This window comes from Melopsittacus undulatus, chromosome 5, assembly GCF_012275295.1.
Source record: "Melopsittacus undulatus isolate bMelUnd1 chromosome 5, bMelUnd1.mat.Z, whole genome shotgun sequence".
NCBI classification, from domain to species: Eukaryota; Metazoa; Chordata; class Aves; order Psittaciformes; family Psittaculidae; genus Melopsittacus; species Melopsittacus undulatus.
In genome coordinates, this window is record NC_047531.1 from 74,273,446 (window position 1) to 74,410,599 (window position 137,154).

Consider the following 137,154-nt stretch of genomic DNA (forward strand, 5'->3'; position numbering starts at 1 on the left):
CTGCTCTGAATCTCTTCTACACCCAACCTGTAGCTGTGCCTGGGATTGCTCCGACCCAGCTGTAGGACCTTACACTTGGCATGGTTAAACTTCATGAGGTTGGCATCAGCCCACCTCACAAGCATGTCAAGGTCCCTCTGAATGGCATTCCTTCCCTCCAGCGTATCAACAGAACCACACAGCTTGGTGTCATCAGGAAACTTGCTGAGGGCACACTCATTCCCACTGTCCATCAGTCCCAACACAGACACCTGAAGTACAACCACTCATTACTGTTCTCCACCTGGACATTGAGTCATTGAGGTTTGCTTTGTATGCAGAAGTTTTGGGTGTAAAGTCAGCCTCTTGACTTTAGACTGCCTCAGACTGCACAGGGGCTACACATTTTAAGGCATACTTCTCATTCTTGGAGTATTGTGTGCAGTTCTGATGTCCACAACATAAAAAGCACATGGAACTGTTAGAACAAGTCCAGAGGAGGCCACAACGATGATCAGGGGACTGGAGCACTTCCCATATGAAGACAGGCTGAGAAAGTTGGGGCTGTTCAGCCTGGAGAAGAGAAGGCTGCATGGAGACCTCATAGCAGCCTTCCGGTATCCAAAGTGTGCCTATAGGGATGCTAGGGAGTGACTATTAGCAACTGTAGTGGTAGGACAAGGGATAATGGGTTCAAACCTAAACAGGGGAAGTTTAGATTGGATATAAGGAAGAAATTCTTTACTGAGGGTGGTGAGGCATTGGAATGGGTTGCCCAGGGAAGTTGAGAATGCTCCACCCCTGGCAGTGTTCAAGGCCAGGCTGGACAGAGCCTTGGGTGACATGGTTTAGTGTGAGGAGACCCTGCCCATGGCAGGGTGGATGGAAATAGATGACCTTAAGAATCGTTTCCTAAGCATTCTATGATCCTATAATTGTTCTGTGCAGAAAGATTTTGCATGCAAAGTACATCAGTTTTCAATAAGCACTGTTATGGATGGATGATGGAAATGGGATGGGATGGAAATTCCTATAATTTCTTAGCTCTGAGGGCTTCCTTAAGGAAGCACAAAATTAGAATGAGCCTCCCAGATCACAAATTTGTGTTCTTTATTAAGATCTAATATATTCATTTTCAAAACTATTCCTAGCCTTAGCTTAAAAATAACTACCCTACCCCCCCTCTCACCTCCACTCCCACACACTACCACCACCACACCCCCCCTTTAAAGACAGTCCCAAAATACATTGTTCCAATAGACTGGGCCTTTTGCCTCATTTCCAGCCTGAGCTATTTATAATTGTTTTCTCCCTTTTTTGTTCTTGTACAAACATTGGCTTTCAGCCTAAATGGTAATTTTTCTTCCAGTTTTTATCGTACTAGTAAATATCTTGATAACCACATGCCCTGCTGACTTGTTTAGCCTCAGATAAAAAGCTCTAGCTTCTTGCAGAAGATAAGCCCCCTGCTTCCCTTATTCACCCAGCAGAGATTTGGTGCGATTGGTTTACTTTATCTTGAACATAGGTAATTAAAATTGAGTTTTCCAGATGAGCATCCTCTTTTAGGAGGAACATCTCTATATCTACTTGCATTAACTTTTCAACAGTCATCTCATTTTCTGGCTACAAGATGTTAGTAATTTATAATCTTGCTGTTATATAGGACAGCTGATTGCATTTCCACTTTCATTCTTGGCACACTTCTGTTTTTCAACAGAAGTTTGACACCAGTACCAGGGTACATCACCTCATATTATCTATTATCGAATTTTAGCCTATTTCTACTAATCCAGTCCTAACAAGTGATTTTTATACAATGCCCTATCGTGTATTGGCAATGCTTACAGATTCATATTGTCAACAATCAATATTTTTACTGTATTTCTACAAGGGCCGTTACTGACAATGCTAAACAAGTTCAGTGCCAAGTTCTTTTAGCAACTACTGTGCTACCAGACACTGCAGGGCTGCCTGTAGCTCTTTCCCTTTTGGATAGCTTTTATGTACTGCCCAATAACTCCATTAAATCTTGTCATTTGTAATTTAACTATTAGTTTCTCCAGAGCTGAATTTCAGAAAGATGGTTTCAAGTGTTATCTTCATCTGTTAAATCAACTGTAAAATATTGCATCTCAATCTACATAAATTTCATGGCATTTTAACTCAACTTTTCTCTGTATTTATTTAATTGCCTTAGTACATCTGTGTCTAAAACGCTCTCCTTTACAAAACTGAACTTGAATAACAGACCTACTTATTTTTTCCATTTAATTTTCAATAAATCATTTTTTCCCCATAAAACTGTTTTTTGGGTTTTGTTGGGTTTTTTTCTGTTTGTTTTTTTTGGGTTTTTTTTGTTTGTTTTTTTTTTTTTCACAGCCAGATCCTCTCAAATACCTCACTACTTCCCAAAGCTCATTTTAATCAAAGTCATTTTTTGCAGGTTCACAACCTATCTAGCTAATACCTTGCTGGAAAGAATGTGCACAAATATCCAGGCCTTACTATATTCTTAGCATTTGTTCTCCAGTATGTATCTGCAAAGCTGAAGACCCCATAACATTTGTCTGTCCAAAACCACTACAGACAAGGTCTTCATTTCTGTTTATATATCCAAAACTGGGGGTAAAATAGATAGTTGTTTATTCTGTGTTACTCCAATAAAAAAAAATTAAAAAAACCAATTTTTTTTACTTTTTTCTCTAATGATTTTGAAGTTAAGAAAAATATTTGTTATGCCATGGGTCAGACCAAAAATCCATTTAGTTTACTGTGGAGTCTCTGACTCTGCCTGCTGCCAAATGCTTAGGGCAAGAGTTTAGGAACAGGTTTAAGAATTGTGCAAGTACATAGTGTTTTTCTCTTCATATATCCTACAAGGTTTTATAAGTTCTTTCAAAACAATCTTCTTAAATCAGGAGTTACCTCTATTCCCTTGTGTTTAATGGTATTTTACAGCTACTTGCTTCTTGGGATCATTTATACCTCAGCAACCACAACATCTTGCAATGAACTATAAAATTTAATTATGTATTCTGTGAAGACATTCTTTTTACCAAAACAGTTTTCAATTATTTTAGTCCTTCATCTGGTATTAGGACAAATAAAGTCATTTCCTGTTCACTTTTACTGTAAATTGCATAAGTCTTCCCAGGATCTCTTCTACCCTCACAAATTCTTACATAAGTAATGCATGACCTCTGTCTTGCCTTTGCACCAATTTAATTGCTGCTTTCCTTCTCTGTACCTTTTGAATTCTACTATATATGCCTGGAGCTACACCAAACAGTATCTGTCATGACAAAATGACTTGCTCCAGTTCTGCTGATATGGTTGACCAGTACAGCCCTGTTCTTACAGGGACTTGACTGGTGAGGAGGCTGAAGCACGCAATACACCAAGGAGATGACGTGTCTCTGAATAGCATGATCATCTGCAAATGGAAATGCTGAGAAGAATTATTTTCTGCATTTAATTAGAATTTCCCCTTGTGCAGTTTGTGCCCATTGCCTTTCTATGTGCACCACAAAGGAGAATCTGGCTCCAGCTTCTTTGCAAATACTTACAGAGAGCTGAAGACTGCAGTTAAGAAGCCCCTTTAGTGTAGTCTTCTTTAAGCAAAATGAAATCAGTTTCTTCAGCTTTTCTTCACACATCATATGCTACAGCTCCCGATCACCTTAGGCAAAATTCTTTCTAAGAGAGGCCACACCAAATTAGACCATATTTTATGTAACCTCCTTGTAGTCTCTGAAAGTGAATACTTTGAAAAAGAGAAATGAAAAGCAATTTGGAAGTGGTATCGCTCTAGCATATACTCAAGCACCCAGTAATGTGTTGAGTAAGTATGTCTTGACACACTGGTTTGTATCTTTGTGTTTTTGTGTTCAAAAATCTTGGCTGATTCCCCACCCCAGGCCCCCCAGACATGGACCTGCAATATCCCGAACACGGCCTTCACAGCAGTTTCGCTATTTGGTGCAATTCTTCATACAGGCTCTTCAAAAGGTATGTGAGACCATCCTCAATGAAAATTAAAGATTTGTGAGTATGGGATTTGACAGTAACATTTAAAAGCAATAAATTCTGAAAAAGAAAACTACAGGTCTGGAAGGATGTTAAAGAACAGTATCATGAAGGTCACTGTGTTTCAAGAGAATTAAGAAGCTTTCTAAGACCCTAGATGCTTCATTTCGAGTCCCCAATATATAATGGAAATGCCATTTTTATTTATTTCCTGGATTAGATCATCACATACTTCCATGATGATAAGCTTCTTAGGTCAGAAGCTGCATCTTCCAGTGGTGTTATTTAGAGCACTGCAATTTATCCTGCCACATGGAGAATATGGGCTGGATTGTTGCATAAGATTTATATTGTGACTGGCCTAAAACATACCAAAGAAGTTACTAGGACTACAAAGGAGACTACCTGTAAATAGCTAAATGCAGGACAGAAATACAGAACAATGCTAGCTAATGTCATCCTTCATCCACAGATGATATAATCATCATCTTGAAATCCAGTTCATGTTAGCTTGTTGAATCTACCGTCTGCTCCTCCTTTTACCAAGATACTTACTAAGAGGTCAAGGACAAAAATAACAGCCTTCACCTCTGAAGTGATAATGGACAGCAGATGAACAACAGTCTGAACAGTTCCTGCCCCTGCAAACAGAAACTTCTGCCTTCTCAAAACCTTGCTAGATCCTGAGCAATAAATAAACTAAATCACAAGATAACAGCAGCAAAATTCATTTACATGGTGCTTTGCTCTGCGTATCACACAACCCTACACATTTATGTAAGTCTGCACTTAGTGATTGATCATTTGTGTAATTTATGCCACTCTTCCATACTAGTTAATAACCTGAAGCAGTAACTTTTCTGCAGGTATTTTTCTGCATTGCTTTTTCGAACAGCAATAATAGATTTCAATAATAAAGTAAAATGAGCACTCATCCCAGCCAATGTTGAAATAATTGTGTAAAAGAAAAAGCAAAGATTTACACATCTGATTTATATACATATTTATAATTTTTTTAAATCAAAAGCAAAAAGCAAAATATTGAAGATGGTTGATAATAATACATATATAAAGACATTAAAACTTTCAGCTCCTTTCCTTATTCTTTTTCCTCTTTGCAACCTTCTGTCCTGGAACACTGGCAGTGAGAGAGTACCACTACTACAGAAACAGAAGAACACAAGAGAACAAAAGAGGGAAAACCTAAAGGTAATCACGAAATAGAGACTGTGCTACTGGAATTCAGTCTTACATTCTATCTGTTTACACCATTTCATCTAGAGCTGAAGAATGAACAATATACTAGTAAAAACAACCATATGAAACTTTGAAACTTAGACAGCAGAGGCTTAGACTGGATGTAAGGAAGAAATTTTTTACTGTTAAGGTGGCGAGGTACTGGAATGGGTTGCCCAGGGAGGTTGTGAATGCTCCATCCCTGGCAGTGTTCAAGGCCAGGTTGGATGAAGCCTTTGGTGACATGGTTTAGTGTGAGGTGTCCCTGCCCATGGCAGGGGGGTTGGAACTAGATGATCTTAAGATCCTTTCCAACCCTAACTATTCTATGATTCTATAAAATGGTTTTTAAACTCTGGAGTTGAGATGGTAATTGATGAATTTAAGTTTGCAGTATTTTTGTCATCAGCCGGAAGGCTCTTAGGACATGCAGACACTAGGCAGCCTGAGATTACAGTGTTTGTTATTTTGTTATTAATTTTTAAACCAAAAACCCTAAATATCTTCTTGAGTTTCAGCTGCTTTCTGTTTAAAATGTGGTTTTTTTTCTGCAGTCACAATATGCTTCATGTTTGCTAGCTGATGGATCATCTGCCAGCTTTGTACTCATAATTAAATAGAATCATAATCGTAGAATCAGCTAGGTTGGAAAAGACCTCTAAGATCAAGTCCAACCATCACCCCAGGACTGCCAAGACTACCACTAAACCATATCACTGAGGGCCTCATCTGCACAGTTTTTGAACACTTCCAGGGACGGTGATTCCATCACTGCCCTGAGCACTCTGTTCCAATACTTGAGCACCCTCTCAGTGAAGAAATTGTTCCTAATATCCAATCTAAACCTCCCCTGGTGCAGCTTGAGGCTGTTACCTCTTGTCCTATCGCTTCTTATTTGGGAGAAGAGACTGACCTCCACCTCACTATAACCTCTTTTCAAGAGTTGCAGGGACCAATAAAGTCCCCCCTGAGCCTTCTTGTCTCTAGACAAAACAACAGCAGTTCCCTCAGCATCTCCTCACAGGACTTGTGCTCCAGATGCTTCAGCAGCTTTGTTGCCCTTCTCTGGACCTGCTCCAGCACCTCAATGTCTGTCTTGAAGTGAGGGGCCAAAACTCAACACAGTATGCAAAAAAACATAAAAGCTGCTCTTTAAGGATAAAGGACTTGCACGCAATAGTTAAACACTAAAGGAAGTTAATGGAAAGAGGTTTCTTTTGTTATTTTTATCACACAACAGTGCTGGAAAATCCTTCTGCATAATTTTAATTTCTTAGTCTTTACAATTTTGGTGTTATTTTTATCCTTGTGCAACGCATATATTTTTGTTCATATATATATTTTCATGTATATTAATTAGAAGGAAATTACTCCCCAAACTTAAGTATGCTTATTATATATTATACGTTACATTATTATGTAATATTTTATTATTATTACATAGTAGGCATTAGATATTATTATATATTACCATAATGTTTATTGTTACATTATATAATTGTTCTTATATTTGCCTTTAATGAATATTCTAGCAAATTGGTTCTTTTCAGCATCTTTAAAAACATCCGAAGGAATATTCCTGCATAGGTCAATTTAAACCTAAATATTTGCACTAAAACCTTGACTATATTCACCCAAGTGAGGGGCAGAAATATGGTATGACTCATCCAAGTAATTCTCATCATTGCAGCTGTTACTTTAACTTCATACACTCTCATATAAAGATATCTAAAGAAATACTCCCTAATCACCTTCTTTAATGCTTCTGCAAAGCATTTGAATTTCACAAGTTTTAGGTTTTCGCATAGCTTTCATTGCCTCTATATCTTTGTTGGTACCTACTTATACTAGAAACATAATAAATGTTTAAGTAAAGAGCTGAAGAAACCCCAGCATTCCGGACATATAAAAAACTTGTTCAAGGGGCTAGAAAGGCTGTTCAGAAACTCCTTTTAAACTTCTTTTATAAATTGTTGTCTTTGGGCTTTTAAACTGAAAAATACTTCCCATATTTTTGCATAACTTCAGAGCACAGCAGTCATTACATGCCCTTCATCTTACTGCATTTCAATAACACTTAATATTTCTTATAAATTGGCTTCCCTCACATGCACCATCTACAGCATCACACTCTGAAGAAAATCACATACAAAGAAAGTGTAAGACTGGGTTAACAACTGCAAATAAAACAAAGGTGAGTGCACGTTCAAGACGGTATTTTAAAAATCAAGATTTATGACTTCTACTTTTGGTAAGACATCCTGCAATTGTTGTATTTTCCTCCTCCACCTACTCTCATTGTGCAGGGATGAATACATATATAATTAAAAATACCTTGCTGTGTGTTTAAAAAGACAATACGCTGATAATTACATGTAAGGAGCAAACATATATACTGAATAGGTGCAGGAAATCTGAACAACATGCTTTATCCTAATGTTCACTTCTGCTTGGAATCCTTCAACATTTGACATTCCTAACAGTTACAGAGTAAAACAAAAATACAGAGAATTTAAAACCTCATATAAAGCTTGTACATTGTACCAACTTCCAAAATTGTATCAAATACACCAATTTGTCTGCTACACTGTCCTACCAGTAACTAAAATTTGGGTGAGTATGCATACATTTTTCCTCAATGACAAAGTGTAGTCTGGCACACAAAGCCCCATAAACCCAAGCATTTTATTTCTTTCTGTTCACATCTGAAAAAGGCTGAGCCTCCCCAAGCAAACATGTAATATCTATAAAACCTGTAAAGAAAGTGAAGGCCTCTGTGGGGACATTTAACAGCAGACATGTACAGTTCTACAATCACCAATGAAGACACCAGCTGAACAGGGGCTATTTACTCTTTTTTGGTAGTGTATTTCTCATGCTAGCAAAGATGTGGCATTTAACTGGAGTATTAACATGATAATATTTTATTCAGACAGAACTCCTTAGTCCAAAGTATATGGTACCTATAAAGTCCCATCTTTTTCTAGCAATCTTTGAACATATGACACCATGCCAGGGAAGGTTAAAGGTGTTTTTCTGGAAACATTTCCTAGCCCAAGAAAGTTGTATAGGTTATTACATTGTTCTCATCCTAGGATAATCATGCAGAAAGTTCTGAGACATTTTTTTGCTTTGGTTTAGGGTTTTTTGTTTTGTTTCATTTTTTTCCATCACTGCTTTTTGTTTGTTGATGTGTGCATAGAATTTCTTCTGGCTGTTTGCAAAAAAGAGATATATCCTGCAAGCAGGACCACTGGTTTGTTGATAGGCACTAAATACTAGACTGCAGAAAGCAGTTTTTAAGTTTTCAAAGAATCCTAGCTGCACTACCAGACACTGAGTGGTATAAAAATAATGTGATATCTACCTATGATTATTTAAAAAACAAAGTAAATGTAGCATAGTAACATATGTAACATAGTAAGTTATGTTGATTCCAGGCAGGAATATCTTACCTTTTTGTAATCTATGTTGGAGGTTTGGGGAACAGAATCTTCTTGATCAGTTGAAACACTATACAAGGAGTGTTAGTTTTGTATGGAGAGGAAATGAGGTGAAGGATGGGTGGAAGGAGAGGTGTCTTTCCATTTTTAAGCTGTCTAAGCAAAGCAGGATTCCTAGGCTGGAAGTCAAAGCATAATTTTGGCTACGTGGCAGTGGTTGAAGCAGGACTTTCCAGGAGTAGCGGGTTCTGCTGCAGTTCCAGGCTTTTGCCAGAGAGAGGTGAATTACTGAGCCTTGGCAAGGAAAAACCCAATCACGTACTCTCACCCAAACTGGTACTCTTCCTCATGCTTTTGTAGAATGCAAAGTTTCCAAGAGCCTGGGGGAGAGGGGGAGGGGAGGGCTCCTGACTTCCCAGAATTGTTTTGAGTCTCTCTAAAGGAAACTTCAGGAAGGAACAAAAGCCTGCATGTTCAGCCCAAAGCTCTATACCCTCGAAGAAGGTATGCAAGCCGCTTTGCAGCTAACAAAGCACAGCTAGATCTTGCAAAGGCCTTGTCTGACATCCAAGTGGCAGGTGGCTGAACTACACTTGAAGATCTGCTCTCAGTGCCCCTCAGCCTTGGAATGCCCAACAGCTGCGAGGAAGGGAAAGCTGCCCAGATGCTGCACTGGACAACCTGCATGCACAGTGCCAAAATGTTCCAGCAGCTTTTCCTTTGAGAGAGCACTTACTTCCCTATCAGAAAATTTACATTTCTTGCAGGTCAGCACTTTGCTCTAAGTCCCATGTGAAACATGAGGTTGACTATGCTTCAGGCATATGCTTCAGCTACCAGTGGTGAACAAACACCATGGAATAAAATATACTGTTGTCAGAAATTCAGATCCACTAGGGGGAACTCAGTAAGCATACTTCCCTCAAAACAAAGCACGCATGCATCTTTCTCATTCCATAGGCACAGAACAAAACTGTGTTCGCTTCAGAGCAGGAGCTTCTAAGCTTCACTGCTTCATGCCAGAGACAGTGGGGAATGGGAGCTGGATGATTAAGTTCCTGTAGCTACAGGTTGAAGCCAAGACTCACTTACTTAAGATTTCAGCATCTACATTTCCTTTCAAATATGCTGGAATTTTCGTCATGTTCCAAAAGAAGGTGCAGTTCAGTAAGTCTCCACAACTGAACAGGAATCTAAAGCTTCCTATTTCCTTCAGTTAAAGGTTCTGGCAGCACATGTTGCATATTTTCTTGGTTTTCTTTATATGAAACTCTCCACCCACAGCAACCTTCCTATAGGTTCACCCCTGGGCTCCGGATGAAGTCTGTACAGCATCTCTTCCAGTATTGCCCAATCAAGATACAAAATGCACTGCACACTGAAAAGAATTTCTGTATCAGTGAATCCTTTGTGGCTCCAACCTCTGACACTTGGTCCATGCTCATCTGCAGGAAAATGAGAATACCTGACTATTTCCTTAACTGAGCTAATAAAAATCAACACACTAAAAAGACTAAGGAAATCAGATCTGAACTATCATGGTTTTAACCGGTTGTGATGCTAAGACTAAACACTTAGAAAATAAAGAATACTTGAAATACTTAGAAAATTAAATCCTAGGATGTTTCATGTGCAAAACAGACAAAAAATTCTGTAAGATTAATCTACAATTGCACACATTGTCCTTTTGCAACTGTGCTACCCATAAGCGTCCAGTTGTCCTAACCATATACATGCATATATAACTAATCCTTATGCTTACCTGTATTCACCTCTCTTTATGCATATACTCACCTGCAAAAGATCAAAAAAATAATCTGACATATTAATGAGTCTGCATGGAAATTTTATGCACAAATGTGTATAACGCATTGCTTACTGCAGCTGTACATTTAAGTTTAAACAATTTGTGTATGTATGCAAAGATGATAGAAGACATCTCTTCAGGTTTCTTCAACAACCACAGCAACTGCATTATATGAGAAGAGGGCTACAAATTATTTTAGCCTGTCCCACCCTTGGAAATTCCCAGTTCTTGCACATTAGTGAAGTTGTGAGCTCTGAAGAGGGATGACATTTATGCTTTCCTGGCACAGGATAGCAGGAGAGAAGACAAGTTGAACTTTAAGGGGTAAACCGCCTGTAGATTATTCAATTCTACCTGCATGCAGACAAAGCCAAAATTCTTCTCTTTGATAGTTTTCCTATAAGTAAATGCCATTTTGATTATTTTTCAAAAGCTATCCTACTTAAATTTACTGAACCATTTATCTCATAAGAATTTCATTTTAAAATGGCTGACACATCTGAACAGGCTAAATACAACTCATCACACTGACGTGACTCATAATACTTGTTTAAACTAAAATTTCTTCAGAAGAGGCAAAGGGGGCATAGCACCTGGTAAGAGACTGGCAGAATTGCCTCCAGTATCCTTCAGTTTACATTAGTCTGATGATTTTAGTTAGTTAAACCTGATGGCACCTCTTAGGGTCAATAAATTTAACAATTCTTGCTAGTCACTAAAGAAAAGCTACTTGAATTGTCAAGATGAGAGCAGCATGACAGAGGCTCAACTGCAGAAACTGAGAATGTACTTGTCCTCCCCCTTTGCAATTTACAGACTGAATGGAAGTCTGGGAGCTCTTGATAGAGATAATTCTCCATGAGAAAGTACCTTTTTTTACTACTTAGTTCCTTCCATTTTCATATGAATGTTCCTTTGTATCACCCAGAACAATGACTAACTCCTTTGTAAAATAAAGGTATGGAGGGAAGACTTAATATACAAGTTAAAGTTTTGATAAAGGTCGACATACCAGCTATTTTAGCTACAAGTATCCACGTTATTCACAGACAAGATAAAACAACAATTTTTAAGCTGTGGTCAAGAGGTTCCTGGAAATGATTCACTACAAGCAATACTTAAAACTTTCGAATGAAGAACAGCTGCACAGCATATTCCTGTTCATGTCTGCAGCTTTAAAACTGTGATTTAAAAAACCCACTTCCCCCCTCCCCTGATATTACCATTCAAGCAGTTGTTGTAGTAAGATTACAAACGATACACACTAAGAGAAAGTCTGTGCAAGGCCTTCAACCATTTAAGATCCCTCCCACAGAGATAAATATTACATCGTACAGATGAGTTACTGCCCCAGGCAGAAAGTTAAGAAGTTACAGAAAGGAATAAGTTTAAACAGGAGTGTTGCTATGGAATAGCTTCACATCATGAAATAAGACAAAACATAAAAAGAGTAAGAGTTAGATTTAATGATAAATTAAATTATTACTTAACCCAGCTCTTACACTTCTTTTCCTTCTCATATTAAGGAAAAAATGGGTTTTAGGTAATGGGTAGTATATTTGAACAAAAATATATGCATTGCACAAGGATAAAAGCAACACTGAAATTGCAAAGATTTTCATTTCATGTAAGAAATTAAAATGATGCATTAGTGTAAAAGTTAAATGGGAATATTTTAGTAGTCAAAATAAATATTTAATAAAAACCACACACCCGTGACAAAGTATCAAAACAACAGAACTTAGTATTTTAAAAGTACTATCTACATTTCCTTGTGTTAAACGTTGCTAAATTCAGCGGCTTAACTATTATCACACACTGTCTTCAGCAATCATTGCTTATATTAGTGTTGTAAAAAGTCATGAGAATAGAAATACTGTTCTGATGACAGAAACAGTAAAGCCAGTTTGCCATAAACAAGGAAGAATTTACTACACCAATGAGTCAATCCACAGCCACTGATACAAAGTCGACAAGGACTACTGCATAGCATACTTGTTACTGTACCGGAAATGCATTTATCAGCATTCAGTGAACTGGGAAAAAAGTGAAAAAAACCATCCTTTTTTATATAGTTTTTAAAAAAACAACCAGATGTTTGACAGTTGAAAAAAAAAAAAACACTTTTTCTTTAAAAGTAAAATCATAGTCTAAAGATGTTAAGAGAACCACAAGATTTCTACCAGGTAAAACAGTACAAACCATTAGCATTGTAAATAAAGAACAATTAAAAGGTTGTTGTATCATTCCGTATTTAGAACACAATTGAAAATTTTAGTGTTTTCTTGCATCCTCCTATATACCAGTGGCATTTTGATGACTTTTTGACAAGTTATGGAATCAAATAATGCAAAAGAAAACTTATTTCATGTACAGCAGAGGTCTAGAAAGATTTAAATTGATGATATATAAACTGAAAAATATGTAATGTTAATACAAAGAAAATTATACGGGAGAAAGCAGCAGTGTCTGGCTTATCCCATTAATTCTGCATTCATTTCTTACACCAATACTTTGAAAGTAGCATTCCTGAATATCCCTGACTAGTAATGATTTTTATGAGTGCTATTTTCTCACTGACAGGATTCTGCATTTATGATTATTCTCAATCCTTTATGCTTCAATTCCCATCCATGTCCCACATTATCTTTAAAAGTTGCATTTTCTCACATAAAGCATTGTAATGGCTCTTGCTGCTTCCTCAGTGATAAGCAGTCAAAATTATTTCTATTTTCAAAGCATTGAGAACACTTTCCAGTTGGACCACATATTAAACAATCATTAAAAATAGCATTCTCCCCTTATTCTGTTGTGACATAAGGACTATTCACCATTTAATATACGTTCAATTTCCTCTAGTCGTTTCAAAGCAGCAACTCTCTTTTTTTCAATGTCTTTGATTTCTTGTGTAGATCTTCTAGGAATCTCTTTGTCCATACTGTTTTTCTCTGTTAGTTTCCCATTTTTCGAGTGTCCTTTATTGTTATCAATTGTTGTTTGTGTGGCTTTCTGCTCGTTTTTTACTTCTTTCAAATTCTGAAATGATTTTTTTTTTCCTCCTGCAGCTGCAGTCCCACCTGGTGGAAATGATGACTGTTCTGTAGCGCCGAGTGATGCAATTTTACTTCTAACTATGTTTAGGTGACGCTGAATATACTCTTCATGAGGTGCCAGTGCTAGTGTTTCAACCAGACATTTTTCTGCTTTTATTAAGTCTCGTTCTTCGAAGTAAACCACACAAAGATTGTGTTTCCCCTGCACATTGTTGGGATCCAGTTCCAAAATTTTTTCAAAACACATTTTTGCTCCAACGATATCCTTCTTTTGGTTCATAAGGATATCTCCTTTCAAAATTAGACCTTTGGTATGATCAGGATAGTATCTCAGTAAGTCTTCCAGGATGGGCAAAGCCATCAGTTCTTTTGCTGTCTGAGAATAAAGCAGTGCCAAATTGAACAAAGCACTGCGGAAGTTTGGCTGTAAACTTATGGCTTTCTTCATCCATGCCTCTGCTTCCATATCTTTTTTGTCATCCATTGCCAGCATACCCAAATTGAAGTACCCATTTGCATCCTGTGGTTCTTCTTTCACATAATGTAGCAGCCTTTGCTTAGCTTCAGGTCTAAGCCGAGCTTCACCTAAGTGACAGAAAACACATTTAATTCTAGATTTATTTTCAAGAACTTTAAACCAACCTGTAAAATGCTAATTTTTATGCAAATTAAAATGTAACAAACTTTAACACAACTGTAAAAGGGAAAGGGTTTAAAATACTACTTTTTATTACCACTGTGTAACAGAAAAAGTAAATGATATCTACCTTCTTTAGCGAATGAAACTGCTTACAGTTGACTTGTAGCCAAAGTCAGCATCATTATTTTATTATCTGCTGAACTATATTTAGGTTTGGTGTAACAGATACAAAAGGTGTCTCTACAAATTTAAGAGAAATTATTTTCACATATGACTGAGCAAATAGAACTCAGAGAAAAGGTCAGTTCTGACAAATCAGTTCTTACAAAGGCAAACTTGGAATGGAAGGTCTCATTTTGTTAAAGACAGATTAAAGGAGTTTAAAGACAAAGATCACATACGGTGACCCTGGATGTAGCTAGGCTAAAGTATCTTCTAACACAAAAAAAACCCACCATAAATTTATAACTCGCATATTTTAATTGCATCAGTTAGAAAAACATACAGTAAAATAATCTTATCTGGTAATACCGGGATTAGCCAGACTGGCTTGTAGCCTGCACTATTTTTCTGAATACTCCAGTGAACATATTTAAGGAATTCCAGGCACAGAGTTACTGCAGGATGGGGGGGGCAGGGAGCTGATTTTAACCACCTTCTTTCATCTCCTGAAACAGTGCCATACCTTCCAATATGAATAACTGAATACTAGATAGCTAATGTTTCTGCTTGTTTGAAGCCCCTTATGCTTCTACAGACAAGAAACAAGGCATTTCTTGTGCTACCTAACTTGTAATGTTAGAAGAAATGGAGAAGAATCCATTCGCATCAGCTTCAATGAACTCCATACTATCGCTTTTTTAGGGGTAGTTTGCCAGCCCAACAAAATGAAAACAAGTCTTAAGTGTCACTTGCCAAATCTTATTCAGAAGAGCCTGAAGTTACAAATACCCATACAGCTAGAAGATAAGCATATTAAAAAAAAGCCAAAACCCAACTCATGAAAATCCAACTTGATTCATCCTAATTAGCAGTATTACAGAGGAACCTATGAAAACATTTGCATTTCCTTAGGCTAGATTTAAAGCCCACAGACATCAGCTGTATTTTGTAGCCAATGAAGAATGAAATCAATCAATATAAATGCAAAACTTAAATAATACACATATTTAATATTTTATTTTTTTTTTAGATTTTAAGGCATAGTTCTGAATATGCTTGTGTAACAGTATCCTTTATATGTATAATATACTATACTGTAAAATAACACCTGTAGTAAAGATGCTGATCAACTAAAATATATATGAACACTGCACAAATTCCCTCCACTACCAGTAAATTATAAAGCTATTATAATAAACAATTTCTTCTTTGATGACGCTACAAACTTCTGCTTTCTAAAAATAAAACAGTTCATTAAAAAAAATTAAATAGTATGGATCCTACAAATACAAATATACATTTTTTATATAGGGGGCAACTAACATACCAGATTCCTGCATTAGCAGTGCTGAGTTGAATAATGCCAGTTTGTGTGTAGGGTTGAGTTCTAGTGCTCTGTTGAAATTCTTCAGGGCTTCTGTTGGATCTTTCAGTTCAATGTAAACAATTGCCAAGTTGTACCACAGGTCTGCATTGGTTCTGTCTAGTTCTAGAGCTCTGAGATAAGCTTCCTTAGCTTTCAGAGGTTTGTTCATTTTTAAAAGTAATTCTCCCCTGTGAAGAATCAGATTTAACCTTTATTCATAATATAAAAATAACTGATGTTTTTTCAAAAAGCCTGACTTCCTACAGACAGTAAATGTGAGATAACAGTGCTGGGTTTTTTTTGTTTGTTTTAAAAATAAAAAAATACAGGACCTTTTCTACAAACCATTTGTCCTGGGTTTAACAGTAGCAGTCATTTTTCTCCTTCTTACTAGCTGGTGCAGTGCTGTTTGTTTTGACTTTCAGACTCAGAACAGCGCTGATAACACTGATAGTTTTAATTCTTGCTAAGTAATGTTTCCTCTGATCAAGGACTTTCTGAGTCTCATGCTCTGCCAGAGAGAAGGAGAAGTCAAGAGGAAGCAGAGACAGTACACCTGACCCAACCTAGCCAAAGAGATATTCCATACCACAGCACATCATGCCCAGTTATATAAAGTGGGGGCAGTTAGTCAGAAGGGCTAGCTCGCTGCTCAGGTTGGGCTGGGTATTGGTCAGCGTGTGGTGAGCGGTTGTATTCTCTCCCCTTGTTATTTCCCTTATCATTATTATTATTGGTGTTAGCAGCAGTGGTTTGTGTTATACCTTAGTTACTGGACTGTTCTTATCTCAGCCTGTGGGAGTTACATTCTTTCGATTCTCCGCCCTGTTGCCCGGGGAGCCAGGGGAGGAATGAGGTGGGGGAGGAGTGAGTGAGAGGCTGCATGGTTCTGAGTTACCAGGTGGGCTTAAACTACGACACCATTCCCAAAGCTTTCAGCTCTCAGATGTTTGTACAACTGCATTTGCAGGACAAAAACCAAATGAGTTCCGTATATTGGCTCTGTAATTACACTGCAACAGCTATAGTGCACACCTCTGCATCTCCCTAAATCCCAATGAGAATCACAACTAACAAAGCAGTGAACAGAACTCTCAATAGCCACAGCCACATCACTCTTATCTGTTTAGCTGACATTTATGTGCTGTTCAGCTGTATTTTCTGGATCACATTTAACACAGAATGACAGAAAAAGGTCCATGATTCAGACTAACGAAAGCTGTTTACTTCAAAACTAAACTAAGGGATTGGAAATTCGGGTTTGAGATTCATAAAGAAATCTAGTGGAGGCATCTTGCTACACAATCTTTGAATACACAGTCTATGTGGAAACACACTACTTGAAGCCGGAATTTAAATGAGCAGAGCTTGTAAGGAGTAATTGACTACTGCCCCAAATCTATATCTTTTCCTTTAGAAATTAACAATTCCAGCAGCTAATTCAACTATAAGAACTAAATTCCAGCATAGCACTGCAAATACATAAATGTTTATTCAAGAATGTGTATCTCTAAAATTATAAAAGATACCTGCTGATGTAGGCTTGTTTGAAATCTGGCCTCATACTAATTGCTTGTCGATATAATTGATCCGCTTCTTCGAGGCGAGATTCATTTGCTCGAATTAAGTTTGCAAGATTGATATAAACATTCAGATGGTTAGGAGCAACTCTTGCTGCATACTTTTTACCTGGGATAATCTGTCAAAAAGAATATATGTACCAAACACAGATGAGTAAATATGAAAGACAATTAGTATAAAACACAACACAGCAGTATAAAAAGTAGCCTAAAATATTTTTAACAAAGAAGTTCCAAGTTAGCACTCGTTAGTAATTATAATTGTATAAAACCTACTCTTTTAACAGATAGGTTTCCAAAAACCTTAGCAACTGTGAAGTATACAGCAACACAGATCTTCAGGAAGAAAAAAAAACCAAACAAAAAAAGAATAATGCACATATATATGTACGTATAAGCTAGAAAGAGATTTCTCCTGTGGTGGTAGATAAAATAAAGTTAGTAAGTACCTGTGGCATCAGTGATTTAGCAATCATATATGATTCTTCAGCTTCTTTAGTTTTGTTTAAGTTTTTGTAAGTTCTTCCTACATTCATGTGGGCTCCAATATCATCTTAATAAAGATAAGAATGACATTTCAAATAATTCCATGCACTGAGTATCATGAAAACAAATACCTATGCCTTCACAGTAGAATGAGTTACAGGTATTGCATAAAGACCACCACCACCAAAACAACCAATTCTATATTCTTTTTAATCTTAATTATGAAGCAAATTAATTTAACCATGAACCAAAAATGGATTATAAAGTTACTTGGGAAATGGCAAAATCTTTCAGGTCTTACTTCCATGTATCTATCCCTATTCTCCTGCTATAGTAGAGACATGTTAATTGAAGGATTTCTATTAGGCTTCTAAAAGGAAAAAGGAAAGAATGTGTAGTACAACCTAGAACTTCTTTTGCAACAAGATGTAAAATAAATATGTATTTGATACTATCTAGATTTTTAACCTTTTTATTCACCTCTTCACTTTTAATAAGAAGATTAAATAATTATGTTTCATAAGAAATTACAGTTTAACTCAAAAAGAGTGTCATCTAAATTGTTATTTGGACATAAATAGAACAACAGTTTTAAATGGAGATTACTTCCATCTTTTCATAGATGGAAACTTTTCTGGAGGACTTAAGTTTATTTCCAAAAACTATGGATCAATTAACTTAATGTATGACACTGCTTGATGATCAGCTAGAGAAAAACAGAACACTGAGAAGATTTTAAGTAAGCTAAGAACACACCTAAGAGTGTAGAGACACTGTTCAATGGCAACTAGTCAAAGCTTTTACCTGGCTGCACTTGTGTGGCTTGTATGAAGAACTGCAGTGCTCTTTCAAAGTTCTTTTCATTTTCTAACGCATGCCCCACATTGTTCCATAGTTTTGCATTGTTCTTATTTACCTAAAACCACAAAAAAGGTACCAATGAATAAGATATTAAACTGAAACTACATAACAACTGATTTTCTTTTAACTACATCTTAAAGATGTAAAAATGACAGAACAGGAAATGACAGATTTCATCAAGCTGCTATATGTAAAGAATAAGAAACACAGCATACAGAATGATTACACTGAATTTGTTGCTCAACATCCATTAGTTATTTTCCCCTAGAGACACCAAAAGATTTCAAATTCATTATAATTGTTATGTGATGTTGTATAAACTATCCTATCATGCCATATGCACACTGAAGAAATTATTCTATGAAAACGTTTTTTAGATTTCTGTGCTGAAACATATCATGCTTTCATCCAGATAAGAGAATATATTCAATTGATTTAACACAAGAAAAAACTATCAATCATCTGTTTTGTGCACATGAATCCCCATGTATGCATTGCACTGCTTTTAAAACATACCCAAAAGGAAATAATTAATGTTAATACTGTCTACGTAGAAATAAAAGTGGACAAATAAACATCATTTCTCTCAATTTTTATCACGCATTACTACAGCTTTTTGAGAACAACAGCAACAGAAAATTTTCTTTTAAAATGGAATACAATACCTTTAAAGCCGACATAAACAATGTGTACTCTGACTCCCAATCCCAGTTTCTGTGCAGTGTTTTTAAGGCATGAGTGAACAGTACAGCAGCCAGACAAACCCAAGATATTTTTCTTAGCACACTATTAAATGAAACAAACAAAAGTTTATTATTTTAAATAAACACTATAATATCCTCCAAATAATCCACTGGTCTCATAAGAACATCGTTCTTGACATTCGTTCATGTGAGTGCCAAATGGTTTCTTAGTCATTACTCTTTGTTTACTAAGAATTTGAAATGGAATATAACATAATAAACTCATATTGGTAAAAGCTCTACTGGGAAAGCCTGTTAGAAATATAGTTATTTTATATGAAATTGAGAGATGAGTTAAACCAGTCATAGGTAACATTACCTTACCTTTTATTTGATAATTTCTTCCATCCGTGTGCTACTAAAATGCAGAATCCCATGCTAGGAACATACAACACTCGTTCTGCTACCACAAACCCAACAGGAAAAAAGAGGTTTGATGCAGGAATGAAAGGCAGTACTATTAAGCAGAGTGCCTAGAAAAGAAATGCAAATGAATTAGTAATCAAGATTAGGCAGTGACAAACTGTATCCAAGAAACCAATTATGAAGCAATTAAAAAAAAAATCCCAGAAAAAGATATTAATATCTGTTTTACATTGATGGCAAGTTTTAACCTGCAAATTACACTCTTCTTTACTTAAGGCCTAGACATATGAAAAGAGCAGCTGTATGACAAAACACTAGGATCAAAAGATCAGATTCAAAACTATGTTTTAATAGGAGTTCCACATACAAAAACATTACAGTCTGAACCTTGGACATTATCTTTCCTAACAATTAAAAATTTGTACCAGCTCAGATGATGTACAAAGCAACTAGATATGAAGGGGGGAGGGGATTTAACTGGGCCTGTTAGGGACAAGCCCAAGAGAAACATGCTAGGGCTTGAGGGATGGCGGACTAGGGAGGGTTATCGATCTATTGTTTCATTTGTGCGAAAGGATAGTTTATACCCTGTCCCGCAGGTGACAAAGGGTACTAGGACAAGAGTTAGCAGAGCTAACTCACAGAGCTTCAGGTTAGATTCAAAGTGCGAGGGGGTCGTAGCTGAACTAGTGGGGCATTGTTCTACTATTAACGAAGACCAAAAGGCCTCCCACCTCCCAAGGGTGCCATCAGCGTGCTCTGCTCGCTCCCTGAAATGCCTGTACACCAATGCACGCAGCATGGGGAATAAACAGGAGGAGTTAGAAGTCTGTGTGCAGTCTAAAGGTTATGACCTAGTGGCAATTACAGAGACATGGTGGGACAGCTCACATGACTGGAATGTGCTCATGGATGGCTATGTCCTTTTTAGGAAAGACAGGTCAGCAAAGCGAGGTGGTGGAGTTGCTCTTTATGTGAGAGAGCGACTAGAATGTATTGAGTTCTGTCTAGGGGCAGATGAGGAGAAAGTGGAATGTCTGTGGGTACGAATTAAGGGACAGACTGGTACGGGTGATACAGTTGTGGGAGTCTATTATAGACCTCCTGATCAGGACAAAGGAGTTGATGAGGCTTTCTACAGGCAACTGGAAGTAGCCTTGCGACTACATGCCTTAGTCCTCATGGGGGATTTTAACTACCCTGATATTTGCTGGAAGACTCACACAGCCAATCATTCACAGTCTAGGAGGTTCCTCCAGTGCATTGATAATAACTTCTTAATGCAAATGGTGGACAAACCAACTAGGAGAGGAGAGCTGCTAGATTTAGTACTCACCAACAAGGAGGGTTTGGTTGAAGTGGTGATGGTCAATGGCAGCCTTGGCTGCAGTGACCATGAGATGGTGGAGTTTAGGATCCTGTGTGGGAGGAATAGAATACCTAGCAAGGCCACAGTTCTGGATTTCCAAAGGGCCAACTTTGGCCTGTTCAATCAACTGCTAAGGGAAGTCCCATGGGAAAGGGTACTAGGCGGTAAAGGGGCTCATGATAGTTGGTCAGCATTCAAGGACCACTTCTTCCAAGCTCAGGATCAGAGCATCCCAATGAGTAGGAAATCAAGTAAGGGATCTAGGAGACCAGCGTGGTTAAACAAGGAGCTGCTGGGCAAACTCAAGTGGAAAAGGAGAATCTATGGATTATGGAAAGAGGGGCTGGCCACTTGGGAGGAATATAGGACAGTTGTTAGAGGATGTAGGGAGGCAATTAGGACAGCTAAGGCCTCCTTGGAAATTAATCTTGCTAGTCGGATTAAGGACAATAGAAAGGGCTTCTTCAAATACATAGCAAACAAAACTAACACAAGAGGCAATATAGGCCCGCTGTTGAACGAGGTGGGTGCCCTGGAGACAGAGGTTATAAGGAAGGCAGAGGTGCTGAATGCTTTCTTTGCCTCTGTCTTTACTCCTGCAGACTCTCCCCAGGGGCTCCAGATTCCTGTAGCCCCAGAAGGAGTCAGGACAAAGGAGGAGTTTGCTTTGGTAGATGAGGATTGGGTTAGGGATCAGCTACGCAATCTGGACATCTATAAATCAATGGGTCCAAATGGAATGCACCCACGGGTGCCGAGGGAGCTGGCAGAGGTCATTGCTAGGCCACTCTCCATAATCTTTGGTAAATTGTGGGAAACTGGAGAGGTGCCTGAGGATTGGAAGATGGCAAATGTCACACCATTCTATAAGAAAGGCAAGAAGGATGACCTGGGTAATTATAGACCAGTCAGGCTTACCTCCGTCCCTAGAAAGGTGATGGAACAACTTATTCTTGACACCATCTCTAGGCATATCAAGGATAAGGGGGTTATTAAGAACAGCCAACATGGTTTTATGAAGGGGAAGTCATGTTTGACCAACCTTATAGCCTTCTATGAGGAAGTGACTAGGTGGAGGGATGATGGTAGAGCGGTAGATGTGGTTTTTCTTGATTTCAGTAAGGCATTTGATACTGTCTCCCACAGCATTCTCATAGATAAGCTAAGAAAGTGTGGGCTTGACAATCAGGTAGTGAGGTGGATCAAGAACTGGTTGAAAGGAAGAAGGCAGAGAGTTGTGGTCAATGGCACAGAATCTAGCTGGAGGTCTGTGACTAGTGGAGTCCCTCAGGGGTCGGTGCTGGGACCAGTGCTGTTTAATATTTTCATCAACGACCTGGATGAGGGAACTGAGTGTACCCTCAGCAAGTTCACTGGTGACACTAAACTGGGAGGAGTGGCTGACGCACCAGAAGGCTGTGTTGCCATTCAGCGAGACCTGGACAGGCTGGAGAGTTGGGCAGGGAGAAACTTCATGAAATTCAACAAGGGCAAGTGTAGAGTCTTGCATCTGGGGAAGAACAACTCCATGTACCAGTACAGGTTGGGGGTTGACCTGCTGGAAAGGAGTGAAGGGGAAAGGGACCTGGGGGTCTTGGTGGACAGGAGAATGACCATGAGCCAGCAATGTGCCCTTGTGGCCAAGAAGGCAAATGGCATCCTAGGGTGCATTAGAAAGGGTGTGGTTTGTAGGGCAAGAGAGGTTCTCCTCCCCCTCTACTCTGCCTTGGTGAGACTGCATCTGCAATATTGCGTCCAGTTCTGGGCCCCCCAGTTCAAGAAGGACAGAGAATTGCTTGAAAGAGTCCAGCGGAGAGCCACAAAGATGATGAAGGATGATGAGTGGAACACCTCCCTTATGAGGAGAGGCTGAGGGAGCTGGGTCTCTTTAGCTTGGAGAAGAGGAGACTGAGGGGTGACCTCATCAGTGTTTACAAATATGTAAAGGGTGGATGTCAGGATGATGGAGCTAGACTTTTTTCAGTGATATCCAGTGGTAGGACAAGGGGCAATGGGTGTAAGCTGGAGCATAGGAGGTTCCATGTTAACATCAGGAAGAACTTCTTTACTGTAAGAGTGACAGAGCACTGGAACAGGTTGCCCAAGGAGATTGTGGAGTCTCCTACGTTGGAGATATTCAAGGCCCGCCTGGACAAGTTCCTGTGTGATGTACTCTAGGTTACCCTGCTCTTGCAGGGGGGTTGGACTAGATGATCTTTTGAGGTCCCTTCCAACCCTTGGGATTCTGTGATTTTTCTAATATAATGAAGTCCATTTTTAGTTTCTGTAAAAAATGTGAGTAACAAAAATCAGCATCATCACTGAATAAACATCTGTTTAGACAGTGCAGTAAGGCCATCCTGAAATACTTAAAATGACAATGAACCTAAGAACCAGGTAACTGCAGCTTTTAGGTTGGTGACAGATACCACGACAAAAAGTGTATTAAAAGAGGGAAATCCATCTGCTGCAAAGGAATTGGACATGATCACTTGCCTTAAGCCCTAGGCGACTGTTATACAGCAGCTTTACAATCTCTGGTACCAGAAAAGACTAATTATTTCAAAATATCTGGCCTTCAAGTTACAAAAAACATAACCCCTAGAGGAATCAGATGTTTCTTTGAAGAAAGAATAATTTTCTACAAATTTTAAATACAACGGGCTATCACCTTATGTCTAGATTTAAACGCAACTGTAAGTGCTTTTTCTCTGCTAATATAGTTAACACACCCAGTCTAAAGGTCAATCTAGGATTTCATGTCTAAAAAATGCAACACTGATTTAAAATTTCTCTAAGGTTTTAGCTCATATTTCAAAGGGCAAAAAACAAGGGCATAGATCATCAACACAACTCAGCTAATCCACAGCAATTCATTAAGTTACAAAACTTTTGCATCTCCCAGTAAAGTGTACGTCCTCTAAGACTGTATTGGGGGAGAACTGTGGAACGTCCACTAGCACCAGAAAGCAGCATAAAGAATCTCTTCCATCTTGTCACTTGAGCAGTAAACACTAAATCCACATCCACATCAGGAAATACAGAAAGGCATGTTCAGTCATATTTGCAACCTCCCTCCTCTTTTGCATCTTGGATCCCTCTCTTTTGCCTCTTCTTCCACAAAGTCCAAATAAACATCATTCTGCAGCAGGGTCTAAAGTTGTTTGTACCTTTTCTGATATCACAAACAAAAGTAACTTGAGATTTTTCCTTTAGCTCAGGCTCCAGCATGACAACTCAGGGTCCTACTGAGCTAATGGAAGAGCTAGAGATATTTAATACCAGAAGCTCTTTACAAAGTCTTTTACTACTCCTTTAGAGTGATGTTAATTGCGAAATATCAAACAGTGCAGTCAATCAGGGTACGAACTGTGATAAAGCCACCATTATACTAATACCATGTGGCATCCATATGGATAGCATACAGAATTCCTATCTGCCAGGGTAGTAGTATGTTTTGACCAGCACAGATTCAGGCTTTTTTTGGTATAACTAAGAACCAAGGTGGAAATTTCTTTCTTGAAAACTAGTAATACAATACAGTTATTTGGAATTTTGCCATAATCTGTGCAAATTGGCATGACTAAATAAAGATTCACTTTCTTCACTTTAAAGATATTATGATTTCCCTAGGAAGTGAGACAGAGAAACCATCAAAGAAATTGTTCTCTCCCTCTCTCTCCCTTGCCAGACTATCCGGTCTATGCCAGGACATTAACAGCTTACTGGAAGTCAAACAGGCTTTGGCCTACAGTGTTGGTACATGTTATAATATAAAAAATTAATTGTTGCATACTAAATATTGAATTCTCATTTCACAAAAAAAAATTAGCTTCTGGGCACTTAGATATTATGTCTGAAAAGAATCCGCATCATACAGAAGGTTATATAAGCAACACTGGTATATATTAAAGAAAACCAACTTTCATTAAATAAGGATTATACTGTGTTAAGTGATACTGAAGATCTCACGCTGGAGTGAATCATCTCAGACCCCTTGGTGCAATAAAACAAAGTATAAAACAAACAAAAAACAACTGACAACAACACACGCTGGCAATGACATTAGCCCTTTCCTCTTCTGTCCTTTACTGGGTATGAAGTAAACAGAAATGTAGGGAAACAGCCTTAAAGTTCAACGGCTGTCCCACAAAAAAAAGTTAGCTACTCCCCATACACATTTGTACTGTCTGTGCACTGAAAAGAAACTGTTTCAGATTATGTAACAAGGGAAATTAAACTACTCTGTTAATTTTTAAAGTGCTGTAGAACTGTAACTTTTTTTTCTGGGTATGACACCTTGCACATTTATTGTAACAGTAAGGAATCTAAGTTTCTTTTCTTCATACAGTTTCCAAATTTGAGACAAGAGGCTTCATCAGTAGTACTGTAGATTGTTTTCACAGATTTTTCTAGTGAAACAAATTGGCTTGCTCCACTGACAAGACAAGAAAAAATGTATCAGTCAGAGTTATAGTGTTAGCTTTCTCTGAGGTGAATCAAAGCTTGTTGGCTGATCCTTAGTCTTCAATTTTGCATGCAGGTTTGCTGTACACACAACTGTAGCACTGATTTAACACAAACCAGGATATCAGATAATCATTAATCTTATGAAAATTTTCAATGGAAGCATTACAAAGGTGACTGGCTTTGGATGAAAAAAATACTAGCTCATTTGCTCCTTTCCATTTCCTCCAAAATATTCTTTCCTATTAATCCATTTCAGTTTTAAGGTCATATGATACTGAAAAACAGGAACCAATCTTACAGGTTAACAAAACTATTTTTTTCCTTAGAATATGGAAAAGGCTACAGAAGAGTGCCTTTGTTATAAGAAAAACAACAAAACAGGAAAACTTGTATTCCTAAATGCCAAAATATGTCCTTTCCTTTTACACCTATGAGAAAGAAAATCAAGTCACTTGCTAAATATGCAACATGAGTACTGACATTTAAATAAGGTAGACAGTTTGCAGGATGAAAATGCAGTCTGATTCTTAAAACTTTTTTCAATTCTATTAAAAAACCCCATTTGCTAGTTGAGTTCTGAATACCTAAGAAAGGCTGCAATACAGTCTGAAAATACTTAACGGTGGCATCCCTCTGCCCAGAAGGAGATGCATGTAGTATCTCCAGGTCACAGCAAATTAGACATGTGATCAAACAACCTAACCCATTTACAGCCTTAAAAAAACACAAAAGGACAAAACCAGTGCATCATTCATACCATCAATACAGTCTTGGAGGAATCCCCAGGATATCGCAGACTGAAGACAAGCAAAGATCCCAGAAAGCAGAAGAATGTAAGGGTGGCAACATTTCTAACATCTAACAAAGACTCCACGAGAGGAATAGTTCCCATTGTCCAGTCACAGCATAATTCTGAGGGGTTGAGAAGAAGCCAAGCATTTACGGGGAGGAGGTAGTTGAAAGTCAGCTGTCTTGCTGGTGATGGACTAACAGCAGCTGGGTTATCAAACCTGAAGCAAAAGAGAAAAGATAAAGCTTTTAATGAAAGAAAAGGTATGGTCTTGATACACTTTGTGCTCAGAAACCAGCAAATTTCAGATACATAACTAGAGCTACCACTCACAGCCATGTACAATATCCTAATCTTCCTGTATTTATCCTATGTGTAACTTGGGAATCATACATGATGATTCATCTCAGCATGGGACAGAACCTCCTCCCAGTTTAAGAAACTAGTCTGAGATATAACCAACATAAGTCTGAAGAAACAGAATAATTTACACCTAAAGTTGAGTTCAGTGGTCCTTGTTCATGGTTTTTTTAGTTTGCATCATTTTCCAGGGAAAATATTGGATTTTTGCATTTCTACATTGCTCACATATTTTTAAGACAAATTAAAATTCATAACCCACACAAAATACTTCAGTAATAAGGCATTTAATTTCTCAACTACTAAGACAAAGTAACAAAAGTAGGGTTTTTAAAAATTAATGTCTGCTCAGATACCTCAAGACTGTGGACGTGCTTGTCAACAGGTACTGAAATATACCATTTATCAATAAAAAATAGTACTATTTCCCAGTCATTGCTTACCAATATCAACATAAGTTAAAAAACACTTAAGCTTATGAACTTCTAGCCATTTCACTCACACGTCATTAAGTCACAGGTTATTTATTAGTGTCTGTGAATAAGAGAAACTTTACTATTACCTTGTAAACACCGGAAGTTGAGATTGGATAACCTGGACTCTGACAACTACAAGCAGCAGTGTACTGAACATTAGGACTATGAGCTTCAATAGTGTTTGGAGCATAGAGAAAGGAATACTGCCCTTCCCTCGAAGAATCTGTACAGCTGTGTCCAATAACACTGGCAAGGTGTACTGCAAAGGAAAAAAGTTTATAATCAGATAGTAATCTCTTAGATAAATATGAGCTACCTAGTATTTTCTTTTTTTCTTGTTTTTCTCTAAATGCCTGATCCTAATAGTTACTTAGCCCAGCTTCTTAGAGATTTCATGACAACCCCCAAAAAGAAGTAACTCTACTCAAGTACTCTTGCTAACACTATCACAGCTGAACTATGCATTGACAGATTAAAAAAAAAATACCATCTTCAGAGACTTCAAGAAATCAAGTATGACTGCGAAACAAATCTTGAAGAATAAAAATCACTATTTTTAGTATTATCAGCCCCTCTGAACTTATCCTATAAACGAAATTCCTTAAGAATGATAGAAATTCTATGCACTTCCTGATTAGCCCTAGATTTCTATTTTATGTCTCTATCGCAGTAAACCATCTCTCCCTGCCTCATGAACATTATGATCATGCACAGTTCCCCATTACATACCCCGATTTCTTCCTTGTACCTCTTTCTCTATTTATTTATGTCTTGTGCTGGGGATAATTTATTGCTTCGCATACACTGGTTGGTTGAACTACAGATACTGACAGGTTTTTGACAACTGGTCAAACTCTTAGCTCATGGTATACCTGTACCCTCAGAAGAAGCCTCAGTTTGGATTTAATCTTTGCTACTCACTTACAAGAACTTGTTAAATTTTCAAGAAATTGAGGATCAGATCAAAAGGTACCAAAAGAAAGGAAGAGTGGATTGATGCATATGGACACATAATGGTGATTTTCTTAGAAATGCAGTTTGAAAAAAATATGCTTATTAGACTTGCAAAGGCAGTAGTTACAAACACATGTATTTCTGTAAGCACATAAAAAATGATTTGGGTATTTTGACCAAGACAGACAACATTTCAGCTTTTAGTGGTGCAGTTTTTTGCAAAATATTCCTCAAATAATTAAGTAAACAAGAAAAATTTCTTAGAATATGCAATCATATATTTTTAAATTGTACATTGTTTGACCATTGAAAAGTCAAGAATTATTTAATTGCAGGAACACCTTGTTTCTCTAAACAAAAGTTACTATTTGCTCAAAGACATATCAATGCTTAAAACGAAACCAATCAGATTAGAAATGAAATTTAAATATATTCTTAGAACAACAAATTTCATAAGAATATTACTGATTAAAATAAGACTACTCCAAAATGCCTGGTTATTCATTAGAATGTGATGAAATGGCATTTGTATATAATATGCTATTTTTTACTACAGGAATTAAAACCTAATAGTCCCCATCTGTATGTACCTCAGACTTGATAAATCAGATTGTTATACAGTAGTCTTTGCAAACCTCAGTCAACTAAACCCTTTGGTTTCTATTAAGACACATGAAATCTTCATTGAGTGTATTTGGTAATCATGTAAAAGACAACTTAGAAGTCACTGTGCTCCCTCACCATGAACTATGCATGTTAAACATCAACTATGTAAAAAAAAAAAAAATCTAAAATATGTAACAGAACTATAGAGTTAGCCTGAACTGACAAATACCAGTGCTGAAATATGACTCTTCAGCATACTTAATATCTCATTACAGAATTCCTGAGAAGAAATCCAATTTATTTTTCAACAGCTTACCCCTTGAGCAATAAATACTTCATAGACACAGCATATCCCAACCACCGTTATTCCTTGTTCTTTACACAGTGTTGCAACAGCTACTAGAAACACAGTCACTGCAATTGGAGTCCACACTGCAAATAAAGAAGACATTGAAAATATTTCATCTTACAAAAAGCCCAGACATTTAATAAAGTAAATTAAGCTAAAAAGCAAAGACTTTGGTTCTTCATATTTGAACATGCTATTTCTGTAACTTATTCAATATGACATTGGTCATTAAAGGGAAGATTACCAGGCTTTCTCTCAAGAAAGTAATATACATATATAAATTTTAAAACTGCGTCCTGTAAATTGAATGGACTAAATGAAAGGCAAAAGACTAGGAAAACAAAAAAAATCCAATCTTTCCAAATTCATCAGAGTACTTTTTCAAATGTAATGTTTTATAGGCAGTCATGAATTTTTTACAAAATCATTCTGACTTTAGAAAAGAGGCAAGCCTCATATATCTCCACATACTTGTGCCCATCTGAGGCATTTCAGCATATTTCAACTCACCTGTATTAACAGAAGTGAGTGAAGGAGCCCCCTACATTAGGTGTAAAACAACTGAAGAAGTGCTTAAGTCTTACAGGAGGAAAAAAAAATGCAATTTATAATGAAAACTTCCATTACATGGGGATCTTGGGGCTGAAGATTTTTTGTACACACTTGCAGAATAACCAATACACTCATATTACCATTTTAAGAGCTCTCTTATCAGTGATGCAGAAATTAAGTTACATATATATTTGTCAATCATTTACCTATGGTATTATCTGGCCCTTTAGATTTTGTGTATGACAAAAATGCAGCTAGGAAAAAGATAGATGACAAAAGCTCTGCTCGGCCCACAACTCCAGTAACCTGAAAAATAAAAAAAAACAAGATTATTATTCTTATAACTATTCTACTACTAGAATAGTGTGTGACTAATACACTATCAGGATATGCATAAACAGGATCTGTAAACCAAGCAATAAGGGCAATGAAGAGTAAGGCTGTTTTCAGATCAATCAGTACTGAATTCAAGAACAGGATGATAGAGGTGACTAGTGGCTACCTATGGCTGATGTGCCCCTAAGTATCACCATTAACAAGACAACTGAGAAATGTTGTACTTTCTCTTATCCTTAGTAACACCAGACACAAATAGCATTCCAGGTGAAACCTGGGCATGATAACAACCTCTTTCTTCCTAATACTTGGAAGAAACCAGGTTTCCTGAATAGGAGATTTAAGTGGAGCCTGATAAGGACATATGTATGTATATATCCTGCTGACAATGGCATACAGAAACTATAATTGTTACTTTTGTGCATACCTTTTCCAACTGACCGAACAGATTTAAATCTGAAAGATGCATTCCTTTTACTGCTGCTATGGTAACTCTTAGATGAGCAGACAACAGTTACGACTAAATTGATGGCAAACTCTGTTGCAATGGAGTTAAGGAATGACTTGAGCATTATGTGAGGCCTTATTACAGGTCTCACAGTTTTTGAAATGGTAATGGGGTTGGCAATATTAAAGTAATGACATAGAGAGGAATTAATTTTATGAAAACTTGGAAAACTAGTAAAATCCATAGGGCAGAAGGTTATGACGGAATTCCCAAGGAAATACAGATTAATATCCATTTCTGGAGCTGTTTTCCCAAAATGCTAAGGTGCAGTCAATAAGCAGAGATCAAAGACAGGTCACTCTGTTAATGGTTACTGTAGTTACTACTGTGCTGACCACAATACCATTTAGGACTGTCTTCTTCATTTGTCCTATTCTGCAATGTTTCTGATTGCATTCATTTTTTTTTACAAGGAAGATGGCTGGAAAATGGCATGCTATCTCAAAGTAGACTGTCATATTTATCTACAGAAACCTCTTACCTCACCATTTAATGATGATGATGCTGAAAACTTACTTTCAGCCATCTGGACCTAATTGTAAGTTTTGATTGCTAGCTACATCCTTGGTCAAGCATAACTGATCCAGCACAGCATAAAAAGAGAAAGCAACTCAATATCCAAAGTCACAGTGTAAAGGAAAGTATTCAAATCTGAATGTGAAATCATGCTCTGGTGCTTCCATTGCAAGTAGAATACATTTACCAAAGGACTCAATGAATAATGCACAGACAAAGCATGTTTCATAACTGACAGGGCATCAGAGTTTGTGTTAACATTTTGGATAGTATACAAGTATTTGTTTCCAAAACGTCTTAAGCTGTTTCAACGATTTCTGGTCTGGACCTCAAAATATAGGAGAACTTTTGTGGATCAACTGAAAGAGATCATTAGGAATGCCAGTGTGCTGGTGTGCCTCCAGTCTCTTCCCAACAAAGAAAGATTCTATTTCTGGATACAAAGGTGACGCATGAGTGAAAATTCCAGCATTCACAAGATTAGTTGACATCCTGTAGCTGTAAAGGTGATCAACATGTCTCTAGCTAAAACAATAGCAAAGTAGCTAGAAAGACTGAACTGGAATTCTAAAGACAAGGATAAATGAAACTATGATGCTGTTATTCAATGTGTTTCCTCAAAGATTCTTCCTCAGAAAATGATATTAACACTGGAAGGAACCAGCTTCTCGCTGAAGTCAAGCAGAAAATTATTTCTATTTATCTTGCTTTGCTAACTTATCCAGGAAAAAAAAAAACATTTATCATAACATAGATAATAAGGATTGCATCTGCTGTTTCAAACTCTTGTGCAGGGGATTAATAAATAGGAAACTCATTTGAAGGAATTCAAATCAGATACATTCCTATTATGAAAGATACACATATCACATTATAGAAAAAACTGGGGAAAAAGAAACTGCTTTGGACTTTTCACTAAAACCTGAATAAGTTAGTTGGCAGTCAAGTCTCCATTCATTATGACCTCTTCTTTTCCATGTATGGAAACTTCTGGTGGTTTTGCCTTTATACATATAAACAACTCTCAACTAAAAATTCTTTCTTTGTTGGATGTTAGGCAGAATTCTCAATACAAACACTTGAAAGGATAAAATGCACTATTTGTCAAAACCAGAAAGCTGAAATTGAAAATGGCGGGGGAGGAGAATGAACTCCCCTAACTGATTCTTCACCTAAGTACAAAAGCAGGAGAACTCAATTGCAATTGCACTTCAATTCCCGAGTTTCTTAAGTACATCAAGTTCTAGCAATCTTAAAGTGCCCTCGTGTGGTTAATATGACGAATTACAAGTTTATGACCAAATTGCTTCATAACTGTACTTCATAACTTTGTAATACCTTATCCCGCACAATGTAATTACACAATGTTTTGTAGGATTTGTATGACACTTTTTGCTAACTCTGCTGCAAAGTATTAAATGTGATTGTGTTACTGTTATCTCATAGGGAATCCGACTGTTCAAGCATAAGAAATCGCCATATTTGAAATGAAAGTGATAAAATTACACAGGATAATCCAAACCATGAACCACTACTGTAAGTCTGTAGCAACTTGGTAATGCTCCTGTAAACATACTATCACATTTACTACAAGAGGCAAAGTCAAACTTTTAAATTTAAAGCATGCTTTTTCAAAGAAACAGAAAACCAAATGAAATTAACAAATTATTTTTTAACCCACATTTTACCCAAGATTTTATGGGGGTTTGTGCTTTCAAGCACAAAAGCAAGCAAAAAATTTTAGGTGTTTAACTTCTGCATTTTTAAATATGCACCTAACTTCTTCTAGCAAGGACATGTTAGTAGCTCAAATAGCAGGCAATTAGAAACTCCATGAACTTATTCCCTATAAAGATTTTCTCAAAATTCACAGATGCAGGCTACCGAATTGCTACTAGCAGGGATTTGTGTCTTTAGAGAACAAGAGATGCAAACTCTTTACCCTCACAAATCAGAACAAAAAAAAACAAAAACCCAACATAAGGTAACAGCAAACCCCCTTCATTTTCTCAAATGACATCGCACACAACTCAAAAAAAACCAACCCAAAACAAAACAAAAGCCACAGAAAAAAAAATGGATAATGCCTCCAAAGAAGCAAAAGGTTTTTGAAAATCAGCTAATACTACAAGAAATAAAAAAGAAACTAAGAAAAGGTTTTGCAACACCTGTGAACTGGAATCTCTGAAAGCCAATCTAAGTGATGCAGAAATAACAGCAGAGAATTCCACAGATCTGCTTTATCAGTGTTCCTGAAGGAAACAAATATAATGAATGGTGATCGCAAGACTCCATTTACTCCACAACCTTGCAAGCCTGGTTGAACATTAAAAGGTGTATTATCAGACAGCTTGTATAAATAATGCTTTTCATAGCAGTGAAAAAAAAACTCATTCAGGATCAATAGGAAGGTAAATATGAGAGGTGAGAAATGCATTCCTCATTCTTATTTCAGATATGTTGAAAAAAATTGAAGGTTCTAACAGAATGGTCCTAAGCTGGGTGTAGTATAGCAACGACAATCCTAGGAAAAGGTCTGCTGAGACTGATATATTGACATAAAAGACAGTGAACAGAACTGACTTGGTAATTAGCTAGAGTCAAGAGCTTAGCACTTCTGGAAATGAATGAAGTGGTATTCATAGTATTTGCAAAATATGGTACTGGATGAATCATCACAGAACACAAATATCTGTGTAAGCTACAGTAGCCATCATCATAAAAGGCAATGTCCATAGCAGAGACTTAAGTTATTCAGTAACTAAATTAATGTTTCTTTAATTATTTTCAGTAGCTGCATCCAATATCAAACAATGAATTTGTTACCTTTGCCATTCATTGAAAAGGGCAGAGTTAAGCACAAGTAAAACCACACACTTTTTGGAGTTATAATTTATGAACAGACAAAAAGACCCCATGAAATTTAAGGTTAATTAATACAGCTTGAACAAATTAAGCACATCACAGGCATACCTACCGCTTCAGTATGTATTGGGTGCACTGCAAAGAGCAAGGATGCAACTATGCTGCTCTTGTTATCCAGAAAAAGCTTACAGACCTTGAGGAAGACTACACAAACCACCACATGGAAGACCAGATTTAGGAAGTGGTAAGAAACTGCATTTAACTCGCTGAACAAGTAGTTTAAACGAAACGTAAGAACTGTAAGGGGACGGTAAGATTTATGACTTCTCTCCTGAAAGAAAATAAATAAATCAATCAGTCACCATCAACTCCCACACAGGGAAGCAAATTGCACATACAGAAAGACAAAAACACAGATAACAAAAAGTATTCTAAAAGCCATGAATGATCAAATTAATCTGAGTTCATTTAGTTAAAATTACCCTGACTTTCTGTTGGGTTTTCAGTGCAAAATCAATACTGAGATGGCTTTCTCTCCCTCTACGTGGTTAGGTTTTTTTTGAAGTAAAAACATATTGAAAAATACTACTTGAAATTTTGCTGGGAGAAGTTTAGGAACCCACTTACAGTGACTGCAGGACTAGATGGCATCTGAAAAAGTCTGGAACTTTTCACTAGAGGGTTGTATGAAAATTATGAACTAAAGGCTATTTGTAGAGTGGGCAATTAGTATCTCACAAAGAACTAACCCTGTATGTTATGAACATAAGCAATTACAAGGTGAATGCATAGGCAAAAATGACCTATGACTATCAGCTTATTTTTGCTCATTTGCAATGGCACCATGTGTAGCCTTCTAAGCTATATGTAAATACTTTAGCCACTGCCACTTAACAATGTTTATCAACAACTTTAACACCAATGCAGCTTTTCAAATAAAAACACAGCCACTCTAGATAGGCTACAAACCAAGCCCTATGAATTCACATAAACATACTTCCTCAAAAAAAAATAGTAATTCAATACCCATTCTCTAACTTACAGCTTTGCTGTTTAAGAGTCCTACCTTTCCTTCCATACTGCAATTAGAAATAAATACCCTCCTTGTATGTCAATGTCTAGCTATTGCAGGAGGAAAAGTGAAAATGGTCAGGGCTGTCCAATTTCAATATTGAAATTAGATAACACACAGCATCTTGAATCATGATATATTACTTAAATTTTCTTACAAGTTCTTTTATTGAACAGATGAAAAGAATACAAGTGACATCTGTTCCAGATCTTGTAGCACAAAACACTAACATCACCACATTCCATTAGAAACAAACTATTCTGTTAAAACTATCTTAGGAAGAAGTGCAAAAACTTTGCAAGGCTTTTTTTTCATTTCCTAAATGCCTCTAAGTGTTTCACAAACCATTTACCTCAGACATTGGAGTGCCCCAGAAGTCATTCTGAAACAGATTTTTTAGTGGAGTAGAAGGATGCAGATCTTTATTGTCCAAAATTGCTGAAACATCATCAAAAACAAACCCACAAAAGAGACTGTTCCAGTAGCAGGCTGCCACCACACCAACTATTAGTGCTGCCTCCTTCAGGCTTACATCAGCCATCTTCTCTAAGAGTTTTCATGGACAAAAGCTGAAATACATGGACAGCAACTTGACTAATGTTACTGATTAAAAAATAAACTTGACAAAGTCAAAAAGACATGTAATATTTTAGAAATTAATGACACTATGTATCTAAAAATCAGTAAAATCGAAAGCTTTCCGCTAGTCTTTTCCATCTTACACAATTGATTGTCTAAAAGACATACTCTCATTAAATAAGTCTCACCCCTAAAAAGCCCTCACACAACCTGGATGCACTGCAACATTTCATGGTTTACTAAGAAAAGAAGATTGATGATAAACTGTGATGTAATTTTTAGCAGAGAGCAGTTCAAATGAATGCTGAAGACTAGAGAATTATGAAAATTAAGTTCCCTAGAGCCCTGAGTAGTCTAACATACTGACACAGAATACTACATCATCAAAAAGGAAGGCAGAACATTAATTATTCATATTGTTTAGGTTTAAAAGTATTTCATAAAATATTTCAACAGCAGTAAAAAAAAACCCAAATTTCAAACATTCTGAAGAATAAACGGGAACCTTTAAGAACTTCATAAATATAGGTGTTTAAGAACAGGTGAAGAAGGACGTAAGTAATAATAAAAAGTTAAACTTACCATTGAAGCTCACACTTTGATCATTTGCATTCTTCATAGAAGTTCAGAAAAAAGTAATTTTTTCTCAACTCTGCCAAATGCTCCGATGTCATTAAATGCTCATAAGAGTCCTGTCTAAAGAAACAGCAAGCAAAAAAGACATTACAAATTAACTTTTATCTTATTTTCTCTCATCTTGCATAAACTTCCTAAGCTCTAGAAATTATTAAACAGCATTTTTAGGTTTATTTAAATAATAATACATGGGTGACCTAATCAAAAGGTGAAATTACTATGTATTAGGTTTGTTGAAAACACTGTTCTGCCTTGGAAGAATAAGAAGGTAACTACAGGTCAAAGGTATTCTTTTTGACCCATGGTTGACACAGCCTGGATTACTGCCAATCGTTGGGACCAAATTGGTGAAAAGCTACAGACAGCCAAACACTGACTTAGTTTTGAGAAAAAGGAGAGATGACTGAAAAAAAAAATATACAGCCTCTTCCCCAAAACTAGAGAGGGCTAATATCCCTAAGGACAGAGAACAGCTTATATTAGCTGGATAATGTGGATCCATAAATATATAAACACACTAGCCTTATGTCCATCACGGTTCATACATCAAAGCTGATGCTATATGCTCTATGCTATATTATTTGGATGATGAAATGCTGGTGATATTTTTTCCTTTGGTTTGTTGATGTTTTGTGTTTTTTTACTTGTGTTCATATTTAAGTATACTATCCTCTAAAAACAGCCCACAGAAAAATCTCACCCACACATTTAATTTCAGAAGTGATTTGCAGCCTGGGCTGTACCTGAAAGCACAACCATCACCTATCACAACTAGCGGTAAAGGAGCAGTGGTACAGGAAGGAATACATGTGCAACAAGATGCAGGTGCAGTTAAACTGAAAACCAAGACAAAGATCATTTAAAAGGAATCAAATCAATCCAATCAGTGTTACTCACATAATGTCAGTGAAGGTTGTGGGTTTTGTTCTGTAGTACCTGGAGCATTGGTAACTGGTGTTACTTGAATCAATAAAAAGCCTTTTTTAATTAAAGAGAGAGAGAAAACATCGTTAAATGTTAAAGGAGGAGGCTATGTCTTTTTGCCAGGCTGCAACAAAGTACTTTAAGCCAAGATTAAGTTAGAACATATTTATGATCTTCGTGGCAGCCAGAGAAATCTTATTTAAAAAAATAAGAAAACAAAGCTTACTGCAGGAATACATGAAAAGCCAGCCCATTTCTGAATTTCAACCCACCAAAGTTTTTTAGCTCTCCCCCCACCCCAAGCATGAGGAGAAAAAACTGCTAGCAAAAGAGTTTGAAAATCCTTGTTTGCAACAGTGTGTAGAACACCGTGCTTCCTACTTCCTGAACTTCACTAGTTCTACTGAATAGCAGTCACATCTGAAAAGGTCCCACAGCAAATATGTAATGATTTTCCAACATATAAGCTACATTTCTTAAATACTGTGTTCCAAAACTTAATGGGACAAGATAATATTGGCAGACAGAAGCAACCATAAGGTTTATTTAAATTCATCCTTCAAGAAAAGGCCTCACTAGGTTAGTAGGTTTGGGCAACCTGAGACTTCTTTATTAACAATATAAGTTTATTGCTTTGGTTGAAGTATTAAGCCCTTGCAGACACTGCCAAGACAGCTGCCTTAATTATCCCTTAACCCTAAGCAATTCTGATGCTTTTCATGAGCCCTTTTTGTTCTGAATTTCTAGAACTTCTTCCACCCACAACTCTTTTTATACCACTCTTGACTAAGCTTTTCCTTAACAGAGCTGCATTTACCTACATGCCACCTGTAGGGAATATATGGTTTATATTTGAAAGAAAGGAAACTCTTAGAAAGGAGTATTTTGAGATATATCCAAAGTCAAGATTAAGTGGCTAGCCCACCACCAGAGAAACCTATTTGAGAACTCCAGAAGAATCACAGAATCCCAAGGGTTGGAAGGGACCTCGAAAGATCATTTAGTCCAACCCCCCTGCAAGAACAGGGTAACCTAGAGTACATCACACAGGAACTTGTCCAGGCGGGCCTTGAATATCTCCAACGTAGGAGACTCCACAACCTCCCTGGGCAACCTGTTCCAGTGCTCTGTCACTCTTACAGTAAAGAAGTTCTTCCTGATGTTAACGTGGAACCTTCTATGCTCCAGTTTACACCCATTGTCCCTTGTCCTACCACTGGATATCACTGAAAAAAGCCTAGCTCCATCATCCTGACACCCACCCTTTACATGTTTGTAAACACTGATGAGGTCACCCCTCACTCTCCTCTTCTCCAAGCTAAAGAGACCCAGCTCCCTCAGCCCCTCCTCATAAGGGAGGTGTTCCACTCATCATCCTTCATCATCTTTGTGGCTCTGCGCTGGACTCTTTCAAGCAATTCCCTGTCCTTCTTGAACTGAGGGGCCCAGAACTGGATGCAATATTCCAGATGTGGCCTCACCAAGGCGGAATAGAGGGGGAGGAGAACCTCTCTTGCCCTACTAACCACACCCTTTCTAATGCACCCTAGGATGCCATTTGCCTTCTTGGCCACAAGGGCACACTGCTGGCTCATGGTCATCCTCCTATCCACCAGGACCCCCAAAATTCACCTTTAATATCACATTTTTTTAATCTGCAACACACCTTCTCCTTTCCATGCACATTTCAATCATAGGTACAACTGCAAATACATGGCTATAACTTGGTCTTTCAAGACAAGTATCCAAGCCACAGATACTCAAGACAATACTGAACAGCTTAATAAGTTTGCTGTGAGGAACATAAGCAACAAAACTCATTGTTCTGGTTTTGGCAGCAAGCCACACAACACACTGCTTGAACTGTGCATGCCATGCTTGGTAATCTCAAAAGCATCACAGTATATCTCTCAAATTTGTATTGTGTGCAAAAGCACTAGGAGGTCTTGGTAACAGATGGGCAAAATGGAGATCTGGAAGAGTCCCCATTTTCCAGCAATCTGTTTCCAGGACAAGTGCAAAGAACAAAAACAGGAAATGCAAGGCCATGTACAATCTGTAGATCACACAAAACCGTAGCAGAGATACTACTTTCTGACTTGCAATCTGGTAGTCTAAGGTCTTATTTTCTTGAAATATACTGTAAAGATACAGAAAGTTAGGGAAGTCACTTTTTCCACCTAGTCCGGTTACAGGGTAGTTTAATGCTCTTGCTGAATTAAAACATAAATATGGAAAAGATGTTTTTACTGTCCTTTACATTAAGCATAAGAAGGCAGATTTTGGGGAAGGCTCACCATCAGAACTACTAGTTCCTATCTGCTACTACAGCTTGGTCTACCAGCAAACTCAAAGCTTCAAACCTTGAGTGATCATCAATGTGAAAGAGAACGCAAAACTAAAATGGAGGGAGGCTTATAAAAGCTCATCCGTACTTGGTAAACTAGGCAAAATGTTTTATGTCTGCCATTAATCTCAGTGGAGAACAGCAATTGCTATTTGGCAGCCAACACTATTCACACCAGATAATCTGTTATCAGTTTGATATTGGAAAGAAAGAGGCCATACGAGGATTATGCAATGCTGAGAACCTCATCAATCAAAGATGTGCAAGGGGCTGCTGAAGCCTTGGCTATGACTGGGCTACTTGAGTGAGTGGATATAATTCCCCTTCTTGCCCAACAGACACGCTGAAATCTGCTATCAACCCAAGTATGGTCTTGCAAGCGCCAGTACTTCATTGCTCCCAGTGATAGGTGTTTTGATAAATACCAGTAAAATGCTGCCTAACAACTTATTTGTTAACACGGCCTTGCTGTGATAGGAAACTACATCACTGACTGCTCCAACACACGTAAACAGATTGACTGTTTCTCAAGTTATTTTTTTTCATCATGCCTACCTGCTACTTTCACAGACTGCCCATCAGACACCTTAACCAGCTGTATGACTGCCAGTCTGGGGCCTATGGAACAGCCACAGAGCCCCATTTGACTGGCTGAAATCAGGAGAGATACATACTTTATTACCAAGATTTCTGTTGCATGTTTTAATTTACAACAGCATCTGACCATGGCAAGAAAAATGTATGTCTGAAAAAAAATAAACAGCAAGATAAACCCTGAGAGACAGAAACTGCATGATTATGACAGCCAACTGTGCAAAACGGTTGTGTTTTTCTGCGTAAAACACCTGATTGTTAGTCTGATTTTCTCAAGCTGTCTGGCACAGAAATCTGCATTTTGCACTGCAGTGCTCTCATGCATGTACAGAGACATTAAATAGAAAGGACAGACAAGAACCAGAGCTCTCAAGCAGGTCTGGCTTGTAAGGCATGTATTTTCCTCCAGCTATGGAGAACCCTTTACCAGTTCATCCTGATGAGTTTATTACAGATGAGTACTACATAACAAAAAAATTGTTTTTTAGGAAAACAGGAAAACAAAACATTTCTCTACAATCACAGTTTAATACCATATATTGCAAAATACAGTAGTCTGCACCAAAAAAAAAAAAAGCAACATGAACAAAAAAATGCACAATGATGTTCTAAGAGTATCCTCATCTGGGAGATTTGGGAGTGTGAGAGCCATTTTCTGATCATATGAATTTAGTAAAACTTAGGATGTACTCAAGGAGGAATACAGCTGCAATCCCTAAAGACTCAACAGCTGTTTAGCACTCCATAATTAGCTATCATCTAATAAATGTGCGGTCATCTTCTACCAACAACAGACCCTTGCAAGAACAAATATATTTGTGTTGATTAGACACAACTTACTACCTAACTTTAGAAATCTAAACACACATTTGAATCTTCTACTGGGTAATGGCACTTTTAAACCCAACAGTTCATTAACAACAACTTCTGTTCCAATCAATCCTACTTCAAAAACAAAAAAATAAGTTCTATGAGTCACTTTTTTCTTCTTTAGAGAACAAGACACAGGTAGCAGAAGTATTAGAGAATTTGAGAACTGTGGCAATTCTGTTGGGGAAAAAGCTTGCACAAACCACCTAAGGATTTCCACGGGATTTCCACAGAAACTGGAAAGAACAAACATGATCATTAAACTTAATCTCAAATGGATGTCAGAATTGCAAAGTTTCAAATTGTTTCAGATTTGTATGAAAGCTCTTACTACTCCTGAAAATACCGGCTATAACTGACATATTGCAGCTTTTGATACAGTCAATATTTTGAAAGTCAGTTCAAGCTGTCAGAAAGTTTTTTAAATTCACTTTATTCACTGTCCATAACAGAACATGTGTTACTACAATTTAAAGATCTTTTTTTAATCTCATATGCAGAGACTATTTTAATTCACACTTTATTAAATATTCATTGGTATTAAAAATACACCTGTAACTTTTCAGTCATATCAAGATGTTAGCATTTTCAACTGTAATCAAACTGCAACTATTCTCTGGAGATGACTGCATCAGTGAAGCAATAGTCTGTAGACTATGTGAAGCACCAGTGAGGCAATAGTTTGTAACTCCACAGAGTCATTTTGATAATCAGTGCTTTAGCCTGTGCAATATGCAACATAAATATTATGGAAATTTCAAGGAACTTTAATTTGGTGTTATATTAATTAGGCTGCTGGAAATAACAAAACAGGTAGTTTGCATATGGATCAGGCAGTTTCTTGAAAATCTTTGAGAACAAGTTAATGAGCATTTTATGCACATACCTAAGCATAAAATGTGGGCTTTTCATTCTCCTGTTTGGAGCTCCAAAGGCAGTAAAGACACAGATATACACAAATAAGCTTCCAAAAAGAGTTGTACATCTCATTTACTCTGGAGAAATGTACTCTCACAGCCACTGAAGGTCCTGGACTGCTTAAAACATATTTACAGTTCACACTTTGAAAAGTGACAAAATATCAAAGGTGGAAGAAAGGAAAGAACTGACAAAACTACTCCTAGATTTATTTCCAGTTTTAAACAGGTGAGCACCAAGTTCATTTAAGATGAACTGATGAATATCAGCAAAGATATATACAACAGGTTACCAAAGCCCGTATTAGAGTCACTTAAAAATGGCATTTTAATTTAGCTTCTGGGGCTCTACTAATGCCCTTATCTGTCCTGCCTACTTGCTACTCTTTCTGCATTTTTGGCTAAAAGGAATATTCTTTATGATGATTTGATATGAGTGTTTAATGACAGAAAATGATCATCATTTTGTCTGCATTGTCCCTTTCCACATAGTCTTTAAATTTGTCTTATCTTAAAAATGTTGCTCCAAGGTACAACTCCAGTATGAAACAATGCAGATGCATAGCTCAAATTTAAATGACTGTGGTGAATTTCACACAGGAGAAAGCAAGAAGTATTTGGGAAGATGGGAGAAGGCAGAATGCAAAACATGCCTGGAGTTCCCTTTTCTCTTGCTGAGAATTTGGAGCAGAATAAATACAATAAAAAAAGTTTTATTGTGGCAACCTTCCTTTGCAAATACACCAGGATCAAGAGTAATGGGACAAATGTAAAGTACTCTTCATTCCCCAGCAATGCAATGCCCCCCAGCCTTCTCTTTGTAGAGATCCGAAGGATCAACTAGATGAGGAATGGCAGCTCTGAGGTGGAGTCAGAACACATGTTGCAGGCTAGAGGAAAGATTTTCCTGGGAAATCTGTGAAGAACTTGCTGGCAACCAACCAGCTAAACTAATGGAAGAACATTTTAGGGTACTCTGGTACACACCAAGAATGAAAACTTAAAAATTAACAAGATGAAGGTATTGGTTTAGTTGGTGGTTTAGCTTGAGTTTGTTCAATGCAACCAGTGCAACAGTCAGCTGAAATACAAATGACATATGCATGGTTTGCATTTTATATCTTAAAATGATTAACAAGATGTCATACATTAAAGTCAAACCTTTAGAGTTTTAGGGGGATTTTTTCCTACATTCAATACCTTTTACATTCAGAATAGCTGTATAAAACATAGTTTGTTTCCTCATAGGACACTGACACAAAAATAGCCCATCTAAAATAATGCCAATTAATACTCTCAGTATTCTAGAAATACAACACCAGAAACTGCATGTTTGTTAACTCCAAAGAATAAACCAACAAAAGCTACATGGGTGGCATAAGCTAAAAAGTCAGCCTCTGCTATGCATGTCCTTATTTAGTATGCTTGGTCTGTAGATGACTTCTTGCAGTATTTTTAATAACATTCCATTAGGTCTTTTATATCGCAGTCTTTGTATTAGGCCTTTGAAATGGCACACAATGTTATCAAAACTGTGGTTTAATATGGATGCCTAACTCTTTTATCAGGGTAGGTCAAGCTGTACTGTGGAGCTAAAATGTTCTTTGGCTCCAGAACTACAAGCATGTATTCCCATTGGAGGATCAGCCACTCATACAAAGTTTGTCATGCAATCAGATGTGATGCAGAAACAGAAGAAAAACTAATTCACTTGCTCTACAGCGTTCTGTATTTTAAACCTCTTCACATTTTGTGTCGGATTAACGTTTCCAAGCTTTTCACTCTTTTTTCACTTTCAGAAGTCTTCCAGCTCACCTCAAAATCCCTTTTAGTTCTGCATCAACCTCCTTCACTGTCTACACTACACACTTATAACCTAGATATGTTTTCACTGCTAGTATATGATGTACTTTCTGCTGATTCTACAACACTCAAAAAAAAAAAGTTGAAGCACACTAAATAGATATACTTGCCTTAACAACTTGTTAACCTGATGAAGAGGAGTAAAAAAAAAAGAAACAAGAAAGGTCTTATCCAGGAACATCAATGGATGATTTCATTTTCTGTATCACAGGGGAATCCATTTCCTGAAAGCTCATCTTGTAGCAAGGCAGTATTATTCTCTGTGGCTCACATACTCGAACTACAAAAGCCTGTCCTGCTAAGAAAACACTGTTTTACACTTAATGGTAACAGATTTTAGTTTCACTAATGTTTCCTATTCATGAAATATAATCTGGTCTCTTTCTCTTTCCTAACTATACAGTTTGCTATTCTTACCCAATATAGAGCTATAATTAACTAATCTTTGGCTGAAGTATAAAACTCTTTACAGTCAATCAAGAATGAAGAGTTACGCCATGACTGAAACAAGTTGCATAAATACAAAGAGTGCCAAGCAGCTTGCATCTTGTCAGCCTTCATTAAATATCAACACTAATCAAGAGACAGCAAAGAAAAAGTAGACAATAGTCTAGAAAAAGACAAAAGTCCAAAGATGACACTATGATCACCTTTCTTTTTCCCTTAAGTAATCTAAAAACAAATTCTCTTCAGTTCTTTACAGCTGTTGAATGAATACAGATATATACACGTCGCAAATGGTTGTTGGTTTTCCTTTTTTATTTGAAAAGATTTGTTCACAGCCATTTAGCTATCACAGGATTTCAACTTTTGGGGTCACCAGACCACTACCAGTGCTCAGACATGCTCACTAGCTACTTGCACTCAAAGGATTCTGTTATAGATGTGATCTTTCCTGTACCGCCCTGCAAGCTATATTTTGGCCCCCGACTATTACACACCGACACACATACATAGTACACGCATACCGGGACAGTACTTCAGCCCTACAGTCAGCCTGCCGTGCTGCACAGAGCACGCCGCCGCCCTCAGCCCGTGTCGCGGATAAGACCTAAGGACGACTGAGGGCGGAGGGGAACGGGCACGCAGCCACTGCCGAAAGCCTGCGGATGGGAAGGGATAGGACAAGCCAGGGTGCGAGCCCATCCTCCTCTCAAGCGACGGGGAAGCGCGGCCAGAGACCAAGGCGGCACCGCAGCCCGGAGGGGAGGCTCACAGATGAGGCCCGGAAAGCACAGCCAAGGGAGAGAGACACAAAGATGACTATCCGCCACCGCGGGCGGCAGCTACACCTGACCCAGGCCTCCCGCACCCCAAGTCCCGTTTGCGAAAGAAGAGCTCGCCGCTCCTCGCCCTACCTGTGGCCGCAAAAGCAGCAACTCCCCCACTACCGGCGCCACCGCCCACAGCTCACACCGCCGCCGGTCTCCCGGAACTGCACATGCGCACAGACACCCTCTTCACCACCCCCGCGACCGGCAAGGGAAACTAAGAGATCCAATTCCGGGGCGGTAGTTCCGAGGCACCGTGGGAGTTGTAGTTCCGGAGCAGCCGGGATAAGCAGTCCACCGCCCGTAGCGAGGGGTTATCGCCACAGTGCCGCTCCCCCAGTGAGACAGTTAGCCCCTACCTCTCCCGGTTGCCCGCTGTGTGGCTGTGCAGCTCCTCGGGGCACGGAGTGTCCTGCTCTCCCCTGTGCCGCGGCATCGTTGGCTGCCTCACTGCGCTTACGAGTATCCGGGGAGTGGAGCCGGCGGGAGAGCTTGATGGAGTCGCCTAGCAGCCGCCTCCGCCGCCACTGCCGTCCTCGGGGAGCGGTGAGGTCTAGGGGCGGGCGGTGCTCTGAGGAAGGAGGCAGGAACGCCTGCGATCCCTCGGGAGCGCCGCGGGCAGCCAGGCCAGCGGTGGGGCAGAGGCTGCTGGCCCCCGGCAGAAGTGTCCGGGTGCGGGCACCGTCGCAATGCGATGGCCGGGAAAGGTTATAGGCCGCTGTACAGGTCTGCTCTAGGTCGATGGATGTTTCGACAGTGCCCCATTGTGTAAAATAAGGCAATTTGATAATTCAGCAGAATCAGATGAAAGGGAGACAAAATTGTCCCTCAGTAGCATCCAGGAGGGATTGCAGTCTTTCCTTGTATCATTCCATATACAAATTGGAAGAAAATAGGAAGCTAGCAGGAGATTCCGTTTTGGTTGGCAATTTGTAGTTAAGATCTAGTGCTCTGTAGCGCTAGCAGATGAGAGCTAGTCTCGGTGATGTAGTCAGAAGTAGCTTAAGATGGGTTATTTGCTCACTGGGTAAATTTGCTCACTGTAGGAGAAGATCAGGTTTAAATCAAGGAGCCTGAAGGTGCGCAAGTGCATGGGAACCAATGAGATGCATGCACAGATCCTGAAGGAGCTGGCTGATGTAGTTGCCAAGCCATTATTGCCAAAGTTGCATTTGAGAAGTCATGGCAATCTGGTGAAGTTCTCACTGACTGGAAAAGAGGAAACAGAGCCTGCATTTTTAAGGCACGGAAAAGAAAGGAAGACTTAGGGAACAGCAGACTGGTCAGTTTCACTTTGGTGCCCAGCAAGGTCATGGAGCAGATCCTCCTGGAAACTATGCTAAGGCTCAGGGAAAATCATTCTCTGATTCTGTGCAACTAATACGGGAGATATCGCAGAGGATATCTCTCATGTGATTATGTTGGTTTTGATGGAACAGATCTCAGTATCTTGCATAGCGTACATCATTGTTAGAGTTATTAGAGCTTGTTGCTAATAATGAATTTAATATTCTAGTTAGGTTTATTTCTTTCTTAATTTTCTTAATCATTTATGCTATATTCATAATTTAAGGCAATAAGTACCTTAAAAATGTTCTGATTTAAACTTGGCAGATTATAATTTTTGAAATATTTATACTAAAGGCTAGAGACAGCTCCAGAGGATAGAATAATGCAAGGCTTCCAATCCTTTCTGTCTTTTTCAGAAACTGCACTGACTTTCAGATATATAAGAAGTCACCGTGTTGCACAGCAGCTGGTAGGTAAGCAGTAGAACAAAACTTTGCACTACTTCCTGATCAGATTTTTGTCAGTTTCCAGGTTATTTACTGTTCTTTATCAACTCAAACATTCTAATCAAGAGTTTAATGTCTTATAAATTAATATCTGGAAATGGATGTTCATAGTACCAATCTAAAGCAGGTGTTGGTTCTGTTTAAATATTAGAAATAATGTTTTTGTGACTGTAAGGAGATGTTTATCCCACAAGGGCTGGTTCAAATAGGTATCCAGTTGTGTTTGTTAAAAATACCTCATTGAAAGGTGGAGAGGAAAAGAAGGATATTAAAGCTAAAATAGAGGTTTCAGGTGTGTCCTGTTCTTCACTGTTAGTCTCACAAATTCATTGAATATGTGTGAGGTAATTTTTAACTTAAAGAAAAATGGTTTTACTATAGCCACCTTTGTTTGCAGTAGACCAAAATGTGAGCACAATGTTAATAAATGTTACAAAATCAGTACAGTTTTTGTAATCATCTTGTGTGGTTTAGTGGCCAGCCTACATTAAAGTCATTTGACATAAGAATGTCTGATATTTTTATTTCAATTTTTCTTCCAGGAAAAAATTACAAATTAAATATGGCACAGATTTTAGAATGGAAGAAGCTTATGAAAGTGGATCCAGATGCTCTGCCTAGTCAAGAGGAACTAGCGGACAGATTGCTGGAGACCATGTTAAAGGTACTCAAGGGAAAAACAGAACGTAGAGGGTTTGTTATACATTCTTGCCTATACTGTCTCTGGTCTTTAACATGCATAAATGATTTATTTTGTGTTTTTCATTGATATTTGTATAAAAGCAGTTGTCTATTTCCTTAGGTTGATGGGAAAGATCTAAAAACTGAAACCCCTGGAAAACTGATACACCTTTTTAAAATTACTCAGTCACTATTGAAGGTTTGTGTTAATTCTTACTTTCTACAATTCTGCAGAGGCATTGTTTGGTTTTGGCTTTTGTTTAAATGAAATCTTCATTACTTTTTTTTTTTTTTTCCCCTCCCTGCATTGAACAATGATCTTAGGTTACTCCTGAGATTGTTTATATGCTGAACGTGTGCTTGCACCACAGTATCTGCTTGTAGCCACTGGGATTACAGCATTTAGCAGTGGGAAGTAAACTGAACAGGACTAACATATAGTTAAGGAAACTTAGTTCTATAAATAGAAAAAACAAGCAAGTATCGAAAAATTTGTTAGATGTTGTAAGTTATTGGTAATGATTTAAACTTTAATAGACGTTTTTGTGATAGGTTGATGTTTTAGAGTAAAGGGAAGTGTCACCATGAGTGAAGAAAACACCCTAAAACTGATTGGCTAAATCTATGATACTTTCTCGTATTTATAAATATACTGACAGCAGAAAATAACAGCAGCACATTGGTTTTAGAGAGGCTCTTTTGTTTTTGATTCTCAGCAGTATGCCTTTGAATGGTTAGGTAGCCCTTTAGAATAAATTACTAAAGAAGATATTTCAACAGTGAACTTCTTAATTGTCAGCATGGCAAAAACGGGAGTGCTTCCATTTGTTTAATGAGAGAAAATTGATATTCTTTTGTAAATGTTTTCATTGTTTCAAATACGGGGTCTATGGATAAATCTTTTAAATTACATAAGTAGTAAATATTGCTTCTTTGTTTACTATAATTTCTTCCCAGATGAAAACTCAAGAGGTAGAGCTGGCACTAGAAGAAGTTGAAAAAGCTGGGGAAGAGCAAGCCAAATGTGGTAAGCAAGCCTTTACAAGCTATCTCTAAATGACTTGTTAAATATATTAATGAATTTTTTAGTGTTGGTTGGTTTTGTTTGCACTTTGGTTGGTTGCTTGCTTTTTTTTTAAATTTAGGAAACTGAATAAAATACCAACTGCTTTAAAGTCAATTGCTTGAGTGAAGCTATATTTAAAGACTGAGGTTAAACTTTGTTGGTTTGGATACTTTTTACTTTGTTAGGTATTTCACTATATATCTATTCCATTTTAACAGAAAATCAATTTAAAACAAAGGTGATGAAACTCCAAAATGAATTAGAGGTATGTTTTCAAATTTTCCTGTTTTATAGATTGCTGTTCAGTGTTTTTTCTAAACAAGTTTGGTTTTGGTTTTGGTTTTTTTTAGACTACGCTTTTAATCTAGTAAAGAGATGTAAAAGCCCTACATTTTAACTAATGCTTTTTTTTTGACTTACAAAGGCTCTCTAACCTCAGGTTTGCAAAGTGGTGTATATACAATGAGTTTTTTATACTTTAATAAATCTTGTTTATTTTCAGAAATTTCTGAGTATTATTGACAGAAGTTAGTCCTTCCTGTTGCTTTTCCTGAACATTAGGGACATTAATCTTAGCATCTGCTGTAGTTTTTTTAGTTCTTTCTGTTTTGAAGAACTGTACTATACTTAGAATGTTATTTTAATGCTTTTAAGATGGCACAAAAATCTGCTGGTGGTCGTGATACTCGTTTTTTGCGTGATGAGATCCGCCAACTGGAAAAGCAATTAGAACAAAAAGAAAGACAGTTAACAGACATAGAAAAAGAACTGGAAAAAGAGAAGAAAGTGAATGAACAGGTAAGAAGGAATCCAGCTTTATATCTCTAAAAGCTGTTTTGAAATATCTTTTGAAAAGCCAATGTTCTGAAAATAGCCTTTGAAATTAAAAAAAAGAAAAAAAAAACAACAGACCCACTGGTGAAATTGGACTGCTCTGCATATGTTTTCTGGTTTGTTTCTGGAGTTCTTTGTTTTTATAGTTTGTTCTTTCAGTGATACATGTAAAGGTTTTTTATCTTCGTTCTAGCTTGCTCTTCGAAATGAAGATGCTGAAAAAGAAAACATCAAATTAAGGAGAGAGGTTAGTAAAGAATTATTGCTGATTTACTGTATCTTTAACATTCTTTATAAAGAAATCACTATCTTTTATTCTTAAGTACTGTTGACAGATAGATTTGGTGGATATTAGACAAGATTTGGTTTATGCTTGTTGCTTTTGCTAAGATTATCTGATTTTTAACATAAAATTATAAAAAGTCAAAAGCTAATACAACAATAAATGCAAAGATAGAGTTAACATTCTTTATTCCTGTATTTTCTTGGTAATTCTCTTGAAACTACTTTTTTGTAGCCATTTTTAGAAAAAAAAAACAAATATGTTTTAGAGCATTTAATACCTGTAATGTTGGCCTTTGAGAGAATAAAACAGCAAAAGTTAAATTAAGGTCCATGGGGAAACCTTTGAGAATTGTTCATCAAAATGACCTCTTGCTTATGTGTGTGTATGCTTGTATATGCATACACAGGTATACAGAAATCTCTCTTTTATTTTGTCTGTACCTTGATTCCTATTTTGTCTTCCGAAAGATATTTTCTAACGTTTTTCATGCTTTGTTTTCTTGGCCTTGTTCTCTCCTTTTTAACCTGAAGAAAAAACGCTTACAAAAAAAGGTGAGGCTTCTAAGTTTCTTAAAAGCAGACTGTAGGAATTTGAATGGGGTTAGACAGTCTTAGGTCTTTGTGTTAGCTTGCTAGAAAAGCAGTGTCTTTGTTTTTAACTCTTCAAAATAGATTTAAGTTTGGATTACTTTCTGTGCAGAATGAAGAGCTGTGTCAGGATATAGTTGACTATCAGAGGCAAATAGATTCTCAGAAAGAAGCAATTCTATTACGAAGAGGAGAGGATTCTGATTACAGATCACAGTTGTCCAAAAAGAACTTCGAGCTTGTCCAGTATTTGGATGAAATTCAGGTAAAATCTATGCAAGCTATTGAGTATTTATTAGACTTTTACTGACAGTAGTGTTTTTCACAAAGCTATGTCCAACTCATGCGGAGTAAGGGAATTCATAATGTAGTTGGGTTCTGTAATGCTTATGCATAGCACTGGTGAATCTGGCAGAGGTAAGTAAGTCACTGGAAATGGGAGATGTCTCTTTTGTTTGCTGCTAGGATTTGTTGCAGTTGATAATCTAGAGGTGAAAAATACTCTCTTTTGTGCTAATTTCTTGAAAGGCTTTCAAATCTTAACATTTAAGGTAGCTTAGGGCTTATTGGTCAATTAGTGCTTATTCCAGTCTTTAGATGTGCATTATTTAAAAGCAGCTTTTTCTTTAATTTTGCAGAATTTGACTGAAGCTAATGAGAAGTTAGACATTCAAAACCAAGAAATGAGGAAGAATCTTGAGGAATCAGTACAAGAAATGGAAAAGATGACTGACGAATATAACAAAATGAAACTAATTGTGCAGCAATCTGATACTGTTATGGATCACTTAAGAAAAGAGAATGAACAGTACAAATTTCAAGTAAGAACTTCACTCATATTTTAATTTAAAATAAAAAAACATTCAACATATCCGGTTAAAAATATATACTCTACTGAAATAACACTCTCTAAAGGTAGTATGATCTTTAAATTTGGTGCAAATTTTAAAAATTGCCTTCAGATATTTTGTAGAACATGTTAGTCATACTTGTGTTCTTGAGTCGTGATCTTCCCTTGCTGCTGTAATGCTAAGCTGTTAAATTGCATGCACTTTGTATAATGTGTTTATACATATATATTAAGCAAAACATTTTTGTGATATGATATTAATGCAAATGGCATTTCTAGGTTCAGGAGCTTTCGGACCAGCTGAAAGCAAAGAATGAAGAAGACTATCCGCTTATGGCAGCTGTAAATGCAAAAGTTGAAGAATGGAAGGTACTTTTTAATACTTTTCTATTAGTATTACGGATTATTTCAAGTGTTCTGATTGTATTTTATTTTCTTTTCAGAATATCTTAGCTTCAAAAGATGATGAACTCCTACAGTACCAACAAATGTTGTTTAACTTGAAAGAGAAATTGAAAATGGCCCAACTTGATGTAGACAGAAACAGTATAATGGCCCTTCAACAGGTATAGTCTGTGTGAGAAATCACCACTCATTAAATATGCTAGTGACCAAATAATAATAGTCTTTCATAGTTTGAAGATAGCAGAATATGTACTGCTTAAGTTTTGAGTATTACTAGACAGGTCAAGTCATTCCACTGCAAAGATAGCTTAATAGACAGTGGCAAAGGAAACTTCTCTTGCCATATGTATGAACTGAGCTCTTGGTGGTTGTTTGTTCTGCTAGTTTCATATTTGTCTTTTCCATTATTAGAGTGATTGCTTTAACTTCTAAGTATCCATAATTTAATGTTTTTAAATTATAGCTGAGTTTCTGTCTTCTAAATTTGTTAGTCAAGGAAGACTCTTACTAGTGTTTAATTTTATGTTTATTTCACCTCATGCCTTACTATTAAGTCTGTGCTTCAGCCCCTGAGGAGTATCTCTCGCATAGCTCTATGATTTTGAATTTCCCCATTTTCTTCACAAACATGAAGAGAATAAATAAATAAGCAGCCCATTAGTAACATTGAAATATGCACCATGGAAAGCATACTGTATGATACAAGATGATTTTGTGCCTTGCTTCAAGGACTTATTTTACATTTGTATTACATGTTGGGCCCATGTAGACTGAGCAGTGAGATAAATTTATGTAGTCTTCAAAACTAGGAACAGAGAGCTTCTCAGGAGATAAAAAAAAAGAAAAAGAAAAAACCTTAGGTGCAAATCAGCCTCTTCCTCTTCAGAAGAAGAAGGCAGCTGACAGTGACTTTGCTAAGATTTGTAGAGTCTGGCTTTAGCTGGCTAGATGGCTCTGGAGGTTGCTTTTTTTGGATGACCATCACTAGCATGACATTATGAACAGTTTTGTGGAAATAAGTGTATTTTTAAAACAGACGCTTTAAAGTCAAATCAATTTACTGCGCTGTGTTTTAACTGAAAATGGACCGAGCTTGTTATGCTTCAAGGTATGTTCACATTCTAAAGGGTTATATTTAGCTCCTCATAACTTTGCTAAGTTCTTTGCCATTAGGTTTGAACTGTGGTTATATTTGTTCTCTAAGAAAGCCTGCACTTTTGTTTTTCATAATATTGGTGTAAAGTAAGGTCAGCAACTCTTGAGATTTTTACATTATAATTACGTTCTGTAACTTTTTTCCGAGTATCTTTTATATCTTTTGTTCATCACAGAAAAAGTAGCAGGAAACTCTCTATGATATTTCTAAAGTTCATGTGTAAGCACAGAAATAGTATGTTTAAATACAAATCACTTTCACAGTCTGTGTACTTATGGATGTATATGCGTGCAAAATAAGGTGTGATACGACTTTCTAAAAGTTGGATGCCTTGCTGAAAGGCAGTCTGCAACACAAGTGTCATGTATGATAGATTGTTAGTCCTCCCAGTCTTGACTTGTATCTCTTGGTTCCCACTGGCAACTGTTTATGAGGAAGCTTTAAGAAACATGTATCATCTGAAACTTTTCATGGTGCCTTGTTTAACTCTGAGAGAACTGTTCCATTTGAAATCGGTGTACTAAAATACTGCTTTGTGTGTGTTTGAGTGCTTTATCTTTACTCACTCTTTTATTTTTCCTGCTTTGCCTTTATATACCCAACTTCTAGATAATATCTGAACTCTCTGTTGTAAGTACAGCATATTTGGTGTTCTATAAATTGTTTTGTCTTAGATACTTTTAATTTTTATTGTGTGGTGTTCTATATTGGTAGCTTGGCTGTCAGTAGAGAAGAATTCTTAATGGAGTTTCTTTTTTTTGAGTCTGTAGGGTGTGCAAGAGAGGGATGCGCAGATACGATTGCTTACTGAGCAAGTTGAACAGTATACCAAAGAAATGGAACAAAATGCACTGCTAATTGAGGAATTAAGGAATGATCTCCAAAAAGATAAAGGTAGGAACCATTTTATTTTAATATCTATGGAAGGGTGATAAGACACCACAAGTTTTACTGTACATTCTTTATTCACTAAAAATACACAAAAAATATTTGCAGTATATGGGTAATACTAGTCTCTAGTATTTCTTTTTGTTCATTTTCATTTATTAAGCATTCATAAAGAGTTTAAATTCATTCACAGTAATTCAGTGGGGTTTATGGCAATACAGTGTGTAGTTGACTATACCTGGTCTGTAACGGTTAGAGCATAACATATAAGATCTCAGCTCTATGAAGAATTCCAAGTGAGTAGTAGCATGCATTTCAAAATAAATTCTAATACACTTTTAATATAATATATTTATACTATATACAAAAAAAATTATGTGCATTTCTGATTGTTTGAATGAGCAATTGGGAGAAAAAGCACTAGTGTAGTCTTTTGCAATTACTTAATTAAAAGGAGCAGCAAAGTAAGATCTTCTTCATAACATCATTCAAAATGTTTCTTGCTTGATGCCTGATAGCAAGAATTCCTAGTTGTAAACAAATCAAAGATTTTCTTTACAGGTCACTCATCTCTTGCTCAGCAGAATCGCATTGGAGAAATGCAAGAAAAGTTAAAAATGCTAGAAGAGAGAACTAAGGAGGCTGAGAAATCAGCAGAATTAGCAGAAGCAGATGCTAGAGAAAAGGACAAAGAGCTTGTTGAAACTCTGAAACGAATGAGAGACTATGAACTGGTAAGCAGTGTGTCAGACTGGACAGGGTATTGCATCATATTTTTAGGAGGTCAGTTTGTCCTTCCATTTTTTTAGTGACTCTATTCTAATTAGAAATTAAGTTAAAGACTTCTGATGCTGGGGTTTGTTGTTGTTGGGTTTTTTTTAAATAATACCATTTAGCATTCCAAGACCAGGTTGGCTAGAGCCTTGGACGACATGGTCTAGGGTAATTTGTCCTTGCCCCATGGCAGGGGGGGTTGCAACTAGAACCATTCTATGACTCTATAGCAGTCACTGACTGCTTGCCATATTTAACATTTTGTACAAGTCATCAGTTTTAGCATATTAGTATGAGCTTCTGAAGTCCATTGAACAGTAATTGAGCACTCAAGATAAGATTCTTCGAAGAATCATGTAGGAAGAGGACTCAGTTTTGAAATATGCAGAGGCTCCTCTATAGTTAAAAGATTAAATCTGTAAAAGACAAATTTGTATACCTGCTTTTTATTCAGTAACCTTTTTCATTAAGCATAGTGCAGAAGAGTTACACAGTTTGAAAAATTTACCTGTGTAGTGATGAAAACCATATTCATAATTTGTTTTTCTTACATCTGCTGTTGGTTGTTTTACTTTCCATTTGGTTTCAGGGAATATATGGTTTGGAAGAGGCTGTTGCTGAAATAAATGATTTAAAAAAGCAAATCAGAATACGAGATAATGAGATCGAAACATTAATTAAGGAAGGCAATAAACTTGAACTTAAAATAAATGATTTTCTTGATGAAAATGAAGAACTCAGAGAGCGCTTAGGTATGCTATATTCATTATGTTTTCAATTATTTGTTGTGTAACAATTAAAATAATATTGTATCATGGAATGTTACTATACCAAGTAACTGCTTGGAGATAATTTTGTATATTCTGATAATATTTGCAAGTATCAAGTTAGGACAAACTTCATGAATGTACATGGCTTACATGTTGCTTTGACTGAAGTAAATGGGATAATAGGTTTTGTAGTCCTTTCCTGGTTTTCATTCCTCTTTGACTGTAAACTGCTTAATTAATTTCATAATACAGTAACTGGAAACTGAAGCTGTAGTGCTGAGTTGAAAAACAGAGACGACTTTGGACAGGCTTATTTCTACACAGTAGAATCTAAATATAAATGTTAATTTTCATTTAAACATAAATATAGTTAATTTTAGGTGGCACTTTATTGCATTTGGGGTTTGAGTGAAGTAAAATTATATTAAATCTTGGTGCTGTTATATGTAGCATAAAATGTGGACACCTATTAAAGTGCATATATTCAAATATCTCCTTTTTTAAAAAAAAATCTACTTGACTAGTTATGTTCTTTTTTTAAATTAAATGCATTCTAAGGATTGCTAACATTAGTGTTCCTGCATAATGAATAATTATACAGTGTTTACTATGTTTTAGGTCTTGACCCAAAGACAATGATTGATTTAAGTGAATTCAGAAACAGCAAAGCACTGAAGCAGCAGCAATATAGAGCTGAAAACCAGATTCTTTTGCAAGAGGCAAGTGATAAATCTTATTTTTTTGTAAGAGCTACGTAATAAAAATGTGGTTGAACAAAATTAAGTACTGATCTGTGAACAATAATGCACAGATTGAAAGACTAGAAGAAGAAAGAATTGAACTGAAAAAACAGATTCGTAAGTTGGCTCAGGAGAAAGGAAGAAGAATTGCAACAACAGGTAGGATTTTTTTTTTGTTTGTTATTAACAGTTCTTTCAAACACATGTTGTCTGTACCTGTTAATATAGTTATGTTATAGTTATTCATTTGTTTAAATTACAAGGCGAAATACATTGCGTTCAATCTGTAGGAAGAGGTGAGTGCTTTTGTATTTTCATAGTCTTATAGCCCAGTAGCTTTTTGACTTGTAGTGGCTAGCACTTGCTAACTAACTTGCACTGAGAGTTGCATCATTGGTTTGCAGTTCTTAGATGAAGGATGTTCTCACCATGATTTCCAAGAGATCTGTATAATGTATGTGTTTCAGAAATCTTAAAATTTCAATTCTGTGCCACCCATGGAAGCATGTGCTCAAATGAAAAGGTTTACAGCTCCTTCCTTTGCAGGTAGAAAACCATTAAGTGGAATATATTTCATTGCTTGGAAAGTTAAAAATTCATAATCATCATGCATACATTTACTTGCAATTAGGATTGGATGCTGGTAATGTGCACATAACAGATAGCTTTACTGAAGAGAAGGGAATGAATAAGGGGAAGTTGGATCTCTTGAACAGACAGGATATTACTGAAGCAAAAGCAAAGGTAGGTTCATAAAGCAAGTTCATAAACATTTATTGTATTTCTCTTTTGAAATAAAAGTAATATATAACAGATATTTGTATCTGTTAAAATATGTAGGTGCTTTTATTCACAACTTTTAATTAATAATTTGTAATTTTTTTTAGAAAACTAGTGAATATTCTGAATTTTTTGTGAATATAGGCTAGCAGCTCATATAACATAGAACGGAGAAACACATGCAGACAGAGAGGCAACCAGTTAGAGTTCTGAAGTCAGAGAAAGATATAGCTGAAAAAAGTAAGGCTGTGAGAAGTCTACGTAGAAGAATTTCTGGCGTACTTCAGAGTTCAGATGCCTTGAAAAAAAGTAGTATTTCTTTGGTTCATTTATGTTCAGTGTGGCAACTAATTAATGACAACTGTAGTTCTGAAATTCTTTGTTTAAAAGAGCTTTACATATCACCAGACCTACGGTTTTGACAGACATGAGGGATAACAGATCATGCAGACAATAGAGAGGTATCAGAAGGCTTAAAATCAGACTACGCAATTTCATTTTCTCCTTATCAGCCAGTGTGTGAGACCTCAGAAGTAAATAACCAAAATTACAGAAACAACCCATCTTTTCAGAATCAAGTGTCCACAACTTCTAATTCAGACCAAACACGTGAGGAAAATTTTTCCCCAAGGCAGTCTGTCAGCAAAATCTCACTGATTGCTTGTGCATCTGCTCTTGGATAACCAGTAACAGACAAAGCACAAGTAATGGCATTGAAGGGTGAGCAAGACTATTTGCAAGTAGAGTTTTCTGATATAACTACCTTTCAAGAAGACAGAGGAAACAAATGCCTAAGCCAATTGTTGCAAGTAAAAACTTTGGAAAATGGACTCAAAAATGGACAATCAGAACACTCAGGTCAGGTAGAACCTGTTGAAAATCTCATAGAACAATGGAGGAGGGAATTAGCCCTTCTTAGATCACAGGTGAGACATTTATAGTATGCGTATGCATATATCTATTGCAGTTATTCAGCAGATAAATTCAAATAATGCAGATGTGTTAGTTTACTTTCATCTTTATTAATTAAAGCTATAGGATACTTCAAATGGAGCTGGGCATTTTTTCTTCTAATAAAAAAAGTGCCAAGTCATCCATTTTCAGTTTATTTGTTAACATTAAATTGAAGAATGTACGCAGATATTTTCATTCCATTGGTGAAAAAAAATTGCATAACACCTGTGCACGCACACACATAGGTACAAAGACAGAATAGTTTTTATTCTAAGACCTTCCACACATCTGAGTAAAGTACTCATCATTTTCCTCAGTGCGTACAGCCTTGCATCTCATACAAAACAGAAAAACAATGCCTCCAAAAAAAAACCTCACAAACAAACAAAGACCACACACACACACAAAACCCCACAGGGTAAATATTTATGTAAAATTTATTTATGTTTTTTTTTCCTGATAATTTTGTTGCTGTGAAGTTGAGGCTCTTTCTTTGTTGCCTTTCTATATAACACCTCATTTTGGTTTACGTACTGTGTAATTTCACTGTTGAACATACATGAATTAGCAGTATTTTCAAGCATTCTCATTTAACTACAGAGTCTTAATGAAAATCCTAATGCTGAAATTCCTGAACTATGATTTTTGAGACATCTTTCTTCTTTTCCTTAGAATGAGTATCTTGCAAATGAATTAAGTATGAGAGAGCGAGATTTGGAGAAGAACAGGACTGTAATAGCCAAATTTCAATGTAAATGTAAGTTACAGCCTGGTTTAAGACTAGGGAATGCTATGAGGCACCTGCAGATAGTTTGCTTATTTTGTGATTGTGACCACAAATATCTGACTTGGCAGTTTCTGTTTTAAATGCAGTTTACTTTGGTCTTTCGCAGTGATTGTATTTGCTGTGTGCAGAGTAAGTTATTAGACAGTCATTCTTACATACTTCTGAACTGTGGGCATTATGGTTGTGGATTAGTCCAGGTGTGAACACAATGATGAGAAAACGATGAATATTAATGGCATTTGTCAGGTTGGAATTTCTTTGAATTATCATTAATGACTTTTTAAATCTTGTGTTTATGTTAGTGTGTATTTTTGTGTACTTGTGTATAAATACATACATGGTGCTGCTACTTTTACATTAGTGATAGAACATGAAACATAGTTAATTCATCCTGAATATGTTAAACTAGGATCTTTCATGTTATTCCCTCCTGAATCAGACCTTATAAGGGCTTTAAGTCTAAGTCTGTGAGTGATCCCAATTAGAACAATTTACTTGTGTGATTGTGGTGCTTGTTTGACTCCAAGGAAGTGTTTGGGAATTAAACCCACTCATTGCTTACATATACATTAGCTGAAGAGTACTGCTCAAAAAGTCCAAAATAAAAATAATGTTTATTTCTCTAGACAAGAATCTTTTATTGCTTCAAATATTTCATGTGCTCCTGGATCTTCAGACCAGTTAGCCATCTTGTAAACTTGCAGAAAAAGTGCTGATTTCTTGTTTGGGTTTTTTTAAAGTTTCCAGACTTCTTGCTCAGTCTTGGGAAATCTGGAATTCTACTGTCAACCTAATGGTAGCAGGAAAATTGTATGCTTTGAGAGTCCTTATTAAAGCCAAGTAATTTAAATGTTCTTTTTTTCCCTGAATCATGGAATTCAAGCAATTTCCATATACCTCCTTGTAAAACCCAGACATTTGCAAGATAGCCAGATTTCTGTATTTGTGAAAGCTAGTCAGACAGGCTACTAAGTAATTGAAGAAAATGGCAGGAAACATTGAAGGCTGGAAGGTTCAAAAAATCAAATATGTTCCCGTGAAGCATTTCATATTTCATTCGTATTATCTTTTGTTTGTATTTGTCCAGCAAAATACACTCTCTGGATGTTCCTAGCAGCTTTACTTTTCGTATCCTAATTTTATGTTTATATATAGTTATGTTTATATATAGTATGAACATTCTTTCTATATATCAAATCAACAAGCATTATAATGATATGTCCTAGGAAATCTTAAATTATTTTTTCAGTGCTTTTAGATGCATTTACAATTTTTATTACAGTAAAAGAATTATCAGAAGAGAATAAACAACTTGAACAAGGAATGAAAGAAATATTGCAAGCTGTCAAGGAAATGCAGAAGGATTCTAATGTGAAGGGAGGAGAAACAGCCTTAATAATCCCGAGTCTGGATCGTTTAGTTAACGTAAGCTTTCTTTCTGAAGTATTATTTAGTTGTATGGGATTTATAAGCTTCTGTTTTCTCCTCAATTATTGGGTTATTGTATAATTAAATAGTAGCTTCCTTATACATATGCATCCTTAGTTACAAGTAGGAGTACGTAGTGTAATACCTCTTTAAAATATAAAAAAATGCAAATTTATAATATTCAGCAACAGGAGATTGCTAGTAAAAATTAAACAAAACTCCTTCAGCTGGATGGTACAAACATTCCTTTAGTAAATTTATTGTACCAGTCAGAAAGCTTAGGTGAAAGTTTGTTTGCATGTCTTTTCTCTCTGGGACCTGCAGAATTTAAGAAAAAATTCTTTACTCAAACGTCTTGTAAATTAAAAATAGGGTGTTTTTTTGTAGGATTTTTTTTTTCCTTTACAGGAAATTGAACAATTTAAGTCACAGTCTATGGTAAACTATACAGGAAACTGATATGTAGGTTTTACAACATTAAAATTTCATTCTTTTTGCCAATTTTATGTAGTCTAAATTTGAGATCTCCAGTTTATTATGTGCAGAAAAGCTTTTTTTTTTTAACATTTTCTCTGTTTTGTTGATTAAATGTTTAATGCCTTAGGCAATGGAGTCAAAGAATTCAGAAGGAATCTTTGATACTAGTGTGCACTTGAAAGCTCAGGTTGATCAGCTTTCAGGACGAAATGAGGAATTAAGACGGGAACTGAAACAGACTCAGAAAGAGGCAACAAATTTCTCTAATCAGCTGGCAAATGCAAATGAAAAGGTATATGATTTATTTTATATAATTTGTGCTTGAAAAGTGGCTGCTCTAATAATTCAGAACAAAACCACACAATCTATAAGATACTAAATTTAGCTTATGTGAACGGTGGAATTATACAAATCTTAAGCATATATATTGGATCTACCAGTTTGTCCATTTTAAGTTCAGATCTTACTCTTCTTAATGTTACTTTATCCTTGGAATATCCTATCATGCTAAACTCCAGTCATACCTGTGTTTTGGAGAGAGATGTCCCCAAAAAGCTCACAGATTTCTTTCTTCAAGAAGCCAGTAGTCTTGCATTTGTTTTTTATTAAGTAACAGAGATTAAGTGTTCTAAAATATGAATAATTCTCTAAAATCCTCTCTTGTTTTAAGTTATGCAATTGATTTTTGTGGAATGCTGCTTTCGAGGGCAGGAATGAGGAATGAATTATTGCCTGACAAGAAGCCAAATATAAATTTGCTTTTTAGAATAGCTTTGGTGATGCAAAAAGTGTTCCCAGTAATTAATATTCTAGAATAGTGTTTTATGTACTGTTAGAGAGTCAGAGAGCTTTTAAAAAGCTGTATGGAAAGGCAAAGATTTGTTTAGAATAAACCATCATACCACTGTAATAATTTTTCCCAAAAATTTATCTTTTCAAAAGGAATAGAAATGCACTGCATTTAAAACAATTTGGAATAAAACTGTAGTGAATACTCAGATATGAAGCTGCCCTGACTACTGGAGTAATTTCATAAATTTGGCTTAAGGTACGAGTTTAAGGATTTATGGAATCACAGTATTTCTAAAAGGTTACTTTAAAGGGAATTTGACTACTTTAGAACATAAGTGGAAAGTGGATTAGGTTGTTAACAGCAACTGATGTAGCACAGGAAAACTATGTTTTCCATAAGTTTATTTTTAATTGAATAGGAAAAGCTGATTTATGGTTTTGTTTCTTTTTTCTAGATTGCACAGTTGAAAAGTGAAATTTCCTTATTACAGCAGTCAGAAGGTGCCAATATTGTCTTTCAACCAGTGAATCTTCCAGAAGGAATGATTCCTTCAAGTGTTAATATGATTAACTCTCTGAATGAATATTTAATATGCCTTGTACAGGTAACTCATTTACTCCTTAACATCAAGAATATTTGTAACATCTGGCTAATTCTTCTGAAATTTAATACCATGCCTTGTATGGACACGGAAGATTTCTCAAAAATTACTTTGAAGTTCTGACATCATCTAAATTCATTGAGCTATTCTGTTTAGTTATATTTAAGCTGAAAGTATTTTGCTGTGTTGCAAACCTGGAAGGTAATGCTTAAATCTTAGAACAATTCAGATTTTTTTTTTTAAATCTAAATATTTGCCCACTCTTCCTTCTACTTCTGTAATTGCACTTTCTATGAGAAATTCTCTGTTACTGCTCTCTGGACTCTACACCTGAGTCTGCATGTGCAAATCCTGCTCTGAACAAGTTTTCTCTATACAGCAAAGGTCTCTGTTTATCTACCATATGAATTTTCTTTCCATTATTTGTCAAAAATACATCAACATTTGTAAAGAGGGGCATAAATACATTGAAACAGAAGCCATTGATCATACAGTAAAGAAGGCTTGTACAGTAAAAAGAACTTACCTTTTCCTTATTCTTAAATTATATTGTTCTGTCTTTGATCACTTTTTTTGATTAGAGATTATCTTTCAGGTGTAAATTATTATAGAAGAGTATTTGGGAACATAAGAAGAAAACATTGCTTTTCAGTCAGACATTCAGTTAGTATTCTTTGTGGGCTAGCCTGTCGTGGTTTAAAACCAAACTGCACAGCTCGTTCACTCACTCCCCCCCTTGCTCCCCCAACTCCCAGAGAGTTAGGAAGGAGAATCCAAAGAATGTAGCCCCCACAGGTTGAGATAAAAACAGTGTAATAACTATAGTATAATACAAATCACTACTGCCACCACTAATAATAGTAATAATGATAAAGCCAATAACAAGTGAAGAGAATACAACACCTCACCAGCCAACAACCCATAACTCACCCCACCCTGCCTGACCGAGCACTGACCGATACCTCCTCCATCCCCCCAGAGCTCCAGCCCTTCCCGGTAACTCCCGGTTGCCTCATGGGTATGACGTGCTGTGGTATGGAATACCTCTTTGGCTAGCCTGGGTCAGGTGTCCTGTCTCTGCTCCTCCCAGCTTCCCCTCCTGCCTGGCAGAGCATGAGCTCAGAAAAGGCCTTGGACAAACCAAACATTGAAGCAGTAATTCAAAACATACTTGCTATCAGCAATCGTTCCCAGCCCGAAAGTCAAAACACAGCACTGCACCAGCTACCAAGAAGGAGAAAAAATGACTGCTACTGCTGAACCCAGGACATAGCCTCATGTTGTGGTGGCTTGAACACTGAGGGCTGTAATTCACAGTGCAATGATACACTATTTCACACCTTTATATTAATATGAATCCCAGATTTTATTGGACTTGTTTTGTTGCTTCTAAAGAAAATACACAGTTAATATCTGCAGTTTGTACAGTTCATGACAGAAGGTTATATCATGAAAAAAACAAAGGAGAACTGTCATTTTGATTAATCCTTTCATGTGTAAAACCTTTATTAATCACTTCAATATTATATTTGGAAAATAATTATTAGGAACTGGAAAATAAAGAACAGTTACTTAAACAACTAGAAGACGCAGTAGAAGACTACAAGCGAAAATTTGCAGTAATTCGTCATCAACAAGGCTTGCTGTATAAAGAATATCAAAGGTATTGCTCTCTTTTGAAAATTCAACGATCTTAATGTTGAAGAATGTAGATAAGACACTTTAACTTAAGAATTACTTCATCATTAAACCAGATGCAGCCTAAACAGAGGGGATAGCTTTTCAGTAATCCAGGTACAGTTTATAATATATTTTTCAAATTATGTTACTGCTAAAAATAAGTATCTTGGTTTGCAATACTTGCAAATAGTTACAGTTTTAAAAATCATCATGTCTTTTATCATTATAAATGAAAATATTTAATTCCTGCTTTAGTCAAAAGGAAAGCTGGCAGAAAGAATCTGAAGATATGAAAGAGGAAATGAGAAAGCTAGAAGAGCAAAAAGAACAGGATGCTACAAAAATAAAGGCATATTCTGTAAGTAATTTTTGTTAGCAAAAGGAATGATGAACAGAACAGATGAACAGAATTTTCACACCTAGATAAAATTGTACAAGAAAGCTGCTCTATGTAGTTGAATCTTATAGTATTTCTGTACCAGGTTCTTCTAAAAAATTGTTTTACAGGATTTACTCAGTGCACTTCAGCTGGATCCTGATGAAATGAAGAAAGTACTTGCAGAAAATAGTAGAAAAATAACTGTTTTACGAGTTAATGAGAGGTCACTAACAAGGCAGTGTACCATTTTACTTGAAACAGAACGGCATCTTAGAAAAGAGAATGAGAAACTAAAGGGTGAAATAACACATATAGAGATCGCAGTTACAGGGAAGATTGGAAACTTGCAACGATTCAAGGTACAGTTTACAGTAGTAATAGTACATATGTTTATTTTTACAGTTTGGCAATAAATGCCTTTTTTGGATTTTTAAATGGAGACACTATTAATTTCTTGAATGCATTACCCAAATGCTTGTCAAATGCTGCTGTAAATTTTGTCAAAAGATCCTTTGTGTTTACAGAAGCATCATAATATGAAACCTGTCAGTTTGCCCCTTCTTTTTACTTGAAAGTGTCATACGAAACCAAATTACATTTTGGCCTTGCAGGTTCCTAGGGCCTTTCTTAACTCATCTTTGTAAAGTTCAGTGCGTTCATAAGGCAACTGTTGATAAAATCACCCAGAGAGTTGGGATGCCAGAAAAATTTTATCAGTGCTTATTGCAAGTGGTTTATAAAGATAGACAGTAGTTTAGTAAAATAAACCAGTGTTATGTTCTAAAGCATTATATTAAATAGTATTCTTTTTCTGTGGAGTAATTTTAATTTTCCTATTTAAAGATCCAGCAGACCTTAATAACGTATTGTGCTGATTATTTTCATAGGAAATGGCTAGCTTTAAGATTGCAGCTCTGCAAAAAGTGTTGGATGGTAGTGTGCCATTGTCTGAGCTAGAGCTGGCTAATAAGCAATATAACACATTAACTGCTAAATACAGAGATATGTTACAAAAAGATAATGTGCTCGTCCAGCGGACAACGAACATGGAACACGTGGAGGTAATGTTACCATTATGTTTGAACCTGTCCTAAGGGAAAAACTCCTTCATTATACATTTGTTTTATATTGGTTTTTATTCTCACTTAATAGAAAGATAGAACACAATTCCCAGCACTGGAACTGCTGGTTATATCAGTCCCATAGTGGGTAAGAGATGTTAGAACCAGTCTTACTGTTGCTATTGAATTAATTTAGTGTCTCCAGTAATTTTCAATGGATTAGGAAACTTACACAAAGTCACAGATTTTATTTCAATGAGCATACATAGAATCATAGAGTAGTTAGGGTCAGAAAGGACGTTAAGATCATTTTGTTGAATTGTTTTGGTGTGTTGGTTTATTTGATTATGTTTGCTTTTTAAGTATGGGTATGTTCCCTCACAAAGTATTTTAAGTTCTTTGATTACTAAAACAAGGATGGCAGAAGGAATATTTGCTATCATCTTTAGTTTTCTAGGTAATAAGGAAAGTAGAATGAGTGTATACACTTTTAAAGGTTTCTCTCAAAGTAAATGCTGTTACTGATTTCTGATTTACAAGAATGAAATGTACAGTTCCAAAAGGCAGTAAGCAGTAAGCCTTTTGTGCCACAAAAAAAAGTAAGCAACCAAAGATTGCTCACAATGTGTTTGCAAAATGTTGTAGAGACTGTAAATATGTAGCTGTTCTTTTGAACATTTATTCTCAAGTATAAAGGAACTTCTTCTCAGGAACTGTAAAGCTGGCTTCAAAGCTACATTACTACCTCCCACTTTTCTTTCATGTCAGAAATAACAGTCCAGGAAAGTACTAATTTAAATAGATAAAGCTCATGTGATGTTCTGGTCTGTTGGGTTTCTTTGGTTGGCAGGGGTTAAATACATGTGCTGGGTAAACACTGAACGACTAAATTTGTCTGCTTGGGAACAGGTGAGTGCATTTGTGTCAGCTGAAATTTTTTTGAAATTTTTTGAAATTTTTGTGCATTGCCTATTTCAGCAGTTTCACAGGGGTAGGGAATCGTTTAGCATAGCAAACGAAAAATGTTTTTAGAAAACCAGAAATTAGAATCATAAAACAGCCCCAACTTTCTCACCCTGTCTTCATATGGGAAGTGCTTGAGCCTCCTTAGCATCCTCATGGCCCTCCTCTGGACTTGCTCCAACAGTTCCATGTGTTTCTTATGTTGAGGACACCAGAACTGCACACAGTACTCCAAGTGCGGTCTCACAAGAGCAGATAAAGGGGCAGGATCACCTTCAGCCTGCTGGTCACACTCCTTTTGGTGCAGCCCAGGATACAGTTGGCTTCCTTAATATGAATTATTCAATTTGCTTTGCTGGTAATGTGGAAATTTCTGTTTCTGTTTCGAGGGGTGAAAGAACATTTACAAAACTGATGTTTTTCATCATATTAGATGTTTAAAAGCACTAAAAGAAGCATATGATCCACCTCAAATATGTATTTATGTGCAAGACGAAGGATCCTGGGCAGGATGAATTATCTTCCAGAAGTACTTTTTTCTTTCCCAGTGTTAGTAAGCTGTTTAGTATTACAGGTTTCTTCATCTAATTCTAGACACTCTAGGAATCACAGTCACTGGTAATAAATGTTCACTGTAATACTAGTTTGCAGTAAGATACAACATAGAGAGAAAAGACCAGCATTTTTACATTTGGGAGGAAACTTACACTCTTCTGTTGCTGTATATGTAGATTATAGGTTATGCATTAATTAAATCTGTTAATTGAAAAGATTTTATAGGTACTAATTCTGCTACAGTTAAATACTTTGCTGTTATGTTGCAACTTTTTTGTCATACAGTGTGAGAATATATCCTTGAAAGCACAGATAAATCTATTGAATAAGGAACTGGAGATCACGAAAGAGAAACTTCACACTGTAGAACAGGCTTGGGAGCAGATGACTAAACTGGGCAAGTATGAAAGTTATATTGCAGCATTAAAAATCAGATGGTATGTCCTGTGTGAAAGTAATATCTCAGAATGTTTTAAAATTTATACATCTTAAACAGAAAAGTCAAAACTATTTTGTACTTGTCATTAACAATGTAATTTTTGGTGATTTTGTTTGTTTCATTTTATGTATCTATTTGACCAAGACCAACTTTGTTTTTCTTCCTCTGTAAACTGTTCCACATTGATTTTTCTTGGGTTAAGGGTTTAAAAGCTGGAATTTCCTTGTTTTATGCTCTGTAGCAAAGTATTTTTTCTTGATAGCTGAGGCTTCTTTGTGTACAGTTTGCAATCCCATTATTCAGGAACAACTCGTTTACTTCTATTGCTTTTACAGATCTTAAGTTAAATTTCCTGAAGATTTGACAGTTGAATTCAGGACAGAATGAAAGGCTACAATGAAAATACTTATCGGTCTCAATAAGGATAGTTGCAGATACGCCCATTTATAATTGATAATTATATTTTATTCAAATTAGATACTTTTCAAACATGTAATAATGCAAGATAACCATGTCTCCAGTTTAAAGAAGTAATAAAGTTTATCTGACAGAGATAAATCAAAACTTGCATTCTATTTCATGGTGCAAATAATGTTTGTAGTTGAATCAGTTTGTGTATTTCCTAATGTAAATATTTTTTTAATGTAGGGGATGACAATACCATGGACAAGGCCACAAAAGCAATAACCAACAGTGAGATTTTGTCCATTTCTAAGAAAATCACGATGTTGGAAATGAAGGAACTAAACGAAAGACAGAGAGCAGAACATTCGCAACGAATGTATGAACAGTTAAGGAATACTGTAAAGCAAATAGAAGAACGTAATTTTGAGTTAGAAACAAAATTTGCTGAGGTAAATCTATTGAGAATTTACAACATAATTCTACACATCTTAGAAGCATATTCTTGAGCTTTTCAATAAGTGTTAATTTGTGTCAGAACTGGCAAATAAGCTTATGATGCAAAATATAGCTGCATTTAAGAGCTGTAGTTCTGCATGCACAGTACGTATGATAATTTGTCAATAGATTAGTTAAGCTCTGTAAAACGCATCATTACACCATCTCTGTAAGACAGCTTGCTACTTTTTCAGCAGACTGCTAGAAAAAGTTTTGTTCTTATTTCTTGTATCTAATTAATATGATCCCTTTTCTGCTAACTTTTCCTTAATTACCAATGATTAAAAAAAATGCTAGACCTTTGCATTCCATTTGCAAATGATAGTATCATGGTTCTATTACAGATGGATTATGTCCTCTGTTACATGCCAAACATAATCTATAATGCTGGAATAGAAGAGTGTGCCATTGAAGCTGGTGATCTATAGTATTCCTGTCATATCAGCCTTAATCTTTTCAGATTTTTTTTGTCCGAACTACTTGTATTTGAAATTTGTTACACAAATTCTTTAGTAGTAGGAAACTTTATTATAATTTCCAGTTAAATTTATTTAAGCAATTTTACATGTTTGCTCTTGTGCCAGTGTTGGTCTGTAATTTAAACACAAGAGAAGAAATAGTTATGTTGACAGGAATGTTGATAGATTGTATTCATTCCCCCTGCTTGTGCCTTGCTAGAATTTAGCCTAACTGGTTTGCTTTGCTATTATCTGACTTACCATTTCTCTGTGCTTTAGTAGTGTTTTGTTACACTGTTTTTATTTTAATTTATTTGGAACATGGAGTAACTGAAAGTATAAAGCTTTTCAGCAGCAGTGTTGTATCGTTAAAAACTTTTCGATTGCATGTGTTCTTTTATTTCATTAAGAAATACCTCAGGTCATGCACCCTGGGATCACATTTTCCTTTTTCCCTTTTGCATATATTATCTACCTTTTCATACATTTAAGGTCTACGCATCTTCCTTCATCCTGAATTGATGAACTCCACAATTTTTTCTTAGCAGCTTCTCTGTGTAGCCCTTTTTTCCTCATTCCTGTAGCTCCAGGACGTATGTTTTCGGTTTCACACACTCCTCTTGTCAGTGCCTCCTAACCCAGCATCACTGCTTTTTTCATTTTTTTTTTTTGAGAGAGATATTTATATGTGTATATATAACGAGACTGTGCTACGGTAATCAGTGAAAGTTGTAAATGATATCAGTTTAAGAATTGGTAAGTAGAAAAAATTGACCAGACATCTCCTTCTAAACTCATAAATCTACTTCAACACAACTATTAGATTTCCAGATAGTAGTGCTTCAGATATGTGAAGTGCAGGTAATAAGATACATCACACTATTATCTCTGTTTAGGAAACCAGTTTTTATTAAGGGGTGGTATCAGATTAATCTGCCACTGTAAATTATATTTATTAAACTAATTTCCGAGGCTTCTCCATGTTGTCTAACACTTTTCAGATATCTATCTTTTCTTGATGCTCTTTGGTTTGGACTGAAAACATTGGTTACTTGGTATTTGAAAAATGAGGCTGCTTGAAAGAATATCACTTACATGTGAAAGTCTTTCATATTAGAAATAACAAGAGATCTACACTATAATGAGACTTAACACAAATACAGGTTATTAGCGCAACCAGTCCTAATAAGTGAAATTGTGTTTTGAACACAGCTGACCAGTGTTTTTTAACAACTAAAGAAGAAAAGGTACTTTTGGCACTGCTTTTTCTTTGCAGGGTTGACAGCATCTGTGTGCTTAGAATACATTTTACTTGTTTCTGGTTTGTTTTGTGGGTTTTTTTAAGCTTACCAAAATCAACCTGGAGGCACAGAAAGTGGAACAGGAATTACGAGATGAATTGTCAAAGAGTGTAAGTAAGGCAGTAAGTGATGCAGATAGACAACAAATCATGGACCTAGAAAAGCGTGAGATGGAGCTCAAGACTGAAGTGTCAAAGTAAGTGTTGACGTAACGAATTTCACATGCAGTATGTTTAGAAACATGCAAAAATTTAAGCTATATAGGTTTACATAATCACAGAATAGTTAGGGTTGGAAAGGACCTTAAGAATCATCAAGTTCCAAGCCCCTGCCATGGGCAGGGACACATCACACTAAACCATGTCACCCAATTGGACTTGAACACCTCCAGGGATGGAGCATTCACAACCTCCCCGGGCAACCCATTCCAGTGCATTACCACCTTTACAGTGAAGAACTTCTTTATATCCAATATAAACTTCCCTGTTTAAGTTTTAACCTGTTACTGGTTGTCCTACCACTACAGTCGCTAATAAAGAGTTGCTCCCTAGCATCCTCACAGGCCCCTTCAGATACTGGAAGGCTGCTATGAGGTCTCCACGCAGCCTTTTCTCCAGGCTGAACAGCCCCAACTTTCTCAGCCTGTCTTAATACGGGAGGTGCTCCAATCCCCTGATCATCCTCATGGCCCTCCTCTGGGCTTGTTCCAACAGTTCCATGTCCTTTTTTATGCTGAGGATATCAGAACTGTACACAATAGTCCAGGTGAGGTCTCACAAGAGCAGAGTAGAGAGGCAGGATCACCTCCTTCAACCTTTTGATGTAGCCCAAGATACAGTCCTGAAGTAGGAGAGAGATAGAGGACAGCGATACTTAGTTCAGGTAAAAAACAGGGCACTACTTCCCTGAAGTAAATTACTGCTAGGAAACTTCTATATAATTTGTAGGAAAATGTCTTTTGAAGAAATAGAGAATACAGAAGAATGTTCAAAACAAGGACTCTTAAGTAGTATGTAGGAGTATGCTGAAAAGAGCAAAGTCTTCGAGTGTTTTGATATGAGGAAACATACTAAGCATCTTCTGTGTAGAAAAACTTCATAGGACATTCAGTGGTTTCAGGTGACACAATGATTTTGTTTTCCATGCAAGGTTAAGAGAACTGTCTGATGTGGCAAAAATGCAAGTTGAAGCTCTGGAGGCACGCCAGCAATACAGAGATAAAGAAGTGGAGTGCCTTAGAATGCAAATTTTAGATTATCAGGTAAGAGGCAACCTTTATTAGCTCTGCAGTTTGATTTTTTTTTTCCCTGGAGTAAGAAGAAATAAAGTAATTCTACAGTGAACTAGAAAACTGCAAAAGCATTTCAGAAGGATCTTAGCAAGCTGGTCCTTGTAGTGGCCATACCCTTTCAGGAGTTCTGTATTACATTGATTGTTCCCTCCTCATTTCTTCCGTTTCTAGATTTACATCTATTAGATATCCTGAGCTTTTTTTTTGTCTGTGTTATTTAGCTGATATTTATTCCCATGTGATTAATAGCTCATGATCTTATTTAAATATAATATCAGGAAAGTTTGATCTTTTTTACAAGACAGGCAATGACATGTAAATCTTGAAGATTTGCAGTAGACTTATGACATTGCTTTGTTATTAGCTGGAACAATTTTGTGGGATTTATTTTCATGTTCTAGAATGGTTTGAGTTCCTAAATACATTTAGTGTCAGCTTTTGTTACCATACTTTCTAGGTTTAGATGTACATTTCTTCCTCATTTCCTGGTATTTTGGTAATTGGGAAATGTGGCTGTAGAAACAATAGTGGAAAAATAAAAAGCTGGATTTAGAGGCTAATTATTGCTTTTATTTATGGAATAAAATACATGAAATATAGAAAAGAATAAAAACAATAGCTTTGTATTTGCATATACACTATATTAACATATTCAAAACGAAAAATAGATTTGTTCTGTAAATTTTGTTCTTAGCCGCAGTCGGATGAAAAAACAGTTATTGCAAAACTACATCAAGAGATCATATACCTTCAAAGTAATGAATCTGATGCTGTAGGCAAATTGGAGAAGCTTAAATTGAAATTACAGAAGATGGAGATCCATAATCTACGTTTAGAGCAGAAGCTTGATGAGAAGGAGCAAGCCTTATATTTTGCTCGACTGGAAGGAAGAAATAGAGCCAAACATCTACAACAGACAGTCCAGTCTTTGCGTCGACAGTTTAGTGGTGCTCTGCCTTTAGCACAGCAAGAAAAATTCTCTAAAACAATGATTCAGCTACAGAATGACAAACTGAAGATCCTGGAGGAAGTTCAGCACGCTCAGGAGGAGCGTCGAAATGCAGAAAACAGAGCATTAGAGATGGAGTTAAAACTGAAAAGTTTAGAAGAATTAATAAGTGCCTTGAAGGACGCAAGAGGAGCTCAAAAGGTTTGCTATTTTACAACTTTGAATAACGTTCATTTGATCTGCATTTCAATTGCATTTCAGTTCAGCTTGTTACCTAAACACCTGGTTTAATGTAGAAATTAATGGTTTCAAATTACACTTTGTTAGAATATGGCAGCTATCATTTTTTTGTTTCCTTTTTTAAAAAAAAGTAATACATCATTAGTTATTTACCCTGTTAAAGTTGGCACAGTCAGATTTACTAATTTTCTGCCCAATTTTAAGTGGCAGAGGAAGTAGAGGCTAACTGTGAATTCAGTTATATTAAATAGAATTAAATTATGAATCAAGTTAAATTATGAATCAAATTAAATTAAACTCAAGAGTAGCATTCTGAAGCTCTGTACCATGAGCTTGCATTGAAATCTTCGCTACAAATCCATATCTTATTAAGTAAATCTAGGGACAATAATTAGGCATCATGGTCAGAAATGTTATACTCTTGTCATTCTACTTTATGTTGCTTTGAAATTTGATTAAGGCTTTCTCACTCTTCAGATCACTGTACGTTATATAATATGGTTAAGTTTGTCATGGCTAAAGATGTCTGCATGTAAGCAATGGTTGTAGTGCTCTTGGTATGTTCTTCTAGAGCATTTTGACATAAACATATTTGTTGCTCTTAGCACATTTGCATTTTTGAATACTTCCAGTTTTAATGGTTTTAAAAATCTTGTGCTGTGTTAGAAGTCAGACTGACTTCTTGCATGCTTTTTTTTTTTTGTTCAGCCAGGACAGGGTGTACCTTAGTTAATTTGAAAATTACTTGTAAAACATTTATGTCGGTATATGGGAAGCCTGTTGCTTCTCCTGTTGTCTCCTGCACTTTGTAGTCATTCTGTGCCTACTCACTCAAGAGAAGTGAAGAAGTTTAAAAAGGCAGAATGTCTTTCTTCCTGTTGGATTGATCAGTGACATAGCTGCTTCAAAGTCAAAGAGCGTAACTGCATCTAGTTGTCCTGTGGGCTTGGTAAATTATAATAGTATGTATTATTCATTATTAGGTAATTGAATGGCATATGAAAATGGAGGAACTGCATCTGCAGAAACTTAAACTCAGTCAAGAGTTAATCAGACAAAAGGAAGAGGTGAAGCATCTGCAGAATATAATTTCTGAATATGAACGTACAATCAATAACCTGGAAGAAGAAATTGTACAGCAAAACAAGGTATGTATTTCTGTATGCTAGTAGAAAAACAGCATATTCCTTATTTTAGTAAGTGATTTAAAAAAGAAAGATTCTTCCTAGTAAGTTTTTAACATAGATGTTTATATCTTAGCTCCATAATTCTTTTTAATGGTACACTTGAGTATTTTACATTTTGGTATCTCTTTTTTTCCCTGTTTGAGTTAGTTATAAAATTCCCATCATCGTCACTAAATAAAACACCTTTATCAAACATTTGTTACAGTTTCATGAAGAAAGGCAAATGGCTTGGGACCAGAGGGAAGTAGAACTGCAGCGCCAATTAGACCTGTATGATCATCAGCAAAATGAGGCACGTAGTACAGCTGTAAAGGTACATGCAATGAATTAACTAAAAATAGAAGCATGTTTTGCAGAGCTGTCAGATTACACAAATGTTAATCTTTCTGTACAGTTAGAAGAGGCTACTGGGTCAGTTCCAGACTCTAGTTTACCACTTCCACAGCAGCTTGAGTTGGCTTTGAGAAAAATACAGGAGCATATTCGAACAATCGTGGAAACCAGGGCAACCTGCAAATCACTGGAGGAGGTAATAAATGTTTAAATTATCATACAGAGGGACAAGTTTGTATTTCTGTGCCTTTTAATTTTTTATGTATAATAAATATCCTTTTATAAACGTCACTCAGATGTGTCCAGTCCCTTAGAAATACTTAACACTGAGAAAAGGTAAATCACATCGTGACTAAACTGAAACATTTTTTCCAATAGAACAAATTCAATTTAACTCAATTTAACAAGTGTTACATTAGATACCAAAGAAAAATCCTTTATCATGGGTTGCTAAACTGAAATTCTATTACAGAAGATACTTCGTGGTTCTTAAGAAATTTGAAAAACACCATCTTAATTTGGTAGCACAGAATAAGTTGCAAAGGGTCTTGTGCCAAGTAGATAATACATAAAGGCGCAGTAATTATATTCTGGGACTTTTAAAATCTAAGAGTAATCCCATACAGCCAGAACTGAGTGCAAAACATTTTATGTTAGATGAATCTTCTGGTAAATTTTTTAAAAAGTAAGATCTTTTTGCTGTGTTTGAATTCTGGAAATGCAACAGTTGCTTTTCATTGTAGGAATTAAAAGAAAAGGAAACTGCTCTGTGGAAAGCTGAACAAAATGTTTTATCAAGAGACAAAGTTATAAATGAACTAAGACTTCGATTATCTGCACCATCAGAAAGAGTGAAAATAGTGGCTGAGTCAGGCAAACAAGACGATCCAGAGTACCGTCATGCCATAAAAATTGCTCAACAAACCATTGCAAATATGCAAGCAAGATTAAATCAAAAGGAGGAACTGTTAAAAAAATACCAACATTGGCTTGCTAAAGCAAGAGAGGTACTTAAAATTTTTGCACAAGATTTCTTCTATTTTATGCTGTTTTAGTTGATTCTTCATTTATCTCATTGCTACTGAAATCTTGAAAAGTTTCTGACTCAGAGGTAATAGAGCAAAAGCAATTTGTAACTTCCTATGTAGAAAATTCATGTAGAATTTTTAAACTTCTTAAAATAGGAGGCTTGCTCAGTCAGGACATTATGTATATGATGTCTGTGTAGGAATTAAATCAGTGTGACAGGAAGAAAACTAAAATGCTGCTGTGAGAAGTGGTTTCAATACATTTACTTACTGTATTTTTATATGGAATTTTCCAGTACTTGCAACAATGATCTCTGGACCACATCTTGTAGTGAATTTGGAAGATACACAAAACACATCATTTATGGAAAATATGCTTCTCAAAGCATATTTAAAAGCATAAACAGTGTATCTAAGCATACTTTATATCCTTAAAGCATAAAGGTACTAAGAGGTACTTCAAGACTAAACACGCATCAGTTTTAGTGTGTTTGCATCAGGAGCACACTTACAAAGCAGACTTAGAATCATCTTCACTTAATCTGTTTTGGTTAACATGTGTAGCTATTACTTTTGGGAGAAATGAAGTGTTTTTTTGTTTTGAACTGAACTAGAAGACGCAATCTAAAAATGAGTGCTCTGTCTGTTAGCAGACATACAGTCCATGGGATCATGCTGTATCCCAAAGTAAATAGAATGGAAATGTATGTAATATGGGTATCACTATCAGTATTGATAGTCATAGTTGGTGAAGACCAACACCAGCTGTTTTGCTCTCCAGCTCCTGTCCTGTTGCACCATACTACTTGCTGCTTTGTTGAAGAAGTTCTTTACTATAAGGGTGGTGAGGCATTGGAACGGGTTGCCCAAGGAAGTTGTGAATGCTCCATCCCTGGCGGTGTTCAAGGCCACGTTGGACAGAGCCTTGGGTGACATGGTTTTTAGTGTGAGGTGTCCCTGCCCATGGCAGAGGGGTTGGAACTAGGTGATCTTAAGGTTCTTTCCAACCCTAACTATTCTATGATTCTGTGATTATAGCAAGAAGAAAATAATTTTTAAAACTGCCAGAATTAAAGGAAAATCTGGGGAGCGATACTGAGCAATGAGTGATCAGTCAGCCTGAACGTACTGTAGTTTCATGGCTTTCTGGAATAGTATACATCAGTAGAGTTATACTTTTATTTTGAACAAACAGGAACAAGAAGAAATAGCAAAGAAGCATGAGGAAGATCTTAGAGTTCTACACCAGAAGTTATATTTGCATGCTGACAATTCCCTTAATAAGTTCAAACAGACTGCTTTGGTAAGTGTGATCAGTAAATTGTTCCCAAATTTTTAAAATTGTTCACTAAAAGAACACTTTTGCAGTCAAAAGTAAGTGAAACAAGGGGAACACAAAATGAATGATGACAGGAGAAATAAATGGGTGCTGGATACAGAATTATTGTAGTGTTCTTGAGAAAATTTATGAGAAATGGATTAGAAATCAAGTGTAAAATAAGTTGCCACCTCAGTATATATGAGCGTTTTTCGTATCAACCTAATGTATGGAGGCTTCTAGGATAAAGAAGTATATTATTTGTATCTTCATTCAGTCTGTTCTTATATTCAACTAACCATTTCAATACAAATTTTTTTCTTGACACTTTATGATACGATGAAACCTGTATTTAACTGGTTATTCTGAGGATCATTAGATGCACAAAGCTCTTTCCAAACCAGTGTGACCGCTTTCTCTGTGGACTAAGAAATATATATTAGATATTAATGCTTGAATATATTCAGGAATGAGTTTAAAATGCATCAGTAATGCCTAGCTTTGATATAAAGCTTAAAATGTTACTACGTGCATTTGTTCTCTTTTACAGGATTTAGCAAAAAAGACTTCATCACTTTCCAACAACAAACATTTTCTCCACTTAGCTGAAATGGAGCAAGCTGCAGCAGAACAGGATAATTTTATTGCTTCACTTGTTGGAAAGTTAAAGAAAACATCATTTGATTTGGAGAAACAAAAACAAACTACTTCAATGAAAATCAAAGAGTTTGAGATTATCAGAGCCCAGTAAGTTTTTACACTGTGTTAATGTAAGTCACAAGTAAATCATGCATTGTTGCTATGGGACATATCTAAAAATTGAACATGTTTTTGTTGAATTTAACATTTGGCTGAAAAAAACTAACTCAAAAGAATTACTATGGTTGGTAGTTGCAAGTTATTTTTATCTGTAGCCTTTCGTTGGGGCTAAGAAGTTTAAAGTAATGAAAATTTAACCCCTGTTTAAAAGGAGAAAAGGATAATGCTTTCTTTACATCTAAAGGCCAGAAATTAGAATGAACATTGTTCTAATCTTATTTTCCTGATCTTCTTGAGTAATTTTCTTATTAAATGGAGGCCTTCTTTAGTGAGTCCTTTCTTGTTATTTCCAAATCAATGTGTTATTTGCTTTAACAAAGATAAAAAATCGTGCTTACTTAATTAGTAATTGCTAACTTTATTACTGCAGTGTACTCTATTAAAGCTTTTTTTCATTAGGCTTTGTGAAAAACACACAGCTGATGTGGAACGACTAAAAGATGAGGCAAATGTCTTGAAGAACATAATATCTCAGATGGAGAAGGAATTTGCAAATGTAAAAGCTGAACTAGAGGTCCAAAAAGAAGCAAATAAGAGAGCACCCACAGCAACACTGAAAAATCTGGTGGAGCAGCTGAAGAGCCAGTTAGTCATAAAAGAGAAACAGCAGAAAGTTAGTCAACAAAAATTAATCCCTATGTCACATAAATGTTTAATGTTGCTTAGTGCTTAAGAATTCTATGTATAGTACAGCAGGAGAATATAACTGCATAATATAACATAGTAAAATCCGGTTGCCTTTTCTTGTTGTGTAATGTTCATGTTAGCAACTTCTTCACTTAAAAGAACTTGGATTTACTGTTTTCAGGCTTTGAGTAAAGCACTTCTGGAACTCAGAGCAGAAATGACTGCTCATGCTGAACAGCAGATTATTTCTGCTGCATCACAAAAAGAGGCATGTATGAATGTCCAGGAGATTGTTGACAAACAAACAAAGGGGTTTACGGTGAGTACTAGGTAATATCATTGTATTGCATTGTTGTCTTACTGATAATCCTGATTTGAGGGAGTTGATCTGTTGTTTGTTTGGTTTTTTTCTAGACACAGATAGAAGAATTAAATAATCAGATTACAAAACTTACAGATAACCTTAAAACAAGTAAAACCAGGGAAACTTCCTTGTCTGCTGAAAGGGATGAATTGAACCAAGAACTTCAGAGGAAACAAAAAGCATTTGATAAAATGTTGAAAGAAAAAAATGAATTGGAAGAAGAAAATGAAGAACTGAAGAAACGGGTGAAGAGGCTAAGCAGTAATATTCAGGTAGAAGTGATTTTTTTAAAGTATGTTTGATCTTGGTCAAGTTTCTGCATAGATGTGCTGGGTCTGGGGATAAGACTGAGTACTTTTGGCAGGCATTGAGACATTCTGGATTTTGAAATGTTACTTTTGCTTATCAGCTGGGTTACATGTGAGCTGTTAACTTTTGCTGTTTGAAGCATATTTCAAATGAAAGGAAGGAGGAGACTGAAGAATACTTGCTCCTTGAAATGTCTGAAAGAGTCTGAGAAGTTGAATCACCACTTTCAAGGCTTCTTTCAGAAATGGAATTTTGTGATTTTCCTTTTCTTATTTCCCCTTTCAGAAGAAAAGAACTTACAGTAGAAACGTCTAACTTATTTTTTTGAACTCAGCTACTTGTTGCTGATTATTCAGTTTAGAATGCAACATTCCAATACTTCAGTAATTTAAAGATAATTTTAAGAAGATCATTTAGGTTGTGAACTAACTCTACCAATTGGAGTTAAAGTCCTTATTTTTTGAGTGGAGAAAATAGGCAGTGGTCATTAAAATTGAAGTTTGTAAAAGTTTGTAATTTTTCAGAGCAAAGCTGATGAACAAAACCTGATAGATGCACTTCAGAAAAAAATTAAGAAGTTGGAAAGTGAACTTGAGAAGTCTGAAGAAACAGACAAAAAAGGTGTAAGAGAAGACAAGGTATGTGGTATTTGGATCGTGGCTTTGAAAGACATCATCAGCCGAGGTCTAGGCAGTTCAACCCTACCTGCCTCTCAAAAACCCCCAAGCAAAGTTTATATGGAGAAAAGTACTTTCATGACTGTAACTTCTCCATGTTTTCCCTGCTTTGTTTTTACTGCTCTTGTTGCTTAGTACTGATATATTCATGTTTTTCTGCCCTTGTAGAATTGAAGATCTGTTACAAATCTTAGAAAACTAAGATTTATAGGTAGCAGTGAAATTGATATCATAAGTGCTGTCAAATATGCATTTGTGAAATTAATGCAGTGATAAAACATGAAGTACTTAGGAGCAAAAATGTGAATCCTAAAAGGGATTCGCAGTAGTGATCTCCACATAGAAGAGATACAAGAGCAATTGGAGATGTGTTCATTTTAGCAATTGTTTTGTTTGGGGTTTTGCTTGTTATTTTACTACTTCAGTACCTAATTAGTGGCTTACCACAGTAATTATAATGTGTACAGGAATATTATAGGATGCGTTCAGATTATTTGTAATATTTATGATATTAAACATTATTTGATGACTACACTTAAAACTTCCAATTAATTAGAGTCTTTTTAAATACCTTTTGCTTAGTATCTAGAGATATATTTCTCAAACTTTGCATATATTTTCCTTTTTCCAAGATTTTGCTTTCTATCTGTCCCGTAGTAGCGGTGACTGTTCAGAATGAAGACAGAAAAGCAAGTACAGGGGTACTGGAGAAAGTACTGAAGAAAGGAAAAGACGAGTTTAAAAAAACCCAAATTGCTTACAGAAATATTAACTGTTATTGACCCGTTTTCAGTAGCCATTTGTGATCACATAGGTACAGGTTTTACCCAATGTATAATTTACAGCTATTGAAGTGTAAGTAGAGATGATATAAGGAAGAAATTCTTTACTGTTAGGGTGGTGAGGTACTGGAATGGGTTGCCCAGGGAGGTTGTGAATGCTCCATCCCTGGCAGTGTTCAAGACCAGGTTGGATGAAGCCTTGGGTGATATGGTTTAGTGTGAGGTTTCCCTGCCCATGGCAGGGGGGTTGGAACTAGATGATCTTGAGGTCCTTTCCAATCCTAACTATTCTATGATTCTATGATTCCATTTCTCATAGGAAAAAATACACTAAGATGACCAATTGTATAGCTGTGCAGCAGGGGCATATAAACTCCTGGTGAGCTGCAGATCTGCTGTAAATTGGCATAGAAAAACACTTCTTTAATCTGTCACTTTACTAATGTATAATTCAGAGTAAAAGGATACATTGGACTACACCAGTCACCACAGCATACTGCTATTTACCTTCTGATAGATGAGGTAAATAGTATGTACCTGCTTATGGTTTTGTGTTTTAAACTGATAAATGAAGAATGTACCGTTTCTAGCTTTTAACATGTTTGCTTATTTTGCTTTAAGAAAAAAAAATAGAAATACATAATTTGATTATGTTCTTCACAGACCTCCAAGGAGGAAATACTTAAATGGGAAGAAAATAAAAAATGGCAAATCAGAATGGAAGGATTGCGGAACAAACTAAGGGAAAAGGAAAAAGAAGCAGATGCTTTAGCCAAACAGTTGAATACTTTGAAGGAAATTTATACCAAGTGAGTTGGTTTTATAGACTGTTACCGTTATGACATAAGGGAAATCCAAACATTTGTCAAGTAAAAATTTGAACAGTTCATAATGTTTGTAAGACAGATGTATAGAATTTGACATTGCTATTGAGATTAAAAGGATTCGTAACTTTTCAAGAAACAGGCTATTCTCCTAGTACCTTTTCCCTTGTGGAAGCCAAAACCTTTATTAGGAGAAACTGTCTTTGAATAAAACTAAAGTCTGTCAAAAGAAGCGTGACCAGCAGGTTGAAGGAGGTGATCCTGCCCCTCTACTCTGCTCTCGTGAGACCTCACTTGGAGTATTGTGTGCAGTTCTGGTGTCCTCAGCATAAAAAGGACATGGAACTGTTGGAACAAGCCCAGAGGAGGGCCATGAGGGTGATCAGGGGACTGGAGCACCTCCCATATGAAGATAGGCCGAGAAAGTTGGGGCTGTTCAGCCTGGAGAAGAAAAGGCTGCGTGGAGACCTCATAGTGGCCTTCCAGTATGTGAAAGGGAGCTATAGGGATGCTGAGGATGGACTATTCATTAGGGACTATACTGACAGAACAAGGGGTAATGGGTTAAAACTTAAACAGCAGAGGTTTAGATTGGATATAAGGAAGAAATTCTTTACTGTTAGGGTGGTGAGGTACTGGAATGGGTTGCCCGGGGAGGTTGTGAATGCTCCATCCCTGGCAGTGTTCAAGGCCAGGTTGGATGAAGCCTTGGGTGATATGGATTAGTGTGAGGTTTCTCTGCCCATGGCAGGCTGGTTGGAACTAGATGATCTTGAAGTCCTTTCCAACCCTAACTATTCTGTGATTCTATGATTATGCTTCTTGCATATAATATTCTGTGCTGCTCATGAAACAAAAACAGCTTTATGAAGAGAGGCTGTTTCTTAGATTACTAGGGTTGGACGCTGCTACTGCTGTGTGTAGTGCTACTGCAGTTCTTACGGTTCTATGATTATGAGTTGGAAGCCCTTTAAAAAAATTACATGTGCAAACCCTCTGAAAATGTTATGTTTACTTCAGTACAGTAGTGGCAGGGTTTTAGTGATAAAAGATGCAGAAGAGAAAGTAAACTGTGATGGTGATTGTAGCTGTTGTTAGACTTGGTTTGAAACTGCTTCAAGATGGTATTTATTCTCTGCAGGTCTTGCATGAATTTCACATAAAAGATGGGCAAGAGCATCAAGTGGTTTGTGACATGCATGAGACTGACTTAATGTTCACTGTTTCTTCCAATCTTGGTTTTGGTGTGTTTGTGTTTTTTTTTTTTTGTAAAGCTGTACTGTCTGTAAGATAACCTTATTAAGCAGACAAGGGGGTATGGTTCAGTGAGCAAATATGTTGCAAATGTGCATTTTTTTAAGACAGAAAATACATTCCCCTAAAGCAAATGTTATCAAAGTTTTAAATGTAGTTACTGGATGTTGCAGGACTGAAAAAGAGAAAATTACTTTACAAAAGAAACTGAAAACTACTGGTGTCACTGTTGACCGTGTTATTGGAGTAAGAGCCTTAGAGACTGAAAAGGGACTGGAAGAACTAAGAAAACGGAATCTAGATTTAGAAAATGAAGTTGCTCACATGAGGTGAGAGGCATTTTAAAAGATTCTATGAAAATCAAAAAATCTAAATGAGAAAAAATATCTGTGGAAGGAGATACTCTGTGTTAGACCAACTGATTCATTAAGGGCAAAAAATAATTGATGGGAATTTCAAAAATCCTTCTTTGCGTCTCTGATGAGCAAACTTAAAACCTACTTTGGAGCAATTGTGCATGTTCAGAAAATATGCGGCATTGGTTCATTATTCTAAAAAGCTAATAATGTGAAAAATATCTGGTTCCTATTGTGTAAAATTATAATTACAGTTTAGAGTTTTTGAAAGTTACAGGAACTGCTAAGTTGCAGTTATGGACTGTATTCTTAATCAGTGTTTCCACTATCACAGTGGATAGTGGACCTGAGTAATAAAAGCTGTGCACATCTCAAAAGAACAGATTCCTTTTGCCAAAGTACTTACTTTTGATTCATGGGGATTACTTGAAATAGCATATATGGCTAGCATTGATTTAGAATAACTAGCCCAGTAATCCTAAAAAATCCAGTCTGGAAATCCAGAAGTTCATGGGGATTTTTACTTTAAGGGCTGATTTTCTGCATTAATGACCATTTGTTTGTTTTCGCTTGATTCATTTTTTGATGTAGAACACAGCAAGCGATCCCACGCGATTCTGTTGTAGAAGAATTACATTTCAAAAATCAATATCTCCAGGAAAAGCTTCATGCATTGCAGAAACAATATTCAAGACAGGCGTATTCTAGACCATCAGTAAGTTAATATCGTAACCATATTACCTAGAAGAATTGCACCTATTTAACAAAAGTTTGTTATCCATTTGGTATTCTGTGTCATTTAGCTGTTTTTATTTAAAATTATATCATTCTAGAATAGGATGTGAAATACTTCGTTTTTAGCATCTTTAAAAAATGCAACAAAACAACCCCATCCCTATACCCCAAAACTTACCGTTTCTGTGTTCTACATTCAGAAGTTGAAATATTCAGCATCCTAGCATATGTAGAGAAATAAGGGATATGTATTTTTTTAATATGAGTCTGCAACTTTCATATTCCATATTGATTGAAAATTTGGGATACACAGAGTTTGGGGAAGTACTGAGTTGCATCTCAGGTACACGTTTCGTTGTGTTTTGATTTTTACAAGGTTCATTATATTGCAAATATTGCATTATTAGGGTATTGTAGTCTTTCAAGGAATAGCTTTACCAGTACATTCTAGGTTTCTTTATTTCCTGTTTTGTTTTATTTTCTTCTGCTTTTCTTTCATGTTCCATTCTATCTTCAACTTACATCAGAGTACAGGTGACCAAACTGAACTGTCTGAGTCTGCTCCTGTCAGTATCAGTAAACAAAAGTATTTGAATTCCCTTCAAAAGCAATCTGTTTCAAGTAGGAATGAAATCAAACATCTGACTAATCAGATCATTACTGATGACAAGGAAATAGATGAGGAAGCAGACATGCAAACGTGCATTATGCCTAATGAAGGGCATGAGGCTACCACAGATGCAAGCACAGAAGTGTCTCCTGTACAGCATCCTGAAGATAGTGAGAAATGCAAGGACACAGATATTTCTAGGGAAGGGTTGAAAAACAAAAATGTAGATGAAGCTGATGAAGAGAACTGCAGTGACAAAGAAGGAAATATAACCCAACCTGAAAATGGAAAACTTCATGAGGAATTTGAAGAGGAGAGGAAACAAGAAATACTCAAGCAATCAAATACTGCTGGTGATGAAAGTGTAGAAGAGCCTGATACTGACAGAATGAGCTGCAATCTGTCTGATACAGGGGAACCTTCTAATCAGGCTAATAACTATGAAGCATTAAAAGTAAATGTGAATAAGGAAATGAATGAACGCATTGCAGAGGATAAACATGAAACTTACCAAAGTGGTACAGATGGGCTCGAAACAACCACAGAACTTTGTGAAATGCCTGAGGTCTGATACTCTAGCAATCCACTAGCATTTCTGCTGTATAAATTATGTAGAAATAGAATTGTTTGATGTAGATAATGGAGTGCTTTCCTATGCATCCTCTGCAGGAATATTAAAGTAGTCACTAGTGGATCCATAAAGCAAACCTTAGGCAAATCCATAAAGCAAACCTTAAACCTTACAGTTTAAGCTGTAAACCTGAGTTTACAGCTCATGTGTAAACTACTATCAACTCTAAATTTTAGTACAGCAAGTTTGCAAATAACACCAGTGATACCTGCAGCTAGTTGATGACCTTCATTCTTTAAAAGACTTATGATGTATTATTAAATGCAGTAAGAAAAAAATATGCTTTAATTAACCATATACTTTGTTCCTATTATTATTATTGATTAATTGATCATATGGTTAATTAATTCCATAATTACATAAGCAAAACCTGCTGATTATTATACCATCAAAAACTTCCACTCTTTACTAGTCAGGTGTAATAGTTTACATATACTTTTGATTTGAATTGGCATGCAAAGCACTCTTTATGTAATAGAAATTACTAGCCTCCCTAAATAAAGATTTAAGATTGTAGGAACTTAGAGACTAAAAACTAGTAATGTACTGCTCTTCCTGACTTACTCTGTGACCTGTCTGACTTAAGTGAAATTCCTTATGCTATATGTACTATTTAATAAGTGTCAGAATATATCCTTAGAATTTGATGCTGTTCCTAGGTAGTGTCATAGCTTACTACACTCGGTAGCTTTTCTGTTTTTTAGACTTTGACATTTATTTCTTCCCAGTAGTCTGAGAGTTAATTTTGGTTTCACAAAATTTTTAGCGGTTTATACTGGTTTCTAAACTTCACTTACAGGTTAAGCAGGTTTAGAAGATGTGAGAGAAGGAGTTAAAGTCAGGGCACATCAGATCAAAATACAACTGTCATTTGTTTTATTTCTGTGAAAAACGGTAATTCTCTGTTGCTTTTTATCAGCTACAACTGATACAATGACTAGTGCATTACCACTTTTTTTCCCTGTTTCCTCAAGACGTCAGGAATGGGATCAGATGATCAATACCAAAGAGAACAAGAAGCTTTAAAGGAAAATTTAAGATTATCATCTGAAAACGTTGAGCTAAAGTTCCAGCTAGAGCAGGCCAATAAAGATTTGCCAAGACTAAAGGTAACATCTTTTTTACCTTTAGTCCCCTTTGCCCTGAAGAAAGTTAAGGGGATTGCTTAGAAAGAAATTTATATCTTTCCTGTACATAATGTTAAGTTTTTTATAGTTTTATGGAAGATGAGAAGGTTGAATGGGTGGTAGAGATGGTAAGTGCCATTGCCATGGGAAATTGAATTCTCTTTACATTTTTTTTTAAACCAACTAATTTTGTTACTGTTCACCTCAGTTTGAAATCTAAATAAGTTGCTTGTTACTTTGTTTTTTCTAGGACCAAGTAGGTGACTTGAAAGAAATGTGTGAACTTCTCAAGAAAGAGAAAGCAGATGTTGAACGAAAGCTGGGCAGCATTAGAGGCGTGAGTATTGTAACAGCATTTTTCATTGTAACTAAATGAAACCGAAATTAAAAAAAGCAATGCTTTATTAAAGCTAAATTATTTGGGATCAACCAAAGCAAAGAGGGATTCTTGTTTATTTTATTGCCAAAGTGTTAAAATAATCAATAAAATTCAGGTAATGGGACCATTAGAATGACTAGAGCTACACTATTAAATAGTTGCACTGTCATGGCCTTATTTTGATTTTTGGGTTAAAGTTATCTTTGGAATCCTATTTGTACAAAAAAATAGGAGTTAAAGCCTGTTGTGGTTTAAACCAAGTCCGCACAGCTTGTTCACTCGCTCCCCCCCCCCCCCCTCGCTCCCCCAACTCCCGGAGAGTTAGGAAGGAGAATCCAAAGAATGTGGCCCCCATGGGTTGAGATAAGAACGGTTTAATTGCTAAGGTATAACACAAATCACTGCTGCTACTGCTACTACAAATAATAATGATAAAGCCAATAACAAGTGAAGAGAATACAACACTTCACCAGCCGCCGACCCATAACTCACCCCACCTGACTGACCAAGCACCGACCAATGCCTCCTCCATCCCCCCGGAGCTCCAGCCCTTCCGGATCTCTCCCAGTTACATCCTGGGTATGATGTGCTGTGGTACGGAATACCTCTTTGGCTAGCCTGGGTCAGGTGTCCTGTCTCTCCTCCCTCCCGGCCTCCCCTCCTGCCTGGCAGAGCATGAGGCTCAGAAAAGGCCTTGGACAAACCAAACATTGAAGCAGTAACTCAAAACATACTTGCTATCAGCAACCGTTCTCAGCCCGAAAGTCAAAACACAGCACTGCACCAGCTACCAAGAAGGAGAAAAATTACTGCTACTGCTCAAACCAGGACAAAGCCCTAATACTGAAAATTATATTCATGTATTTATGTAAGTGCATAATACCATTACAGCTTTTTTATTTAAAATAGGATTTTGATTTGATGCAGATGTTAGAAAGCCTAAGTTATTCTTAGTGTTTTGTTTGATGTATTATGCAGGATGATGCAATTAAATTTTACCTTTGCTCTTGTCACCTACTTTAATAGAGTGGTGTTTCAGAAATCAGGTAAAAAATGCTGAAGCATTTCCCAGTATCTCCCTTGCCACTAACTTTCCAAATTACTTGTATGACCTTTTAAAGGAAGCTGACAGTAAAATCTCTTACGTGCCTTTGTAACTCTTTCAGTACAAAAGGAGAGTTGAGTACTACTTCTGGGTACCTGAAAAAGATTGTATAGTTCTCATTCTTTTACTTGTACTTTGCATGGACTGCTTGAGTGTCTGCCTATCTCTTATACAGTGGTCATTTTTGGATAAGCACATTCTGTTTATAAAAGTGTTTCATGTAAAGGGTCTGAGCAGATTCTAAATCTTCCTCCCTTTTCAGGCACCAAGATCTGACAGAGGTTTTTCTTTAACTCCATTGTATACCAACACAAACCTCCTAATATCTACAGTTATTTTAGAGAAGAAAGAATAGGTTATTTTTACTTTCAGAACTTTGTTGCTGTGTATGTTTTACTCTAGGGACTAGAATTCTCCCTGATTTGAACAAGACCGTGCTCGTTACCTCCTTAGAAAGAAAAGGAGATACTTGGGACCAGAACAAGAAACAGCTGAGGAAAACAGTCACTACAAAGATGATGAGAAAATAAATGCATGTGAAGACCTTTTATGAGCTTTCCTACCTCAGAAAGGAACATAGTGAAAGAAGAAAAATGGAGAAATTACAAGCTTCTTTCCCCTTCTCCCCCCCATATTTATTTATTTATCACTCTGCAAGGAGAATATATGCCTTGGGAAAAGGGAGATTTACTGACGCTTTAAAAAGATGTAGTTATTCTTGTCATTTTAATCCAGCAGAAGTTTTTTTCCTTCAGACAGTATTAGCATTCAAGCAGTTGCATGGTCTGTTGGATGAGGGAATTGCTCTACAAGAAAGCTAAAAAATAAAGTAGTACTTTGATTTATCTTGCTGATGTTTCAGTCTAGTTCATAAAGCACAGCAGATTCTGAGACTGCAGCTTTCTTGAGTAACACAGAAAATGAAGGAGCTGCTGTCTTGACTTGAAGGAGCTAAGTATGCAAGAAAGTCACACTGAAATATAACATCTTTTTTATAAATAGACATTGCAGTGGGGAAATAAATGATAAAATAAGATTTGGAGTATCTCAGAATGTTAAGATGAACTGTTTACTTCCTTTGACTTTTTTTCTTTCCTCTCCATAGGCTGGTAGAAGTGGAAAGACAGTTGCAGAATTGGAAAAAACAATTGGTTTGATGAAAAAGGTTGTAGAGAGAGTCCAAAGAGAAAATGAGGATCTGAAAAAAACTCCAGCTGTGGTTTCTAATGAGAAATTACTTGGTCTTGAACAGGAAAATGAGAGGCTAAAGGTACTGATATCTCTCCAGCAATTATATTCAGATAGCAGGCTAGCATGCAAGTTAGTAGGAAAATGGAACAGCAAGCCTGTTATTGATATCGATTGGCAGAAAAGTGTTTAAAAAAAACCAAATGTGAAAGCTGTAGAACAGAGAAGCAGAACTTCATTGGAGTATAACATACTGCATGTATTATGTAATGGCACTCTGTGCCTTAAGGATATATTTAAATACATGATTAAATATTATGTTCATTGTGCTAGGTAGCTGTCACTATGCCATGTTTTAAAAATGGAGATCTGAAATTTTCTACTAAGCAATGTATATGTATTTTAAGAAACTGTTTGATATTTAGTCTGAAATAGAAAAGATGAAACTTCACGTGGGGGACCAGCTGAGTATGCATCATGACTCTAAAACCAAAGGAATGGAAAAAGTCATTACTGAAAATGAGAGGCTGCGTAAAGAACTGAAAAAGGTATGATCATTGTAATTTATCCCTTGATTTCCATTAGTTACTGGTTGTGGTATGTGTATTTATATAATTTTTTAATATTCGGTATGGATTGGACACTTTTCTAAGAACTGATATTGCTATGATAGAATTTTTAATTATATGTGGAGGGGAGACATCCAGGGAGCAGCCAAAGACAGAATTTGGAAGTTACAGCAGTAGTGATCTTGTAGGTAGTTTTCCTCTAAACCAGCACTGACCCTATCTCACTGTCACCTCAGATAATCCTGAGCTTTGTTAGGTTAAGTATTCCATAAACTTTTGTTTTCATTGAATAATAGGAAGCTGACAATGGAGAGAAGCTACGAATAGCAAAGAATAACTTGGAGATATTAAATGAGAAATTAACAGTACAGCTGGAGGAAACCATTAAGAGGCTAAATTTGGCTGAGAGCCAAATTGATGGAGCTGACAGCAAAAGCTGGAAGTCCATTGTAACAAGGTAGGAATTGAGAATTAAGGAAGATAATTTCTCTTTAAATATTAGCAAACAAATTAGGCTTGAATTTTCATAATTTCTTTCTTCTTTTGAAGATAGTTTAATATTATCAGTATTTTTTTTTCTATGTCAATATGTAGAATCAGTATAAAGGTCCAGCAGAGATTTGCTGTCCTTAAATACTGGCCTGTCAGCTGCTTCTACAGAGTAGCCAGTTACTTATCCCCCTTCTTGAGATTAGTTGTAGGCTTGTGGAGTTTTGGTAAAGGAAGTATTTTGTGTTCCTTGCTGGTTAAATGTATTGTTTTTGTGCTTTGTGGAATGTCAGCATTTTTGCAGAGCTAAGAAATTTTCCAGTACCTTACTGCATGGATCATAATCTAAAACAAAAACTGTAAGCCAGCAGCCTGCTTTTTTCCAGCTTGGCTGCATTTGAATCTAGGTTTTAACCATGTGAATGTGCAGAGGTTGTGTTAGGAAACACACTGGATTTCTATACTCCTTGGGGCATATAGGCATAGCTGATGCTCCCTTGTGTGTGTTCTGAAGGCTAATTGCAGTCAGCCAGCTGGTTCTGTTATCTGTAGCAAAAGGGAGAAAAACTGACAGACTGGCACTGGATTATATTTTTCAATACATTATCTGAAGTGTGTGAATCACCATTTCTAGATTTTAAAATAAAACTGAGACTTTGAAATCAGCATCAAAAGTCATGTTTTGCTTGGTAGTAAATGTCTGTAACTCTTTACCAGTAAGTTATCTGCAAATTACCTATCAGTTGTTTTAATGATTTTGGCAAACAGTCACCCCCAGACCATTACTGTTAACACCGTTTGTCAGTAATGAGCTGCAAAGATGCTAGTTACAGGTCATGCTAAAGTGATACAGAATTAAGATTGATAGAAGATACATTCACATGAAATACACCTGCATGTGGATTCATCAAAGTAGAAGAGGAATGAGAATTTTACTCCTCTTGAGGCAAGAATTTTTAACTGGATATTATCTCATGTACTGCTGTAACTCAGATTCTAAGGACACGAAAAGAAAACAATGCATGTGCTATTAAAATAAATAAATAGCCTGTGTCCTGCATAAGTATGAAAGGGAGCAAATCTGGAGAAAAAGTACTTAGTCATGGATAATCTCAGGATGACATGACATGTTGCAAAAGTACTCTTTAATAGTTGTAAACATAAGTGGAAGGTATCTACAAAACCAGAACCTCTGACAGCCACATTATTGGGGCAGAAAATCAGCTGGACAGGAGAGGCTTGTCTGATTTCATCCTAGGTTATACCAGTATTGAACAGTCTTTCTGCTGATGCCCAGTCTTGTACTCCCAAAGGATCCCTTGCAGGAGATATAGTGCGTCTCTGCCATACTGCTGAACCATTTTACTTCACTGAGACTTCAGAAAGCTGTCCTTTTTTTTGTTGCTGTTGTTCCTAACCTTCCCCCAGCCATGTAGTGAGGTAAAATGTCCCTATGCAAGGTCAGTGACACCTGTATTTAGCATAAGGAAAGCAAAACTGGCTGCCAGTCACTGAAGGAGAAATGCAGACACATGCAGTGAAGATTGGTAGGCCCTTAGTAACTAGTGTATCAGCTCAGTGGCTTGGATATAGTTTTTCTTCTAGCTCTTCACCTGTTTGAAAACATTTCTACTTAGTTCTGTTTAGTTGATATAGCTACAGAGTCATAGACAGGTAAGTAGGTATAAAATACATGGTTGTCCTTAATTGTGCTTGTCTATTTCAAGTGGTGTGAATAAACTTTTATTTGCATTTACTTTAAGATGATTTCAAAGTGACTGAGGTTAAGACATTACTAACCTAAAGGAGCTCACCAGGGCACTTCAACATGCAGTTCACCCCACCAGCAAATCTTCCAAAGTATAGATGTCATAGTAGGTGTCTGAAGGGCAGACAAGGGGGTCATCCAAGTGATCCTGCGGAAGGCTCTCCACATAGCAAGATGTAGATCATATTGGTATCTGAAAACCCACTTCAGACAGGAAATTGGACCTTGTGATCTCCAGAAGTACCTTCCAGCCAACATTTCAACGATTCTACAAAAACCTTTTCATAGCCTTTTGTGGCTCAAATCAAAACAGAATTCTCTTCCAACTGCTGTTACTCCAGGGTAAACAGAAGTTCTTGCAGAATGTTTTGTCTTTGGAGTCCTCATCTTCTGTATCCTATATTAGCCCTTTCTCAGTACATTAATTTATTTCAATCAATCAAAGATGACACTGAAGTAAGACCCAACCCATGTGCATGCTGTATCAGTAACAGATACGCATGTCTTCAGCAGGAGGTAGAGTTTACGTGTAATAAGGATTTCAGTCCCCCTTTAATAAAGTGCAGACACTAACATCCACAAAGGTTGTAATGCTTGCAAAAGCCTTTATTCTAAGATTAAAATGTATTTTTCCTTATGCTTCTTTCAGCTCACTTATTTTTAACACCAATGCCCCAAACATATTTTAGAGTATATTTTATGGCATTTAATCTCCTACAGATATTTTAATTTCTATTTCTGCAAAAATATTAGCTTCTGCTCTTATCTTTCTCTAAATAAAAATACTACCAGGATGCATGAAACAAAGATAAAGGAAATGGAAATGCATATTGCTAAAAAAACACAAAGCATTACTGACCTTAAACGGCTGCTGCAGGAAGCAACAGAACGTGAACAGAATGCTGATAAAAAATTACAAGATCTAAAAGAACAAGTGAGTAAAATTTAGCCAGATGACTCTGAGAATAAATTGCTTAATATTAATTAATTTCTTTCTAGTACCTATATGGGCAGAGTTTGGTTTATTATTTTTCTCTGATCCATGCTTTTATGGGGGTTTTTTCAACCCTGGTTGCTGTTAACTGTACATTTACATGTTTTAGCCATTAATGAGGTTTACTACAGATTATCAACATATATTTCTGACTTGCAGTCTTAGGGGAATTTGTTTTTTCTGTTGTATTCTTCCATGTGTTTGTTGTTGGTTTATTTTTTAATGATAGCTTCATTGATCACGTGTAGGTACAGATGCTTCAAATAAAATCTTTCTAGCTTGTTCCACTGCAGGAGTGAGTTTGCTGCAGGAACTTACCTCTTCCAGGTCTTTAATAGGGGACTGATTAACTCTGCCATCATGAAGGGTATGGATCTTCATGCCTATTAAAAATATGGTCTCTGAATATGCAGTCCCTAATAAGTCATACAAATATTATTTCACACATGGAAGAGTTGATAAATTTTAAACTCTGGTACCTTTGAAAAGATGTATCAAATTTTGGCTTTTAAGTACTCTACAGATGTAGCCCTGTATCCACCTTAGCTTCCATCCTCTCATTTATTAATACGTGCAGGGTTTTGTTCCCCAGGTATCTTGTACTGGCCATTCTTGTTGTAATGTATCAAACACACAACTTCCGATATAGGAAGTCATATATTTTCTGTAGGCAACTAAACACATTCAATAAATAGAACTTGGAATTGAGTTCTATAAAACAATTATTTTGTTAATTTATGCTTGGTTTTCCTTTTCTAAAGTCATGATTATTAACAGAAAGTGTACAACAGCAGCAAAATTAACAGAGAAAGAAAATTATTTCATTATGTGATATTACTCTGGAGCAACACACTTCCCAGTTCTTTTGTGTCTCAAATACTGATGAAGGGATGTGTCAAGGGTAGCTACATTAAAAAGAAACAAGAGATTGATTGTTGTTAAAAACAAACAAAACCCAAATCCTTACCATTTTAGTTAGTAATAGAACAAACAGCTATCACTGACAGTAGCCTTAGGAGAGTTCATAAATTGTCACTGCCTTCAAATATATAGTCTTGTATTTTTTGCACGTATAGTCTCTGATTTTTTGCTCCTGCATCCTCTACTGAAAAGCACTTGAAGAGGCTACACCCCTCTGTAGATAATTAGCTTTGTGAAAACTGTCAGTAGATGAACACTCTGATAATCTAGTACTTGGTTACGTCCTTAGTATTATTTTCATTAATTTTTCTAATTCAGTATCAAAGAGAACTCCATCTGAACTGTATTATCTCTGGATACTGTTTCAAGAGTAAAACTTTCTTCATTTTTCTTTTAAGATTGAGCTTCTCAAACAGTTTCCTGAAGGTACAAGGACAGAGCAAAGCCTTTTCAGGGAGCTTCAGCTTTTAAGGTAATGTGCCCTTTAAATAACTAAATAAAAAATTCAGCCAATGTACACGAGAATAATCAGGAAATGGCCACTGCGATTTTTACTTATATATTTTATAGTCTAAAAGATTTTAACAGTTTTTAAAATTTATTCTAAAATTATTTTATATTCCAGATTAACTAATAACCGATTAGAGAAAGACAAAGCAGAACTAGCTCAGCAGGTGGAAGATTATAAGCACCACACGCCCATATGTACGAGTGAAGTTTCTGCACCTGGTAATCATTTTCAGCACTAAAATGATGATCCTCCTGTGTTTGTCGCCTTAAGTAAAAATAGGTTAAAATGTATGTACAAAATGGTAATAAATCTACAGAATTATCTGATGAAGCCTTGGGTGATATGGTTTAGTGTGAGCTGTCCCTGCCCATGGCAGGGGGGTTGGAACTAGATGATCTTAAGGTCCTTTCCAACCCTAACTATTCTATGATTCTATATTAATTACAGAGTAAACTGAAGCAAATTAAGGTCCTGGATTTTGGAGTTACTTACACAAGGTTTTTATAGAGAAGTGTTAACTAATTGTGGAGATTTTTACGATCTTGAACAAGAGGATGTAATATTTGTTAGACTTCCCTTTCCAAGAGGATGTAATATTTGTTAGACTTCCCTTTCCAAGAGGATGTATAGTTCCTTGCTTTGCTTTATAAACCTCAAAAGATTTCTTGTAAGGTGTCAGTCATTCATTGAATTCCTCTTGCTTACCCCTTTTTGCCTTGGGTTTGAAGCTGCCATAGAGTTCTGTTCATCTCTTTCCAGATACCAGCTCTGTGAATAGTTTAAGACTCTCAAGGGAAAAGCAGAGCACTACAGATCAGCACATTGCCATATGACTGGGAAAAGAAAAACTAGCCTTTTTTGAAATTATGAATACAGTGAACAAGATCCTTACACTATGTTATTACCATATTTCCTGCATTTAATTCAGAGAAACTGAATGCAGGACTGGCAATGGGATCATTGCATTCAGTTATAGGAGCTAGACACACCCACTTAATTTGTACAAGAACTAAAGAAAAGCCCAGGTGACTTGAATTTTTGGTGGTTGTTGATCCCCATTGGGTTTACACACTGTTACAAATTGTTCAGCTTTCAGGGGATGCAGAATTACTGTGACAAGTTTATTCATATCATTGCTTTTCATTACCATAAATTTTGTAACAAATTACCATTATTTTTGCAGGACACAATGAAATTCTACAGAAGGATAAAAATGACAGGTTAAGGGAAGTAATTGACCTCCAGACACAGCTGAAAGCCTCTGATTTGGAGAAACAGCAGTTAAGGGTAAGTTGCAAGGATCATCCTGGGCAAGACAATTAGACAATGGTTATCTAGGAGGAGTTGTTTAATGTCTAAACTAATATTTAATGGCAAAGTCAATTTCTGAGCATTATGTTTATGAAGCCCAGGTTTTTTTTTAGTTAATGTGTTGTTCATGGGTAGATTTTTGTGTCTCTAGAGAACATGCTTATTATTATGTCATCATTTACCACTTAAGTTGTAGACATGTATTTCCCGAGTTCCAGATAAAGGTAGTGTATTCCTTCATTCTTTTTAATAGGAAGAAACAACAAAGCTGAGAAGAGAACTAGAAAACTATGGCCCTTCCTTTTTTGAAGAAATTGAAGATCTGAAATATAACTACAGTGAAGAAGTTAAAAAAAATATTATCTTAGAAGAGAAACTAAAGCAGCTTTCTGGCATTCAAGGGGATAGTCCAGGCAATGTTTCTGTTGATTAACCTAGTGTTTAGTGTCCTCAGTATTGATACAGTAAATAAATTCGGGGGCAATTTCATAATATTTATTTTATCTGTTTTTTATCTTGGAATAATACAAGTCTATTAAAGTTACAATAGTTTGGCACATACCTAAGAGCACAGAATTGGATTCATCAACAGATTATGGTCAGTATTTGTATATACTGCTCAAAAATGAGTTTTACATCTCCCAGCCCCTTTGCAATACTGTATGTTAATTTAGAACAGTAATTTGGGTAATACACAGGTGTCAAGTGAAGTTGAAACCTTGGACTTCTCCTGTAAGTCAAGGCAATCATAAAACGTACTAAGTTTGCCAAGTCCCAGATCAGTAAAAACGTGTAATTCATTCTGCTGTCTCGTGCTATCATCCTTAACTGTGGACTCAGGGTCAGTGTGCTGACTATCTGTTCTTATATCCCTGACTATTTTTACCTCAGATTTTAGAAAATCCAAGAACAAAGAATTGAAAATAAAGTTATGGGAGTATTTCAACCAGTCTAATGATAATTTTTCATTTTGTGTATTTTATATAGCTGGATGTATACTTTTACAGCACACATAAAGCCAACTCAAAACACTCACACAGTCTCACCTTTATTATTTATATGTCATCTTTCTTAATATGCCCTTGATGAAGTTTCCTAATTGAGATGCAGTTTGAAAATGGGTGTTATTAAGCCAAGTCATGTCTCAAATTACTGAGGATCTCTAAAAGAGAAGTTTACTTTCTTTTATGCTTTTTTTCTCAAAACAGTAGAAGTACTTAAGTAGCATATAGCTTGAGTAGGCTTTTGAGTAATAGTATAATGTTGCAGCTTACCAGTTAAGTAATGCCAATGAAAAGTTTTCCACCAAAAGAAACTGTTACAACTTAGAAAAATAAATTAAAAAATGCAGTTTTAGGGTCCCACCTGAAATACATCCTTTACTGTTAAAAAACAAAATCCTACGTACAACAGTGTCATAATAATTATATTTATAAAAGTGCAAGCTAGGGAACTTTTACAATTGATTGCACTCATGAGCTAAGCTATTAGGACCAGCCAGTGTTAGACAGTATGCTTCTGACACTTGCTTATAACAGTTTCCAGAAACGGATTCAAAAGTTAAGAATTTTTCCAAACTGAAAATAAACGTGCTAGAAGCTAGATCTCTGCTCTGGATGTTGGATCTCTCGTTACAGAAAATCAGTCATTTAGGAAAGACTTAACATTGTACAGTACCTAGGCTGTTGCCTGAGATAGATTATTTGTGAAGAGTTCTGTGGTAGACACAAGAGGAATGTCGCTCATAAAAAATCATTTCAAGCATCAAACTTGATATCTTGGAGTCTGTCAAATCTTTGACCATTCAAGTTTGAAAAATGGTGAAACAAACTCTTTGGTTCAAAGTCACAGTCATATTTAGCTCTATTAAAAGAAATTACAACAGGCTGAGAATTCAGGTATGTCTCTGCAAGTGGCCAGCGTAAGCCAAGATGATGGCGATGGAGCTAAAATAGAAAGAAGTAAAATCAGTTTAGAGGTTTTGATATAGTAGCCCAACAGTTCCAACTTGCAGGGGGGGTGTGGGTGTGCATGTGCTTTAATTCGAGAACCCTCTGCATTGAGGCACTTAGAATCATTAAGCATTTATCTGAGTAACACACGTAACAGCAAAGCACAAGACAAACTAGAACCAAGGTGTTATCCAGAGCTTCATTAAAAAATAAAACTTGCCAGTGAATCAAAACCCACATTCTTATTAGCAATACTTGTTCTATAAGTGAACATTACAAGAAAGGAATTTTTAAGATAAAGAAATGAAGCTTTAAAATTTTGAGTGATTCCAATACTGAGAAGAAAGAAAATATTATGTTCTCAATTACTTTATGAGCATAATGTAGATAATTAAAAAGTTTAATATGTTGTCACTGTAGTGATTCACTGTCTTGACTAATTCTACTGTCATCTCACTTGCTAGGAGAACATTACTACTAAAGAATTTGGAAAGCGAGACAAGAAGTGAATACCTCACTTGAAGTAGTATGAGTTACTCTGCTGCTTCCCCCATGCCCACATATATATTTACCTTGATTAAACACCCATTATTGCAGTGCCACACAATTCCTTCCACTTTGCCTTCATTGCAGCCTTCAAACCAAGATAGTATGTCATTTTGTTTCAAAGGGGGCGGATTCTTTATTTCAAATGCTCCATGTGGCACAAGAAGATGTACAGGCTGCTTCTTGCTTCCTAATCCTATGTTAGGAGAAAAAAAAAAAACAAACTGCTCCTAGTTACGTGTGTTAAGATTTTCCTCACATTTGTTACTATGGCTATCTAAAGCACTATTAAAGGTAGACTTTTATTAGATTCTGTAACAGTTAAGAGAACTGGTTAAGGGAACAGTTAAATATGTACTTTTAAGTACCAAATGTAGCTGTTTCTTCCTTATGTAACCTTTTATTTATATATTTTCTTATGAATATAGATTAACACTTAAGCCATGCTGTTAACAACTGCATTGCTGCTTCACTGACTGTTCAATATAAGTCTCCAGCTAAGAATACAGCCATTAAACTTTTGTGTTGCATTTCCTTTACATTCTGAGAAAATGCTTAGACCAGATACTACTATTTTTCCTATCTGCCCTTGCAGGTTACCCTAACAGCAAAGCTCAGAAATCAGTTGTGCTCATACCTATTTTTGTTGTTGTAAGGATTTTACAGAGAAGCCACAACCAAAATTTAGCTCAAATTACATGTCCCTAAAAAAGTACTCATAGGATTTTGTATTTTAAAAGTTGCAATTTATGACTTTACAAGAAGAAAGAAAAAAAAATCCACACTAATAATTTTCTGCTTTAATGGAATAAAGAACATCAAAAGAGCAAGAAAAAAAGTCAAGAAAAGACGCTAACAAACAATCTTTTTTATTTTAGTATTTTAATGGTAACATTTTAAACAACTAAAGACTAATGCAAAGCATTCTTCTAGTAACTCCTGAAGAACATGCAAGTGAAAACAGGCTTAACAGACATAAGTCTCATGACAACTCAGCTTTCTGAGGCCAGCATTTTTGGGTGAGTGTTTTTTGAGCCAGCCCTTTCTCTCCTTTCTAAAAAGATTACGTTGCTATCCTGGAGCTTTTAAAAAAAAACTTATTAAAAACAAAACAAAACATCACTTTAACTCAAAAATATCACCAAACAGGAAAGTATTTAAGAAAAGACCATACAAACTTACCATATGGATTTGCATTAATATTAGTCCCAATAAGCTCCAGTGTTTGTTCTAAAATTTCTGATAATGGCACCGGACTGATTTCCAGAAGCCCTGGCTCAGCATGGTGTTTCAATACCAGTGCTATTTCAGCCTCATAATTTACAACGGATGAGTGCCAGCAATACTGCTTACTATTTTTCTCCACAGGCACCCAACCTAGGAGAAAACATTGCATTTTACTGAAGTAAATACCTGAAGTTATCAGACATGTAGTAGAACTGTACATGCATTAAAAACCAGAACAATACACACCGTTAACTATGGACAGAAAGAGTAACAAGAGAAACTGTCGTATCTCAGAGAAATGTCAGAGGAATGCAAACAGGACAACTATGCCTTCAGCTGAAGCCCTGTGAGACTGTACAGCAAACTGCAATTATTTTCATTGTGTCAGAAGAACAAAGCCTTTCTAGACAGTGAATGAATGACATTCCAATTCTTTTCTGAATATGTTAACTACTACTTTTTACTCTACAACTAATTTTAATTAACGTCAAAAATGGATTTCCCCCCACCTACTTTACCCATTCTGCATCTTAAGTACCTGGCATATGTCCATTTTCATCAGGCAAGGGATTGCCATTAGAGAACTCTATGTCCTTTGCTGGAATCCAGGTATCTGGAACAGGCTTGAAATCCTCTTCAATGTTCCAAGCAAATTCTAGATGCGTAAGTATGACATTTAGTTCCTGGCAAACTCATAGCCAATTTTACGTTTTGACTGTCTTTTAATGCAACTATTAAAATACCACTGATCTGAACTTTGTTTTACAGACAGTAGCCCCAGTTAGTATAAGCACTAAAATCCGGCACACTCAGTCTACAATTAGGATGGTGTAGTTTAAAAGTTCAAAACTAAGATGTAAAAACAGTAATCTAAATAGCCAACATTGTATTTAAAGTGGAACAAGATAAATAAGAACAAAACAGAACAGAATTTCAGTTGGAAGGGATCCACAACAACCATCCAGTCCAACTGCCTGACCAATTCGGGGCTGACCAAAACCTAAAGCATGTTGTTGTTCTTAACGGCATTGTCAAAATGCCTTTTGAACAGTGACAAGCCTGGGACATAGACCACCTCTCTAGGAAGCCTCTTCCAGTGTTTGACCACCCTCTTAGTAAAGAAAAGCTTCCTAATGTCTAAACCCTCCCCACTTCCCTTCCTCAGGAAGCTGTAGAGAGAAAATAGATCACCCCTCAGCCTCCTTTTCTGCAAATTCAACAAGCCCAAAGTACTCAGAGTACCTTCTTTCCAGCTCTATTACCACCATTGTTGCCCTCCTCCGAACACATGCAAGGACCTTAATGTCCTTCAAGCTCTAGGGCCCAGAAATGCACACTGGATTCAGGGTGAGGCTCCACCAACACTGAATACAGCAGGATAATCACCTCTTTTGAGCAGCTGCTTATACTGGTTTGATGCACCCCAGAATGCAGTTTGCCCTCTGGGCTGCCAGGGCACGCTGCTGTCAACCAGTTGAGCCTGCTGTCAACCAGAACCAACCCTAGAATTGGGCCCTGAGGAACACCACTGGTGACCAGTCCCCAGCCAAATGCAGTCCCATTCTCTACAACCTTTGGAGCTCTGCCCTTCAGCTACTTCTTCACCAAGCACACTGTGAACCTTCTTAGTCCCCACAGTTGGCCAGCCTATCCATAAGGATGCTGTCATCAGGGACAGTATCAAAAACCTTACTGAAGTCCAGAAAAACTACCTCCACCATCTTCCCTTTATTCAGTAGGCAGGTGACCTAATCATAGAAGGATACCAAATTAGTAAAACAGGACTTCGCCTTTGTAAACCCATGTGACTGTGCCAGATGACTGCATTATTCTTTAAATGACTTTCAACAGAACCAAGTAGAATCTTCTCCATGATTTTTCCTGCAACCAACATTAGACTAACAGGTCTGTAGGTCCCCTGTCTTCCCTCATGCCCTTTTTGTGGCCTGGAGTAACACTGACTAGATTCCAGTCAGCAGGGACTTCCCAACTCCCAAGTCCTTTCTGGTAGACGAGCAAGAGGGGTCCTGCCCTAACAGCACTAGCTCCCTCACGTGATGGAATGTATCCCATCAAACCCCATGGACTTGTGAACATCCAGCTGATACAGCTTGTCCCCTACAATTCCAGCATCCACACATGGCAAGTCATTCTGACTGAGAGGACCAGGCAGCCCAAGGTCTATCAGTATTATTAAAGACTGAAGTAAAACCCTCTGCTTTTTCTTCATCCCTATTAGCCAGAAGACCATATTCAACAAATACTGGCCCAATGTTTTCTTTAGACCTCATCTTGATACTAACATACATAAAAAAGCCCTTTTTGCTAACTGAAACAATACTGTCCAGTTTCAACTCTTAACTGAACTTTGGCCCTTCATGGCTTTTTCCTGCTTTTTTTTTTTTTTATGGAGAAAAAAAAAGCCTGCAGCCTGCCAGTATCTGCAGGGGGCCTATAAAGATGCTGGGGAGGGACTCTCCATTAGGGACTGTAGTGACAGGACAAGGGGTAATGGGTTAGAACTTAAACAGGAGAAGTTTAGACTGCATATAAGGAAGAAGTTCTTTACTGTAAGGGTGGTGAGACACCAGAATGGGTTGCCCAGGGAAGCTGTGAATGCTCCATCCCTGGCAGTGTTCAAGGCCTTGGGTGACATGGTTTAGTGTGAGCTGTCCCTGCCCATGGCAGGGGGGTTGGACCTAGATGATCTTAAGGTCCTTTCCAACCCTAACTACTCTACAACTCTATGATATACAAACCATGTCTCTGTAATACTCCAGCAAAGCCTGATCTTGCTTCCAGAGATTGTAGGATTTCTTTTTCCTCTTCAGCTCCAGATGTTCCCTGTTCAGCCAAGCTGGTCTTCTGCGCCCCTTGCTTGACTTACAACACAGTGGAATTACCTGCTCCTGTGCTTCTAAACAGTAGTTCTTAAAGACTGATTTGCACTTGTGGACTCTTAAGCCTTCAAAAGCAGATTCTCAGGGTACTCTGCTAACTAACTCCCTGAGTAGCTGTTCTGGGTTCAGCAGTAGCGGTCATTTTTTCTCCTTCCTGGTAGCTGGTGCAGCACTGTGTTTTGACTTTCAGGCTGGGAACTGTGCTGATAACATGTATGTTTTGAGTTACTGCTCAAATGTTTACTCTGATCAAGAACTTCGTAAGTCTCATGCTCTGCCAGGGAAGGAGGGGAGGCCGGGAGGAAGCAGAGACAGGACACCCGATCCAAGCTGGCCAAGGAGGTATTCCATACCACAGCACGTCACGCCTGGGGAGGTAATTGGGAGTTGGCTGGAAGGGCTCGAGCTAGCTCTCTTCCTGGTCGGGCTCATTTCGGTGGGTGGTATCGTATTCTCTCTCCTTGTTTATTTCCTCTATCATTGTTTTTATTGGTGGTAGCAGTAGTGATTTGTGTTGTACCTTAGTTACTGGGCTGCTTTTATCTCAGCCTGTGGGAGTTGCATTCCTTCGGTTCTCCTCCCCATCCCTCCGGGAGGGGGGTGGGGGGGTGTGTGGTGAGAGGGAGACTGAGTTGGGGTTTTAAACCACGACAGTAGCTTAAAGTTTGCTCTCCTGAAGTCCAGATAGCAACCCTGCTGTCCTTTTTTCTTACTGCTCTGAAGATTATAAACTCAACCACTACACGATCATTGTAGCTAAGACAGCCACCTACCATCATGTCCCCATGTCTCCTACTCTATTCACAAACGGGAAGTGTAAGAGGGCATCTTTCCTACTTGGCTCATTGAATACCTGTGACAAGAAGTTATCTCCTACAAACTTTCCAAGAATTTCCAAGACCTGCTCATCACAGCAGTACGATAATCCCAGCTGATGTTTGGGACATCACAATCTCTCACAAGGACACAGACTATCAATCCAGAAACATCTCTTAATTGCCTATGAAATAACTTCTTGCTGCTTGCATCCTGGCTGGCCTATTGGAAGTAGACACCCCTCTACAGTATCTCCTTTGTTTTCCATTCCCCTACTCCTCAACTGCATCACCTACTAACCATACAAACTGTAGAGTCAAACCTTTTCCCTATGCACAGTGCAACACCTCCACCTCACCTGCCCTTTCTATCCCTCTTAAATAGCCTGTAGGCCTCCCTCCCAGCACTCCAATTATGCCACTCATTCCATCAAGTATCAATAATACCAATGATATTGTAATTCTGGGAGATAACTAATACTTCCATTTCATGCTGTTTGCTTCTCATACTGCATGCACTGGTGTACAAAAATTTCAGATACACTCCTGAGCTCTCCATGCTACCAGGAGACCTGTAAACGTTCCCACAGGCATTGCCACCTACTGGCAATACCATGCCAGCCCTCATCTCACCTACTGCACTGCTTTTGGTACCCCCTTCCCCAGTCGACTCTAAAGTTCTCTTGAAGAGCAACATCAAAAAAATTTGAGTATGATCACTGACATTCCCTGCATTAGATGAGAGCCATTTTTCAAACTACATTAACTTATATTGGAAAATTAAAAAAGGTAAGAAATCTTCACCAACCTTTGCAATCTTCCAGTGAATACAAGAACTGTTTAAACTTTTTTTCAGCTTGCTTGTTAGGTTTACGATCCAGCCTAGCCCATAGATAAGGTTGCCCTAGAGTTTCCAGAGAAAGAAAACAAGCAATTTACTGAGGTGACCATATCTGCTGAAATCAAGCACATAAAAGACAAGATATGAATTCTCATTTGCAACAAGAGAAATTTTACAGCCAAAGACACTACATAAATTCATACATTCATTAGACTACATGGACCTCTGGTTACGGTAACTATTACTGCATGGTCAAGATCTTCAATGGCAGCTACATTCACAAAAGCTGTAATCCAATAAATCTCACAACAAAAGCAAAAGCTACATAAAACAAGGCTTCTACTCAGCATGAGAAAACTGCACATAGATCTGTTGCATTACCTTTGTAGGTAGTTACATAACAGCAGGTTCCATCCACCTTTTCAGTAGGAATTGCACTGTATATATCTGCCTCTATTGCCTTTGTAGTTATAGTTTCAGTAGCCAAAACTTTAAATGGCTGAAAAAAAAGACAGGTATTTTAAATCCTCATCATGGCTAGATTACTATCTTTTTTCTCATGTGGATTCTTGCTCCTGACAACTGGACTCTATAAACCAAGTCTTACTCATCCTATTCCTGATTTCTAATCCTATCAAAATACACCAGTGTTTCCTCAAGACATGGCAGCTTGGAAAATGCTCTAAGACAAAAAACCAAAGGCAATCTGTTTGCAAACTCTCTCCCCCTTTTCCACACTTGATTATTATTTAGAGACAATTTTGCCATTTTATGCGCTTCAAGTAATACATATACACTAGAAGGATTCCAGGCTAATGCTGCAATATTTGGAGATGTGCCTTCCTGTATGACAATGGCAACAGAAATTCATCCCAATGAGCTGCTCCAAACTCTCAGTCTGGAGCTGAAAGCCAACAGCACCATTTTATGCCATGAAATACACAGGCCAGTGCAACATAAGGTAGCAAAATCATCCTGGTGTTACACACTTCGTATCAGAGCTGCCAATTAAACAGTCTTCCACTTCAAAGAGCAAAGACATAAGTGATCCAGGCATCTGAAATAAACAGCAAACCACAACTATTCCAAATTTCTAAGCCGGGTTCTGTAACAGCATTACTGTAAACATATCACCAGTTGTGTTTGGATTCAAATGTTTCTGCAAAACCATCTCCTCTCCCTCCTCTCTCACAGGACACCTATGAGTTGCAATTCTCAAAACAACTCTGAATTCATAAAATGAGAACCTTCTACAGGTTTTCTTGCATAAATGGGCTGTTTCCTATTTTAGAAACCAGATTTGTAATCATCTATGACAATTTTATGAAAATTACATGAAAAGCTTTCAGGGTAGGAAGGTAAAATTCCCGTTGGTTTTCTGAACACCACCTCCCCCCCCCCTTTCTTCCCTAGCAAACAGAACCCCCTCTGGAATTCTCGCCTGCAGTTTGAAAAAAGGGAAAACACAGCATATGCCAGTTCTAGATCTAATCCCCTAAGGGTTTCTTCTGTATGAATTAAAAATATATATAGGGAGACCCTTACATGACCATTACCATGATGGTGTTGCTACTCAGAGTTGAACAACTCAGTTAGTGAAGTCTTGGCAATCATTTCAGCTCTTCCGCCCAGAAGTGAAATACTAAAGGGTCAAAGTCACCCACATGGATACAAGTTCACCATGCAGCTGACAGAAAACGGCACTGCTACTAAAACCAGGTAAGAAAGATTGAAGGCAGCCTACAGCTAGAGAAGGGAATCACACCCCAGTTTGTCTTGACACTGCCATTTCCATCTCAGGAAGTTGTCACATTGATTAGGATCCACAACTTTTCCCTTATTAGATATCCCACGTTTTAGAACCCCAAGATAAGTCTTCTCGCATAACCTGTTACTGCCTGGATCACAACCAAAAAGAAAAGAGAAAAAAACGTGTTTATTCCCCACAAGGCTCACAGGCGGGCACGGCACGACAGTTTTACACAACTCCCAGTCTGTCCATGCTGGAGCAGGCTCGTTCCTTGCCCTGACCATTCCCGACACTGGCGTGAGCACCTGGATGCGCCACCGTCCATTCGCCAGAGACCCGCAGCCAAACCCCTCACCACTCGGCTGACTCACCCCCTCGGCTGGGCTCCGGTCAGCTCGGCTCGGCACCTGGCTCGGCACCGGCCTCGGCCCAACCGCGGAGAACGAGACCCCCACCTCCTACCGCCCTCCAGACCCCATGCCGCCACGACCACCTGCCGCTCCCGCTTCGCTGAAGGCTCATCCTTCACTTCCGTCACGAACAAACACGGCACCTTCCGCTGCACCGCGCCCCGGCGCCTCATGATCCCGGTCCCAGCTCCAAACCCCTCCCACCGCCGCCAGCCCCGCGCCGAGCCCACACTGCGCCTGCGCCGCTCCCGCGGAGCGCCACGGGAGGTGGAGCCCGGTCCTGCCCTCCCGCCGGCATCTGCTGCACGGCCCTGGGCGCGGTGGGATGAACGTGGCTGTCCGTTTCCAGCGGCTCGCAGCCTGGGGTCGGTTCCGCCGCTCTGCGGCGCCCCGCCCGCCTGCCGGCCTGGGACAGCCCCTTTCTCCACAGCGGCGACAGCTCCCGCCGGGCCAGGGCCGACCCGGCCGCCACAGCTGTGCTCGGAGATGGGTCCAGGCGGCCGCGAGGCTGAGGCCGAGGCCGGCCTGAGGCCCCAAGCTGTGGGGACCTCTCCATGAGGACAGCCGCCTCCTGTCCTTCCCCAGGCTCTCTGCCTCGGCCTACAACCCTTGAGTGTCTGCCGGGTTGGCTGTGCCTGGATGCCAGGCACCCACCAAAGCTGCTCTCTCTCTGTCACTGCCCTCTTCAGCTGCACAGAGGGGAGAACATACAATGAAAGGCTCGGGGGTCGACACAAGGACACGGGCAGAGATCACTCACCCTTTTCTCTCAGTTTATTGCCAATCGCAACCGAGAGGGGCGTGAAAAAATAAAAGTCAAATCTCCCAATGCCTTCACCCCACAAGTGTCTTCCCTGTTGGCACTGGCCCTGTTGGACACATGGGAAGCCTCCAGCAACTTCTCCCTGTAGCCCCCAGCTACCACATCTTTGCCACACAAACCCAGTGCAGTTCTTCCTGACCAGCCTTGCTTCTGTGCCCCATGTAAGCCCAGCCGCACAACTACAGAGCCTCTGTGTGGATAGCCCCTGGCACGGCTGATCTGTCCTTCCTAGGGCTGTTCCTGCCCACTGATGGCTCCTTACTCATGGCCTTCATCTGCTTTCCTGAATTCTCTTTCCCCTGTGTGCCCCAGTCCATCCTGCCCTGGCACACCAATGCCGTACAGCACTGCTGTGCTCTGCTGACTTGTCCTGTGAGTCTAGTCACCATGCACTGCTGGGTTGGGTTCTCATGGAGTTTTTCTGATTTGGTTGGTTTTGTGTTGTTTGTGTTTTTGTGTTGTTCCTTCTCCCAAGGAACCACTGGTCTGATGCACTTCTGATGCTGCTATGAGCCACTGATTCTTTTTCTTGCAGTTTACCTTGTATCCTTCCGTTTGGTTTCATCTCTATCCTTATTACTCTCAAAACAATGGCATTTTTCTCTCCAGAGGTCATTTCTCCTTTTCTGTGCTTCCATTTCTGTTTTACTACCAAGTTCCCATGTTTTGTTCCCACAGTGCACGGAAACATTCATCTCCAAGTCCCTGATGTCAAATCTACAGCTTCTTCTCCTCCACCGATATTTGTTATTCAGAGAATGCCTAGGACCTGAATGGGATCAGAGCTGTTCTTTAGGGACACGAGTGTCCGCTGCTCTTTCTGCTGTAGCTGTGGCACTGGACATCACAGAAACAAGATAAAACAATGAACCCCAGCAGTGTAAGCAGTTAACACCTAGCACCCTACTAGCGGGAAGCAGCAATCCACAGAAAGAAGTGCAGTAAAAAACGTGGGGCACAATGACTTGGGTTAAAACCACTCAAAGAATAATGTTCATCTTGGTGTTCTCAAAGATTTGTTTCCAAGACTGCAGGTTCTACGGGAAGAAGTTGAGTATTATTTAAGCACCACAAGATGGGTTTGTTTCAGCATACGTGAAAGAAAACTGGGGTGGGAGAATAGGAGCCTCTTTGAGATGGTCTGCTTTTCTATACTTTGATGAAATGAGATCAAGGAAGATGCTCAAGCTGGACAGGCCACATGGAACCATCACGCTGATGTCACCAACTAGAGGAGCCGTTGACAACCACGAAGCATTCTACGGAACACAGACTAGGGAACATCCGTTGAACATTCTCTACTGGCTGCAACTGCTTTCGTCAGCTCAGCACGTCTGTAGAGTGTGACGGAGGTGAAAATGGCCATGAATGGGACAGAATGCTATTTCCAGTTTTATTCCCCCTATGCACAGGTAAATACTTTAGGTCTTAGAGTGGTTTGTATCCTTGATTTTCTTGATATCTCCATGTTGAAAGGGAGGACTATTATGTAAACTTTCAAGTTGACATGGCACTCTGTCTGTGTCACGGCAGTAAATCAAAAATAAATCAAAATACATCATTTTCTGAGGTGATGAGAAGACCTAAAGGTAATCTAAACTATATGCAATCTCAACTGGGCACAGGCAATCAAAGGACACAGAAGTTAGAAATCACACCTATAGACCACTCATCACTTTCTTACTGAGTCAACATTATCCTGATTCTGAACAAATAGACCATATTTGTAATTTGGTTTTGTAGGAACTTCCAGAATTCCTGTAGTATCTCTTGTTTAAAATAAAACTCTTCCAAAAGGGATTGTCCTCAAAAAAAAATACTTAAATTCCACTGAGTGAAAATCAGGGTGGCTATATGGACTCTTGGTGGTTGCCCACATTTCATCACTGGGGGATGATTGTCACTAATGGGTGGGAAATCGGCTTTGGCTCCAGATCCCAGCAGTTCTCCAGGTATAGGCCAGTTCTCCTGACTACAGTCCAGACATGGCCTCTGTTCTTTCTAAATGTCTGGATATGGGTGAAACTGACCTTCAAATATTCTAATATTTTTACGTGTGTCTTTGTTGCCTTAAAAGTTCACTAAGAAACAACAGGTCACCTGGCATATGCAACTCTAAGCTGGGATGTGGTTTGTATCCAGGACAGAAACCTGAGTTTACATTTGTCACTGTGACACTGTTATACAGGGACTACTGCATCATCGCCCCCATTTATTAAAACCAAAATCCTTTAAAAGAGCAGAGTCCCCTTTGTGGCAGCCACGGGGGTATGGGGAACCAGTGTGACTATCCAGAAATTAATTTTCCTGGGGTGCAGATTCTGTCAGCGTGGAAAACCTCTTGGGTGTGATACTGTGCACCCGCTATGGAAATGGAGATATTTGCATCTGTTCAGTGGACTTAGAGATATGGAAATACAGGTGGAAAGGAGCAAGTCCCTTCAAAACACATATTTTAGTCTGAAAAGTGACTTTCTGCAGCCAAGTTGATGTTTCCAATGGGAATTGGAAAAAAAGATTTTTTACCAGATTTTTAAGTCTGAGTGTGCCAGGTCTGTGCAAGGATTACAACTTTTCAAATGTTTGGGTTTTTGTTTCTTGCTGGGAATCTTTGTGGGGGTTGATTTTCACTTCTCATTTCCCCACAGACCCATGTACTCTAATAGTAAGAGAGTAATTATGTAAGATTTGCACATGTACAGCAGATTTTATTCAAAGTATCTTTAAATGTTCTAAAATATCAGAATATGCTCTCAGCAAGTCTTACTTGTATGTGCACAGTAGTTACATCATGTAGTAATCCATTAAGTCCATTTTTACTAGTTCATTTACAGTATCTGAAAACTGTTTCCTCCTGCAGCAGAAGTTGAAGAACATTGCCTGCTTCTGGGACAGACAACCCTCAGGCTGTATGAGGATCAACTGTGCCTTTCTTCACAACAAACCTCGTTATATCAATGGACTTTTTCTGCCACCTACTACCAGTGAGTAAAAATATTTTCTCAACAGACTTTTCATTAGAATTCAGGAAATATACTTCTACTCTTGTTCCAGTGCTTCCATATTGTATATTAAGGTAAGGAATGTACCCAGGCAAGACAGTCCGGTATGATATGCTATAGCAAGATACCGAATTCAAGGAATGGAATTGCTTTGGCATTGGAATAGGCTTGTTACAGAAATTTTGCCTAACATGTTACAAATCATCATAGCTACCACTGATATGAAAGATAAAGTCATGAATGGTAGCTTAGATTGCTGAGATCCACAGAGCAGCAATGGTTTTGACTTGAGTATTTGGTAGATTAAATCTCTCTGGTATTGCTCCTGCTCTTTTCTGCAGATACTCCTTTGCCACAGGGTGATGAAGAAGGGATTCTGTCTCCAGCCCAATGTCAGGGATCACTCACAGGTCCAGAGAATATTGTAAGACCGATTCACCCTCCACTGATTATAAACCTCAGTGATGAAGAGGATGATGAAGAAGATAATGAAGAGAATGATGAAGAGAACTGTAAGCAAGTTTTTTCTATCCTTTATAAACAAATGGAATGGGTTTTGTAAAACATTACTATGTACTTCTCAGTCAATTGATTCATTAGAATAAGCATTATTTGAAAAAAAGAGTGGTTGACAAGTTGCTAAAAGAGTTTCCAGCAAATCTCCAAATTCTCAGACCTGACAGTCACCAGCTGTGAGTGAGGCACCATTTTCTCACTCCTGTGAAATGCCCAGGTGTATGCTTCAACAGTGTGGTATAACTCACATTCCCCTTTCTCATTAACTAGACTTTAGAAGGTGATCCCCAAATCAGATAATATGATCCACAATGCAGATGGCCATCGAATACTCTTCACAAGTCCTCATAATTCAGGGATGACATTACAGGCTTAGGAGGTATTTCTTTTCCTGGAAACAGCCTTCTGAGCTAGGGCTGTACTCACTCATCAGTGAACGTGATGGAAGTCACTGGTTTGGTTACAAAAGGCAATTGTGTGACTTCAACTAAAATAATTTGTGCCACTGATTTCCTCAATTCCGTAGGTAGTCTCATTACAGAACGTTATTCTGAAATCTAGCAAACAAAATCCATATCAAGCTCTTTCCTCATTTACCTGAATGTGTATGTTTATATACTCAGGTCCTTATGTTTTAAAAGTTTTTAAATGTGGTTGAACCATTCAGTGAATCTCATTTAGGGATGAGAGATCCATAGGGAAGGGATGAATTGCACATTGCCAGAGAGTGAAAGCGAGAGAACAGCCTGCTCTAAGGCGCACATTGCACAAATCACACTACTAATAATTTTAACTCAACACATGTTACCTTCTTACAAGGCTTGTAACTGCAATTCCCTTGCCCTTGGAAGTACCTAATCTGAAGGAATGGTTTCGCTGTCCAGAAGCAGAGGTTGTAATTGGGATGGAATTAAAAAGGAAAACTAAAACCTCAAAAATGTAATCAAGTGAAATTCATTCTGTATTTGACTGTTAGGAATTGTTGAAGGTCTTTGCCTAGCTATCTCCTAATCTTTTACAAATATTTCCCACAGATGTTTCTGACTGGGTGCCTAAGACTGCTGAGGCCTTTGAAGAGGAAAGAGCGATAAAGGAAATATGCTATAAATCTGGTAAGTATGAAAGGAGTTGTCACTCTTTTCTGAGCAGCTGTGCTGCACACACAGTAAACTTTGGGGTTTTTTCCTTCTTGATAATGTTCAGGAGATTTTTATGGGATTCAGCGGCCTGACCAGCAGCAGTCACCCAGTTGTATGTCACCATCTCAGGAGCTACGGCGCTTGGAAGCTGCCCAGGGGGACTTAAAGAAAGGCAAGTACTTTTCATCACCTCGGACAATGAGTACCACTTGTGAAATGACTCTTACAAGGAGAAACTGTGACACAGTCTGCTCCTCCTCTAAGGAGGAGTCTAAGGCATTTGCAAGTATCATAAAAATAATTTTTCTTCTTATTTGTGTGTGTGGGTATCATACACATGGTGGCTACCTGCATCAGTTGTCAATGGAATATGTGCAAATGAGCTGTTAACCCCACATGTACTTTCCAGAGATGAGCAACACTGGTCTTTCTTTTGATTTTTCTTCACAATCTTGATTTATGTAGTGTAATTTGAACCATCCTAAGATATTTTTTCCCTTTATAGTATTGACTGACCAATTTGGAACCCTAAATTATTTCACAGAATTTGGCAGATACTTGGCTTTCTCATTTCTACATTTAAAATGCATGTTATTTAATAGTTTTGATGATTTTTTTCTGGCACATGTTTATATATGTTTAAGAGTACAGATGAGAGAAACAGTAAGAAATATCTGGGTTTAAGGCAAGTCCTTAATTGTCATAAGATACATTCTGAGGAAAGGATAGAAAGATTTACCCAAAGCATTTCTTTAATTGAGTTATCTAAGGCTTTAAGTTCTGTGATGACAGGTACCTTGAGAATACCATCAGTTTGGTCAGGTAGCATTCATAAATATCAGCCATGAAAAGTGAGAAGCCAAAGAAAAGGCAGGTAACTTGTTAGCTGGTTCTTTCCTTTGGAGCCAGTGTCTTCTTTACTCTATGTACGATGGTATTTTCTTAGAGGGCATGAGTGTTATAGCTCAGCTAGTGGAGTTACTCCAGGCAGGATCCAAAGAACAGCCAAAAGAGAGAGAAGAATATAAAAAGAGAGTTGGAAGGCAACTGCACTGAACTCATGACAAGCTCACAGAGGTGGGAGGAAGCGAATGGCAGTGCCCTTCCCAGTGTTTAAATACCAGCAGCAGAAATATTCTTTCTGATGCTTTCACAGGTGACAGCAACATAGTTCCTCCAGAACTGAACAACACAAGTAGAGAAGGAGGGAGTACAGGAAGGAGAGTAGCAAAAGGGAGTATTTCCAAAACAGCTTGCAGATCCTTTGAAAATGGAGGTAAGATACTTGAGCATGAACTTCTCATAGCTGAACATTACCTTATGAATGACATATCTGTGTACATTTGGATTGGGTTGTCCACAAGTAAAATGTTTTTTTGTCTTTAGTCTTGTCTTCCAGCATGAAATCAACATTATTATTTGTTTTTTCCCTTTTAGGAAGCCACACTGCCAGCCCCAAAGTACAGCCCAGTTCCAAAACAAATGGTCAATGTAAAGATGGTGAAACTTCTTCTCTTCCACATATGAGAGAAACTGGGAGAAAGTCTTACTTCAGTTCTTCAGAACCGCGAAGATCCGCATATGTAGTCTACCGTACTGTCACTGTCACCCAAGAACCTAAGTTCGCTGAACCTAGAGGTGAGTTCCTGCTTCAAATGGAAGATTTTTAAAATGCCTCTAATAGCCCTGCCTGTGTTGTGCTACAGTTGATTGTGTCCCTGCAGGTAGAATATGAAGATTTATGGTTAAAGATGGGCAAGAGTAAATCTGATCCAATGTAACTTTCACAAGTAGGTTGCAGCAGTACACACACAAAGAAATGTAAAGATTTTATGATTGTTTTCATATTTTAGGCTTATTTTTCGTCTTTAATAAAAATAATCATAGTTGTACATTTTTGCTTTATTTTTAGTTTTCTAATAGAGCTTCTCATAATCAAGTACATAATTTGAAGTTTATGTGCCTTTCTCCTTGCCCTGTCCATGATAACTCTGGAAAATTGTTTATCTGTCACTTCATAAAAATTAGTTCTAAAGTATTTCAATAACCCTAAGTTAAAAAGTCATTTCCTCTAAACAGTTTTGGTCACCTATCTTAAACCATGTTGAATCTCCATCTCGACGTGCCTCCAGGTCTTTCCAATGAAGGGAACTTCCTTCATATGGAGAAGATAGGTTAAAGGGAATGAATCCCAAAATCAGTACTCTGTCTCAGGAACTAGCAGTTGTGGGGTTTTTATTTTTGCTTTTAATGTTTGCTTTGATAAAATGTGGACAGTTGGGTGCAGCAATTACAGAAATGGCATTCTTAAGGTGAAGACTACATCTTATCAAGCTTCCGGGTTAAAAAAGGATACAGCATGTCTAAAACAAGGTGATCAGCATTATTCTTAGAACAACCGTTACCATTTTGGTTACTGGGTTGTTTTTTTTTTTCAGCAGCTCCTGAGCCGCCTGTTCAGAAATGCTCCAAAGGAAAGAATGAGCCTGGAAAAAATAGGAGACGTGGGACACAAACAGAAAACTATGGTAATACTGCAGTGTTGGGTGTAAACTGAAAATTTCAGGTTTAGTATGGAATTAATAACGTGAATTAATGCATTTAGTATGGAAATAAGAGAAAACAAGGGTACTTAAACGTAGCGTTGCCTTTCACCTAAGTGTATTCACAAGCAGGGATAAAACAGGAGAACTGAATTATGGATTAGTTTCCTCTAAAAGCAGCTTTTTGGAAGATTTTCAGTACAGGAACATGTGCTTAGTTAAAGTCCTCAACAACCATGGCAGAATGTCCTGGGTTCAGCTGTAGCAGTACTTTTTCTCCTTCTTAGTACCTGGTGCAGTGCTATGTTTTTTGACTTTCAACCTGGGAACAACGTTGATGTCACTGATGTTTTTAGTTGTTGCTAAGTTATGTTTACTCTGATCAAGGACTTTCTCAGTCTCATGCTCTGCCAGGGAAGAAGGGAAGCTGGGAGGAAGCAGAGACAGGACACCTGCCCCAAACTAGCCAAAGGAGTATTCCATACCACAGCACATCATCCCTAGTGTATAAACTGTGGGGAGTTACCCAGAAGGCCCAGATTGCTGCTTGGGTCAGGCTGGGTATCAGTTGGCAAGTGGTGAGCAATAGCAGTTTTGTGTTATGCCTTAGTTACTGGACTGTTCTTACCTCAACCCGTGGGAGTTGCGTTTTTTCAATTCTCCTTCGCATCCCTCCGGGAGCTGGGGAAGGAGAAGTGAGCTATTGGCTGTGTGGTTCTGAGTTACCAGCTGGACTTAAACCATGCCTCGCTTGGAAGGTTCTCAGGGCCTCATGGAAAGCCTGCAAGATTACAAAAACTCGTTGAAAAGATATATATATATATATATATATAGACAGAATCTGTACTTAATCTTAGCTTCTATTTTAGAGGTGCTACAGGACTCCCTGATGCATTCATGGATACTTCAGATAATGTAGTATTTGTAATCATGTAGTATCTGATTCACCTGTCAGGCTAAGAAAGTCTTCCCAGAAAGTACATCTCAAGTGAGGAAACCATGTCTATGCTCTTCCCACAGACAAATACACCTCAGGATCCTATAATGCACCAGCTTGGGGGAAAAGAAATCCACAGGCCAAAACATTCTCCAAGACTAAAACAACCATTCAGGTAACTGCTTGATAGAGATTTTGACCATCTGGTCTCTCCCTCCTAGAAACCAAAATTTCACAGGAACAAGTTCCCCAGCCAAATCCCCAAAGATTCCAGGCAATGCTGAGCAGTCTGAAATAACAGTTAAGTGTCGTATTGATTGGCAGACATGAAATTTGGCCTGATTCCTAATTTTGTATAGTATTACTGATCTGAAGGCAAAAGTTGTACCTGCCTTTAAAGTGAGGAGCTACAGGAGGGGCTTAGGCTTGTGGCACTGGACAAAGTTCAGCAGAGACACTGCATGAGTGTGGTCTATTTGTCTCTCTTTGTCTGCTTATGTAGCATCTTCAAAAGCCAAACACTGATCAGCCACTGTCCGAATTCATGAAAGGAATCAGGCTAGCAAACATTCACAGGATGCCCTGAGGGCCCAAAATTAATAGATCTTACAGCTGAGCAGAGAGCAGAGATGACAACTTGACCTTGTCTCCTGTGTTGACAGTTTACTACTTAAACTGCTTCTGAAAGAGCGTATAGTTTTGCCATAGGAAATTATGCACAAAATGCTTGTTTCTATTTTGACAACAGAGACAAGAAGACATGGAAGTGAACCGAAAAGGAAAAGTACGTGAAGACGGGAGGGAGATGAAGCGATACCTTGAATTCAGAAGAAAAACCTGAATTGAAATAAGGAAATATTCAAATGAAAAAAACAAAGATGATAATATTGCAAATTCAAATAATAAGATGCAGGAAGTACACGTGATGTGTCAAAACTCCTCAGAAACTTTGAAAGAGTGCCCTGAATTATCACATATAAAGTTCATAAATATATTAAAGAAGTTTAAACTCTTACAAAAGTTTGTTCCGTGTATTGATTTTTGCAAATCTTTTTCATGCATAATTAGTAGTATGAATAGAAGCAATTAGTTTTACTTAGCAATTGCAGAGGACTTAATGTTAATTGCAACAATACTGCATTCCAGAAGGTAGCTTCTTTTGGGGTGAAAACCAGATTCTTAGATGGTTTAGTGGTATGGCTGATGTTTTGGGGCTCAGTCAGAGTTTGATCTTGAGATTTTGCCATTTTAGCAGAGCAGCAGAGCTGTGGACATCATTGTAGTACATTATGCCTTGCAGCAATATTTTATATAGTGTATGTCCTAGGCAATTTAAAATCTCAATTCAGAGGGATGCTGTGTCCAGTCACATAAGACCTCCTGCCTGGCCTCATCTCTGACAGTGCAACGAGAAGTTCTCAGATGATCATCTGTTCTGGTTGACAGTAGAATTGAGGAATAGAGTTGCTTTTTGGGGGAAGTCCTGTAAGATCTCAAATGGGGTCACTTTTCTCTGGACAGGATCTGCAGGCTTTTCTCGGCATTGATTGGATTTGATATTGGACAATTTGGGGCTGCCAGCATCTGAATGGTAATATGATTATCCATAGTATCCTCCTGGTCTTTTTGGTGTGATCTCCAAACCCCTACGTTGTAAGAGCTGCTTTATAGGATCTGAGCATCATACCAGCTGAGATCATAAAGAAACAGCACCTCCTGGTGCAGTTTAACCCAACTCCCCAGCCTGAGAAGTCAACCTACCAAGCCAAAGTCAAAAGCAAATAGTTATCAAGTCTCTTAACATGCCACTGTTCCCAGCAGAGTATCGGGCTAAGTGTCAGGCCCAGCTCAAGGGAAAAAACCAGACATGTGGGAGGAGAATGACTTGGCCATGAGAGCAATACTTGTCTGATTGTGGATTGTTGTGGAACCAGAGCCTCATTACAATATCTGTTCATTTTTCACTGGATCTTCCTGCAGAGAAATTACAGATACAGTTCTCTTTAGTCGTTACTTGCTCAAGCTGGCAGGTCACAGATAGTGTGAAACACCTCATCATTGTACAATAAATATACAGTTCAACAATCTATTAACAGTTCCTGTGAGGTGTTTACTACTCTTGGCTGATATCAGAGGAACAGGAAGGGATCAGTGGGTTGTATGATGAAATCATTATATAAGATTTTCCTGTAGCACATTCCAAGATCCACTAACATAATAAAAAGACATGCATGTTTTCCAGATCACAGGTGAATTCCATCTTATGTTCCTTAATCCCCTTGTGCCTGGTTGTCTCCATCATTAGGGCCCCAAGGAGGAGCCAAAGGCACTGGGGGATATTCATCACTTCATGCCATGAGGTCCTAAAGATTGCATTTCTGTTTTCATATACCCACTGCATGACAGATCACCCACACTGGTTAAAATTAACAGTACTTGAAAGTAAGTTCTGAGATGATATGCCAAAGATCAGAGTTGGAGGGCTACTGCAAGAGAGTTGAATTTACCCTAGTATTCTGTATGCATGTGCATTATCTGCTGGTGAATTGAAAGGAGAAGAGGAAAGAAATTTGTTGCTTTCACCTTATACATATTAAAGCATTCTACACTTTTTCTAGGTGGTACTTCTAACAGCACATCATTTAGAATAGGGGAATCATCTTAAATAAGTAAGCAGATTAACAGAGGTACCACCTATATTTTATTAATAGTTTGCAAAGATTCCAGCCAGAGATTCTACATTCTTGAATAAACTTATACAGCTGAATTGAAACCACCAAGTCCCAGCATCTTAGTAGCACTGGTATTTTAGATCAGCTGTTTATTACTTAAGGTAGCAAAGTCCATCTCTACTCAACACCCAAATATGAAAAAATGGGTTGTAAAATAAAAACAAAGTGAAACTTCCCCAGGAATTATAAAGATCTCTTAGAAACGAAGGATTTTTACAATATCCTTCTAATGAAGACATTTACTTATAAAATATCCCTTGTATAGCAATGCTTTATGTAAACTGCTACATTTCTTTTTAAAAAAGGCTGTCGATTATTTAAGTATCTCTGCAGTCACTAGGGGTCAGTGCAGCCCCAGGAGTGGGCTCGAGCAACGCCCACGAGCGAACTTTAATTGGCGTGAGCTTCATTCCAGCTCTTCAGAGCTTAACCCTCTCTGCAGTGTTCTGTAATAGCTTTAAGTTAAGAGAAAAGGGTAGAGAAGGCTTGTTATGCTTCCGAATTCAGGGGGTCGGTACAACAACCTGTAAGTAAAATTGCTAAATGGCTCTTTTTAGTCTCTTAAAACACAGGCATGATGTCTCCCTACTTCTCCCTCTTCCTACAGGCTTTCCAAAAGGCATTTCTGTTACCTATTGATCTGGACAGCCCTCACCACAGCTTCTTCTCAGGGAAATAGTCTTTCCAATGAGGTGTTCATAGATTGAGAGCCTCCTTTAACCTTTCCAGTCTGGAAACCTTTTAGATAATTGTATATCTTTCCACATTCTGGTTTTTGGTTTGGTTTTGGTTTTACAGGTGAAGATAATGATAGAAACATTACTATGATATGTTATACTTGAGACACCTGTTATGCTTCAAACGCAAGTGAATTCCTCCTGCTTCTTTCCTCTTTTTGAATTACTAAGAAAAAGGTAATTAGCAGAACTAAGTTTATGGACTGAGAAGGTAAAGTGAACAGCCAAGACTTCACTTTGTTTAAGAGCACATATACAAAATACACTTGTGGGAGGTTTTAGGACTCATTTTGGAGCAAAACAAAGCAATGGCTGTCAAGGTTGGTATCCTTCTTGTTGCTGTTCCTACAGGATGAAGTTTTATTAATGGATTCCCACTGTAAGTATAAATATGCTGCTTACACCTTTACAACTCCTCCTGCTCCCCAGGAGAATCTGCAGATCAGATCTTGAAGATTATTCTGCCTTACAGGAGTAAGTAATCTGACATGACCCATGGTAATTCTGTTGATTTCAACACAATTATTCCTGTTCTGAAATCCAAGTGTATTTTGAGTGATCACAGAAGAGTGACCTCCAAGGTTTTCATTGCAGCACACATTGCAGCCTGCCAAATTGGTATTGCTCTTGGAGGTAAATGAAAGCATATAATGCAGCAAGACTTTAATTTTCGAAGCAAAATTTGCAGACTGGGCCAATATAGTAGAGGAGTGCAGAAGGAGCAATAAAGTATGGAAAAGTGACAACTAGTTGCAAATCAGATAAAACATGCTTTGAAACAGCTCTTTCAGTTGGTAGGTGCCAATCAAAACGTTTGTTGTTTTGGCATAGGGAGAACCTGATGGTGAAGAGAAGACAGAAGACACGAATAGCTTGTGCTCAAAAGTACCACATCACTAACATTAGGAAATTAAATATTAATTTGGGGGGGATTATTCAGTTAACTCCATTAGGTTTACATCTGCAGGTCTTTCTCATGGGCAAAAGCAGAATTCGGGAGGCATAGTGCCAGTCCAGCTTGGAAATGTGGACTGCTGAAACAGACACTAATGTCACTGCCAGCAGTCAAGAGAAGTCTTGGGGTTGTTAAAGAACTAAAATGGAATAGTTTGTGGCTGTATTTTTGTGACAAGCACAGGGAATTATAACCAAAATATGTTTCAAATTGCTTAAAATTTAATCTTTGGGAGAGTGAGTTTCCCAGTGTTTTATAAAGTGACAATCATGTATTACTTAGTGAAAAAGTACAAAATGGTGCTCTGAGGTTCCTGGTATACTAACAGCAAAATTTCCTTCAGGTAAGGCAGCTGCAATGTTTCAAGTCTGGAAACTAGCAAATGTTTAGTATTTCTTACCTTGAGGCCACAGATACCTGTTGTTTTACTTAAGGCATTAGAAAAACAACCAGTGTAGCTTGACATGAAGTTGCTGTAAACAGCCACAAAAGCTGAACTCTCCTGATTTACAAATGTTTTATTTGCCCTCGAGTGCACTGGGCTATTTTCAAGTAACACACCTCAAGGACTCACAGGAGACTTCTCTCCTCTTATTCCAGCATGATTGATCCCATATTTGATTTGCTGGAAAACTGTTTTAAAAGCCATTATTTGAAAATCCTTTAAATAGTAGAAACACTAATGTTATTTAAAAGTCAAGGAATAGCAGTGCATAAGATCTACTCTAATACATTAGCAACCACTTTTTATTAGGGTAAATAATTGAAATGAGTTTTAATTTACCAGGTCATGTTTTTCATCTCTCAAGAATTTCATACATGACTCTCATCAGAGCTGCTCTAGACAAAACCAATCTCTTAAGTCCCATGTAGGCTCCAGGCAAACAGTAGCAAAGAGCTCATGTCCTGAAAAGCAGGTTTCCTGATTTTTATATTTTTTACATGTACACTGTTTTACTGTTGATAGGACTAGTATTTACTGCATTACAAGGCTTGTTTCAGTGACCTTGTAATGTAAATTCTTAAACTGTACCATTTTCTTCTTAGAACCTACAACTGACAATGCTTACAACTTGTAGTCACTGCATGTGTAGGATATTTATACTGATTGAAACTCTACAAACTCATTACCAATGCAGCTATCCCCATAATCTGTTTCAAGCAGCGACCAAAAGAGGGTGCTTCAGGCAAACTGCAGGCATTTTCAAAGCAGAGATATGATGAGCAGCACGTTTCTTTGTTTAGGAGTGATCTTCAGGCTGGAAGTGCATGATTTTTATTTTCTTTCTAAATCTATTTTCCTCCTGCCTAATGTAACTGCAATGGTGAATTCCACAGCTCTTTTTCCACTGTGGTACTTAACATATTCTTTTTTTTAATCAGATTTCAGCTTCTTGATTTTTTCCCCCTTAAATGATGTGTCCTTTTTCTATAAACCGCTAACTACACTGAAGACAGACAATTGGTATTTTTATTCTGTGAAAAAATCTGACATTTCAAAAAGGTTATAATGAAATGTTTCATTTTGTACAAGTTGTGTCATCATGTTCCCCTTTCCCAATTCCTCCCCAATAATGCTTGTGAAATCAGAGCACTTGGCTTTCTCAGTTCTTAGGAATTTTGTGATGTCACTATACCTGTGTTTCCCTGCAAAGGCAATTCTCCACAGGCTGTTGTCAGAAAACTGTGAAATTGTAAATTTATTTTTTTTATTTAAGGATAAAGTAGGGTGTTCCCCAGGTTTGGGGTAGGAAGCTGTAATTGTGCGTATTAGAGTGCTCTGGAGAAAAGATGCATTCCCAAACACTCACAAAGGAAATGTTTTTCTGAAACCTTTGCCGTCAGGACAGTGGACCTCATGAAGATTTGCTACTGTGTCCTGTCACCTGTCCCACGCAGATGATGATTGCACATCACTGTCCCGATGACCATCACCCTCAATGAAGTGTGAATTCTCTTCCTGCTCATTCATTTCCAGCTTTCTTACAGACGACATTGAAATACTTGCTGTCTGAACTGCTGATGTCCACTGCAAGGGCCCAATGATAGATGAGGGAATGACAAGCTTACTCAAACAGCTGCAGCATACTTCTGAGAGGACATCTGCTCTCAACTTTCTCAAATCAGGAAGATGGGTTAATAAAATCCTCAGAGTCCTTGCGGTTGTTCTGCCTCTTATTGATCAGAGATTGTGTCTAGAGAATGAGGCAACATCCAGCTTGTGGGGTAGCGTCCTCAGGACAGGAGATGACTAGCAATGGATGTTGGAAGCCCTTTGCATGTGGAGGGGCAGAGTGGAGGCCTTCTGCCAAGAACAGTACCATGTCTTTGTCATTGTTCAACAGCATTTCAGGAGCAAGTGTTCAAGGCAGTGGTTATCACCCTTGATAGCCTGACTGAGCTAACCTGACTGCTCAGCAACTGGCCATTTTGAGGTAGATAAATACAAATGAAGACATAAAAAACTATCATCGAGATATCTGTAGCAATTCTCCAGGCCCATTCTTATGGATAGTGTTAATGGAAAACATGACTGAGATCATCATGACAGTTTCTCACTGGGAGTGCCTGAACTGATTCTGCAGATATCATGCTCTTCCAGTCCAGCACCTAAGCTGCAGGAGCAGACCTAAACTGTGAGATCTACCACTAAGTTGCTCTTTGGGTTTGGAGGACTATTCATGCAGGGTCACTGTTGTCTTAGAAGGCTTCTTGGGAAAGACATGGTGCTTCATCCTTTGGCTCTCCCTGGATTCTTGTCTGTAGGTGCCTACTCATTTGCCTTTATGAAGAAGAGTATGCTACATGAGCCACAAAGGGTCATATATGCTCAAGCCATACTCATGAAATCCTGAGAGACTCCACCTGGGGGGAGCTGTCAGATCCAAGCTCCTTGAGCACTGGGAATTTTGATTTTTAAATACTTGGCTGCCCCTAGAGTGGCTTTGCCCTGGAGTTTTGAGCATAAATAGTCCCTTGTCTTTTGTCTAGGGGGCTCAGGACACAGATCTGTCACGGAAAGTTGAGATCACAGACAGCCAGCTTGGAGAAAATAAGGAATGTTTCTAATGGCAGAAAAGTTCCTGACAGGCAGAAACCTTGACTGTGATTCCCTTGACAATATTTTTTAAAATGATCCATTCCCACAAAAACCTTTTGTTTTGACACATTCACAATTTCTATTGGAACGAAGCAGTTAGAAAATCACCAGCTCTCCCTAAGTTCCATTGAGTGAACGTATTATTCATGGCACCCTAAATATTACCTCTCAAAACTGAAATGTCCCAGTCATTTCATTCTGCACATAATCAATGTTTTCCCAAGCCTGTCTTCATTTTTGTTGCCGGTCTGTAAGCTTTTTGCCACATCCCGTTTTGATGAAGTAATCAGCACAGAACAGGGATTCAGAAGAATCTCTCTCATTGATTTATATGAGGGTGTTCACTTCCAGTATCATTTTCAACATTGCTCTGTCTGCATCCTAACATTCTGTTTGCTCTTTTGATTGATGCCATGTATTGAGCAGAGACTGTGACTGAGTTGTTCACAAAAGTATTCAAGTCCTTTTTTTCCCCACTGTGGTTGCAGGTAATTTAGAGCCCTGTAAAGTGATGTAAGCTGCATGAGTAGGTCAGATTATTCTTCCCAGTGCCTGTCACTGTCTTTTACTTCTGAGCCCTGTGAAACAGGCAGGAAGTGGTTCTGCAATCAGGCTTACACTGAAGGATCACAGCTTGAAATTTGGTCTGGGACTCTGAGCACACTGCACCAGCAGCCATCTGGGAGAGGCGTGGAAGAAATGTCTTCCCCAGAGAGAACTGTCCTCTTCATCATCAAGTGTGCACCCCCATTCCTCTCAGAGTTACACACCGGAGTTGCAAGTTACTAGATGAGCAAATACTAAGAGGAAGGCCACATTTCCATAGTTTTCTCAAAGAACTGTGCTTCAGAAGCCTAGATTTTACTGCAGACTGCATGTTGTATAATGAAATTATTTCCTTGTATTACTTTCAAAATCATTTGATACATAACTGCTCAGCGTTATGGTTTAGGATGAGAACTGGCAAGATGAGTTCCTTCATTTAAATTGCTGATCTCAGTCTCATAAAACTGTTTGTGGTGTTTGCTTAAATGTTCTGGTTTTAAGGGATCTGAAGGCTTCATGAAAAAATAACCTCTTGGCTGCTGTGGAAAATCTCTGTGTTTGGGGCTTTTGTTGATTTTTTATTATGTGCTTTTAACTACCCTTTCCAGCACCACCTATTTGCTGTGAGGTAAGCACACCAACCAACCAACACAGACTGTCTCCTACAGACAAATACAAAGGGCAAATAAAAAAAATAAAGAAAAAAAAGAGCAAAATCTATTGTAACATGGATTTTTTTTTTTGCCTTAAAAAATGTTTAATAATAAAGTGGTCAGCACAGAAATATATTTAAATAAATATATGTTCTAGATTTCATTTAATTTCATTTTCTACATCTAGTAGGCAACTACTGAGAGATCAGTTTAACCTCTTGGGCTTTTGCACTGTAAGAGTTTGATTCTTGTAAAACAAATAACACGGATTAAACTAGATTTCTTTTTCCAACAGCTGTCTTCCATCACATTCCCAGCTCAATTCTTCCTGCCAGTGGATGCTCATGAGAGAAATTTGTCAGCTACTAAAGCACCAAAGTAGGCACGATTCTTTGCATACATTTATACCTCAATAGCAACACAACTTGTATTTCCAATTTACCTGTCAATTACTTCTTGGAAATGTACTGTCCAGGAGAGAACCTGCTCATCCTAGCTTGCTCAGTCATGTCCTGAAAGTATGATAAAAGCAAGTGTTGGAAGAATTCCTTCCTCCTAAAAGAGGAGCTTTACATAACCTACTGAATACTGTAGGATTGCAAAGGGGTGTAAAGGATTCCAGTATCTGAAGGGGACCTACAAAGATGTTGGAGAGGGATTCTTAATCAAAAATTGTAGCAATAGGAGTAGGGGTAATGGGTTTAAACTTAAAGAGGGAACGTTCAGATCAGATATAAGGAAGAAGTTCTTTACTGTGAGGGTGGTGAGGCACTGGAACAGATTGTCCAAAGAAGTGATAAATGCTCCATCCCTGGCGGTGTTCAAGACCAGGTTGGACAGAGCCTTGGGTGACATGGTTTAGTGTGAGGTGTCCCTGCCCATGACAGGGTGGTTGGAACTAGGTGATCTTAAGGTCTTTTCTAACTCTTAACGATTCTGTGATTCTATGAAATATTGTATAAATTAGCTTACTTGGGTTCTTATAGAAAATGTTGGCACCATTTATTATTACTGCTTTATTACTACTGTGTTATGGTAATGCTTACAATCTCAATGCCTGGGTCCAGCCATTCCACCAACACTGCCAAGTCCACCACTAAACCATGTCATCAAGGGCCTCGTGTACATGGCTTTTGAATACTTCCAGGGATGGTAATTCCATCAATTTGGAAGCCTGTTCCAAGGAAAATGCCTAAGTACCTTTTCAGTCAATGTAGTTTTTCCTAATACCCAGTCTAAACCTCCCCTGGTTCAGATAGAGGCTACTTCCTCTTCTATTGTTTGTTACCTGGGAGGGGAGACCAACACCTACCTCTCTCCATCCTCCTTTCAGGCAGTTGTAGAGAGCGATAAGGTCTGATTCAGAGAAAACTCCAGGAACAAACTCGTGAACAAAGTTTTCAAGCTGACAAGCAGGTATTCTTTATTGCAGCGCCGGGAGACACGGGGGATAACTCCTCCTAACGTGTGTCTCTCCATTGCTACACAAGCTGTCCTCATATAGTCCCTGGGCATACATACATATTCATGAGGCTACGTATGGATTACATCATTTTCCAGAAAGCTCCCCGCATGCGTACAGAACTGTGGTGGTGGTCTCTGAGGGTCGTTTACTTCTTCCAACAATCTTCATCACTCCTGGCAGCCTTTGAAGCACACGCAGTAGATGCTCATACCAGTTTAATTGGTTCACTAGCACCAGAGACATAATAACCCTCCTATCCTCCTACTTATCGGTTAGTTTAACTGTAGCCCATCCTGGACACCTGCCATTCCCAGACACTCCTTATCCCTGTGTCCTGTTCTTCTAGACTGTTTTTCTTAAAACTATGTCAACTATAATGATTTATCTTGTATAAGTCTCAATATGTTCTCTAGCTGTACTCTTATTTTTTTTTATGTATCATGCACCTCAGTAATTTTCAACTGCTACTGTTACAAAGCCATTGAACTTAACATTGCTTAAAACTAATTCTAAATGTTTATATATTCCATTTTGAGATTTTGTGCTGCCCTCGTTTCAGGTCCCCCCTAAGCCTTCTCCAGACTAAACAACCCCAGTTCCATCAGCTGTTCCTCATCAGGCTTGGGCTCCAAGCCCTTCACCAGCTTTGCTGCCATCCTCTGGACCTGCTCCAGTGCCTCAATGTCTCTCTTGTAGTGAGTGGCCCAGAACTGAACGCATCATTTGAGGTGTGACCTCACCAGTGTTTAGTACAGGGGGATGCTCACTGCCCTGGCCTTGCTGGCCACACCAGTGCCGATGCTGGTGGCCTTCTTGGCCTCCTGGGCAGAAGCTGGCTCTGGTTGAGCAGCTGTCAGTGAGCAGCCCCAGGTTATTTTCCTCTGAGCAGCTTTCCAGACGCTCTTCCCCAAGACTGGAGTGTTGCATGGGGCTATTGTAGCCCAAGTGCAGGACCTGGCACTTTGCTTTGTTAGCCCCTGCCTCTGGACAGGGCAGCAGGGGCTGAGTGGCAGGGTTGTGCTGCTGTGTCCACACCTAATAAATGCAAGGTGTGGGCATAGCCACCCTGATGAGGCCCAACGCACAGGGTGGCAGAAGCTGTGTAATGGCTTCGCTGTACCTGTGAGGCTCTGCTGGTGGCTTGGGCTGTGAGGGGCAGATGGGCCTGTGCCTCCTTGTTATATCTAAACCTTAGACCTTTTAAGTCAGGGAACGCAGGCAGCATGAGACGCTTCAGTGAGGTAAATGCCATGTTGGCAAACCCTGTGCACTTATATCAGCAAGGCAACACCTCCGGTACCCATCTGTTAGGTGACAGTACCGACACCCTGGCCTGTGAAGGAGTTGCCACTCCTGGGTAGTACTCCTCCCACTGTACATTTGAGACAGGGTGCTTTGTTTGTGGAGGCATGAGCAAGCAGCCATACATGGCCATGACCTGACAAGACACCCCAGGGGATACATCTACTCTAGGTTCTTTGTGCCTGAGAGACATTTGAACGATACATTTCCCAGTCTTCTCATTCATAGAATCACAGAATGGTTTGGGTTGGAACGGACCTTAAAGCTCATCCAGTTCCAATCACCTGCCATGGGCAGGGACACCTTCCACTAGACCAGGTTGCTCCAAGCCTTGTCCAACCTGGCCTTGAACACTGCCAGGGATGGGGCAGCCACAGCTTCTCTGTGCCAGTGCCTCACCACCCTCATAGTAGAGAGCTTCTTCCTAATATCTAATATGAATCTCCCCTCTTTCAGTTGAAATCCATTTCCCCTTGTCCTGTCACTACATGCCCTTGTAACAGGTTCCTCTTCAAATTTATTGTAGACCCTCTTTAGGTACTGGAAGGCTGCTCTAAGACTTCCCTGGAACCTTCTCTTCTTCAGGCTGAACACACCCAGCTCTCTTAGCTTGTCTTCATAGGAGTGCAGCCCCAGTCCTCTTATTCTTATGGTACCATAGGTGCCTTCTGTAGACTTTCAGCAGCATTTTCATGGGCAGAAGATGTTCTGTGGAGTAATCTGTTTTCTAGTGTCTTGTTGCATACTGGTGGTTACCCTATCACTTCAGTATCATGACTTCAATAGTTAGATTTTCTATTTTTTTCACAGCATTCCTATGTCTAAAATAGGTAAAAGGGGATATAGGAGGTTGCACTGAGCTTTAGGTATCATTGCCAGCACCACAGCAAGGCTTCAAAAATCACATGTAGTTTGATTCCTTCTTCCTTGGCATCATCTCTGAGGAGTTGCCCTCTTAATTTCTAGCTCCCTTGCTATAATTCTTCACCCAAATAAGCTAACTTTTAGAGCTGCAGCTCTGCACAAGGCCCAGGGAAGTGCTTGGACACCTGTCTATTGCTTTCCTAGGGCAAGGTCAATGGCTAAAGAGAGGAGTAAAGGACCAACAGAAAGGGGAATTTAGAGAGGAGTTCAGGAGTAACTGTGATGTTGGAGGTTGCAGGCACCTAAGCAAACTAACTGGACTCCCTCAGCTTCCTCTGTTATCCATGAAGGCAGCTACACCCAAAGAATGATCCAGAGAGGGACCAGTGGCTAAAATAGGAATCCAAATTGGTTGAGTGTGAATATTCATCCTCAGTATTTCTGTGAATTAGGGGCAGGCATGACTGCCCAGCACCCTGAACCTTGGCCAAAGCAAGTCACAAAGGTGGCATGCAGTCACAGAAGGGACTGTGACTTGTAAGCATACTCTTCTACTGAGCAGAAGAGAGAATTTGAGCCTTCCTCTTAGAGCAGAGGAAAACACCCCAACAACAAAACAGAATGCAACTTCTGCATCTCACTCATTCATTCATTCATTCATTCATTTTCCATGCCATGGTTATCCTTTAAGTCCTTGTAAAATAAGTAAACTGTGAATTTAGATAGTGGGAAGTACTTTGTATGCAAGTGGCTGCAGTAAGCGAAGCAGCAATACCAGCTGCTCCACACTGCTTTGGTGCCTGGATTTGATTTTAATGACTATGAAAAGCTCTTTGTAATAGATCAGTTTGCCTAGTTTTACTCTTGTTCTGGATGCTCGTCTTCAAAGCAGGTATGAATCTCTCCAACATTCAGTACAAACAAATAGATACTTTGGTTTTTATAAGACACCAAACATTTAAAACCATTCTTCATCATAGTGGAAATTATGCATCTTTGCTTGCATCTTTAGATGTGCCTTAATGCCTTTTAGAAGGACATTCTTATATCAATTGTAGGAATATACTGCTGCTGAAGCTGGTTTGGACATTTGCTCATGCTAACAAATTTGTTAAAATACTTGGATTTTCCTGTGTTATGGTCCAATTGCATTTAGTCAGTGAATGCTAGTGACATATTACTACTGCATGCTACTGAAAGTGTACAGTACTTTTACAGATCTGTGGTCTTTTGGTCAGTGATAAACTAGTTGAATCAAAAACTTAGTTGCTATTGAACTGAAGTTGCTGGTGAAGAGTGGAGGTGTATAAGGGTGCACTCTTTCCATGCCCATTAGAGACATGCTGACAGCTAATAGTTATCTCATGAGGTAGCATTAACCCATTGCAAGTGCTGTTTCTGGTACCTTCTATGATTCTTTGCTTGGTTTGCTACAGGTTGTTGCAAACTTCTGGAGCATTGAACTGTCTTTTACTCTTTTCATTTGTACATTCACTGATAAAAGTTTTTAAGTACAAATTACATTGGGAATGGGAGGAGTCCCAGTATGCCCATCTGAAATGAAGGAAACACCTGTATATACCAGCTTATTTAGACTGAGTTGCTGCATATAGAGAGATTGATACATATACAGGCAGACACAACCAATACATGGTGTTTGGCTATTTTTGTGAGTAGTGAACAGTAATAATTTTCAAGAGTATAGAATTGAACAACTTCACTGAAGTTTGTGATACTGTAAGGGTCAATTCAAAGGCAGAATTAAGCCCTAAAATGATCAGTGAAATGCTTATGGATGTTCTAGTTGACAGGGTGATTAACTAGTTCTACTCAAAAGTCACTGGAGGAATTTGCATCTCATTGTGAGAGCTCACATTTACAAAAATCCAAAATAGTCTTTTTTGTTTTCTTAGCATTCATTAGCCAAGCATTTGAAAGTGCTGGATTGGGTTGCACAAGAAAAGGTAAAACCTTCTACTGGGAGAATGTCACTGCCTTGGGAGGAGGTGCCTTGTGAGTTCCTTGTGATAGTCTAACATGTACTTAAGGAAATGTAGAATTTGCTACAGCACAATGTTATTTCTATCAGGAATCTTTCCCTCCACCCCCACTGTGATTTATAACTATGACTTTGAAAATGAACTATTGACCTAACTCCAATGGCAGCAACATAGAGAAGTCCCTGATTGAAGAAGGGGCTTTTGGTAGCTTAGCACACAAAGACAATGTTATTGATCATCCCTGTTTAATTTATACATGTTTTTCAGTACATAGTATAGACATTTCAATCTCTTTTCAGGTCTTGAGAATTTTTGCTTTCCACTGTGATTCTGTATGCTTGTCTTCCCGAAATGCACATTGTCTAACAAGTGCACATACATTTTCTAGGGATGAAGGAGAATGAAGTGACAGGTATGAGGGTATGATCATTTACAGATGGATTAAGCAGTCTTATAAGAAAAATCTTATCTGCTTTAGGCCCATCAAATAGCAGTTCCCCTTGTCTCTTTCCAGTGCATTTATGACTAGTATTTATGATTCTACAGCCTTAAGAAATTCTTGTAAAATGGCCAATACATACATGGTGCTAAAGGTGACAGGCTGTGTCACTGAATTACTTTTTAAGATGCTGTGTGTAAGAACACACATCCTGAATCAGGTCCCACTGATGCCTTCATACCCAACAGCCACCTGCACCAAGGTTATCTCTGCTTTATACTGATGCAAATGAAATTAGAACTTACACTCTGCATTTCAAAAGCTGTGCAGGTCATTATGAGGTTTGTCAATAATTTATTTTGATACAAACAGAATGCGAAGAGGCATGTAAGTCTCATATACTTGCAAGTGAAAAGCTCCCTTACTGAAGTCCTGGGAAGGGGCTATTTGAGAGAGGAGGAGGAGGAGGTATAAGACAGTTTGGGGCTCTTGGCTGCTGTAATGTGAATGTGCCCTCTGGGAACCTGAGGAAAAGAAGGTAACCAAGAATTGTCTTGAATAAATTGCACTTGAGTATAACTACAGATTTTGTTTTGTGTGTGTCTATGGTGAACTAAGCTATTTTCTGTTACCAGAGGCCTTCCCCATGTTGTCAGTTTTCAGGGTTCCTCCAGTCTGCCTGACTATATTGTGTTATATTAATCATATTTTTTTTGTTCCTTCACTGTGCCCACTCCTGCCCAGAGAGGTGGTTGTATGCTCCATCCCTCAAGATGTTCAAGACCAAGCTGGATGTGGTTCTGAGCAACCTGATCTAGTCAAAGATGTCCCTGCTCATTGCAGGGGGGTTGGATTAGGTGACCTTTGAAGGTCCCTTCCAACCCAAACTATTCTATGATTTTATGATTCTATGATTCTATATTCTTTTGCACTGTGTTACAGCTGTCTTATACAGCCAACATACAGCTCATCAGCCCAGGCTCCTGGTAAAATGCTCTTTGAAGACTGCTGCCCATTCTTCTGCCTCTTCCTTCAGTCCCCGTTCCTGAAGTTTTCTGATATAACAGGTGCTTCCAGGACACCCAAGTGAGAGTCAGTTGATCACCATCTGGAAGGCAATAAGAAGCTCACTCTAGAAAATTAATATGAATCAGAACATGAATCCCACTCCTGCTCTGCAGCAGGATAGAAATGTACAGCTGTTACTGCATCTCATCTCAGAGAGGAAACAGAAACTTGACATTCAGGTCCTTGCGGGCAATCAGCCAGGCCTTTAGTGGTTGGGACCACTGTGCATAAGAGATATCAGAGTGGTATATTTCCTTTTGTTATTTCTGGGAACTGGATTAAGTATGAGGACTACTGCAACACTTCATCTCAATCCCCCTGCCCTCCTACCTGAGTTGGAGAAGGAGCTGTAGTCTTACAGAGATGTAACCAACAGATAAAGCACATCCTGACCTGCACTGCATCCCTCTGATTCTAGTGACTGTGAGTTGCAGAACATGTGATGACACTCCACAGCAGACAAATAAAAGTTCACTAAAAAGAAATAGCCCTAAACAATAATTCCTTGTTGCCTCATCTTTCAAAACAGGGAGGTGCTGCTTAGTACTAATGTATTAGCGAAATTCTTAGTAGAAGCTGCAATAGCCTAGGTCTTGCACATATTTTATTATTAAAAACATGACTATAAAAAACCAGGAAGACAGTCAGTAGCTGTCTTAGCAGTGAATAAATTTCTCATTAGAAGTTACACCTTCAAATGGAGGCATGTGGTTTAACAGTTCAAGTAAGAAATCACAGCATGCTATAGCTGCAGGAGTTTTCCAGCTGCTTCTACAGGGCACAGGTAGATTCATTCTGGAGTGAATCTGTGTTGGCTTCTGTGACATGTTTTCCACTCTCTGTGCCTGGGCTGTTCAGCCATTAGACCATGAGAAAGCAGTAGTAAGATAACAAAGCCCATACTCCAGTTAGGCCGCTCAACCTGTTCCGGTTTTCCTTAGTACAGAATTTTGGTCAATATATGCAGTTGAAAAATGAAATCCCCTGATAGCTCTCGAAAAGGAACTGACTTTATTAGGAGGTGCCTATGCTGTGTAAACTTTTTACTTCCAGCTGCATAACAGGTAAGGAAACAGAGAAAGGGTGAAGCTTACTAAACAAATAAAACCTCTGTGTGTGTCAGAGAATCAAAAGAAAGACAGCATAAAGATAAAAACAAAATACTCTGTCTTTGTGATTTCACTCTTTCGATATGCTACAAAACTTTTCAATGATTTTCATATCTGTGTGTTGCTTGTCTCTTGCAGTTTTATGTTAAAAGAAGGGAAGAAAGAAGAGAAATGTGCTGCTTATAAATTGACACAAGTGTATGCTGGTAATTGCTATTCCCTGTACAAGTGGATTTGCAAGAAGAGTGCAGTCCTTCTGGGTATCAAAGATACTGGAAAGTGAAAATGAATAGGGTTTCTGAAGGGTCTTTGAAGGTTTACACCACTTCACAGTGGACAGGATATCTGATGTCAGATGAAGGGGAAATTGTAGACCTGAATTGTGATGAATCAATGCATTGTGATTCTATTTGTGATTAAAATCCAGAAAGATTTCAGGCTTCTGTCTCTCTTCAGGATGAAAGTATATAATCTACATGTCTTTGTGCAAGTTGATGCATTGCCCTTAGAGCTATTAAAATAAGCAGCTTATTAATTTTAAGCACATTATAGAGTCAGAGGTTTGTATAACATCTGTTTTCTAGCTAGCCTAAAGTGGACTTTAGCCTTATACTCCTCTGTGGAAGGGTCACTATATTGATCAAACCATTAGTTGCTACCCTTTAAGTCAACATCATCACAAGAAGATGCTTTGGCAAGATCTGTATCCATGGCTTGCTTTGCACATACTGTTGCTTTACAGTGGCACTTCTAGAGTTTTCTTTTTTCAGTGCTTTAACTCAGCAGGCTCCTATTTCAGCTTTTAATTTCTCCCCTTTGTTTCTGAAATCTCAATGTCATGGTCAATATCTTGATATAGTCTATGTATCTAGATATATACATCACTGTGTGTCTAGACTTCTAGCTCTAGAAGCCATACAGTCAGACAGTAAACTGTTAGCTTGTTCTGTTACTTTCCCTGCCATGTTTTACATGGTGTTTTTGCAGGGACCTAAACTTGCAGAGAAAACAAACCAAGACCCAGGCTTTACTACTGAAAATTCTTCAGGGGCTGAGTTCAGCCTTTTCTCCATGTTCTGTATCACCCCACGTTGTACACTGTAGTTCTGCTGACTTTGATTTCCTGTGACAGAACTGTGCCACTACCTCACATTGGATGTGGTAAGGTCGTATAATACATTCTTCTTCTTCAAGGCATTTTGATCACCATTTATATTCTGGGGTTTAAGATGTTTCCTTCCATTGGAAAAAATATATGCACTTAAAATTTATACAGCATATTATGAAAAATATAAAAGGCATGGACTTCTTAATGGATTCCTAGTTAGTCCTGGCAAAAAAAAAAAAGTTATGTAAAGACTGAAGCACAGTGTCTAGTTCCCACAGAATCACTCAGATGAAAGTGGAGAACAAATCCCTTAGCTTCATGCGAGTGGATCCCAGGACGAACAAGTGCTGGTGCTCTACAGAGCTGTAAGTGAAAGAATTACCTTTCGAATCTTGAAATTATGTGGCCCAGAAAAATTCGTTCATGGTTGTGTTTCTGCATCCTAGGGAACAATGTAAAGTTGTCGCACACTTGTAGTTGTAAAGAAATAACGCTAGAGAGCACTGCAAGTTTTGTGGAAGGAAGTGCTCGCTGTGGTCTCATTTGTTATGAGAAGTGAGCTGAAGAAAACATAGTAAGAGCTGGAGAGCACCAAAAGGGAGCTCCCAGTCTGATGTTGGCTATATGCCTCCATGCTACTTTAAATTACCAGAGGGGACAAAAATCATTACAGAATCCTAAACCCATCAAATAAATGGAACCTCTGGAAGCCCTCTTTTTTTTTTTAAAAATTTTTTTTAATTTTTTTTTTTTTTTTGCTGGTGCAGCCCTGCCTCTGTGTGCTTATTTTTCTTTGCCATATGGGCACGCAGCCTGTTCACTGCACAGCATGTTTTATTGCATGGAATGTAGTGCTGCTTTTCCATGTTTGGGTATCTAGCCACTTTTCTGTGGACTGGTATTTTAGGCTTAACACTATGTTATATATGTATTATATATATATGTCTATATACTTTTATACTGTGCAAGTATATGATGCATCATATGATGGCCTACTAAAAGGGTGCTGTGCTAAGTGACAGGAATGCTGAGCAATCTTCCAGCCTCTGCCACTGGCCTGCTGAGTGATCTGGGGCAAGTCCTTTTACTTTTGCCATTCCAGCTGTGTCCTGGCAAGAGTGACATGCCCTTCTTTGCTAACTGCTCTCACACCCACAGGTTAAAATGCTGCTCAAGAGATAACACTTTATAATACATGAGGGTAAGACACAGGGTAGAACTGAAGGAAAGCAATCTATGCCTGTGTGGCAGAATAGAGGACATCATGGAAGGCCTAACAAGCAGACTTCATGCACTAAGTCCATATTGTGCAGTGCTGCACTTTGCTGTAGGAGCACATCCAGCACCATGCATTACAGTCTGTTGGTATTGAACCAGAATGTGCTCACTCAACCATGGGCTGTGGTCATGCCAGGGTGATCTACAACTGTACCAGCACCTCTGCTATGTCTCACCTTGCAAAGGCATCCTCTATTGTCCAAAGCACTAAATGCTGTTGTGCAGATGTATGATCTGCAGAGAGATATACCACTTTTTCCCCACCAGTCATTCTCCAAGTCACACATACAGGGTTCCAGAAGACTTTATAACATACCATTCCAGAATATACCTTACAACATCACCAAGAATATGCTACCTATGGAATTAGTTCCAGCAGTCTCACTGCTTCAGTCCTTTGAGGAAAACTAAGTATGAGAGAGTGAAAGAAAGGAGAGAAGGCAATCTGGCAGTGTGCTGGAAGGAGTGCTAACTAGCCCCTTCCTGACATGCTGTCACCAAACTGCTTAGGACACTGAAACATACTCACCCCAATACCGCTTAGCATTGAAAAATGCATCCAAGGGAATCCATAGCACTCAGAAAAACAATCTACACAGCAACATCTTTGAGTATTAACCTGAAGTGCAAAAAAGAGTTGACATGCCCTAAAACTACCCAAAACACTTCATAGGGATGAAACCCATTTCACAGTGTTCAAACCTTGTTTGCTTCCTACCTACTCCAAGACCTACATGCCGAACATGAAGCTACTGGCATGGAAATTCATGAGTTTGCTGTTTAGACAACATCTTTTTTGCTGCAGTGTGGGATAACAATGCATGGTCTTTCATTTATGGCAGGAAGTGTGTCTGGCTGTAGCCTTAGCTCTGATCATGTCCGTCTTCTGGGTGCCTCATTGTACACACAGGCTTTTCTGTGTCACAGGGTTTAGAACTGAAATCCATTGTGGAGATCAGCTCATGGCATTCACTCAATTTAGCTTGGAAGGTGGTGTTGCAGCTCAGCCTTCGAGAAGTGGAAAGGTCCATTTTGTTGTCAGAGCAGCAGTTCAAGTTCTTAAAAATGTGCACCCTGAGGCTGCTGGAGCCCTGCGCTGAGCTGCCTATTCTGTGGTCGAAGATGCTAAATTCTGCTTTGCAGCCCACATCGCTATTTCCAATCTGCTTTTGCCCTTGCATGCAATGAAGATCACACTTTCACACCCACAGAAGGGGTGTCATCTTCAGCTGTTATCACATTTACTCTGTGCAAAATTGGAACAGGTAACAGTGCTAACACCAGAACATTACTAAGCAATGTTAACATGATAGTTACAAGTGGAGAGTCTATGTGCAATCAGGAGCACGTGTAAAGATTGGGAAGAATGTGAGCTTGCATTCACTTGCCTACCACAACAGAGCCAGTGTAACTCCAGACTGCCAAACTCTAAAAGATGTACAGAGGACTCCTACACAACAATCCCATCATCTTTCTTTGCGGATGCTGCAAGAAAGTCTGAACTGTTTCTCCATGCTCCTGCAAACAGTCTAAAAGCTCAAGGCTATAAAATCACTCTCCCCTTCCCTGACATGTGGCTGACATACACAGCAATCCCCACTGTTTTACTGGCCTTACCAGCATTCGTGTACTCTAAGCTTAGCATATTAATCAGGTGCCTGGAACAAAAGAAGAAGTTGAGGCAAGGCTCTACCTGGTGGAGGCTCTATCTGGTGAAATGAGAAGACACAAGGTGATGGTGGATCCTTGGATGAGTTAAGCCACGTGGATGCCCAACTCAGATTGCAGCTTGTAAAGAAGCATTTTGATATTTAGATGATGTTTTTCCACAGGAATAACAAGCCAAAAGACTATGACAAGATGACAGAGGGTAATGACAAGGAAGAGGCTGTGCTTCTAAAGCTTTTATTCTGCAAAATACAACAAGTAGACAGCAGTGCATTGTCACAAGCAAAACGTGTGTTCAGAGGCTGGAGATGTTCATGTGAAAAAAGTGCACCTGTGATACCGTCTAAACAAACCAGAACAACTCAGTTTAGATGAATTTACAAGAAATGCCGATTTATTTTAAGATGTAATGGCACATAATGAAAGTGTCTTGCTTTATAAAATCTAACGGTTGCTGTTAGCTTGTCTGCAGTATTCTGTTAGAGAGAAGAAGCTTACAAAGAAACCAGACGCAGTCTTTCTGCAGAGGTGCACAGCAAAAGAACAAGAAGCAAGGGATAAGCAGCCCAGAGACTGTGACCAGGCAGAAGAAAAAAACACCTGCAACATGTGCCCAGCGGGGCCATAGGATCTGTGTCCACAGGGATTTCTAAAACCTGCCTGGACAAAACCATGAGCAACTTGATGTATCTGTAGAATCAGCCCTGCTTTGAGCAGCGGTTGAACTAAAGGTCTCCAGATGTCCCTCCCTCCCTCCCTCCCCAGATGACTCCATGAACCTGCGATATGCATGCTGGCAACACTGCTTAGCCTTGGATACCTGACTTGCTCATCCCTCATGGGCAGGGAAAAGGGGGCTTTCAATTGCCTTTATGAGCAGTGGGTCATTTTGCTAACAAATATCTCCTAGTTCTACTGTGGTCTTTTCCTACAACAGCCTGGATTTTTTCTTCTTAAAGTACTATTGGCACTGAGAGATCAGTGGGTCAGATTTGGTGACCCACATCTGGGTATTCAGCAATAAAGCTAGAATTTAAATGGAAAGCAAAGAAAATAATGAAAATACTTACAGAGCTAAAATAAAAAGAAAAAACTTATCAAATGACAATTCTGTAGCAGTGCAATATCCATTTTAAAAGGAAAAAAATCATAGTTTTACAGTATGATATAAAGAATTCAAGAAAAATGCCTTGCAAAGGCTTCTAATCACCTATTCCTTACAGAAATTGAAATTATCCTGCCTTTTCATGATCAATCCTAACAATGAGCACATCATGTAGACTTAAAATCTAAACTGAGAAACTCTCATGGCTTTTGTAAGTTCTCTCTGAAAAATAACTGTGTGCATTTGTCATTTTCTTTAGGCAAGTGAGAATCTGTGAGGTCACAAATGATATAATTGCCTTGTCTGCACTGCACTTAACTGAGATTGCTCTTTTGTCTGAAAATGCATTTTTCAGGGGAGAGAGGAGAGGAGAGACATCTTCCCTCAAAACAGGGACACTATTTTTTTCCACTAGTTCAGAAAGACCCATGCTTACACCAACTATACATGATTACATCTTGATGATTTTGAATAATTTAGGAGAGTCTGATGTGAGAAAAGACTGCTTAGGTGTATATGCAGTGACAGAGAGAATGAGAGTTCAAGCAACCTGTTCGGCCATCTAGCTCTTGGACTAAAATTAGAGAAAAAAAAACAAACAAGAAAATTTAAAAAGGAAAGTGGGTTTTGTTTTGGGTTTGGGTGGTTTGGGTGTATTTTTTGGTTTTGTTTGGTTTTGTCTGTTTTGTGTGTGTGTGTGTTTGTTTTTCCATTTCAGAGCCTAAATATCCTGCTGTAAAGGATGGTGAGAAGTTCAGGGGGAAGCAATGGAAACTGATTCGATCAGAAGACAAAAGCTCCATTTCATGTTAGGACCAGTGACACGGCAGGTGTGTAGGTTGCCATGAAACAAACCTTATCAGTATCTAGTTAACAGTATCCACATCTGCATACTGATCATTTTGTGGCTGATGGTAAAGGAACAAAAACTTAGGTACGTTGCCTATAAATTGTACTCGACTGGCACTTCTGAGTAATCTGTTCCATGATTGTCAAAGGCTCTTTTTTTTTCCCTTAAACCTTTTGTTTCTTCATTTAACACTGTTACCAGCGCTGAAAGTAGGAAGGAAAACATCAGTAATAGATCACAAAACCAAACTTTTTTTTGGTCAAATCTAGAGCGTTGAAAGCCCCATTGTATGTAACAGAAAATGTGAGTAGACTGTATCACAGAACAAACATTATTTTCAGTTGACCCATGTAGGTTTGTAGAGCCTATCTGCATTGAAATCTAAAGGAGTTTTCTAGGTGGGAATAAAACACAAAACCAAGACTGTAGCACCTAGCAGTGAAAGTCTGGATTGTGCATGCACAGGGCTCCATGTCTGTATGCTCTGAAATGCAATTTTAGGTTTTAGAAGGGCTTTAAGTTTTAATTCAAATCTGTGAGGTTTTTTTGCTGTTTCTTTTGTTTGCTCGTTTTTTTCCTCCAAAATAGAAGACAAAACCTCTGCCATGAAAACAACCTGCAGCAAATGCATGAATCATGAACAAGGAGTTAAAGGCAATTCAGGCTTTCTGCCTGTAGAGCTTCTGAGTCAAGCAGGGGATAGCTCAAGCAACT

General features: G+C 37.9%; 4 protein-coding genes across 5 annotated transcripts; 2 read left to right on the forward strand and 2 right to left on the reverse strand.

Annotated features, from left to right (window-relative positions):
* Positions 1 to 11,936: 11,936 nt before the first annotated feature.
* Positions 11,937 to 45,148, reverse strand: TMTC3 (transmembrane O-mannosyltransferase targeting cadherins 3). 2 transcript variants are annotated; one of them, XM_034063136.1, is made up of 16 exons: positions 45,063 to 45,148; positions 37,087 to 37,167; positions 36,136 to 36,245; positions 35,327 to 35,543; positions 34,015 to 34,233; positions 29,884 to 29,983; positions 29,093 to 29,208; positions 27,303 to 27,475; positions 26,348 to 26,600; positions 19,710 to 19,858; positions 19,308 to 19,428; positions 18,586 to 18,697; positions 17,745 to 17,848; positions 17,245 to 17,414; positions 15,677 to 15,903; positions 11,937 to 14,132 (listed from the first exon to the last, which is right to left on the reverse strand). In XM_034063136.1, exons 4-16 carry the CDS (start codon positions 35,513 to 35,515, stop codon positions 13,318 to 13,320), a joined length of 2,748 nt encoding a protein of 915 aa, XP_033919027.1. In that variant the 5' UTR covers positions 35,516 to 35,543; positions 36,136 to 36,245; positions 37,087 to 37,167; positions 45,063 to 45,148; the 3' UTR covers positions 11,937 to 13,317. The 2 variants fall into 2 exon arrangements, with proteins under 2 accessions (XP_033919027.1, XP_033919026.1); XM_034063135.1 differs by having other exon boundaries at positions 36,136 to 36,249.
* A 2,171-nt stretch (positions 45,149 to 47,319) lies between these two features.
* CEP290 (centrosomal protein 290) lies at positions 47,320 to 94,551 on the forward strand. The gene is made up of 53 exons (XM_034063325.1): positions 47,320 to 47,435; positions 47,574 to 47,651; positions 48,410 to 48,479; positions 48,737 to 48,783; positions 49,173 to 49,316; positions 49,546 to 49,599; positions 50,169 to 50,189; positions 50,338 to 50,490; positions 50,864 to 51,046; positions 51,355 to 51,444; positions 51,519 to 51,641; positions 53,407 to 53,530; positions 54,086 to 54,258; positions 54,888 to 55,050; positions 55,687 to 55,787; positions 55,880 to 55,967; positions 56,440 to 56,552; positions 58,215 to 58,299; positions 59,612 to 59,754; positions 60,362 to 60,526; positions 61,482 to 61,631; positions 63,176 to 63,291; positions 63,564 to 63,666; positions 63,816 to 64,046; positions 64,575 to 64,748; positions 66,552 to 66,663; positions 67,354 to 67,559; positions 69,409 to 69,560; positions 70,514 to 70,625; positions 71,350 to 71,805; positions 72,828 to 72,992; positions 73,237 to 73,344; positions 73,426 to 73,560; positions 74,108 to 74,371; positions 75,588 to 75,695; positions 76,261 to 76,457; positions 76,929 to 77,142; positions 77,338 to 77,475; positions 77,571 to 77,792; positions 78,354 to 78,467; positions 79,952 to 80,097; positions 81,540 to 81,695; positions 82,314 to 82,437; positions 84,673 to 84,807; positions 85,076 to 85,162; positions 87,415 to 87,579; positions 87,923 to 88,045; positions 88,363 to 88,523; positions 91,116 to 91,257; positions 92,637 to 92,710; positions 92,864 to 92,954; positions 93,956 to 94,036; positions 94,314 to 94,551. The coding sequence occupies exons 1-53, from the start codon at positions 47,334 to 47,336 to the stop codon at positions 94,491 to 94,493; spliced, it is 7,362 nt and encodes a 2,453-aa protein (XP_033919216.1). The 5' UTR covers positions 47,320 to 47,333; the 3' UTR covers positions 94,494 to 94,551.
* A 541-nt stretch (positions 94,552 to 95,092) lies between these two features.
* RLIG1 (RNA 5'-phosphate and 3'-OH ligase 1) lies at positions 95,093 to 104,717 on the reverse strand. The gene is made up of 7 exons (XM_013128734.3): positions 104,585 to 104,717; positions 102,723 to 102,840; positions 102,309 to 102,404; positions 98,324 to 98,440; positions 97,741 to 97,935; positions 96,585 to 96,754; positions 95,093 to 96,006 (listed from the first exon to the last, which is right to left on the reverse strand). Exons 1-7 carry the CDS (start codon positions 104,672 to 104,674, stop codon positions 95,818 to 95,820), a joined length of 975 nt encoding a protein of 324 aa, XP_012984188.1. The 5' UTR covers positions 104,675 to 104,717; the 3' UTR covers positions 95,093 to 95,817.
* A 1,965-nt stretch (positions 104,718 to 106,682) lies between these two features.
* LOC101878929 (uncharacterized protein C12orf50 homolog) lies at positions 106,683 to 114,302 on the forward strand. The gene is made up of 9 exons (XM_034063326.1): positions 106,683 to 106,736; positions 108,185 to 108,308; positions 108,668 to 108,838; positions 109,877 to 109,954; positions 110,046 to 110,153; positions 111,138 to 111,344; positions 111,419 to 111,619; positions 113,545 to 113,636; positions 114,210 to 114,302. The coding sequence occupies exons 1-9, from the start codon at positions 106,683 to 106,685 to the stop codon at positions 114,300 to 114,302; spliced, it is 1,128 nt and encodes a 375-aa protein (XP_033919217.1).
* Positions 114,303 to 137,154: the final 22,852 nt, after the last annotated feature.

Bases quoted from the DNA above. Each gene is read 5' to 3' on its own strand.
- TMTC3 (XM_034063136.1), bottom strand. From the start codon at position 35,515: ATGGCTGATGTAAGCCTGAAGGAGGCAGCACTAATAGTTGGTGTGGTG. The intron at 29,209-29,883 runs GTAAATGATTGA...CTTTATTTGCAG, and splicing joins AGGGCCAGATAATACCATAG to TGTGGACTCCAATTGCAGTG. The intron at 17,415-17,744 runs GTACTTACTAAC...TCTTTTTGACAG, and splicing joins CTAAATCACTGATGCCACAG to ATTATCCCAGGTAAAAAGTA.
- CEP290 (XM_034063325.1), top strand. From the start codon at position 47,334: ATGGCACAGATTTTAGAATGGAAGAAGCTTATGAAAGTGGATCCAGAT. The intron at 78,468-79,951 runs GTATGTGGTATT...TGTTCTTCACAG, and splicing joins AAGGTGTAAGAGAAGACAAG to ACCTCCAAGGAGGAAATACT. The intron at 84,808-85,075 runs GTAACATCTTTT...TGTTTTTTCTAG, and splicing joins AAGATTTGCCAAGACTAAAG to GACCAAGTAGGTGACTTGAA.
- RLIG1 (XM_013128734.3), bottom strand. From the start codon at position 104,674: ATGAGGCGCCGGGGCGCGGTGCAGCGGAAGGTGCCGTGTTTGTTCGTG. The intron at 98,441-102,308 runs GTTGGTGAAGAT...TTACGCATCTAG, and splicing joins TTCACTGGAAGATTGCAAAG to AATTTGCTTGGAACATTGAA. The intron at 96,007-96,584 runs GTAAATATATAT...TTTCTATTTTAG, and splicing joins ATAATGGGTGTTTAATCAAG to CTCCATCGCCATCATCTTGG.
- LOC101878929 (XM_034063326.1), top strand. From the start codon at position 106,683: ATGGCCATGAATGGGACAGAATGCTATTTCCAGTTTTATTCCCCCTAT. The intron at 109,955-110,045 runs GTAAGTATGAAA...GATAATGTTCAG, and splicing joins GGAAATATGCTATAAATCTG to GAGATTTTTATGGGATTCAG. The intron at 110,154-111,137 runs GCAAGTACTTTT...ATGCTTTCACAG, and splicing joins CCAGGGGGACTTAAAGAAAG to GTGACAGCAACATAGTTCCT.